This window comes from Macrosteles quadrilineatus, unplaced genomic scaffold (genome assembly GCF_028750875.1).
Source record: "Macrosteles quadrilineatus isolate MER2022 unplaced genomic scaffold, UCM_ALF_1.0 Scaffold_57__1_contigs__length_777910, whole genome shotgun sequence".
Lineage (NCBI taxonomy): Eukaryota > Metazoa > Arthropoda > Insecta > Hemiptera > Cicadellidae > Macrosteles > Macrosteles quadrilineatus.
In genome coordinates, this window is record NW_026542650.1 from 449,659 (window position 1) to 570,830 (window position 121,172).

Genomic DNA, 121,172 nt, shown 5'->3' on the forward strand with positions numbered 1-121,172 from the left:
GTATACGTCTACTACCAGCTTACAAAGTGAATCCCTAAATTAATGTATAGTCCCTAATTGGCAAACCTGGTAAGGGTGTACAGGGCAAGTGGGGGTGCAGTAGGGAAGTTGTAATTCATTTGTTTATCCTGGCCAACATTTTATATGTTCGACAAATTATTTACATAAAATAAATGCTTGTTAAAAGATTTTAAGCACTGTTAAAATATATTGCAAACAACATTAAGATACAACTTTTTGTTTATTTTTTGAGACGGGAATTTGTAAGTTACATGTTTGTACATGTAACTAAACATAACATAACATAACATTGTTCCAAGATTATGTTAAACAAATGCACCATACTTATCAATAACTGGTTTCTTGATTCCATTAAATAAAAAGATCTTCACTATGGCATTACAAGATTCAAATTTGAAAGAATTTTTCAAATACAATATAATGTAAGAGGTCAAAAATCAAACATTTGACTTGCGTCGCACACTTAAAACCTACGGGTAAAACATAAGATGGCGTAACCATATAGCCTAATACAGTGGTTATAAAGTAGGAAATAGCTTACCAGTTCCATGGTGACAGATTGTAGTTGAAGTCCAAACCACGACTGGACTCAAAACTGGTTCACCCCCAACCCTGCCTAAGTAGGGAAACTCTAATTTTGAACTTGGAATTCTCAGAATGGAGGTTAACAACCCCTAATTTCGGAACGGTTGGTTATTGTTAGTTTTGTTCAAAATTTATATTGCAATTTATCCTTGTAAACTCCAATACTAGCTCCGGTTAGACCAATCATTTCCAAATAAACGAAATTTACGAGTAGGCCTATTTCACAAAAGATTTGTTTCGCCTGGACATATTAGCATTTATTAAGTGGAAGAAAATTGCTTACTGGATAAAGAAACTGCTCAACCAAGTATGCAACAAAGCTATACAGTTTATTAAATCACCCTTCATTTTGTATATGAAACAAATCATTTATGTATATGGATGATTTTGTCCACAAATAATTTCTTTTCATTTAACTTATTGTACTACTGAATCAAAATTTAAACAATAGTTTTCATTCATAATCACACAGTAAAAGTCGTGAAATTTGCCCTAACTTAAAAGAGAATCATACAATTGACATTGATGCACTTTAACCAAACACGTACAAAAAAGGGTTTTAATGTTAGTTTCTTTTTTGCGTTGTTGAAAGTCAACGAGTCAATTCTCGCCGTGCATTCATATTTAGGTAAAGTCACGTATAATAACGATCACGTAGGTACGATGCATATAATGAAGTTATATTGATAGAAAGAGTTAAAACCATCCCTCTCGGGGAGTGAGCTGGTATAGTGGTAGAGTGCAGAGCTTCAGCCATAGAGGTCCCGTGTTCAAATCCCGCCAATGGCTTAGCTATGCAATAAAGCTGTGGCTCTTTAGTCTTTAGCTTTAGGCCTATCTTGTTTGAGTAATGTGTGAAACGGCCTAGGGATAGAACCTAGGTTCCTAGGATGTGTATGTAGGACATAGAACTTTAAATTAAACTGTATCGGCAATCTGACACATACTGTACTTTCTCCCATTAGCTTATCAACGACCTTTATCACAGGTAAGCGGTGGTAACTATGATTATGAAGAAAATCACAAAACTTGTAATAATATTTTAATCGTAATATATTCAGAAATGTGTTATGCTGTTTTGTTTACAATTATAAGGACCATAGCACACTAAATCTTAATCAAAAGCGGTATAGCCATATTTTTCAAAAATCGGTTTTTCTGCTATTTTATGGGGTTTTTATGGGAAAATTACATAATTTACATTAATTTTTGAACCGTAATTTTATAGAAATAGGGATTGTGCCGTTTTGTTCAAAGTTAAAGGTCTAAAATAGTTCGAGCCATTTTTGTGGAAATTATACTTTTTAGCGAATTTCCCATATAGGGAATAAGCTATTACCGTAGTACTCACGGTAAGACCTGGACCCGGGACCGATTTTTTTTTTCGTTTTGAGGTCCCTAGAGGTCAAAAACACCATCCGTCATATATATGTGTCCGTTAGCGCGATAACTCGAGCAAAAATGATCCGATTTTGATGAAATTTGGTACAAACGTGTAAACCTACGTTTATTCGAACGAGTTCGCGAACCAGCATGATCGGACCATGGGAACGGGGGTTTATGGGGGCTTTTATGGGGTAAAAATGGGTTTTTCCCATTTTTGACCCAAAAAACATAAAATTTTGCAATTTCTTTCGAAACTATTTTGTAGAGCTTAAAAAAAAAAATAATTTAGTATATTGAAGCGTTATAATGCGCCTAATGGTTACGGAGAAAATTCCAAAAAATTGTAAATTTAAAATTCCCATGTTATTCTTATGGAGAATAAGTAAACTGTTGTAGTTTGCTTGTTTATAAACATATTTTGCCCAAATTTGGAAAATGTTTTTATTTCTTACTAACTATTAACATTTTACATAAAAAAACACTTTTACCCTCCCTGTTGCAGCAAACCTAAGTATGTTTTAAACTGATTCTATTTAAATAGGGAATAAATGTGATATTTTTAAGGAGACATTTTAGTGTAAATCCATTTAGGGAAATGGAAATTCGCTTAGTCTGCAGGTTTGCTGCGGCGGGGGTATTTGTATTATTTTATAGGTTTTATGGGAAAACCGACATTACAAATATTTTTTTTTATAAAAATACTTCTGAAGATACATACCATGGATTGGTTAAACGAAAACCAATCCGTTCCATTCCATCGGTATGTAGTTGTAATGTGGTGCTACATACCGAATTTCGTCAGATCAGACCACATGTGTGGCCTGTACATATCCACATATACACAGACATCACTTCAAAAACCAATCTTTTGGGTTCAAGGGGGCCTAAATAGGATATATACATCCAAAACTCAAACTTAAGAATTTTTACGAAAGCAATATTTCTCCATAGTATTGGGATGGGAAAGTAAAAATCCACTAATTTCCACTAAAACGCGTTACAAGAGCACTGTGATAGTGACGTCATGCACAGTGTGATTTGCATGTAGTTCCCGCGGATTGGACCAACTCAACCAAATGTGGCGGGAAGATGAATCGACGCCCTGACATTGGCCAACGATGGCACGATGTCTACCACAGTCGTGATAGGTTCTAGAGCCGATGGACCATGACCGCTGGCCGTCGTGTGGCAATACACAGATGTTTTGGTGCTGTCAGTGGAATTTCGGTTGGAATTATCTTTAACAACATCTAACCACAGAGGTGTTCCCCGTTAAGGCTTCCACGAATCCTGTAAAGACTCTGCTTGCAAAAATTGTTCAAGTTTGATTTTGCCCAGTAAACAAATTTTATTATTCACCCCCGGTGTATAAAACCACCAGGATAAGCAAATTTTTAGTAGTCTGATTGGATTTAAACTAACACTAGATAACCTGTTGCTTGATATCGAGCAAAACTGCAACTTGTTATAAAAGAATAAAGAACGAAAACATTAACAGCTAGACCTCAATCAAAGAGTCAAATTAGTTACAACTTATTATAAAAATATGAAATGTTGTTACTTCAGTCCGAGTGAAGTGGAAGCGAAAGTAAACGTTCAAATTCAAGTTATTTGAGTTATAAAAACCCCACCTTAATTGAAGGAATTAAATCCACAACCAGTAGTCTATAGCATTAGCATTGCCTTGTGTACAGAGAGTAGTTTAACAAAAGACATTTCTCAGAATTAATTCATCACAAGTGACATTTTCCTACGCATGTTTTGTCAGAGCATAGTCCTAGTGAATTGGCATTGTAGTTTTCCCGAGATTACTTAACTACATCAGGTCGTCTTTACTTAACTAACGACATGTCTGGGAAACGGTCTACAAGGAAACAACCAACCTTGCGTTGCGACACAAATAGGCTAATCTCTGCCAAATGTGGACGAAATCTTGACGGCGCCTGTCTCGCAATCTGGCCAAACATTTCCATAACCCTTACATTTACATCTAGATGCATTTATACATAGCCCTCTATACAGTCACTGGGAGGTGCATTGGTCTTTTGGCTATAACCTTAAACTATTAATACAACCATAGTTTGTCTATGATACAACTAGACATTCCATCCCCATGTTAAATTTGTAGCCAGCTTTTTACCAAAATCGTCGTAGTTCATGTGAGCCACCGACAGATTGTGCTGACTTAAATTACTTATTTCTGTCCAATACACAATAATCTTTTTAACAATTCTAACTAATAGAATGACTTAATTATTGTGAGCTATAGCAGCTCACTAACTGAAACTAGAATAGCATGACCCTGTGTTATGTTTTAGACATTTTGAGTAAAAGCAGACTGCTTTCCTTTTGAAAGATATGAGATCTTATTTGATATGTGTGTTTTTTAGGTAACGTTTGAGTCAACTAAATTATATCTTTTTTTAAGGATATATTCAGTGGTGGATTGCTCATTAGGCGCGATAGGCAACTGCCTATGGGCCACAGGTCTCAAGGGGCCACAGACATAAGAATAAAAATGTTTGTAAAAATAGTTTGAAAAAGCTTAAAAACTAACAAATTTAAAGCCAACTTCTTAAAATTTCCTGGTGGAGAACCCCCAGACTCCCCGGTGGATCTTGCCACCCCAGTTGGAAGTCCCATGGGGGGTTCAAGTGTACATGTGCCTGATGACTAAGCGAATTTCTATTTATCTGGCCGGATTTATTCTTCCCAAAATATACCCTTAAAGTTAATCGGATTTTTTTCTTATTTAAATAACATTAATTTAAGTACTTACGTTTTCTGCTACAGGGAATATGATAAGGTTTTTTTGTTAAATATTAATAGCTACGATTAAAATTTCCAACCAAATATTCAACCGCAGTGAATTTAAATAAAACATAGAAGAGAAATTATCCCTTGTATTTTTGAATTTCGAACAATATTATTATACTAGATTTAAAACCTGACCCTAGGTGTCTCTGAAACCGGGAAAATTCAACATCTGTACAAGTTATGCAATTTGGTTAAATAACCTACATTTAACCCAAGAACAAATGATACTTTAATGTTAGTCCTCATTCTTGAGGTAACTCTGTATTTTATAAACACAAACAGTGCGAGTAGGATCATCATTTCCTGTTGAAAAACCGCCGCAAAACACCTCATTATGAGGAATCTGGCGTCCAAAATGGAGAGCCGTATTACACATGCCATTTGTTATGCCATTAGTCGAGTACATTCAACCATTAGCCCCATTAAGGATAGGTGACTACCCCCACTTCACCACCTGAACGTAAATAATTTCTCCTTACCTATTTTGGATGTCCCACTTTCAAGTTTGGGACTCGAAATATCCTCGAAGTTTGGGTTGATTGATTTAAAACTTTGGAGAAGATTTAATTCATAACACTTTTATTAACCATTAACTATATCCTATATATCTATGTTGATTATGGAACTAATTTTAAGGGGGCCCGCGATAAACACAACACACTACAGTCACGATAGACACAGCAGTCTGAGTCTAAGTTTACACCAGAGTTTGCAGAACGTGTTTTGAAGACAAGTTATTTACACAAATCCAAACAACGTTTTTGTTTTCCACAAGAAATTGTAAACCATCTGTTTCCAGGACTTGCTTACACTGGTGGTCGACACAAAAGTCATGTCGACGTGGCTCCACGCCTCCGCGATACAAATTACGAATTCATAAACGTATGTTTAGTTTATCAACGATGGAAACTAATATTGTAATGTGGGATGTCATTGTGTCTTTCTGGTGGATGATAAGCTCATTGGGGCTGTACCCAATACAAAGTACTAAAAATAGTACTCAAAGCCTGAAGAGCTTATAAATCAATATTAATTAATTGAAATCGCGATGCCACCTTGGTGAGTATTTTAACCCAAATATGAGTTGGATGGATGTAGAATGGAGCGGATTTTTGTAGCTTTGTTACTTACTAAGATCAGATGTTTTAGTAGCCATTTGAAGCCCAATAATCAGGGACAGCTGGGTATAGTTTCTGGTGTCGCAAGTCACTCTATATTTTCATGTTAAAGTTGCAGGCAGTTTATTTTCAATAACTATGGACGTGATTAAAATCAAGCCTCCGACAGAGAGTGCTACAAAATACTGTTATTTTTACACTGTTATTTGTTTTCATTTGACCTAACCAAATTCAAAACGCAACTGCTTTTATCTGTAGAACCCACTGAGCTAAAATTATAACTGGAGGTAGCACTGCCATGGCAGAAGTCTGTCAAAAGCGTGTCGCTGATTTTGTTAGGTTGGTATAGCAGTAAGTTTTCTTATCATAGCAATGACATGGCTTCTTATAACTAGGTTGGTATAGCAGTGAGTATTTTTGTCATACTTGAATACTTTTAATACTTTAATAATTTTCTTTGAAATGGCGACCATACAAAGTAGGTATTTTAAGCCAAGTATAATAATAGTTATAGCAATAATATGGCTTCTTATGACACCAGACTCACGCAAACATGGCGGCTGGCGACACGCATCTTTGACATTCAGTGCTACCTCCAGTTAGAATTATAGCTCAGTGGTAGAACCATTTATACTCTATCATTGTGCCAAAAACTATTAGAGTAAATCGAATTTTGACAGACCTCAATTGATGGGATAGTTTAAATATAATCCGTTTTACATAAGAAATTACGGACAGCTGTTCCGTATAGGATAGTTAGAATGTCTACTTTGGTAAATAGACATTCTATTTAATAAAGGTATTTAATTTTGTAGAATGAACACTATTTTTTATTTTTTGATTAGTGAAGCATGTTTTACTATTGTACTTATGACAAGATCGATTGCATGTAATTTTGCCAAAAGATCAATAAATGTCTTATGTCTTAATCAATGGTTTTATATTTTATATACAGTACAGTATGTTTTGACGAATAAACTTCATTGAATATCAAATTGATTGATTTTTAAAAACATCATAAAATAGCCTAACCAAGTCGTACGATATGAGTAATGAGTCACAAACTCCAAGCCGCCTAGCCGCGATCTTTTTAGACGCTCTTTTATGTTTGTTGGGTTTAATTATGTGTAGTTTATGATTTAGATGTCTGTCAGTGAGCGTGAGAAGGACCTTGACCTCTGCCCCTTCAATGACGTCAAAGGTCACATTTCTTGGCATATCATCGCTTCCTCAAAACTTGTAGTCTCTAATACCGATGGTACAAGTCAAATCTGAGGCAATCGTTAAGGCAAAAACAACACAATTTTAATCGGTGGATAGAAAAGCCACGTAAGTTTGAAAATTGCTTAAGCTTAACCCTTAAAAATCAGATTTTGTATCGAACGGTCAGCACCAATTGCAAGACATTACAAATCATAAACAGTAATAAATACCAACAATTATAAATTCACATTAAACTCTATCTAACATGCATAACTTTTAGTAATTAAATTGAGGTGAAACTGCATTCCCAAAATGCAACGAGGCATGACACTGGTCAGTGTGGACACTGTGGTACTTATTGCATAGCATATAGGTATCCCAAACAGGTATTGAGATATTGAAAGCAAAAAGATACGTCAAATAACACGTATAATAATACATTTTTACACTTTATACTGTTTACTCTCAAGACGGTAAATACATATAAAAGATGGTAAGTGGTGATCGATTTAGATTGGTCACTCCAATCATCATCAGACCCAATAGGCGAATCCTATGTTGATTCGCATAGAATAATGTTGAGATTCGCCTATTGAGTCTGATGATGATTGGAGTGTCCAATCGAAATCGATCACCACTTACCATCTTTTATATGTATTTTGTATTTACCGTCTTGTGAGTAAACAGTAAGTGTAAATATATTATTATAAGTGTTATTTGACGTAGAGATAAGAGATAAGAGGCCCGAAGGCCCCTCCTCAAGAAAATTGTTAAAAGTTAAATGCTAAAAAATTAGGGTTTAATTTTTTTTAGGTTTTAAGAAGGGGTTTTCGCTGTTGGTCGCTATGTAGGGGTAGTCGCTCAAATTTTAGAATTTTATCGAGATTGCTTATTTTTTATCATCTTTGTTTCACGGGAAGGGTACTGTCATAGTTGTCATAGATAAAATATACTCCCTTAGTATATTTATTTCTCATCCTAGCCAATTTTATTGTTAGTTCTATCCGGTGCACTTTAGAGGTCGTGTTTTGTTTACAATTTGTTTCTTGTTATTTCAGCCATTTAAAACCTCATTTAGCCAAATAAAACCATATAAAACAAAATAACCATGACGTACCCTAGTAACTTACGTACCCTATTTATATAATCAAACAGTAGATCACAAATCATTAAATAAAACATAAAAAAATCTTCAAAACTATCGCCCAGTGACACCGGACATTTACAATTTTACAATAATTGTAAAAGGAGGACTGTACACAGTACCATATACGCATATACTATTTACATTATTTATTTTTCAATTTACAAATTACAACAGAAGTCTACTTGTTGTGGGTTAGTATATGCGTATATGGTACTGTGTACAGTCCTCCGGCCACTCATTGGTGGTGCCACGGCCGCCTTTAACTCCAGGGGCCCATTTCATAATAAACTACAAGTTACAAGTTACAACTAACTTGTAATTTCCATTAGATTTGCATTGGGCAATTAGCTGATTTACTAATAATATTAGTTTGAACTTTATTATGAAATGGGCCCCAGGCCGCGGCCTTTGAAATGGCAACGTCGCAAGTGGTGTTGTAACAGCTGTTTTGTTTGGAAGCAGCTATGTATTTGTGTATTTAGGAAAGATTGGTTACTTGACTATGACTATATTAACTCCGCTTAAAATGTACATGTAAGATTTTTAATTCATATTGTTTTGGTTTTCAATTCTGTAAGTTTTATTTACAATGTTTTAATAAATTTATGTTCATATATTTAAATTTAAATCAATAAAGTGCGAATTTAATGAGCTGGTCATCTGTCTGCCATGTTATCTTAAGGGATGTCTGTCACTAACCAACACCACTTGCAACGTTGCCAATTCTACCAGGCCACGTCCTGTTTAAAGGCGGCCGTGATGGTGCATACCATGTGTAATAAGCAATCTAAGCAATAACAACTACAACCCCTGTAATAATGTTGACGTAGGCTTACAAATATGTACACTTTGAACAAACTTAATATATATTATAATCATTTAATTTTGAAGAAGATGATAATTTACAGCTGCATGCCTTACAATCAACGCTGAACGCCCTACAACCTGAAAACAGGTGTTGGAAAAAACTGTCTTACTTAACAGAACATTAACAGAGGATGCCTTGCCGTCAGACCGTCACCGCTCTTTTTTCGTCTGTCTAGAAACGGGACAGCGGAATTTGAAATCGGAACGACGCTTCCCCCACTACTGCGCTGTGCCGAACGCTTCCGAATCTTACCGAGCAGTGCCGAACTTAAACGTCAAATTCGATGCTATCTGTCGCGTGGTCGCGTGGTGTCAACTGTCAACACAATGAATGTGTGCCAATTTTGCGATAAGACTTTTGTGAATAGGTGGGTTTTAAATAGACACCTTCGTGAAGTTCACGAATTAATTGAGGAGGAGAAGGATGTACCAAGAAATACCATTTGCAGCATATGCAACAGCTCATTTAGAAGAGCAGAGATAGAGACACATTTTGCAGATCTGCACAAAATTCAACTTGTCAAGTCAGTTCTTAGTTTTTCTAGTGCGTCAGATTTCTACACTTGGAAAAGCAAGACGGAGGAAAAGGAAAATGTGTTGTTCACAAAACAAACAGGACAGAGGATTCTATCTGGTAAGAAGAGAATTTATTTTAAGTGCAATAGATCGGGAAACTTTGAACCTAAGCCTATTTCCGGCAAAAGAAAAAGGGAAACAAAGATACAGGGTTCCTGCAAAATAAATGGTTTCTGTCCTTCCTCAATAAAGGCAACGTTTTTTGAAAATGGAAATGTCGAAGTAGAGTACTGTGAGACTCATGTAGGCCACACTTTTGACCTAGCTCACAAACCATTGACCTTTGATGAACGTCAAGATATCGCCGGAAAAATATCAAATAAAATTCCTTTTGGCACAATACTTGAAGAAGTTCGGTCAACTTTGCAACCAAACTCGCTAAAAAGAATACATTTACTGACGAAACAAGATCTGTATAACATTGAAAAAGAATTCGGTCTTAATGAGACTATGCGTCATTCGAACGATGCCATTAGTGTCGAAGCATGGGTACAAGGCCAAAAGGGTGAAAATGACTGTGTTTTGTTATATAAACCACAAGGGGTTGATGAAACTGCCACATTCGCCAAGAATGATTTCGCTCTTGCAATAATGACTGAGGCACAAGGAGAACTTTTGAAAAAGTTTGGTTCAGACTGTATTTGTATAGACAGTACTCACGGTTTGGGCGCTTATGATTTTGAAGTGGTAACCGTTATGGTAATTGACAATATGAGACAAGGATTTCCGTGTGCATTTTTTATCACAAACAGAACAGATAAATCTGCTGTGAGTGAATTTCTTTCAGCAATCCGAGAGAAAGTTGGAATGATAAATCCTAATGCGTTCATGTCAGACATGGCTGAATCATTTTATAACGCGTGGAAAGAAGTAATGGGCCCAGTTGATAACAGACTTTATTGTACATGGCATGTCGACCGTGCATGGCAAAAGAATCTGTCAAAGATAAAAGATTGTGATAAAAGACAAGCAGTATACAAGAAGTTAAGAGTTCTGCTGGAAGAAACAGATCCGAATGCATTCTTGGCAATGCTGGGACCAGTTATTGACGAACTTCGCAGCGACCAAGCCACCGAAGAATATGGTGATTACTTCAAGGAACATTACGGGTCAAACTACCATTCATGGGCATACTGTTTTCGAGTAAATGTAGGAATTAACACTAACATGCATCTGGAAAGTATGCATAAAACAATAAAGCATTTTATATTGGAAGGAAAAACTGTCAATCGACTTGATAAAGCGATAAGTGCAATTATGCAACTCATTAGGCAGAAACTCTTTGACAGATTACTAATAATTGAAAAGGGAAAACTAACATCAAAAATAAAAATTCTCAGAAACCGTCACAAAAGTTCTTTGTCCATGAACCCAGACTTAATTGTTAAGTCCGAAACTTTAGAAAATTCGTGGAACGTGGCGTCATCAAATTCTGCAGAAATGTACACGATTTGTCAGATAAAAGAAGAATGTCCATGTAGCATTATTTGCAAGCAGTGTACAGCATGCATACACAAGTTCACATGCACATGCATTGATGCATGCATTAAATCTAACATGTGTAAACATGTGCACCTACTATGTCGGAAATTGATGTCGGAAGATCAAGGTGAAGCCTTTAATCAAGAAGCCCTTAACCAAGATCAAGTCAAAAGTTTGGAAGAAAGAAAATCAATATTGGCAGAAGTCTCAACTAAAACTGTTCTGCCCACAAGAGTGAGACCTACTGACAAACTTCTACTAAGGCAACGTGTTGAGTCAATTTTAAATAAAATTGACAACCCGGAGAGTTTAAAAGTAGCTGATCAATGCCTGAAAAACCTAGATGCAAAGTTGACATCGATAAAACAAAGGAATATTGCTTTAAAAGTAAGAACCAAGACCAAAAAGATAAAAATCGAGCCTCAAAGGCGTTTTTTTTCAACCAAAAACAAAAAGAAAAAAGGGTTGAAAGCAACTTCCCGGCCTACACGAGAAGAATCTCAGCACATTGCTTTAACAGCATTGTTGCTCAGTACAGGGGTTGAACCTTCAACTCCATGAGTTGCTTAACCAGGTACGGTAGGCTAAGATCAATATTAAGACTAGTTTATTTAATCCATAACTTTAAACAGTAATACATTATTGTATTAACTGTAGTCTTATTATTAATAATACATTTTTCCCCCAATTTTTATTTAATTTATATAAATGTCATCATATTTACTTATCATTTAATTTAAAACAGATTGTAAATAAAACCAATAAAACTTTGTAAAAGAAATATATTTAATAATTTTTAATCATTAGGTAATAATCAACCATCAATTATAAATTAAATGAAATAGTAACAGCTGACACATTCTTATTTTCTAAGTTAAAGTTCTTGTACTTCAAATTTTTTTACTTGCCTTGAATTTTCATAATTTGAGTATTTACTTAAACAGAATTGAATAAGCATGAGTATTTACTTGTACTTCTAAAAAGCCTTTCCAATAAAGTATATACCCTCAGAAACCTATAAATTTGGTGTGAATAACCACCAGCAAATACTTGCCTAAAGAGTAAATACTTGTTTTTCAACTAGTTATCAGTAACCCATGCTTGTTTAAGTTAACTTGTTGATAAATGCATGTAACACATTCAGTATGGTGTAATACACTTATTTAAATTATGTATGACACTAGTGATTTCCGCAAAATAATGCTTGGGTTGAAGATGGAACCTTTGTGGTATTCCTTCGTTATGTTCAAGCTATTTGTTAATGAAAATCCATCCACAAGTCTCAATAATGCAAAACCTTCACATTTTACATGTTTAAATGAAGGCCTTAGACCTTCAATAATATATGTATATATTTATCATATATAGCCTATAATATATATATATACTTGTACTGTATAACGTTTACTTTAAAATGGAGTACATACTTGCAAGTATACCCTCATATCCGATAGATCAGTATACCACCTCATTTAGGAAGTAGTACCTGGGGACCAAGCTTTGCTCGGGGAAAATCATTAGTTTACTCTGAAAACAGTTTAGTATTGCAGATACATTAATCCACTCCCAAACTCCACACTGCTTACCTTTACTACTTCCTTCGCCACTCCCTATGTTGTGGACCTGTTTGCCCTCATTTTAGATTTGCAGATCTATAAATGCCACAGACAGTTCCCACACTCTGCACTGCTAGCCTTACTACTTCCTTTACCATTTCCTACGTTATGGACCTGTTTTCCTCCCTTCTCATAGCATTTTAGGATTGTAGATACCCTAATCTAATCCCCATTAACAGTTCCCACACTCCAGACTGCTCACCTTTACTACTCCCTTCACCACTTCCTACGTCGCAGACCTGTTTCCCTCCCTTCCCATAGCATTTGAGGATTGCAGATACCTTAATCTAATCGTCATAAACAGTTCCCACACTCCACACTGCTAGCCTTTACTATTATTGATAAAAAAAGTCCTCCTACAATGTATCCAGTAATCTTCAGTATCATCTTTGCTCAATAGTAACAACTGATGTTTTTCCTTTTGTACTGTATTTTGTAATTGCTAGTATACTGTGGATAGACTACTAACAAGTCTTTTGTTTACTTTTTCCTTGTTATTCAATTCAACTAACATGGTTACTTAGCAACCCATAAGACTTTCAGTTTCATTTTTCTACGTAATTAGAATTTTGTTGGCAGTTCTAACTGCAATAAACTCGTTTTTAGACCAAAAATAAACTATTTACAACATTTGAAGACAATCGTCGGAGCCGTTTTCGAGATCTTGGTGCAAGCATACATATACATACAAGCAAACATTGCTCGTATTAGAGTATAGGATTTACTTGCAAGTAAAGAGTCGCTTTTATTCACAAGAGATTACCTGAACGATGAATACTTGCAAGTATTTACTCGCAAGTAAATACTTGCTGTACTTTTATTCACTCGGCCCAGTGGTATGCTAGTGCAGTGCCGGATTTACCACTAGGCCGATTAGGCCGCGGCCTAGGGCCGCAAGCAAAAGGGGGCCGCAGAGGATTAAAACATTTTTATAGATAAAAAATTATTTATTTTAAACCACTAGATTGCCGCGATCACAGGTGACCATAATGATGTCTCAGCGGACCGAGGGAGATGTTCACGATTTCACCGCGGTCGCAAGTGTCGATGATGATGATGTACCCGTGATTGCGGCCCGCGGGGGACGTTCGCGATTTAGCCGCGGCCGCGGGTGACGGTGATCTATTCTCATGATTGCGGACCGCGGGAGACGTTCGCGATTTAGCCGCGGCCGTGGGTGACAGTGATCTATCCTCATGATTGCGGACCGCGGGAGACGTTCGTGATTTAGCCGCGGCCGTGGGTGACAGTGATCTATCCTCATGATTGCGGACCGCGGGAGACGTTCATGATTTAGCCGCGGCCGTGGGTGACGGTGATCTATCCTCATGATTGCTGACCGCGGGAGACGTTCGCGATTTAGCCGCGGCCGTGGGTGACGGTGATCTATCCTCATGATTGCGGACCGCGGGAGACGTTCGCGATTTAGCCGCGGCCGTGGGTGACGGTGATCTATCCTCATGATTGCGGACCGCGGGAGACGTTCGCGATTTAGCCGCGGCCGTGGGTGACGGTGATCTATCCTCATGATTGCGGACCGCGGGAGACGTTCGCGATTTAGCCGCGGCCGTGGGTGACGGTGATCTATCCTCATGATTGCGGACCGCGGGAGACGTTCGCGATTTAGCCGCGGCCGTGTGTGACAGTGATCTATCCTCATGATTGCGGACCGCGGGAGACGTTCGCGATTTAACCGCGGCCGTGGGTGACGGTGATCTATCCTCATGATTGCGGACCGCGGGAGACGTTCGCGATTTAGCCGCGGCCGTGGGTGACAGTGATCTATCCTCATGATTGAGGACCGCGGGAGACGTTCGCGATTTAGCCGCAGCCGTGGGTGACGGTGATCTATCCTCATGATTGCGGACCGCGGGAGACGTTCGCGATTTAGCCGCGGCCGTGGGTGACAGTGATCTATCCTCATGATTGCGGACCGCGGGAGACGTTCGCGATTTAGCCGCGGCCGTGGGTGACGGTGATCTATCCTCATGATTGCGGACCGCGGGAGACGTTTGTGATTTAGCCGCGGCCGTGGGTGACAGTGATCTATCCTCATGATTGCGGACCGCGGGAGACGTTCGCGATTTAGCCGCGGCCGTGGGTGACAGTGATCTATCCTCATGATTGCGGACCGCGGGAGACGTTCGCGATTTGGCCGCGGCCGTGGGTGACGGTGATCTATCCTCATGATTGCGGACCGCGGGAGACGTTCGCGATTTAGCCGCGGCCGTGGGTGACGGTGATCTATCCTCATGATTGCTGACCGCGGGAGACGTTCGCGATTTAGCCGCGGCCGTGGGTGACGGTGATCTATCCTCATGATTGCGGACCGCGGGAGACGTTCGCGATTTAGCCGCGGCCGTGGGTGACGGTGATCTATCCTCATGATTGCGGCCCGCGGGAGACGTTTGTGATTTAGCCGCGGCCTTGGGTGACGGTGATCTATCCTCATGATTGCGGCCCGCGGAAGACGTTCACGATTTAGATGTGGCCGCGGGTGACGGTGATGTATCCTCATAATCAAATCCCGCGGGAGACGTTCAAGAATTAGCCGCTGTAACGAGTGTCGATGATGATGTCCCCGTGATTGTGGCTCACGGGAGATGTTAACGATTTCGCCGCGACTAAAGGTATCAATGAGGATGTCCCCGTGATGCCTTCCCGAGGGGGATGTTAACGATTTCGGTACGGCCGCGGGAGACAATGATGATGATGATCGCAGTCCACGGGAGATGTTTTTAACACGACTTTGCCGCGATCGCAAGTGTCGATTTTGATGTCCCCGTGATTGCTGCTTTGCGGAAGATGTTAACGATTTTGGCATGGTTGCGAGTGTCGATGATGACATCCATGTGATTGCGGCCCGCGGGAGATGTTCACTATTTTACTGCGGTCGCGGGCAACGGTTATGATGTCCTCAAGGTCACAGCTCATGGGATATGATCAAGATTTCGCCGTGGTCGCGAGTGTCAAGGATGATGTCCCTTTGTTGCAGCCCGCGGGGGAAGATTTTGCCCTTTGTTGTTTAAGATTTAGCCGCGGTCACGGATACCTATGATGGCTTTGACTTGGTTTAGGAGAGATGTTCACGATTTCATCCATGATCACGGGTGTCAATGATGATGCCCCTTGATGCATAGGAGATATTCACGATTACTTCCGCGATCGCAAGGAATTTCCACCACAGGGGGAGGGCCGCTCAAGTAATTTGGCCTAGGGCCGCAAGTACCCTAAATCCGGCACTGTGCTAGTGAAATCTTTTACTGAAATAAAAGTTTTTGAACTTGAACACACACACTGACATCCCAGATATTTTCACAGAGAACCTACAAACATAAACGTAGACCCATGTTGAGTAACTTGTGACACTGACAAACAAACAAAATAAACAAGTAGGCCTATAGAAAATTCACAATAAGATATTTCTCATTTAAAATAGCCTAATTTTTATGTTCATTTTGTTGTTACAGTTTCCAAGATGAAGAAAATGTTGTAAATAAATGTAAATATTATTTGTGTGTGTTAGTGTGTAATATAATATGTGTTAAATTGTCGCTTTTGAAGAAGAATTTATTTTGAAGACGAAGACCAGGAATTTTAACACGAGGTATGTTACTAGTTTTAAAATGTTCACAGCTGAAAATAGGCCTACCTGTAAGCTATAATTTAGAATGACATGGAATTAAACTTTTTCTTTCTATACTTTTATTATTTAAACAGTGTAAACAACAAGTAATAATAGTTAGGATTTTTATGTAATTCATCTTTATTTGGACTTATATAGCTATTTGTAATTTTTAATAATTATTCTAGAAATAATTTTCAATTAACATATTTAGACTTATATTTAACATTAAACGGCTACTGTACTTTGTTCCCGCGTAATTTAAAACAAGCTCGGTGATGACAGAAGCAGAAACCCGCGGTCAGATGTTTAGTTCGGATTTCAATTCCGCTGTCCCGTTTCTAGACAGACGAAAAAAAGGCGGTGACGGTCTGACGGCAAGGTCTCGTCAGAAACAGAACAACTTAACCTCAATGTGTCCTCAATAACAACCCTTCAACTGCAAAGTGCAAATTGGTTTTGTGAATGACTTATTTCAGAATTTTAACAAATTCTTGACATAATTTTTTTTATCCCTATCAAAGTTGTTCTTTGAATCAAACTGTTCTTAAAAATTAATAGCAACTGTATGGACAATTGTTTAGTACTCTTAGAATCACCATTCACAAATGACTGGAGAGCTAGGTCTTCAATATTGAGTAAGCCAGTGATGCAATCAGTTTCTTGTTTTGTTCTAAGCCTTATAGGCTTCCTAAGGTTTTTATAAGTATTTTGACTAGCTGTAGATCCTACTCTAATTTTTGTTTTTACTTGCCTACTAGCCTACCCTAACTTAGTTTTGTTTTAACTCAATAACAGGCCAAAGGTTTTAGGTAGGGCCTAGGTTAGGGCTAGGTATAGTTGTAGTTTTTTTGTACTGTACCAGGTTTTTTTTTGTTTGTTTTTTAGTACGAAGTTCCCTTAGGTCTACCTACTTACAAGGTAGGCTATTCCATGCTAACTTGCCTAGTTTCAACTCTTGGTTAACAAACAGTTAAATGTAAGTTAGCCTACTTAGGCCTACTTGCATATAGGCTAACTTATGTTCATTACAAATTAGCCTATACAGCTGTTCTCCTTAGGCATATTACTTACATTTTCTATGGGTACCGTACCTACAGTTTCTTAGCTGGGCTAGGCCTATGCTAATATTGATTGAAACTATCGAATTGAAAATAGCCTATTGATTAATAATCAATATTTTTAAATAGGCTATATCTATTATAAAATAAAAACCTAACCTAACCAACCAAACTGGCTGCACTTTACTTTACGTCCTACATCATTTGAATTAAAATATCGATTGATATATCGAATAATCAATATTTTCATTCGTTTGTTTGTGTAGGACCTAAAGTAAAGTGCAGCCACCAAACTTGCTGATGGTAAAAACATCGCATGAAGGTTCACTAATCGAATCGATATTAGCGTGGCCCAGTTAAGAAACTGTACCCTTTTCTAGACCTATTTCACCACACTTACCGGTAGCCTAAGTAGCATATTTGCTCTATTAATAAAAGGCCTTTAGTAACTTACCTAACAAGAACATGATTTTCATCGTTGATGTTTTCATTCTTTTCCCTTTGATCAATAGATCTACTCTAAAACCAGCTTGTGTAATTTTACCCATTGGCGCCGACAAACAAAAGTTCCTTACACTGTGTAATCAATTTTAGGAATCTGATGGAGTCAGAAGACTGGACAGTGGAGGTAGCCCAAAAGGGCTCCTCCAAGAGGATGGAGGCTATAGATAAGCAGCGGCAGTTAAAAGTGGAAATGACGAATCTTGTCATCTCAGAAGAAGCCAGAACTAAACTCCTAGAAACTATTAAATTTATCCAAGGGGAGGTGTGTAAACTCAATAGTAGGCCTAGATAGTTTTAATTTATCTGCAATGGCATGTGAAATGTCCTAAGTCCTGTTTTGCAGGCTTGGCATTGTCAAACTCTTGCACAACCTCTGTATTAAGCAATATTGCCGCAGTTTTAGGAGATAAATTTGCACAACACAAAATTATAAACAAAATGGTTGGACATTTAGATGACACTATCATGATAATTATTATTAAGTTAGATATGGGTCTAGCTTGGGACATTATTTCACTGGAGGGCATTTCACAGAAGTCTCAAAAAAGTCGAGCTTGTTACCTTTCGGACAGGTATATGTAAAAATTATTGATGCTGCTTGTTTTGTTGTGTTGGCTTAAAATGCTTTTAGTAACGGGTGTCATTGGTGTCAAATGCCTCACCCATCTCATCTCCATCATTCCATGTAATTAACCTGTGCAGACCTTATTGGTTAAATTGAAAGCTTAAATAGAACAACTTAATCACATGTTGTATATAAGTCACAGTGTGGATAACCCCTTATCATTGGATAATATGTTTGTTTAAAACATTATAAGGAAGGTGCCATATAATGCTGTTCTAATGTCATAATGTTATTGGTACCATTTCACTACTTATTTTGTGGTATTCATTTTGTGCCCTTTTCTTTTCAGGACTTCGAAGCTAAAAAGATTTCGGATTATAAAGATAGCAAGGTGAACCTTGCTAATCAGTATTGGGTAGACCGAGGTCACCTAGTAATTCAGGGAGCAACGGACTACTCGATGATAAAAAAGAAGGCACTTTTACCTCACGAAAGGCTCAATGTATTTGCTTTGAACCGACTGCAAAAGTATGTTGAAAACGTTTCCTGCCTATTTGATGAAGATATAATATATAGGTTAATGATGTTATTTGGTCCAGGATCACTTCTTGAAAATTAAAATGGTATAAGATTACCTGTTTCTGTCTGTGATCCTAATTTGTAGTATGAGCTACCGGTTTCGAGGTTATAACCTTATCATCAGGCTTCTTGTCACTCTTGCGAGGTCGTCGAGTTTTATAAACACACAAAACACTGACATTTAAATAAATAAGTTACAAGACATTGACGGATACGATACGAATATATTTAACATAAAAAAATTGGAACTAGTTCCCACACGACGCGGCACTGGCAAACGTTTTGTCATTATCAGAACAATGCCGATGGTATTTTTGCCTCTCATTATTGTAGATGCGAATCGCTGCGTCGTATATTATGTTCGATTTAAATGATGTTTGTTCATTTAAAACTTTTTGGGGTTCTGACTTGATGGCTTTATAGATTTCAAACTCTTCCATGCTGTTTAACAAACTTCCTTTTCTTGGGCAGAGATGTAGTATTTTTAAATTCTTCTCAAAACTTGTATAATTATGGTTTTCATTTATTAGATGGTTGGCGAATGTTGATTTCGAATTAGATTTTTTACTGGACGGGATGTGTTCTTTATATCTTATATGAAATGAACGAGATGTTTGGCCTATGTAATATTTTTCACAGTCATCGCACTGAAGCTTGTAAACACCAGTTTTGTCCTCCTTCCTGGTTGTTTGTTTATTATTATTTTCCTTCAACATTGAGCTCAGTTTGTTGTTTGCTCTAAATGAAACTGTGACATTGTTTTTCGCCATTTCCTTCTTTAATGTGTGATTGAGGACAAAGCCGAAATCAGCGGAAGCAAAACGTTTTCCGGGGGTGGGTGGATTGGTCTCAGTTTTTGTATTTTTATGTCGGGTTACTAATTTGTCAATAATTGTGCTTTTATAACCATTGGCTATTGCGATGTGTTTTATAATCAGAAGTTCTTTTTTATAATCAGCAGGATTTAATGGGATGGACAATAGCCTATGGACCAAGCTGTTGTATGCGGCCATTTTTTTATTATAAGGATGATGTGATGAGCAGTGTATTGTTTGGCCAGTAGCTGTGGGTTTCCTGTATATACTGAAATTAAGTTTTGAGTCGACCTTTGTGATTTTGAGATCTAAATAATTTATTGAATCATTATTCTCTGTTTCAAGTGTGAATTGTACATTTCTGTGAATCTTATTGAAAACGTTTTGCTTCCGCTGATTACGGCTTTGTCCTCAATCACACATTAAAGAAGGAAATGGCGAAAAACAATGTCACAGTTTCATTTAGAGCAAACAACAAACTGAGCTCAATGTTGAAGGAAAATAATAATAAACAAACAACCAGGAAGGAGGACAAAACTGGTGTTTACAAGCTTCAGTGCGATGACTGTGAAAAATATTACATAGGCCAAACATCTCGTTCATTTCATATAAGATATAAAGAACACATCCCGTCCAGTAAAAAATCTGATTCGAAATCAACATTCGCCAACCATCTAATAAATGAAAACCATAATTATACAAGTTTTGAGAAGAATTTAAAATACTGCATCTCTGCCCAAGAAAAGGAAGTTTGTTAAACAGCATGGAAGAGTTTGAAATCTATAAAGCCATCAAGTCAGAACCCCAAAAAGTTTTAAATGAACAAACATCATTTAAATCGAACATAATATACGACGCAGCGATTCGCATCTACAATAATGAGAGGCAAAAATACCATCGGCATTGTTCTGATAATGACAAAACGTTTGCCAGTGCCGCGTCGCGTGGGAACTAATTCCAATTTTTTTATGTTAATTATATTCGTATCGTATCCGTCAATGTCTTGTAACTTATTTATTTAAATGTCAGTGTTTTGTGTGTTTATAAAACTCGACGACCTCACAAGAGTGACAAGAAGCCTGATGATGAGGTTATAACCTCGAAACCGGTAGCTCATACTACAAATTAGGATCACAGACAGAAACAGGTAATCTTATACCATTTTAATAATATATAGGGCCTATCTTCAACAAATATATAATATAAAACATCAAATATATCTTCATCAAGTACCTATATTCGCCGTTTTATATGTATTATAGGCTAAGAATAAGATACCAGAAAATGAAACTTTGATAGTTGATATCCCACAGTATTTACAAAACCAAAAACCGATAAGATATTTTCAGTATTTTTATCAATCAAAAATCAATCAAAATGGTGAAATCTATCATAAAAACCAATTGAACCAGTAGAATTGTTCCGGTATATCAAAGTTCTAATCAAAAACTTGTTTATTCAATTTGTCACTCAATTTGTGTCAATTTGTTTAACACTGTCTAGGAATATTGTTTTTAACTCAACCAAAACATATGCAAATAACAAACTGGAGGAAACTAAAGTTTGATAATTGTTAAAGGCCTACCTAATCTACAGTAGGCCTATTACCTTTTGCACATTCAATCATAATGGTAGCCAAGTTAGTGTGTATACACTTATAATAGCCTACCTAAAACCTTTTGTATATAATTGACAATAAATGTTCTTAATCTTTTTAGTTACGGATTCCACAAGAACCATTGTGCGGAAGCCCTTCAAGTTACCAAAGGTGATTTCGGAAAGGCCTTTGAGTTCTTAATGTCACACTACATGGGAGTCAATCTACCTGTGGAAGACACCGATGTGCCTGAAGATGTATTGCAAGAACGGAATGAAGAATTGGAGTCGGTGAAAGAAATATTTGGACAAATGTTAGAAGAACGGATTTCCAACCAGCTGTGGATAGTGCATTTGGACCTGCCGTACATTTTAGAAAATTACAATAATAGGACAAAAAGTGAGCTCGAGGCGACGATCAAAATACATAAACCTAGTAAAGCCCCTTCTAACAAAAAAGAAATGTGTCGAAACTTTGTAAAAGGTCATTGTAGTTATGGGAGTAACTGTCGGTTTTCTCATGAACCACCCGTAAACAAAGTGGTCGTTAAATGTGCAGCTGAAGACGCCCGTAAAGAAACTGCGACAAAGTTTGACTTGGAAATCAGATTCCCAAAAGGTTGGTATGCTTGTATGGCTGTTAATATTTTCAATGTCCTTGCCTATTTTTGTTGCATGTACGCAAAACTAAATAGAGACAGAATAGTTTTTTGTTTTTTTAAGTCAACAAATCTACCTATTTTCAAAACAGAAACTTTTAACAAAATTATGGGTTGAGGATAGTTATTATACTGGGTGTACATAAAGTCCCGCACGGGCTTAATATTTTCTAAACGACAACAGATAAATCAATAAGATTTAGTACATCAACACGACACCTAAAAATCTACTTTTTCAAGGAACTATGAATTTTCTGTCATATCATGGGGACATCCTGCAAGGAGTCAGAAGTAAATCTTAAATAGGAGCATAGGTCAATATGCACATCAGTTTAAAGGTCTTTAGGATGCATCTAGCAGAATAATGCCACAAATTTTAACTCAAACGTACAACCGAGCCAAGAATGACAGTTGTTCAAAGATTCATTTAATTTGCATTGCTATTATACGCTTACTCCTCAGGGGGCACAGCCCTAGGAATCGGAAGAAAATTGAAAACGTAAGCATAGGTCGATATGCACTTCAATTTAAAGGTCTTCACTAGTAGTTTACAATGCCATAAATTCAAGCTCAAAAGAACGCCTGAGTAAAAAATGGCAGTCGTTCAAAGATTCAAAATGGCAGATTCAAGAAATCTTTGAACAGCTGCCATTTTGCGAAGTATCAACCTTTTGAAGTGCGATTTGCGGCATTGTATTCTACTAAAAAAAACCTTCCATTTGATCTGCATATCTATGCTTCCATTTAAGATTTTCTTCCGACTCCTTGCGTCCCGCAAGGTTCTGGTGTCCCATGATATGACAGAAAATTCATAGTTCCTTGAAAAAAATGATTTTTAGGTGTGTTGTTAATGTACCAAATCTTTTTGATTTATCTGTTGTCGTTTAGAAAATATTAAGCCCGTGCGGGACTTTACCCTGTATAAGTAGCCTAGGTTAAATTTCACTTATGAAATAACCATTGTCTTTATTTCTAGTTTAATCTTACTAGTGTTTTTTTATCCCCATTGCAATTTTGATCAGGATTTTCAAGCAATGAATGAATAAATGAATGAATTATCTCTTTATTCCAACAAATTATTTACAGAATATGTACAGAAATATTTAAAGGGAAAAAAACATAAGTGAATTTAAAAGAAAGTAGGCTAAATAAAAGAAACGTCTTATAACACTTAAAACATATATTTACGCTTATACTGTTACTCACAAGACGGTAAATATACAAAAAAGATGGTAAGTAGTGATCGATTTCGATTGGACACTCCAATCATCATCAGACCCAATAGGCGAACGACAAGAATCTTAATGGCGTCCCTACTTATACCCTATTGGCTACCGGAAGCACCGGCCAATACATTTTTATAAGTACAACTGGAATCAAAATGTATATGTTCATTAATCAACTTATTTCTATTTTTACATTTTTCCTTATAAATATACAATTCTTCCCAAGCATTCATTACATATCCTTTCTTACAATTCTTTAAAATATCTAGACTATCCTCCATTTTTCCTAGTGAGTGGCCATTTTGTAACAGGTGTTGTGCGACATTTGATCTTTCCGGTTTGTTGTTCCTCCACGCAGATATGTGGTTTTTGAAGCGGTTAACGAAGTTCACAGTCTGTCCAATGTAGAAGTTATCACAATCGTTACAATTGATTTTATAGATGCCCGAAGCTTCGAATTTGTTGAAATCTTCTATTTTCGGATGCAGTATTTTCTCATGGTGTTCTGAGTCCTGTAGGCTATTGAAACTCCGTATTTCTTGAATCTGTTAGCAGTCCTTTGTGTTGTAGTCCCCGTGTAGCTAAATGTGATATATCTGGTGTTTTCCTCTTTTATCTCTTCTAATGTTGTTCTGCTGTGTAGTGTATTCTGCCTATTGATTTTCCTCGTCGTCTTCCTTGCGATTTCCTCTATCGTCTTGGTTCGAAATCCATTAACTTGAGCGACCTTCTTAATGGTGTCCAGTTCTTTCTTCCTATTGGCTTGGCGAAGTGGGATCTTATAGGCTCGGTACAGCATAGATCTAAAGGCTGCGGTCTTGTGGATTGTCGGATGGATAGACTTGCTGTTGATTGTAGTGTCCGTTTGCGTAGGTTTCCTGTAGATGTCAAACTCTATCTTGCTGTCTTTTTTCTCTAATGTGAGGTCCAGGAAGTTGATCTTTTTGTTTTCTTCAAACTCGTTGGTAAAGGTGAGGTTCGGGTGGTGGCTGTTTAGTGTCTGCATCATCGTTTCGTGCTCTTGCTCCTGGGCTTGTCTGAAGATAACAAGAATGTTTTACATCATGATTCTTTCTTAAATTCTTTAACATTTCTTTTTCCTGATGCTGTAAAAATATTTCTGACAAAATTGCCGAAAGTGGACTTTCCATAGCTAAACCATCTGTTTTTTCGTAAAATCTATTGTTAAATCTAAAATAATTTTGTTTCAAAACAGTCACAAGCAATTTTACAATCTGATTGACATATTCATCGTCTAAACTATTCTGTAAAAGCCTACATTTAACAAGATCTACAGTTTCAGATACAGGTATGTTGGTGTACAGATTTGCGATATCAAATGAGACTAGCCTACTATTCGAATCTATATCTATGTTCTTTACACGTTCAACAAATTCATAACTATTCTTTACATTGTATACATATTCTAATTCTAAATCATTGCTGAGCTTACTTGCTAACAATTTTGGGTACTTACGTATTATACGGAGGCCACTTATTTTACAGCGCGCTGCGGTGGTTAGGTTAGGTTGGTCTATTATAAATATGTTTGTAGGACTTTCCTACTTTCGTTATGAATCGAACCAGACAAGTCATAAAAGCTTCATGATGACCAAACCTAACCGCCGCAGCGCTTTGTATAAGGGTGGCCTCCGTATAATACGTAAGTACCCAATTTTGAAACATTGTAGGTAGGAGCACATTTCAAGTTAACTAAGGGTCTGATGGGTACATTCTTCTTGTGTATTATTGGGATCCATCACGGGTGCTTTAGAATTTAGGATGTTCATCTTCTGTCGACATTCTTCGGGAATCACTCTGGTGCATCTCTTCACGACGTCGGTAAGCTCTTTTTGGTACCTCTGCGTTGGATCCTTTTTCAGCTCTTTCAAGTTATTTTCCTTTGATGAAATCTTCCGCCTTCTTTACATATTCTTCTTTTCCGAGCACTACGATGGCGTTGCTTTTGTCTGCTTTGCTTTCCCAACAATTGAGCTATTCTCTTCCAGTTTCTTCAACTGCCTAAATGTTGTGAACAGACTATAGTTTTAATTCATGGATGAACCATCTTCAGGCCTACAAGTCCATTTAGTATCAATAAATTTCATTTTTACCTTTTGCATTCTTAATCATCTTCCTGGGCTTTTTCTAAATCCATGTTATCTTGCTTTGATTCAATGTTCTTACCCTGATAATCTCCTTAACCAGCTCCAACACCATATTCCACTGACAAACCTCTTCTAACATCCTTACAATGTCTTCTCTTACCAGGATTCCAAGTTCCAGCAAGCATTGTCTTCTCTGTTGGGCCAGAAGCCTTCTTATAATGTCCTCTCTTACCAGGATTCCAAGTTCTAGAAAGCATTGTCTTCTCTGTTGGGCCAGAAGCCTTCTTAACATCTTCTCTTACCAGGATTCCAAGTTCTAAAAAGCATTGTCTTCTCTGTTGGGCCAGAAGCCTTCTTAACATCTTCTCTTACCAGGATTCCAAGTTCCAGGAAGCATTGTCTTCTCTTTTGGGCCAGAAGCCTTCTTACAACATCTTCTCTTTAGGTTCTGAAGCTCACAGCGTGTTCTTACGTGTCTTCTTAACCACCTGCTATTACCATTTGCACCTTTTTCATGTACAAAAGAGGTACTCCATAAAGTCCCTGTGCTATGAAAGAAACTGAGTCAGATAATAGCTTGAACCTCCATTATTCCTTTTCACCCAGACCCTTACATCCAGGGTAAGGGCTCTTGTCCAAGCTGCTTTTTGGATGTTTGACCATCTGTCTTGTCATCGTTAAAGCAATGTCTCCCTTGCCTTTGTGTTTTCTATTCCTTCTTGCCTATGCAGTCACTCTTTATGATGACAAATTTGGATTGGTTTTAAGTTAATCCAACATTTAGGCTACTTAATTGAGAAGTATTTAGTAAGTGATAGTATTTAACTTTCTTAACTGATAAGTTTCTCAACCATAGGGTGCTGCTATCCTCGAGACCCCCCTCTGGTAGCGTTCAGTCCTCAAAGTGATGACATGCCGTCCACCCCAAGACTGAAGCTCACTTACTACCTACAAACCTTCTGCAAGGAACAAGCTGAGAGCCAGTTCCCCTGTGTTTACTCGCTCATTGACAAGTTTGAGCTGCATAACAAAGATGAAGTAAGTTGATAACACTGGTGCTATTGGTTGGCTATTTAACAATGGTTTGATCCCAAACACTGTAAAGTGGAGATTCCAATGTTAAAGTTGGACCTGTTTTGACTATTTTTATTTTTATTTTCGTAATTTATACCCTTTAATTTTTTTTTTGCTCTTTAGCTAAAGCTAGTTCTAAGAAAGTTAATTTTGTCATTTTACAGACATTGAGTCTTTAAGTACTCTGATCTTGGATAATTGTCTAAATTAGGCATTCATTATGTTTATGTGCCGTGTTTATGTGCGTGTGTGTGTGTTCATTTGGTCTGTACTGGACTGAACATTCAATGAACAGAAACAAATTCTTTTGTTTACTGTTTTCTGTTTTGCACAACTCTTAAAATGATTGTGATATTTACCATCATGTGCGACATCTCAGCTATCATAAACAAAACTAAAACTTACAGAGGATAATTAATTTCAAAACAGCCAAACACTGTGAAGGCTACAAGATAATACTTGGAAACAGCTTCACCATGATGGGATGTCTCATTCAGGATCTAAAGTCAAATGTAGAATGTAAGATCAAAAGTTTGGAGATAGTAAAGTTCTAATTGGTTTGATTTGTCTTGACAGATTCTAGACGTAATCAATGCAAGAGGCCCGGCCCCCTGTATCTTGGATCCTGCTGTGCCGCTGTGTCCTGAGGTTGTGTCAAGTTGCTTAGAGGAGATTGAATCTGATGAAGAGCTGGAGGTATATCGGCCAGCGACTCTCAGCAAGGACAAAATCAAAGAGAAACTGGAACAGTAAGAATTAAATATACGATTTCAAGTGTTTCAATGTTCTGAAGTAACGGTACAGGAGATATTCTATTGACTATTTAGGGATGGACGAGATTGGATTTTTAGTTCGAGACGAGATTTTTTATTTCTCATAAAATTTCAAGACAAGATTTCTCTTCTCATGCACAACGGGAAATGCACGTTCGAAATTTTTACCTGATTTTGTAACATTGTTAGATGACTGTTTAAATACTAAAATAATGATAATAGGCAAGAATATTTACAATCTTTTATTAAATAACATCAGCATAACATTTTTTTATTAATCACGCCTAACTTATTAAAAATGCCTACGATTAGGAAACATGGTGATATCAGTTAGGATAGATTTCAACTTATCCTAAAATAAAATAAATCATAAAATAAAAGCAATATTAATTTTTATAAAATAGTTACTTGTTTTGACTTTTTTATAGTAATAAAACATTCCTCACACTGCTTACACTTAACAAAACTTCTCAAATGTTATTAAAGTAATATTATTAAAATAATGAAAGTAATATTTACATTAAAAGAATTAATTAAATAAGAACGCCTTCGAAAAGGAAACGCAACTACAACACGCTCCTGTATTGCGGGTATTGCATTGACTTTCTGCAGGCGTTTTTAATTTTTTTTTTTTTTTTTTTTTTTTTCTCGTCTCGATAAAAATCTCGGCCAAAAAGTAATCTCGTCTCGTGTAACGAGATTGAAAATTTCCCGAAATTTCGAGACTTGACCATCCCTTACTATAATAAATGGGGAAGGTTATGTTTTCTAACAAAATACCTATCTTTTAAATAGTTTTTCACCATTTTAATTTTTCCTAAAAGAGCCAATGTAACTTGCGTACATGTTAAGGTTATGGGATATTTTAAATATATACAATAAGTTTTTTTTTTCTTCTCACAACATTTTGCAACAACACCACTATTTGAAACAGCACTGACAGACTAGCATCTGTAGCAGACAGATGTAAATCACAGTGTAGGTGGGTAGTGTGTTTCTAGTTAGCATTGTGCAGCAGTCAACAAACCCTGTGCCATCCCTTTTTTGTTCATCACTTCATTTCTCTTCATTTGTCTAAGATATATTTCAGTGTATTTTCTTAGACCAATTTGTTTGGTCATCATTTCAGTTAAGAGAGTTCTACTGTAGTCAATATGTTTTTTACCTCAGTAAGTTAAATATTAACTAACCATTGTTCTTTTATTTTCATGATGATATAGCCTGTGGATTAATTTACCAATAAATGTTTACAATTGACTTAAAACTAAAAACAAAAACCAACTTATGGTAACCCACTGATTGCACTAGCTTCGGCACTAAAAGGGAGCCCTTAGGCTGTATGAGGACATACTGATAGTCAACACCTGCTGGAACCTCCATCATACTTCCACTAAACAAATTTGTAAAATCCTAATATTGTTCCTTTACTTTGCTTTGGTTGTAGTCTTTTCTCTCAATTTGTTGTTGTACCTCAAGTGACCATATTGAATCTTTCAGACTGTAATGTTCAATCTTTCACACTATAATTCTTTCAGAGATGACAGTGAACTGGCAAAGCGTTTCGAGCAAAAAGAGGCAAGTCCAAGGTACAAGACGATGCTTCAACAAAGAAGGAAACTACCTGCATTTAGTAAAATGGAGGCAATCCTTTTATCAGTGAGTAATTTAGACGAAAAGTTTTTTGATCATTACTTTAAAATACAAAGTAGATAAACGGCAAATATTGTTGGACAGCGTTAGCAATGTAAAAGCCCTTTGGATAGTTTTTTGTTTCATGAAACTAGTCATTATAAACTATAAGAGTAGATAGATTTATGTAGTTTTCAAACGATTACGATGTGTTCAACAGCTATCCAAGAGTCAGGTAGTGGTAGTTAGTGGAGCTACAGGATGTGGCAAGTCTACGCAGGTTCCGCAGTACATACTGGACGACTGGCTGCGTAAGAGAGCCCGAGGCGACACGAGCCACGTAGAAGTGATCTGCACACAGCCTCGGAGACTGTCTGCGATAGGAGTGGCTGAGAGAGTGGCCTATGAGAGGTTGGAGAGTGTCGGTGCGAGCATCGGATATTCGGTGAGAATTGCTTGTAGCCCGACATACAACATGGTTATTTACCTTTTTTTTATTTTGTGGGAGTTGAAAAGAGGGAATACCTCACAGTAAAGATAGTTGTCTACAGTAAAACCAGACTGATTCGGCATTCAATAATTCAGCGAGGGTTTAAGAATTTTTTACACTAAATTAAGACTAGGGCAGCGTTTGGCAGAGTTTGTGGGAAATAACAGAGGTGAGGCGTACTCAGAATAACTTTTTACTTTATTTTAGCAGTGTTTCCACTATCCTCGCAATAAAACAGTTTATTTACTTTGCTCACAAACCTGGTTTCTTTATTAGTCCCGGAATGCTTTAGTCTCAAACTTATTAATGTTTGATGACAAGCTATTTAAGAACAGTATTTTAATGTTTTTTTATTAATTTTCTCACACCATATTTTACCGGATTAAATGTCAAATGTTTTGCTAATTGCTGTAAGACTGTAAAGGACTGTAGGCCTAGATAACCAGTTAACTATTAATATCCTATTTACAGGGTGTCCACATTCTGGAAAGTCAGGGATAGTCATGGAAAGTCAGATGGAAAAAAATTATGGTCATTGAAAGTCATGGAAATAGGCAAAAAGTCATGGAAATCCCCAATGATGGATGGATTTCAGGGGACCTTTCAATGCTCTAGTCAGCCGTAACCGCGACTATTGTAGCATTTTTCCGAATTTTTCACAAATGTACAACAATTTCTAATTATACAGTTGTCTTAGTTTATGGGTTTTGAGTTTGTATTAGTTCATTGTTGTACCTATTGTTATCTGTTAATACATATTTCAATATTTTCTGTGAAATAACTTGTCGAGGCAGTATTATTCATGTGTGTACGGTATATTATAATTTTTGAGTTAAGTTCGTGAGTCATGGAAATCAATGGTTAATGGTCATGGAAAGTCAGGGAAATTGATGACAAAATTTCTGTGGACACCCTGTATCCTATTTATTTATTTTTTTATTAAAGTTTGTCAAACATATCTTTTTACTATGATGAGGTAGGCACTAGTCAACCCCCTACATCATCAAAGTTATTTTTTTGTGATAGTTATTAGTTATGGTACCTATGTTTTTTTTTTTAGTAGGAAGGGATTTTAACTGAAGCAAGAGACAAGAAATAACTGCCTCACAACCTATCCTGGAAATGGGTGAGGTTCATAATGTCCAAATTTCACAAACTCCAACGTCTAAAATATTAAATAAACAGTGCGTTTCATAACCTCCAAACTTCATAAACTCCAAAACTATAACTTTCAAATAAGCACAGTTTCACAATGTCCAAATTTCACAAACTCCAACGTTAATATATTAAATAAACAGTGCGTTTCGTAACCTCCAAATTTCATAAACTCCAAAACTATAATTTTCAAATAATCACCGATTCACAATGTCCAAATTTCACAAACTCCAACTTTTAAATATCAAATAAACATAGCGGTTCATAACCTCCAAGTTTCATAAGCTCCAACGGTACAGTCTCTGCCAGAAGTTGCTGAAGAAGTTGCCGTGGTACGGTATGTAGGCGCTACACGTTCTACTGTTGTAGCGGCGCGACACGAAGCATCATTGTTGCTCCGTAATTGCTTTCTTAAGAGTGTAAAGTATTGGTATTAATACCCCTTCCGCAGCAAACCTGCAGACTAATCGAATTTCCATATTTCCTTATTTGATTTACACTATCAATGAAGTTATTAGTTTATGTATTGTAACATGGATAATCGTTAATATAACCGTACTTCCTAACTAATATTATAAATGTGAGAGTTTGTGTGTTTTTTTGTCTGTTTGAAGTCCAATAACACATTAACTACAGGTCAGGTAGGTCTTAAATTTGGCATGATGATAGCACATATTCCCAATCAACATATAGACATATTCTTATCACAAAAATCCTTTCAGGCTGGATGTGGAGTTTCCCATGTTAACATTATGGGTATTCATGTTTTAAAAGTAATTAAATAATTTTCAGCTAATACAGATAAACAAGTTCGTTTAATTATATTTTACCAAGTTTATTTAGTGTGGCGTTGATTTAACTAGGAGCTTGTAGGGACATAAGTCCCTAAACAACAAAACAAACAAATTAACCAAATTAACTTTAATTTAATTAAATCAAACAAATTATTGTAATATATAAATTAACTCGTAATCAAATCATGTATGTGTAAAGATATATATTCCTGCACACCAACTTTTGTGTACCTTTTGTTTAAAAAACAGTTTCGTTAATTGTGATTATTGATGTTAATTTCAATAAATAATTTAGAATATTTCAGAGGGTTAACTTTGCTAAAGGCTGCAAACCTAATATATTTTTTTGTAAATAAATACTGATTTACTTAGGTTATCTTAGCCCAGTGGTTTCAAAATGATAATATAAATGATTCCCCGTTTGTAATTTCGGAAATTGTCTTCGTGAAATATGAAAAGGCATATAAAGATGTGGAGATAATTTAAGTTCTTGGTAAAACCCACTAAATTAGCGACCTGGCCCAGTTATTATTTCTACTTTTATACTCCTTTCGTTAAGGTAAACTAAATTAGTGTAAATGCATCCCTTTTACTAAACTTTACCCTAGATTTGGTTCTGGTCAAAATAATATAAACAAAAATAGAAACTACTCTTATTCTAAGTTTATGTGGTGGAATTCCTGCTAAAAGTGCGATTGACTTTACATTCTATCGAAATAGGCCTATTTAAAACGTTCAGCGGGTTCATAGTTGAGACCATATTAAAGTACCTATTTATTTGCTTCTTCATCCTCTTTAGCCATTTAGTTGTTGGATAGTATTACATGTTATATTCAATGGATATATTATGATTTTATTTTAAAACATTTAACGAGTTTATATTCATCTATATTTGAAAAAGCTAATCAACGGCTCACGTCTAACATTTTTGCCACTGCAGTGCATGGTTAGGGTTTGATTACCCATTTGTCGAAACCAATCACGAAATTACGTTTCTCCAGCATTGACATGCATATAAAGAAAAGGAAACTACCTCAAAAGATTACTGTTATAGGTTTCCCTGTACTTTATTCATACTATGCATGCTAGTCTATATGATTTTAACCCCTTTTCCTTTGAGAAACAGAATGTACCTAGTTAAAACCTTTTCAAAAAAAATTAATAAATCCCGCTCTTGGAATTTGTCATAGTAATTGCTTAATAGTGAAAAAATATATTGTCTCTACGAACTTTTTATTTTAATTCTCAGGTTAGTTCCAGAGTAGCCATTAAGATCATTCCGCTTTAAACAAAATATTGACTAAACACAAAAGTAAGCGTCAAATGTTTACAGAAAAGTTTAGAATATATCATCTCATTTTAATGTTTTTGAAATAAAAACAAAGCAGGAGTTTTCCATTTAATATTGAATCCATAATTAATTAGTGAAAGTGGTTATTGATTGTTAAACATTCCTTCAACACAATAATACGCTTGAAATATGAAGACATGTAAACAAAGTAAAATAATTTTGTAAACTTCGTAAACATATGTTTTAAAATGAAAATACCCCCGCCGCAGCAAACCTGCAGTTGCGTTACATACATTACATACACTCCAACCAGCTGTTATCTTATTCTAAATGTATTGTTATTGCCTATTCAAGGTTAAGGAAATAAAACATGACATTTGTAGTTTATTTTATTTATCGATATTACTTTTATATAATCAGGTATATTGACAGTATGACCTATCACCTAACTGTCCTGTTCACCTGTTTGGTCCTGTTAGGAATCAAAGAAGTCTCGAGTTAGCAAAATACTGTACAGGCAGAATTTTGTGGAGTGAATTAAAATATCAGTAACTAGTCAAGCGGTAACTATAAATCATCAAAATATCAGTAACTATAAATCCGTTATGGACGGGCGTGAGAAAAAAAAGAATGAAGGTCAACAAGGCACATTCTGGCGCCAAATATGAAGCACCCGAAAAGTCGCAAATGTACACAACATACTTAAAACCGTGCGCGCGCGTGAGCATTTTACTATTCTCTTGGATATAGGTCCTTTCCCTGATTATCGTATGATATTATATCAAAACTTAAATAATTTTTCAAGTCCTCTGCTCATAGATACTACGCACTATGTTCAAGTTGAGATACTCTTCGTCCTCGTACTGTTAGAATCACACAATCAACAACAATTTTATCATGAATTATTTCGCTTATTTTTTTTCATAAATAAAATCGATATTCAATCCTTTAACTCGTATTTCAGTAGATCAAGACCAGAGATTGAGAGACGGAACAGTTAAGAAACTCAGCAGAAAGCTTGAATTAAAGCTATTGAAAATATAAAAATGTAAATTTGATTTGCACATTATGTGCTAACACATATTTGAGTCACACAGCTGAGTGTTCTTCAATCATTAAAATGCACGAATGCACGTATAATCAGTAGTTGAGCGCTGGCGAACGGTGCCTGCTATCTGACTGTGGCAACCACTGTAGAGACTTCTGGCTCAGACTGTACCATTGGAGGTTATGAAATTTGGACATTATGAACCGCACTGTTTATTTGGTATCTTAACGTTGGAGTTTGTGAAATTTGGACATTGTGAAACAGTGATTATTTGAATGTTATAGATTTGGAGCTTATGAAATTTGGAGGTTATGAACCGCTCTGTTTATTTAATATTTAAACGTTGGGGTTTGTGAAACTTGGACATTGTGAAACAGTGATTATTTGAATGTTATAGATTTGGAGCTTATGAAATTTGGAGGTTATGAACCGCTCTGTTCATTTAATATTTTAAGCGTTGGAGTTTGTGAAATTTGGAGTTTATGAAACGCTCCCCTGGAAATTCACTCGAATAAACCATCACAATATTAGGCATATTTTAAAAAACTATTACAAAAGCTTTACAAAATGTTTCCACCTTCAATTACAGATAAGACTGGAAAGTAAAGTATCGAAGAAGACCAGGCTCACATTCTGCACTACAGGAATCCTTCTGAGGAGGCTTGAGGCTGACCCTCAGTTGACCTCCGTCTCTCACATTATTGTAGACGAGGTTCACGAGCGCAGTGAGGAAAGGTATGTGGCAGTCACTATTTTGCTATACTCCTCTCAAGATTAATGTCAAACTACTTATTAAAAGTATGTTGTGTACGAATGTTTTAAGTCAATGGCCTCCGTATACATTTATCTTTTTCTTCCTAAGGCAAATTTTGCATTCTTTTATAATTAAATCCCAAACAAATATAAATTACATATTGTGTACCGGTACAAAACTTTATTAACTAAAAGTTTATTAATCGGTTTTTACTTCAATTGCTTTATTTGGCCAAAAATCATGATGTTTCCTTTACAGTGATTTTCTGCTGCTAATCTTGAAGAAGCTTCTCCCACAAAGACCAGACATCCGGGTGATACTCATGTCTGCAACTTTGAATGCAGAATTGTTCTGCAAGTACTTCAACGATGTTCCTGTCGTTGATATTCCAGGTAATGTGTCTTAAAACGGATATTATAACAGCTTTCTTCCAATCTTGAAAAGGTTTTACTCTTAGTCCCCTGCTGCATCCCAATGTGGACTCCTACTTCATTCACAATACATCTCCAACCATTTCTATTCACATCTCACAATTATTATCTTGATTCTTCTTCTACATCATGTTATCAGTTTTTTCTTGGTCTCTTTGTCTTTCCTTCACTTCAATTAAATGGATATTCCTAACATTCTTCTAGTAACCAATCTTCCAATCTTTCTTATTTTTAACTTTCATCAATTGCCTCCTCAATAGTCTAATCATCTCAGTTTATCAAAAATCTTTTGATATCCTTTCTAACAATTATTTTAGGCCCTACTACTTAATTTTTTTTTCCAAACTGCTATAGCCATTCATCCACAAACACTTCCCTTATTTATAAAACATAAAAATTTTGCTTACAATTTTTTTAACACATGAGTGTTAAAAAAATTGTAAGCAAAATTTTTATGTTTCAACAAATGGCTCTGATCAATCGACTTGTTATTCTCCAATATTGTCGATTGATCAGAGCCATTTGTTTCAACTGTTCTAGTTAATAATTTGTACTACATGATTTGTTTATATCCGGATAAATTTCTTTATTTGATATTGCCTATGCATAATATGAAAAAAATAATAGTTTAATCTTAAAATGCGTTGTGAAAAATTGTTTTGAATCATTACTTTAACCAAGATTATTTCCAACCTTGAAAATGTCCTCGTAGTTTCTTTTAGTCATGAATTTTTACTGTTGGCCTACAAAATAATGAGCTAAACATTGATTACTGAAAAACTAAACACTTTTGAAGAATCCAGCTGAGTTTTTAATTCATCAAATATTACACAGTACGGTATTTTACATGTTTGCGTAGTTTTCTGTTTTAATCAACTTTGTGATTCAACAAACACACAGTTAGTTAAGAGGGGAATTAACTGTATGTTCAACGTATGTTTTAAGTTGGTGTTGTTTCATTCCAGGTCGTACATTCCCAGTAGAACAGCTGTTCCTGGAAGACATTGTGGAGGCAACCGGCTACGTGATAGAAGAGTCTTCCAAGTACTGTAGGAAGCTCAACAAGACGAGTATGAACCAGTTGGAGACACTAGAGACAGAGCTAGAGTTGGCTGACGTCATGTCTGGACGAGTTATCAGCAATGCCAAAACAGCTGATCATGACTTAACTGTCAAACAGCTGTGTCATAGGTACAAGGGTGAGTAGTGTCATATTTTTTTACTTCCCGCCTTCACATCCGGGGCGTTAGTCACAGTTTTTTTACATTTCCTCAGACTAGGCCAAGAAGTTCCCTTTTGTTATCACATAGCAGATACAACAGTAAAACACATTGGTGATTGGCAGGATTAGAACCCAGGATCTCAAGGATCAAAGTCCTGTGCTCTACCACAAGACCAGTTTACTCCCAGTAGTATGGTATTAGTTCTGAAACAAGATCAATTTATCCATTGAATTGTTATTTAACATTTCATATTTATTTTTCTCTCTTTTGATTAATTATTCATACTTACCAACGTTGATGGCCACTTGAGCCGTAAGAGGTTTTTAGCCAGCAATTTTCCTGTCTTGTATTGTTTCCTCTTTTACTCCAATATTACTCGTGATTTTTTCCCTTGTGAGCCCTCCTCATGATTGAAAAGAATAATGGTTGAAAATCATCCTCTGTAACATTTGTTGTTGATAAAATATGAATTTAAACAACCTTATTGTCTTGTCAACACAGTTATATCCCTACAAATAACACTACTTTCCTTCAAAGATATTTGTGTTTGATCATTTCATATGGTCAAAGTTCTGTCCTGGATTACAAGTTTTGTGGTGTATATTTGCTAATCGATTTTGATTTGCTTTTGATTTTTTTATTTAAATCCAGCAGTAACAGTCAATAGTTCTATCATTTAATTATCGACATTGTTATATATGAATAATTTAAATAATACCAACTAACTATATCAGTGTTTGATTAGTTTAAATAAAATATAGTAATTGTACTTTTCCTTAGATTACAGCAGACATACTTGGAAAAGTATTTACCTGATGGACCATGAGAGAATAAACTACGAGCTGATAGAGACAGTATTGTTGTACCTGGTTGATGGAGATCACCAGTTTCCTAAGGAGGGGTCGATTCTTGTAAGTAAACCTAATTTTAGAATATTTCAAAATGTTAACAACTCAATAAAGTTTAGCTAGGTGACCCGGGTGGGTTAGGCCTAGTCTCCAGTGGCTTAATGGCACAAAACACAACACTGATATAGGATTCCATCAGAAAATATCTATTAGCTTCATGATTGTGTTTATATTGCCCTCTAAAGACTCAAACTTTCTCCAAAAAATCGTAAACCAGCCACTCAGCTTCCCTTTAACAACTTAAAGAGAGAAAGACATATTTTCCAGTTTTTGCATTTAATAGTAGCTTTGACTATTAATAGTCAATGATAGTAGGTACTTTAATAGGCCTACTAAAATCTAGTCACACTACACCAACTTTTTTTTTTAAGAGGTTGGTGGCCTCTTTTAACCTTGCATTTGCCCGTCCACATAGACTACAGATCTGTGCGTGGAACGTATCCAGCAAAGCAAGGGGTGAGCCGGTACAGTACAAAGGTGAACTGTACTGATAAAAGTTAGTGGTAGTGACCAGGATCCAAACCCACGACACTACTGCCTTGGGCCCGAAGTCTGCGACGCTACCGACTGAGCAACCGACTCACCAACTTATTTATCAACTTACCAACTTATCCAACCAACTTTACCAACTTATCCAACCAACTTTACCAACTTATTTATTGGCAAAACTCAACAACTGAAATATATATGTTGGGCCTATGATAAATCATCGTTTCCTCACAGCAACCTGACCTCGGCTAAGATCCAAGATATTCGGTGGTGGTAAAAGTGACTGACGTACAGTTTTAAAGAACGCCTTCAATTTTTCAGGTTTTTCTCCCAGGTATGCAGGAAATCCGGGAAATGCACGACATGCTCTCCAACAACCAGACCTTTAATCCAAGAAATAATAGATTCAAGCTTGTACCACTTCACTCAAGCTTGTCAAGTGAAGAGCAAGCTCAGGTTTTTGAGTGAGTACTTTTGTTTCTTGAGCTATTTTCATACCTAGTTTAGTACATCGATTCTCGGCAGAAGTGTCACTAAGATAAATTTGTAACAAATTAATTAAGGATTAAAACTAAGGGTGAACAAGTTTGAAAATTTAAGGAAATGTACTTGAAAATATATGTTTTATCATTAGGACAGGATTAAGCTTTATTTTGGATGTTCTCGGGACTGGATTTGTTCAAATCATCGTGTTTCTCTGCATTGGGAGTAACAGTGAACAATGATGACGTCTCTCGATAGAGGGAGATGTTGCCGGTATGGTGGACGATGATGTCTCCATGATAGCAAGAGATATTCACAATGGTTTCATGAACTCCAGAGACAATGATGGTGTCTTTGTAACTGAGGGAGATGTTCTGTAAATGACCCACGATGGTACTGCGATCATGGGACATGTTGACGATCTGGCACCGTTATCCTAGGAAATGTTCATTACTAAAGAGTTACAAAAATAAATGTTATGCTAATGTAATAAATGAAAGAGTTTAGCTCTTATTCGCATTGCTTTATACTTATTCAACAACTTGACTTGAAAAACGTCTCTATATTTTGTTCTTTTGTTGCCAAATTAATGTAAGGCCTAATTTTTAAGTTTTTTTTATCAAAGAATGTTTTTTCAGGAAACCTAAGAATGGTGTAAGGAAGATTGTTTTATCGACAAATATTGCTGAAACATCAGTTACCATTGATGACTGTGTGTTTGTGATTGATAGTGGAAAAATGAAAGAGACAAGGTAAGATTTGGTTTTATTTGTCATTTTGCTTCTGGACATTCGAGGTTTTTTTCATGCACTCTACTGTCATTATTTAAATTCATTTTTTACAACTATTCATTCACTACATCTTTACACTTCTAAAAATGTTAGTATAAGATATCAGTAGTACAGTGTTGACTCATTTGACATAAAAGTTCAACCACCAGTATTTAACGTATTTCTGTTTCTGAGAAGCGAGTTGGGAATAAACTACTTTACAACTTATAGATACAAGTTAAAATGATATTTCAATTGATATGCTACTCCTAAAAACTGTTAGCTTCGCACCTTAGAATAGTTATTTGAAATTAGGCTATGTAAATAAAATGATGAAATTATCCAAATATGTATAGCCTACACTAAATAAAGAATAAAAATGCTAGGCCTACAAGTTGAAAATATATATTGTTTTCTTTATACCAAACCATAACATCTAATGCAGTGTCTCTGCAATTTAATAAAGTACTGTGTTGGGAGTCGGGACAGATCTATTTGAAACAATCTTAACGAATAAAACTACATTTCCTACCACTGCACGGAAATGATCTCACTGCCATACCTGTAAACAGTATGCAAATAGCTCATTGCCTCTCTAGCGCAAGAATGGATCATTCCCGCCCGCTTAATCAGCTGATTTCCCAGTTGTCATTACTAGGCCAATAACAGCTGTGAATCCGTTACATTAGCAGTTAATAACTGGTAAAAAATAACATAACCTTTAAAAAAATCAAACATAACCTAAATGACATTGTATGTACATCTAAAAAGATAATCTGCGTGTTATTATAAGTTAATTATGATAGTAGGACAAATCTGGTGTGTATTACGATCACAAACAGTCATTGCACTCTTAATATATAAATAGTTTTTTTTCTACAAGATTGATTATTGTGTGATCATAAATGTCAATACATTTTAACATTCCAGGTTTGATAGCAACAAGAACATGGCATCTCTAGAGACAGTTTGGGTGTCGAGAGCAAACGCTTTACAGAGGAAAGGACGAGCGGGCAGAGTCATGCCGGGTATTTGTGTCCACCTGTACACCTTACACAGGTGAGTAATGTAAAAGTGTGCAATCCTACAGGTTTTACCAGTTTTAAACCAAAACAGTTGATCTGTAATCAATATTTTCTGTATCAATATCAACTGTTGATTCATTAGTTTTGCTGCGGTCGTGTGACATAGTTGCAATGTCTTTGAGATCACAAGGAATGTCCCAAGGTTTTACCGCAACTGCAGGGGACTAGGATAACGTTTCCCTGATAGGAGAAGTAGATGTTAATGTTCACGTAACCACAGGAGATATTCAGTGGTTTTCCAATATTTTAGAAGTCAATGATGATGCTATTTCTGATTTCATCCCAAGGGATGTTATAAAATGATTTTGCAAAAATCACAGGAGACAAAGATTATCAAGACTGTCATACATTGGCCTATTGATTGTGACACAATCGGAGAAGACGGTGTTTAAATGGCCGTGGTAGATATTCAGCACTATGCTGTAAACCCAGCTGTTCCTGATCAAAACGTCGTTTAGCTGGCATTAAATAAATGATTCTGGCTAACAAAACAGCTGATCTTTGTCAGTAACAAAGCTAAACTGATCATCTTACACCATTCTTCACTCGCCATTTGCTCATATTTGGGCTAAAATAAGCACCTAGGAAACGTTCTGATCGATGATAATAATAATTGACGTTTTAGTTTAGCAGTCGGTTAGGCTACTCAAACAGAGAACCTTAAACATATTCTTGTTCCTATCCTATTATGTTTGTTTTGTCTGAATTTTATTATGTAATTTTTTGTCTTTTGTCAAACAGTAATTTGTGAAATGTGTTTTTGTGAACAACAAAACTTATCTCAGTAGGAATGTTAGTTAAATATAACTTAATAATAATTTATTCCTGTATCTATTCAAATTTGTTTTTGTAATGGTGGTCCAACAAGGAACAATCATTTTGGTTAGTGGATTCCATCAAATGTTTTAAATTATATCTGAAAGTACTGCACAGTGCATAGGGACAATCTTTTCTGATTATAAACAATTATGGTTTTAACTGAGCTTTAGGATTAAGTTAAGTTCTCTAGTTTGATAATTTTGATTTTTGACAGCTTAGTTTTGTCAAAGTGTTTTTATCAACTCCCCAATGTTGATCAAGATACCTTTATTTTACAACATTTAAGATGAGTTAAATTGTTTGTTTGTAATGCGTCTATATTTATTTGTACAGGTATGACTATCTCTTGGATGCCCAGCCCATACCAGAAATCAAGCGAGTGCCTCTTGAACAGACAATATTGAGAATAAAAATGCTACCATCAATGTCTGGTGCTGGTCTTCAACAAGTGTTAGGTACGCTTGGGTTCCTTCAGTTCCTTGTAATTGAATCAAAGCAACAGCTACTGTGGACTAATAGTTCAGTTAAAAAGTAAAATCAAAATATATAAAAAAAACATTTTATAGCAGTAAAAAGTTATTATTATAATCCTTCAAAACATTATACTAGGAGTGAATTTCTGTAATGACAGTGTAGCTCAGTAATCATTTTTACATAAATCTTTTCTCTGTCTGAAAATTCCCAGTAGGCCAATTTTTTTCTTTTTTTCTAAAGATAGAGATGGTGATGGAGTTTATAGAAATCTTGTCCAGGTATCAACATTTTCATTGTGACACTAATGAGTTGTTTCAAATCAAGTTTTGTTAGGAAAATTCATAAAAAAATTCTCCAAAATTTTTAATCAAAACAATACAATTCAATATTTGAGATCTGTTCATCGAATGGTATTCTCACAAAATAACCCTCCATTTCAGAAGACTGGTGAATTAGTTATTGGCTACTCTTGCTGTAGTAAAAGACTTGTAGTGTGCTTAGTGAAGTTGAAACACAAAATATGTTTAATATTTTAAAACAAGTTAAGTCAGTGTCGGTGTAGCTAAAAATTCGGATCAGTCACAAATCCAACATATTTCAACAATATTGTTATGTACTCCAACTTAGAGTTTTATAATGAACATTTTCAAAGCATCATAATTTTAATCATCTCCATTCCATCAAATAAGGCAATTTTGTTTGAATTTTTCGTGGCCCTGTGCAATACCTTGACCATTGTTAAAACTTTACAACTAAAATGCCAAACTTAAGGTTTTTTTTACTGCAGAGTCTTGTGCATCTAGAAGTCAAGTAGAAATTATGATTAATAGTCAGATATTCCTATCAGTCGATAACCTCGAGGTTGAATTATACAATATTGAGTATTGTACAATAAATTACAATATTGATATTCACTCCACCAAAATGCTATTCAATTTTGCAAAACATGATTCACAAAAATGCTGGGTGTGTTTGCAAATACGTTGTTGTAAAACATTTTTTTTTCAATACATGTGTTAGTATTTTGCTGTGTTCCTCTCTTCCATCAACAAAAACTTCCACAACTTAACCAATCACCCTACCAAAAAGTTGGAGTAAGCTGATTTGGTGGTAGTATGCAGGACTTCAGTCCCTGAGGTCCCGGGTTCAAATCCCACCAACCACGAATGGATTTTATCTAAGTGGTAACACTGTGAACCTATAGGCCTAAGTAATTTGTAATTTGGTTCTGAGCTAGACCCTTGTGTCCTAGAATGTGAAGGTTGAAATGTTTACAGGAGAAGTGCTGGAGCCGCCGACAGAAGAGAGCATCACTGGTGCTATCACAAGACTGGTGCATGTAGGAGCTCTGGACAGGGCTGAGAACCTAACTCCTCTCGGCCAACATCTGGCAGCACTGCCTGTAGACGTGAGGATCGGCAAACTGTTGCTTTACGGAGCCATGTTTAGCTGTCTGGACTCGGTGCTCACAATAGCAGCCAGGTAATATCCCATGTTATGATAATGGGGAATGTACGATACATGTACATTTTTATGGATATCTTCTGAAAATTTTACATTATCTGCTTGAAGTTTTCTCACAAACAAAAAGTTGTGTCTTTTTAAACTGAAACCATGAAATTTCTGGAATAAGCCATGAATTTTGCGGTTAAACCTTAGAAATAGGGATAGATCAACTTCAATATTATCATTTGATAATCCCAAGAAACCCTTGATAGACCTACTGACGATATATATTTCTTAATACTTTGTGACTATGGATTTGTATTAAAATCATCCAATAAAATGCCAGTAAAAGTCTAAGAAATAGGAATAAAGATTTACTTAATATTTGGCCCTTCTACAGTCACATTTTTTAATACCAGTGAATCTCAAATGCATTGAAATATTTTTTAAGATAAAAATGCTCTGCAAACCATTTAATAGACCTTTTTAGTTGGTTAAAAACTCTTTTGTTTTTATTAATTTAATCTAGGGGTGTGCGAATAGTGATTTTCAACCTTGAGCCGAGCCGAGCCGAGCTTTTTAAAAAATGTTCGAGCTCGAGCTTTTTCGAGCCGAGCTTTTCCTAGCGTAACCTTATCTTAATTATTAAACTTTTTTTCTTAAAAAAGTGCATAATAATAATAATGTTCAGTCAATTTTTAAATAAACACAATGTTATTTTAATATGTTTAAAAACATTGAGAATTGTCAAGACATCAAATAGTAGATAATCACGATTAGAACTGAACTGAACTAAATGAAGATGCAAGAAATAAAAGGATATCGATTGAAGGCCTGAAGAGATATGCAGTGCAAACTGAGAAAATCAGATTGTCTTTCATAACAGAACAGCAACGCGACCTTGAATGATGACAAAACAACTAGCAAGTCGATTACATATGTATATTGTAACTACTATGAATATTTAATTACTAGCTGTAACCCGCGGGCTTTGCCCCGTTTAACTTCTTAATTTTCAAGATTATCCCGTTCGCATGGCTCAATCACGTCCTGGTTGAAGTTTGTTCGCTACGCTCACTCACCTTTAGGTTGGAGCTCGTTCGCTACGCTCACTCACCTTTAGGTTGGAACTCGTTCGCTGCGCTCACTCACCTTTAGGTTGGAGCTCGTTCGCTGCGCTCACTTGCCTTCAGGTTAGCTCGTTCGCTACGCTAACTCGCCTCCAGGTTGAAGTTCGTTCGCTACGCTCACTCACCTTTTGGTTGCAAATTAGCTGTTGTCATAAATGTAAAAGAAATAATAGTGCTGCACCCTGTTGGTAATTTTTGTAACTTTAATGCTATCGAACATCACAGAACAGAACCAACTTGTTTAATTGAAACAGCTGTTAAGATTCAATAATTTCATTTCTCATAAGGTTAACATGGGAAACTCCAGAGCCACTGGGGCGGAGCCCGAAAGGATTTTTGAAATAAGAATATGCCTATATGTTAATCGGGAATGTGAGCTATCATCATGCCAAATTTCAGCCCAATCCGACCAGTATTTTTCGCGTTCACTTGTCACAAACATACATCCATACATCCATACATCCATCCATCCAAACTTTCTCATTTATAATATTAGTAGGATATTTTGTATAAATAAATACAAAATAAATTTAAAAACACGTGATTATTCTTGTTGTTTTCCATGCACAAAATATTTTTGTTTTATGAATCCTATTAATCAAAAAAGAACATGGTTGGTTTGGATCCAATAAGGTGGAGAGACAAGTTTTACTTATATATTAAAATATATATAATTGACATATAGAGGAAATAGACCAAAGCACTAGAATTAATAGAATAACACACAAAGTAAACAAGAAATGAAATGCAGAACACGATGATTTAACACTGTCACTCAATTTTGTCATCTAGAAGGGTCGGCGAACTAATCAATAAATAGCCAAAACCAGTTTCCTCCCCTTCACACAGTCTCACCGCCCCCCTCCCCCCCAATCCGGGTGGCCCAACACTTTGTCCTTGAAACACCCTTGCGTCTGAAACAATAAACCCTTACACCCTCGTTGCTGTTTTGACAACAGGTTTATGAATGCGATCACTATTTTTCATTTCCAGAATTAACTACCTATCAATTATTATTATTTGCAAGATACAAATAGGAAACTACATCACATTATGGTATTCAATGACCCATGTACAATCAAAAATTAATAACTCATTACTTATTTTGATAATAAAAAGCACTCATTACAGCACGCGCCACTTATTGGTAGAACGTCGATTATCCAAATTAATTGGGGATTGGGGTTGTTCGGATAACCAGTCATTGAGGGGAAAAATACGGGGAACGGGAAGGGATAGCGGCCGGTGGCGATTTGCCGATTTCGCATCTGTGGATACTGTACAATAATATAAATTTGATTAATTATAGAGATGTGCGAGTACTTGAGATTTTGAGTTCGAGTCGAGTACGGCCTTGAAACTCGAGCTTATTTTTTAACTCAGCAGTTTCAAGTCGAGTTTGGTTTAAATTGGTAAAAAATCAATATTCGTTAAAATGTAACTTGTGTTTACATGAAATACTGGATAATATTTCTCGAAGTGAGCGGGCATAACAACAGCGAATGAAGTAGGGGTTTGGGGGGAAGGGGGAGGGTCAGACCTTTGAGCTATATTTAGACTTTCACCACTTAGCAGCCGTGCGGTGGCGTAGCGCTACGGCCAGTCGTGATTGGCGCGCGATTTTATTGATTTTTGCTTCTTTCTTCCTTTCGGTTAACCGACGTTTCGGATGACCGGGCTTCGGATAATCGACGTTCTACTGTATATATATATATATATATATATATATATATATATAATCCTCAAAGTAACTGTTACTTTATACTAAATAAAATAGGTACAAAATTGTGTGGCCAGTCAAACTTTATAAACAAACATTTTATTCTATAATATACAGATGGTAAATAGGGGTTGGTTTAAAGGAAATAAAATACAAAACATATTAATTAATTATTTTGATAAACATTAGAAAGGTTACGGGATTGATTGAACTAAAATAACCGCAGGGAAACTTACAAGTAGAAAAGTCGTCAACCACAATCTGTTTAATCAGTACATTGTTAGAGAGAGAGAGAGAGAAAGAGAGATAGCAGATAGGGGCGTTTGATAAGGAATCTGAAAAAGTAAACAAACAAGGAACAACGACACGACGATACTCGTTTACAGCCTTATTGTCTCGCCCACTACATTTGCACACGAGACCACTTTTTGTTTCTTCCTTATCTTTCATCTGTCCCAAAATAGAATTCCTGAAATAGTTTGTTGGTATAATCTCCCCTCCCACACAAGGCGCAGTGCTCAGTGCGCACTGTAGGTTGCCACGGCAACCGTGTGTCGTCATAGCGACTTAGCCAATCACGCACTCGCACTGCGTTGTATATTACGATACGAATAGTTGTGTTAGAAAGACAACGCGATAGGTGGTAGTTTCCTCAAAATTACGATCGATAATCATTGCGTCTTGACTGAGCTGAGGTTCGTGCTTATCAAGACACAATTATGAAACGGAGGAGAGTAAATTTAAATGAAAGTTAGTTCCTTATTTATTAATTTAATTTTTATTTGCTAGTTCAATAAGTATTCGGCTCGAACATTTCGAACTTTTTGAAAATCACGAGCCGAGCCGAATAGCGTCCTATTCGGCTCGAAAAAGCTCGATGTTCGAATACTCGCACACCCCTAATTTAATCATTACACTATACTCAATTATTGTTCATTATTATGATTATGACAACTCATTGTAGGCCTACGTATCATAGTTTGATTATATTTTGGCCTGTAACACCTTTGATATAGTTATCAGTAGTAAGAAAGTATTATTGGCTTTTACAATGTGTGCATTGATCACAATGCCATCATGACCGTAAGCTATCATCATGACGCTATAGTAATTTCATCATTATAATACTAGTTTGTGTTGATTAGCAAATAGGATATTGTTGACTAATAAATTTACACAATGTTGATTTCAGCCTTTCTCAAAAATCACCTTTCCAATTTCACTTTGATAAGAAAGATGAGGTAAACAAGAAGAAGAAGGAATTCATGGTAGCAAACAGTGATCACTTTACGATACTGAGAGCATACAATGTAAGTAGACGTTACTACCACTCATACTGGATCGTTCATTCTTACCAAACATTGTCATTAAAAAGATTTTACTATGGAGGCTGTTAGTGAAAAGATTAAATATAAATCAAAATTGTTTTAGAGTTTTTCTATATTCTTTATTAATTAAACATTCTGTTCCACAAAAGTGATGCCTGTAACGAATAGATTACACTTGAAATTTAGACATACTTAAGAGCTACTGAACTACTTAGAACCTTGCTATATGAAAGATTTAACAATAATTATTGAAATTGTAAATACAGTTGTGTCCCCATCTCACATGGTCATTATGTAATAGAAGTGATAATAATATATATTCCACAGGGCTGGCGTAAAGCAGCAGCTAGCGGCAAAAACGCCGGTTACACGTACGCTAACGAGAACTTTCTCTCTGTCCGCACTATGCAGACTTTGATTGGCATAAAGTCACAGTTCCTGGAGTATCTGGCTTCTATAGGCTTTGTCCCGGATAACTGCCGGGGCCAAAATAGAAGGTGCAATGAAGACAAGATATTAGAGCTCACAGGGGAGGAGGTAAGTAGTTAACTTTCTGTAAGTAGTGGCTGGACTCACATCTGGGGGAGTATGTTATTCTTTCAATTAGGCATAACTACTGTATTAAAATCTGGTGTGATTATTTTTTTGTATTACTGTATTTTTTTTTAGCTTAACTTAACCAATCAATAGTTTTTTTAATACTTATGAAGTCAAACGAGGTGAATCCCGTGGGTAATAGCTAGTATTGTGTAAAGGGACTTTTCGGCCACCCTGTAGTCTTCAATGAATCTTGTCCGGCTTAGAATATACCTTCTTCACCACATATGTAATAGTTTTCTTGACAAGAACTGTTTATAGATTTTTTTAATATTCTTGAATTGGTCATCGTGCTCGACCAGTAATCAGTAAGCTGTTCGTTGGTTTGATGCTAAAAAGGTCAGTAGCTTTATGATGATTTGAAACTAGAGCTAGCTGGCCTAGATAAATGTCATAGCCTCTTCTAAGACAAGAGGGGGGGGGGGGGTGTAGGAATATCACACCGACCGGCTTATTACCATGGTAATAACATTGTGCAGAGACTCCATTATAAATTTGTGCATCAGCTGTTTCAGTAGGCTGGGGCTGCATCTTTGTCACTTTTGTTTTGTCCCAATGTAAATTCTCAATCTTAGTCAGTACAAAGCTACACAAGGCATCTCACTCTATTCATTGTTCACTTATAGTTTTAATGAAATCGTTCTAGTGTGACAAGTGTTTTGATTGGTTCCACCTATCAGTGATTACAAATTGAATTATGTGGCATTTACAAGGAAAAGTTCTTAACAAACTTATCACTCCTAGTGTGTGAGGCCTGTTTCTTTTTTTGTGTTCCTAGGAATTCACAGCATATAGATGAGCTTCTTGCAATCTTGAAGCTATTTTAAGTGTTAACATTCCAATGTCATCTATTGTAAAAATATTTACTCATAATTGTTCTCACTTGCAGCTTAACTCCAATGGCGAAAATTATAAGCTGTTAGCGGGCCTCCTCAGCGCGGCTCTGTACCCAAATATTGTTAAGGTGCTAAGCCCGGAGAAGTTTTACGCCCACAGCATCTCAGGGGCTGTACCCAAGGAGCAAAAGCCTGAGGACCTCAAATTCAAGACCAAATGCGACGGATATGTAAGTAAAAATTCTTTTAAAATTTTGTTTCCCATACACTTGAGCAGCAGTTCATTAGAATTTATTCTCCTCTAACCAAATCATAAATAAAAATAACAATCAGCTAATCTTAAAATGTTACTTACTAAATGCAAAATTGGCTTTTGAATGTGAGTGCTGGATTGAAAATGTGACGGTGTTGTTTGTTATCAAATGGAAAGTTTGAGTATTTACTAATGAAATTAATATTTAAGTAGTCAAGACAGTATACAATCTTTTAAGTTAAGTGATCAATTAGAAAAGATAATGTTTTTATTTGTTGTTCATTTTCAGGTTCATCTTCATCCATCTTCTGTGAATTACAATCAAGGCCGTTTCTCCAGTCCATATCTTGTCTTCCAAGAAAAGGTGAGTGCTGAGTTAATTTTTATTTATTTTGCTGTAAATTATGAATTATTTCAATAGTTCATATGATTTTTTTATGGAAGATTCTCTTAATTCATGTTTGTATTGGTTAGACCTCTGTGATCTCTATTTAACTAGGGACGGATCGGTTTCAATGTTGGTTTATCGGTTTTAAGTGTCTACATTCAAGGTATTTGATGCTAAGGATTCACAAAATTTATTTATGAATAGGCCCAAGTTTCAAAGTAATTTGTTACAGGTAAAAACCTCCAAGATCTTCATCAGAGACTGTACAATGGTCCCAGTACTTCCCTTGGTGATGTTCAGCAGCAATGAACTCAGTGTTGAGTTGAGCAACAGCATGTTCACAATCTCTCTTGAGGACAGATGGATCATGTTCACCATCAACAACCATGCAGTGAGTACAGCAACTGTTCAATCTATTGACTCTTGTCTGGGGATCGTTAAGTTTAAGATAAAACCACTCTATTTTGGTTTTATTTTAAAGATTTGTTAGCTTATTTGAGAAAAGTGAAATCCAGAAGCTTATAGTTACACAAGGAAAGGTCACATGCCATACCAATGATGACTGTCAGGTGTTGCATACCTTTATCAGCCACGTGGCTTTACCGTAAAATCCATATAAAATAAAAAATGTTCGGGAAAATGTTCTGAATTTCTCAAAACGAACATGTAAGACAGTTTGAGCCCAACTTTAGAAGCAATAGTTGCAATGAATTAGATAGGAGTTTTTATATGACCCCATTTACAATACATATTTGTTCAAAATGGGACTAGAGTGTTGTGTCAGCCCTTTTCGCGTGGTAGATCTTACTTATCCTTTCAAAGATGTTTGATTCCAACTGAAAGAAGACAATTCAGGAGGGGGGATAGAGAGCTGTAATGGTTGGCTCTACTGACAATTGTCATTCTAGATTTGTGTTAATTGTTATTGTTTACTTCTAGTTGATTTGTACTAATTAAATATTTTTACCAAAATTATTCTTTCATAATAAGTTCTGATTTTCATGAGTTTAATACATGGCGCAGTCGGTAGGACCCAAACCTACGCTCCCAAAGGGAATCTGATGTCCATTCAACACCATGTCTTTGATCATAATTTTGTTTGTAGTTTTGTCTATTAATTAATACATAAACAGTTGAAACAACCAAAGCCTTTGGTCACTCCAAACTATGCAAATAAAGACTGCACCATGTATTAATTAATAGACAAAACTACAAACGAAATTATGATCGAAGACATGGTGTTCGACCCTTATCTAATGTAAACCCAGGAACCAACGTTTGGATATCTGATCTGGAACATGAAGGACAAGTGGTAAAAAAGCTAAACTCACTACAATCTTTTAAGTGCTGACTGACAAAGGAACCATAGTTTTGAAGAAACCGGTTTCACCTGCGACCAATGCAAAATATTCTAAAGGAAAGCAACCACAACCATTCACCATCAACAAGTGGTCAGATGGATAATCGAATCCATAGACAACGGTACGTACATAACCAAGTTTTAAACGGTTAACCACAAACGTCAATCAGATGGTCAGTTGGATCATTGAATCGATGAAGAAATGAGAAACTGTTTAATGGTTCCTCCAGACACCTCTGGGAAATCTTCAGCTAAAATAACATCCATATCAAGACGGCTTATAAAACCTCCCCAGAAACTCAACCTTTAATGATGGGGACAAATGAGAGACACTGTTTTTGCTTTTTTGGCAGCTTTTCTCTGAATCCAGTTTCACAGTCTTGTTTCAATTTTTTTTCATATGATGCTAAATCATGTTTCAGATTGGCGAGTTGCTACAAACAATGCAAAAGGAACTGTTGAAGTTGATGGATCAAAAAATTAAGGATCCCTCTCTGAATCTGTTGACGGATCCACGGGGCAAAAAGATACTTTCCACAATTACCTATCTGGTTACACACGGTTGACAATAGTGCTCTTAGGTAGACAAATTTGTATGTACAAAAATTATTTTTTTATATATTTTGTACTGTGATGTAATACTGTAATTTTGTCAAAGCATAAGGCTAACAGTAGGCCTAAATGTGATAACGTTTTATATTGATTAGTATAAATGCCTTGTTATATTGTTGTTTTAGGATGTTACAAGAGCTGTTCGGAAAGTAAAGAATGTTGTCCTAGAGTCACCTGACTAAGGTACAACAGAAGTCCAACCAAACAACAAACAAAAACAGTGTGCTTTTAAACACGTAAGACAAGTTGAAATAAGTTGGCAATACTTAAAAACATTAAGACTACGATCAGCAACTCGTGCATAAACATTTCTCTGTATTACATTCCACATTTTACAATTAGTGAGATTTTTAATTTCAGCACACTTTTTAAACTGTAATATTGCGCAGTGACCCTTCTTTTGTGATGGCTGGACTGTCAGTGAAAAAAAGAACAGGTCTGTACTAGAAATTGTACAGCTAATGCATCCATCAGTATCAGAAAAAAACATTCCCTACTTTCTAAACAACTCTTGTACGTTTCGATTTGTAGGATAATTATTGACACATAGGAAAGAAGACTTATATTACTACTGTATTTATTGTTACAACAGCTTTAAAGTTTATCTAGGCAATTTATTTAAGTCATGTCTGTCCTTAATTTATTTTCATAATTTATCTGTGCTATTTATTTATTGAATACCAACTCTTGACACTGGTTCATGTCTCTTAACTTATAAATAAACAATATCTTCAATAGTTTTTGAGTTTGTCAAGTAATCCTGGATTTTAACATTTAGATGGACTAAATAATTCCCTCGAAAGAATTTCATTTTATCTGAATTTTTTTTTATTATTTAAATATAAAAAATATTTATATTTCAGAACAAATATAAATGAAATTGAACATTAGACATTTTATTTCCAAATTAAAAAGAAACTTTTGTTCATTTTGGAAAATGTATCCAGAGGTATAATACAGTAGTTGATGGTTAAGGTTTTATCATGATGAACATAAATTAATAAACACATATGAAGCTATCCACAAGGTCCAAAAGCCATTTTTCCTATCCAAGAGTAGGGATAGTTGGTTCAATATACTGTAGAACATTAGATACACTAAACCCCTGCATTCGTTATCATTGGTAAGAAACTTCACTAGTTTTATAACTAACTAGCCTGCTGTAGAATATTGCAAGCTCTAACATTTTATTAGTTTATCCTAACAATGTAAATTTGATTGTCAAAATTATCAGATTACCCGAATATCCTGGGGTATTAAAAATCTAAACTAAAATTTGTCATGTAAGTGTAATTGGACCAAAGCAACAGTTTGTATACTTGTTTTGGCATATATTATTAACTCATAACCAAAGTTGTTTGCAATTATTGAACTTTGTTGTCACAAATGCTCTGCTGTTAAATGGAAGTGGCATGCTTTAAGTTTGAATTTGTTTGATTGACAAATTGACGAGCCAGCTTGATAAATTATTTTATTTTTTATATTATTTCCGTAGTTTTTGATAAATTCCTTACTCCACATTGCCTTTTTTTATATTGTAATGGAATTAACCGTAATTTATCAACAAACATTAAACCATAGCCTATTAAAAAATCAATCTGCCTGTTCAATAAATTTAGAGATGTGCAGAGGTTGGGACCGAACAATATATTGCCAATGTTTGTTATTGGGACAAAAGTGAATTCCAAGAGATTACAGGAATCTTAGATAATATAACGACTATTTTATGATTAATTTACTCTGTTAACTAGTCATTGAAATTTATTTTGTAACATTTTGTTCTAATTAATCTGTTAAAATAGTAGGTATAGGTATGTCCTATCCAATCACAAATTTATGTCCCGCAGAACTCTAAAGATTTTGAAAAATGTTCAATGCTTGTAATGTCATTTGTATTGGCCAAAAATTATTTGATTAATTAAAAACCAATTATTATTTTTGACTTTTCTTGTTTTTTCCTTACTCCTTTATTTGTTGATTGTTTAGCTTATTTATGAGTTCTTAGAACTTGCAAGTATTCCAGTATCCAAAAGTAAAGCAAACTAAGGTTTACTTCAACCCAAATATGATTCCTTGTAGTGATATCTTAAAACCGAATCTCAAATCTTAAAACCATCAAAACTTGAAAAAAGTTTCGGTTTCGAGATGTTATGGTTTTAAAATTAAAGATTTGGGAAGTTCTTGTATTGTTTTGAAATTGAAATTTTTTGCATCATTACTGTATTTTTGCAACACTGTTTACACTCGCTGGCAGCAATGGAGCAAACAAATCTTCAGTAACGCCAATGTAACTAATAATATTGAACAGCAATAGGTATAATAAATTAAATAATTACTAATACTAGAACAATTTACTATATACAGTTTCATACCGGTATTTACTAAACCAAATAATATTATTGACCACTAAATGTTTTAATTCATCTATTACTTATATTTATTTTAGTGTTTGTATTTTATTAAAAATATTTTTAGGTTTAGTTTATTAGCCACATATTCAAATTATTATTATCTTAATTTGTTTTGAGATAAATAATTTGCCTTGACTGGGCAAATAAAAAAGTTTTGCGTTTCAGTTTTGAGATTCGGGATTTGATTTTTTAATTTTCGGTTTTGAGGTTCGAAATTTCTGGTTTTGGCCGTATATTTACGTTCACCGCTTACACATGATAAAGGTTGTTGACAAACTTATGGGAGAAAGTATGTGTCAGAATGCTGATACCGTTTATGTATCTTTGTTGCTGACTATGATAAGCTGGTTCTTCAACCATGATCAAAGACAGCTGGGTCCAGTCCCAAACCATCAAAAAGCTGCTGAATTTCCCATGACCTAACTAGCAGCCTCCAGATTGTAGACCAATACTATAAGCATTCAGTAGTAATCCCATTTACACTGACTCAATAGGCAGGTAATGGAATAATTAACACTTGTACTTCTGGACACGTTTATTCAGTGTCATTTTATAGTACAAAATTACAATAACGAATGTTGAAATGAGGAATGAAATATGATCAGTGGTCGCCCCACACCATGAGATGAGAATATGCACGGAACTTGAAGTAAATATATCCTTTGTTTTAAATACAATAAACTATAAGGTAGGTATTTATAAAACAATACCAATACATAGTATTGGTACAGTTAACCTAAACTTATGCATAAATAATTGTTAATATTAGGCAAAATTCAATTAAAATTTCCATTACAGTAGAGCGACTTGAATAAATTAAAAGCTGAAAAACCACGGATAAGTATAAACAAGCAAAATAAAACTAGTTAAACAAATTGCAGATTATCATATTACACAGCTGCACATGGATCCTCAAAAATATATTAAAATTTCATTTACATCAAATCACACAAACATGAAACCGAATACACAACCAAGATTCAAAATAATAATCCAATAGTTTTCACATTTTTTAATGTCATTTAAAGTACAAAATTACATTTAACAGTTGGCGTCGTCTAGCAGAAGTTTGTCAATGTGACAAGTATGTAATGTCTTTTTCACCACTAAATCGACACAAATAAATAACAATTTATTAAAACTCCTAAAGCTTCGTAACAACTTAGAAAAGCAGCGTGCTCATTCCGCCCATCTCGCTCTGCTCTTTGACGAATATCTCAAAGTACTGGTAGATGATGGTGACGGCCAATAGGATACCGGTTCCTGAGCCGATCGCTCCCATGAAGTCAGCGAGGACGGACAAGGCTCCGATGCAAAGACCACCGAAGGCAGCTGCAGTGGGGATGTATCTGTTGAGTTCGTGGATCATAGAGTTATCTCTGTGACCTCTCATCACCATCTGCTGCTCCTTCAGCTGTTTTGCCACCTGAAATTAGCACAAAAAATAAGCTAGTACATTCCCTCTCCTACTAATCTTCCTTTGTGGGTGCTAGTTCTGACATGGAGCTATTGGCAACATCGGTAGGGATCGGAAGATTTCAGTTGCAGTCGGTTGAATCCAGGGGTGTGTTATTTGTTTTAGCATTTTAAAACCACTACTCAATAATCACGATAAAAATTTAAATAATTGGCAATGATTTATTTCGTTTAAAATAAGCAGTATTTACGCTAGCCTTACCATAATGGCAGATTTTAGAATATGTTCAGTAATCTGACATTTCCAATAGTCTCACACAAAGTCCCCGACCTATGCTGAATTAACAAGCATCTACTGAGTTCTACAATTTTTCACTTACATCCTTGGCAGAGCTGCCGGAAACGTCGATCCAAGTCTTGGAGAAGAAGGCGCAGGAGCCCAGCATGAAGACGATGTAGAGGACAGCGTGGATGGGATCCTCCAAGATATGTCCCAGGTTCTCCGGGGGTGAGAGATAGTAGCAAAGTCCGCCTACAGGGTAAGCTCTGGCGGGACCACCACCTCCCACGTCAGCCCACACTCCCAGCAGGTTGACAAACAGATTGCCATGGAACTTGACTGCTAACATCTGACACAGAGATACTTGAGTTAGGCCTACCATACAGGTGTGTAGTGACTGCAACTTAATGGATCTACCACTGTATACACTACACTAAGTGCGTTTCATGGTGGAAATGTTGTTATTGTAATGTCAAGGCCAAAGTAATTTAGGGTATGGAATTACAAACACTTAAAAAGGGTAAGCTGTCCAAGCCCATAAAATTTAAGTTACAAATATGCTAGGAATTAAACTCATACCACTCACACTAAAGTCTGAGACACTAAATACAAGCCAGCAACGCTACCAGCACAAGAGCACTTAGTACTCTTCCATACATTATACACCATCCATTTTTCTTTGCGGCATATGTGGTAAATATTTAAAAACAATCAGTTGATTTGGAAATAGATATATGTTTGGGATAGAAATATTGAAAGCTACATTGTTGTATTCTCTCTTTTTACCAAAATTGCAGATGCAAACTAAATCCCTCGCGTAGAGCGATTATACAGGGTGAATTTTAAATGAGTTCCCCCCCTACTTTTTTTTACATTTCTTAAGATATCATCTCCGGACCACGTCAGATCATTGTTGAGTAGTAAGTACTTCATTTTGACTGGGTATACATTTTTGGCCGCCATCTTGGATCCGCCATATTGGATACAAAGTTTTTTTTTCAAATGTAAAGGTAGGGTTGTGACCCATTATTTCAAACTAGAATTTTACGCTGATTACAATGCAGCAATTAGTTTTTAAAAATCTTGATCCGTTCTAAAGTTATGAGGACTTTTTATAACTTTATTTTTAGCGCATTTTAACATTGAGCATTTACAAACTAAGACCATAATCTCAAAATAGTGCTAGATAAAGATAAGTATACACCACCATTCATTGCCGACATATTTTCACTTGGTTATGACGGATGTAGTTTTTTCAGCCGCCATCTTCGATCCGCCATTTTGAAATGTGATCAATTAATGTTTTTACTGATCAAGAAGCAACACTTACAACACAACAACCTTCATTTGTCATTAGGAAGCCATATCTTAAAAACAAGACTGAAAATATTAAGAAAAAAATAGGAGAGATATTTAATAAGAAAATTAAGCTTTCGGTTTACTCGGACAGTCAAGGAAGGGGTGTTCAGCAATTTATTGAAAATGCTGGGCAGGGTGAAATTGAAGCGAGTGGAACCGTTCTCCCCAATGCACCATTACTAAGTGTTGTAGAAGCAGCACAGGGTTCGTTGGATGACATTATTATCCTCATGGGTGGTACCAATGACTCTTTCTGTGGTAACTTTGAGTCAGTTTACAGAGACCTGGAGAAAAAGCTTATCGAGATTAGTAGCAAAAAAACTGTGATTTTGACTACAATTCCTCAGAGGTTCGATGCTGATATCATGGATCCAGTTCAAAACAAAATAAATCTCCTTAATGCTTATATTGGAGAGCTAACTGAGCGAATGCAAAATGTTCATCTTGTTGACCTAGACAGCAATAAATTTCAACGGTTTCATTTTGGACGGCAAGGACTCCATTTCAACATAAGAGGCAAGAAAAAATTAGCGTTTGCGATAAGAGATATGTTGTTGCGGATATACTCAGCTGATGTAAACTTAAGTAAATCAGGAGCTAAGAAGAAGGTAGCTAAAATGACAGAGCCTTATAATGATGCCATGCCTATAAAGTTAGTTGAAACTCACATCGGTAATATTTTTCAACAACATAAAAAAAACAAGAAAATTGGTTTTGCACACAGCATCTCTGCCGATTTCTCTGATCCAGGCCACATGACTGCTGGGGTAGCAGTAGTGTTCAGGTCTTATTTCGGAAAGCCTAAACCATCACAGCGCTTAACCAGTCACTTGGCTATACAAAATCACCATAATGGAGCAGCCGTGTATAGTCTAATAACAAAAGCAAGATATTTTGAAAAACCTTACAAAAGTGATTATGATACTGCCTTTAAAGACCTAACCGACAGTTTTAGGAGGAAGAAGCTAGAACACCTCATCTGCTCCCCAATTGGTTGTGTTCGGGACAAGATAGATTTAAATCACTTTATAAACAACATCTTTAAGTTCCAACAAATTACTAAGGCTAAAGTCACAATAGTCTCATACGGTCACAATCCTGGTCAGACTTTAAAGAATGGCTTATCCCACAAAGACTTTGTCTGTCAACTGAAAGACTTTATCAACAAAAAACAGGGACACCTTTCACCACCTCAACTGGACACAGCTAAAGCTGGAGACACCACTGCCAATGTAACACCTAATGAGGCTGCAACTACTCCAGTGTCCACGACGGAGACAAGAGCAGCTGATCAACTCACGGAGCAGACATCAACACAAACAGAGCAAGTTATTGTGGCACCTGGCGACCTATCATACAGTGAAGTGTTAAAGCAGAGTAATGGTGATGGAAGTGGGGTCAGTGCTGGGTTGGATACAGTTATGCATAACTGTGGGGCGGCGCAGTCATCTTTCTCAGCTTTAAACTCAATTCTACAAACCACCTCACCAATCAAATAAAATCGCAACATAATTTTATCAAAATTTTTCACCAGAACATTCAACACCTCCCTTCTAGATTAAATTCACTACAGGCAATTTTAGACGAAGTAAATCCCCATATAGTTGTTTTATCAGAACACGACACGAAAGAAGAGGAAATAAAAAGGGTTAATTTAAATTCTTATTCAGTAAAATCTAGTTTTTCTAGAAAAGTAAAGTCTAAAGGAGGGGTTATTATTTTGGCAGAGAAGAGTTTTGAGCTGAGGAGGGTCTCGGTGCCGGATGCAATTTGTAATGTTCTACTTGAAGAGTTGCAATTTGAATTTTGTGCCTGTAAATTCAGTATTAATAAGCAAAAATATCTCATTATTGGTATTTACAGGTCACCTAGATCAGATGTAAATATTTTTCTGGACAGGTTAGATATTTTAATTGATTATTTTAATAAAAAATATGATAAAATTATTGTAGCAGGTGACCTAAATATTGATGTTTTAGTATTGGACAGCAGACATAGATTATTACAACAGATGTTAGAAAGCAAAAATATGAGGTACCTTGTTAATTTCCCAACAAGAGTTACAGATAATTCGGAGACAGCAATAGACAACTTTTTGATAAAAAATATTAAATTATCTGACTTAAAGGTAGAAGGTCTGGTTACTTTCTTATCTGACCATGATGGACAGCTATTAAAAGTAAAATGCCAACATTCTATGAAAACCGTAAATTTGCCGATTAAAAAAGAGTTGCGTAAATTTTCACCTGAAAACACTAATCTTTTTACACAATTACTTTCCAATGAATCTTGGCTCGATGTATATAATTCCAGGGTAGAAACAAAGTATGATGTCTTTTTTAAAATTTTTTCTTACTATTTTGATCAGGCTTTTCCAAAAATATTGGTTACAAAGAGAAATAAAAAACGTACATGGATAACTAAAGAATTAAAGATGAAACAACAGCATATTATTCAACTGACTAAGGAATATCGTAGTAATAAAAGTAATAGTCTAAAAGATTTTTTACATCAGGAAAAGGCTACTTATAAAAGAGAACTAAATAAGGCTAAACACAGATATTTCCAACAAAAAATTGGAAATTCCCAAAACATTCAGAAAACCGTCTGGAATATAATCAACTCTGAAGTTGGGGAAAATGACAAGAAACCATTAGAAAATATCATTTTAAAACAAAATTCAGAAACAATTTTAGACCCTGGTAAAATTGCAAATATGTTTAATGGTTATTTTAGCAACATGGTTACAGATTTAGAATTTAAATTGTAACAATCAGAATGTGACGGCTGATGTGAAAGCTGATTTTATTGATGACTTGTTTGTAAAGCCAAAATTTGAACTGAAACCGATCACTGAAAGGGAGGTGGAAAAAATAATTCAATCTTTAAAAAATAAACACTCCAGTGGGCATGACGAAATTCCTGTAACAATAATAAAGGCTGCAAAAACCTACATCAGCAAAATTGTTTGTCATCTGATCAATTCTTCGTTTGTTTCAGGCATTTTTCCTAACATATTAAAGCAGGCAAAAATTATTCCTTTACACAAAAAAAATGACCCTGAAATTATATCCAATTATCGCCCAGTGTCTGTTCTTCCTTCAATTTCTAAAGTGTATGAAAAAGCCGTATACTTACAATTATCCGAGTTCTTGGAAAAATTTAATATTTTGGATGATAATCAGCATGGATTTCGGAATGGAAGATCAGTTGTAAGCGCAGCTGTTTCTTTTATTGAATCAGTCATTGAATCAGTAGACAAAGGACATTATACAATTGGCATATTTATGTACCTTTCTAAAGCGTTTGATAGTGTAAAACATAGTAAATTACTAGAAAAACTTAAAATAATTGGAATATCAAAAAGAGCTCTTAATTGGTTTTCTTCCTATTTGACAAATAGATCTCAATTCGTGGAAATTACCCATTTGACAAATCATAATAGAATTATCAAATCATCATCAACTTATCAACCAATTAAATTTGGGGTGCCACAAGGTTCAATTTTGGGGCCTTTGCTATTTTTGTGTTACCTTAAGGGCATGGAAGATACTTTAACCTACAAGCAAAATTCTAAATTATGTCTTTACGCTGATGATTCTAATTTGATTGTATCATCTAACTCTCCAGAAGAAGCTGAAATTCTTACATATGTAGAATTAGAGAATATTGGGAACTATTTCTACAATCATAACTTATTATTAAATTCACAAAAAACTAAATTTATAAATTTCAGAACAGCACAGAACAGAATTACAAAAGATCCAACAATAACTTACAACTCAAATAATATTCAAAAGGAACATCAAATCAATTTTCTGGGATTAACAATAGATGAAAATTTGAATTGGGATAAGCACACACAGAAAGTTTTAACCAAAACTAACTCTGGAATGTTCGCATTATCAAAAATGTCCTTTTATTGTAATTTGAAAACCCTAAAAAGTATATATTTTGCACACATTCACTCCCATATTTCATTCGGTTTAGCATTATATGGGTCAACAAAAATATTAAATATGGATAGTATTCTGAAACGACAAAAAGAAGCTATCAGAATTATGCTTAAGCTTAAACGAGATGATTCGGCAAAAGAACATTTTAAGAAATTACAAATTTTTACAGTTTATGGGCAATATATTTATGAAACAATTCTTATCGCAAAAAAAAATGAATCTGAGAAAGTAATAAATTCAGTGCATTCTTATAATTTTAGGAGGAGAAGGGAGTTTGTCCAGCCTCACAAATTAAAATTTTTTGAAAAAAAACCCTCATATGCTGGTAATGATTTTCTAAAATTTGTCCCTGAATTCATAAAAAAAGAAACAAACCTATCTAAATTCAAGAAAATTCTAAAGGAGCATTTAATAAATCTAGCATTATATTCTTTTGATGAATTTTCCACCTCCCATAAATAGAAATAGTATTTTTATTTTAAGTATTCTGACACTATTCACTGTACCACCAATGTACATGATTTACGAATAAAGATGTTTGAATATGAATATGAATAATTTAAATATGAAGGTGGTGTTGTGACCCATCATTTTGAGCTACCTTTTTATGCTGAACTCAATGCCGCAATCCGTTTTTCATTTGCATCTTTGGTTTTTGAAATATTGAAATTTTAAATAAGACTATTTTAATATTTCATCAAGACAGCTTGATAACCAAAAACGGATTGCAGCATTGAGTCCAGTACAAAAAAGTAGTTCAAAATGATGGGTCACAACACCACTTTCATATTTAAATTAATTGATCACATTTCAAAATGGCGGATCCAAGATGGCGGCTGAAAAAACTACATCCGTCATAACCAAGTGAAAATATGTCGGCAATGAATGGTGGTGTATACTTATCTTTATCTATTATCATTATTTTAGTATTTAAACAGTCATCTAACAATGTTACAAAATCAGGTAAAAATTCCGAACGTGCATTTCCCGTTGTGTATGAGAAGGGAAATCCCGTCTCGATCTCGTCTCGAAATTTTATGAGAAATAAAAAATCTCGTCTCGTCTCGAACTAAAAATCCAATCTCGTCCATCCCTACAAAATTGTTTCTAATGAATCATAATTCAGGAATGCAAATGGGCAAGATTAGAATATCCTTATCTGTACCCTGTACCAGAGATATGTAAATGGAGAGTATTTTAAAGTGATTTACCTAAGGTTGATTTTAGAAACTCAGTGAAATTACGATGTAGTTTTAAATTTAAGTAATGTATGTATGTTAACCCTAGTTCCTATACCACAGGAACCTTTTAACTCATTTTTTAATTTTTAATTTTTTACACATGGGAAAATAGATTAGAAAAAAATCAAGACTAGCAAAATTATTTATTATTTTACATTTAGCAAAACTCTCCCATTCATCAAAACGATTTAGGAATGGTCAGAAAATATTGAATGCAGATGATCGACTAGATCACAGAAGAACCTGTTTAGCCCTGTTAGGATAAAAGTTGATAGTGAGATTATAATTAACGAGGCTTAAAAACGAGGGCAATTTAATTTGCCGACTCTGGCACTCTGCTGCTAATAAACAAACTTTTACATTGCAAGTACACAATCTTGTCCCGTACATCCCCAATAGTGATAAGCTTACCTGAGAGATAACGTAGAGGTTAGAGACGAGAGCAGACTGCAGGATGATTGGTATGTTGGAAGTGTAGAACAGTTTGATAGGGTAGCTGCTGTACTGACCCCTGTAGCGAGCGGATTTGATGGGAAGATCTACACGGAATCCCTGCAAAACATCAGTGAATATTATTGAATCCAGCAAACGTAGTAATGCACACGGAAATCTTCTAAGTATTCCGAATTAGTCTTTAAGTTGTTCCTGATTGCCGACAATGGTGAACATCGTTAGGTTTGGATTGAGAAATATTAACATAACTTATGTTATTAGGGTGTTAAGCAAAATATTTATAAATATAATTAAGGGGAAATTCCAGGATTTCAAAGATGATAAAAACACAATGTGTAAAACTTACACATGACATTACTCATTAACAACATGCAACCATAGAGTAACTAAATATTTACCATTTAACACTCTATATAACACTTAAACCTACCTGGAAGTATATGACGATAGCAAAGACGAGGACAGTGGCCAAAAGATTCATCAGATTGGGAAGGTTCTGTCTGTAGAAAGCTTCACGCAGAGCTCTGACCTTATCTTGTCTAGTGGCCAGAAGATGAAACAGAGCAATGACAGCTCCTTCAAACTCAGTTCCTCTACCTGGAACAAAATTATTCCCCGGTAGTAACAAAATTATTGAGTAAAATATGAAACTGTCTGGTAAAGTAGGTACATCAAAAGCATCTAGGTTGGAATAGTCATCTTACTAGTTAACATTTTCGTTGCATACCTTAGCCTACTTCGGCAAAACAAAAAATTTGATATAAAACCTTTCTGTCTTTTTACTTACCGTACCGGTAGTGAATAAGACTACTAATATATTGCAAAGTACTCTTAGGCAACTACGAGTTCTTTAACTCCTCATAGTTTTAAAATTATAAACCTAAGTTACTTTTATGAAAATGGGCTGTAGCTTTACCATCATCCACAGTATCTAAACTAACAATAAAAGACCATTAAACCCATTACCTGTGTTGACAGTAGCAGGGCTGAAAGCCTTCCAGACGATGGTTTCACAAATGTTGGTAGCAATGAACAGTGAGATACCAGACCCAAGACCGTAGCCCTTCTGTAGCAACTCATCAAGCAGCAACACAATCAAACCCGCAACAAACAGCTGGATGATGATGAGCAGACAGACACCTGCGCCGATCTCCGAGGGATCTCCGTACATTCCTGTCATCACGTAGACGATAGCCTGTCCAACGGTGATCACCATGCCAAACACTAGACAAGACAGGTACATAAGTCTTTAACACTATTTTGTGATGGGAAGTAAAGATGGGAGATCAGTGTAACCCCACTAGCTCACAAAAAATGATTGTAGGTATGCTGAATAATCTATTAGGCCTATTTCAAAATGCCTGCTTTTAATAGGAAGTGAGATAGTAATTTCACTTCATCGTTAAAGCCGGGTTTTCCTAGGCACGTAATCGGCGAACGGAGAGAGGAACGCGGAGAGCGGACTCCACTTGTCTTAGGCAATTTAATGTTACTGTTTTCCTACAACCGGAGCAAAATGCCATGTTAATTTCAATTCCGCTCTCCTCGTTCCTCTCTCCGCTCGCCGATTCCGCACCTAGGAAAACCCAGCTTAAGATGGTGTTTTCTTTTCACTACATCGTCAGACAATGTCTTAGGCATCCTATTTACTTAAGTTCCAAAATAAACACAGTATCAACCCCATAACCAAAGATGGATCTGGAGACTTACATTTTTGAGCACCGTTAAACAACGCTCTGTCTTTGGGCGTGTCTCCGACCTCAATGATCTTGGCACCAGCCAACAGCTGCATGATGAGGCCAGAGGTGACGATAGGCGAGATTCCCAGCTCCATCAATGTTCCTCGGTTACTAGCCAGAATCACACGGATCCAGTAGAATGGATCTGCTGAGTCGGAACTCATGATTCCGAACAGTGGGATCTGGAATACAAATTACAATCAGGCCCTGACAAGTTTGGTTGCAGAACATTGAAGTAGAATTGCAATTCTGGTTAATTGTTTAACACTTTAGTCATTGGGTTTTGCTCAATTTCAGGATAGAGAATGGTGTTGCAGATTGTGTACAATTGAAGTGGAAAAATTAAATTATGAAGCAGTATGTAGTAAGTTAGACCTTGGCAGCACTCCCTGAAAGAACTGGTTTTTTGTCTAAAGACACATAAGTTAAATTCAAGAAAGGTTTAAATTACCTGTTGCGTCAATTGATCCTGGTGTGTTATAAATAACAGCATCAGGATTAATTGATGCAACAGGTAATTCAAACCTTTTTAATCTTGCCATACGTCTTAATCCAGAGGCTAACTTATCATGAAACATAAATTCAAATTTTAATCTTCTTCTTGAAACTAACAAGAGGAATAATAACCAAGAACCATAGGCAACATGATTGCTTAAAATTTGGTCATAGAGGCCTAACTGAGTTTGCAACATCTTTAGTAGGGTGTAAGATGACATTTTTGAGTTTAGGCAAAAGTATAAAAAATATATAATGGGTAAGTTATAAGCTTAAATCTAACAGCAAACGTTTTTTATTTTGTGTGATTAGGCTATACAGGGTGTCCCGGAACTCTCTACCAATATTTTAGGGCATTGTTCCTGGGTAAGAAACATATCTAAATATCATATTTAAATTGTCCGGAAGTCCTTAGTTACTCAGATAGCCGCCATTTTGTTTTTTTCACTTATTAATTTTTTCCTGAAAATTGGTTAAACATACGAAGTTGAAACTTTGCAACAACATTTATGACAACTAGACAAAGCTACAAAAAAATTATGACAATTTTTCAAATTCATAAAACAAAATGGCGGCTGTTTAAAATTTTACAAGAATAACTTTTTTAAGGCAATTTCATTACAAATCGATCGACACCTTAATCTTTAAGATCGGACGAGTATTAACTGAGATATGGCAGTTTTAGTGATACGTGACCGCCGGATATTAGTTGCAGCGCATGCTGAAAGTGGTCACTTATCACTAAAACTGCCATATCTCAGTTAATACTCGTCCGATCTTAAAGATTAAGGTGTCGATCGATTTTTAATAAAATTGCAATAAAAAAGTTATTCTTGTAAAATTTTTGTAAAATCAACGGTTTTCGAGAAATTTAAGAAACAAAATTTTAATCAGCCGCTATTTTGTTTTATGAATTTGAAAAATCGTCATAATTTTTTTGTAGCTTTGTCTAGTTGTCATAAATGTTTGTGCTAAGTTTCAACTTCGTATGTTTAACCAATCTTCAGAAAAAAATTAATAAGTGAAAAAAACAAAATGGCGGCTATCTGAGTAAATAAGGACTTCCGGACAATTTAAATATGATATTTAGATATGTTTCTTACCCAGGAACAATGCCCTAAAATATTGGTAGAGAGTTCCGGGACACCCTGTATATGGAGTTATATGGTACTGACAAATTGAAACTTCAGGTAAGCTGATGTGAGAATATATCCCATTCTTATCTAACCTACTAGAAGAATGTCGAGCCTATAATTTGAGTGAGACCATAAAAAACATTTTTCAACTTACTTGACAGCATACTAAGAATATGAAGAGGGTGATTGCCGTCCATAACACCTTTTCTCTAAACTGGATCTGAAAAAAATAAATATGGTTTTTGGATTATCCCAAGAGGTCTTTAAAGACTAGGATCAGGAAATGTGGATACTTACAAGAACAGTCTAAGTAATGTTGTAATGAGTTAAATCAGTCTAAGATAAAAAAAACTGGTTGGCAATGATTGTCCAGCTGATGTGTGCATAAAACGTTTCCAGTTACTACATCGAGTTTAAGTAGGTCTAAGATTGATTTATCTTCCATGAGACTAACAACTTAAGTTTGTAATTTGCAATGTTAGCAAATTGTGTGTTAAAAACATTTACACCTTCCAATAATTTAAAGCTTAATAACTTATACAGCCTTAATACAATATTATTTTACTCATTACCGTATTGTAGGGAGTGCACATTTATAATGAGCACATTTTTAGCTGCAAGTTGTGGTAGTTCTTGGTTAAGGTAGTTAGCTTTAGGGTGCTAGTAATGACAGTAGTAGTAGTACATTGGTTAATTTCACAATGTTTACAACTCTTTTATTTTAAAAATTACAGCATCACCTGGGCCAAGGTATGGGCTTATGACACAAGACATTTGTGACTGCCATAAGTTAGGCCTATGATGAAATTATTATTTTATTTTGTCAGTCAATTATCATTGAATTTAATAGTTAAGGTGACTTAACTTAATTTAACCCTCCGAGTGTTAAGCGTCGCACATCACACCTGCTGTGGTGTGATGCGTCTTTTTTGCGACTCACAAACATTGTTTGAACACCGAAGGCTCTGGGACTGACTGAATCAGATTGAACTGGATCGAGATAGGTAGGCTTAGTTTTTTTTTTCGGCAGATTCTAAGCTTTCTCCTGATGTCTGTTTCTAGACGCTTTTAACCCTCCGAGTGTCCATAGTTTAGGCCTTAATGTCCGCCTATTTTTGGCGCATTTGCAAGGTTTTATTAAAACGGATCTGAAAAGCTTAAAACAATGTTAATTCTACTGTTCTATATACCACTTTGTTAGGAAAATCATGGGCTTCAATATCGTACATAAAACCTAAGGAATGTTTGTTTCAAAAAAATTTTTTTAGGTAAAAATAAAAATTATTTTGGAAAAATTGAAAAAAAATAAGTTCGCGCTCAATGAAATTGTATAAATTATAGGCCTATAAATATTTGAAAATAGCCACTTTGTTCTAAATTTTATGAGGATTACAAATATATAATAATATAAGGAAGTAGATTTGCAAATAAATAAGTTATGGGCAAAAAACAGATTTCAGTACATAGTGATGCGTACATAGTGAACTAAGAATGCATAGCCTAACCATAGCTAGGAATCTGGCTGATAATTTACATCAATATCACTACCTACTTCTACAGGATCATCAACCAGCCCTTCAAAATCACTTAAATCTTCTTATAATGCACCACGTATATCACTACTTTTGATTTTTAACACTAAAACAATGATAAACATAATAAAACACATCAGTCATCGGTCCGAGGTTAACTAACCTGTTTACAAATACGCACATCAGCTGTCTGCTACAATTACGATCAGCTCGGAGAACATAAAGCGCTTAGAGACAGACCTCTGGAGAAAGCTTAGAATCTAACGAAAAGAACGATACCTAACTAGATCCAGTTCAATCCGATTTTGTCAGTCATAGAGCCTTCGCCGTAAACAGTGTTCGTGAGTCGCTGCAGCGACGCATGACACTCGGAGGGTTAATTTTAGTTCCGATCATATTGTAGCAGACAGATGACGTGCGGTTAAGCTCACATCGATGACTGATGTGTTTTGTTGTGTTTATCAATGTTTTAGTGTTAAAAATAAAAAGTAGTGATTATACGTAGTGCATTATAAGAAGATTAAGTGATTTTGAAGGGCTGGTTGATGATCCTGAAGAAGTAGGTTATGCATTCTTAGCCCGCTAAATGTACATAATCTGTTTCTCACCCAATTGCAAATTAAAACTTCCTTCTATTATTATATTTTTAGAATCCTCATAAAATCTAGAACAAAGTGGCTAGTTTCAAATATTTGTAAAACTAGGTATAGATTATAAAAAAATTATTGAGCGCAAACCTAAATTTTTTTTTAATTTTATAATTTTTGAGAAATTTTTTAAGCCAAAAATAGTGTTGACAATATTTTTTGGAATGTTTTACCCTTACATTGAAGACCATGATTTTCCAAACAAAATTATATAAATAAACTTAACAAAAACCGTAAACTTTAGAGAGTTTTTAAGTTTCTAGAAGATAGGTTATGCATTTTAATAAAACATTTTAATACATTTTAATAAAACCCTGCGATTGCGCAATAAATGGGCCAACATTAAAACCATTACTATGGACACTTGGAGGGTTAAAGCTGGACAATTCAAAGTAAACCAAGAGGAAAGTATGTACCTATAGTAGGACTTTTATTCTCTTACCTTCCTTTCAGGTTTTGCGATTTCTGGTAGTATGCTGCAGAATGGTTTTATAACCTCCAAGAATTTAACTGGAACACAAAAATACAGTCTGTGTCATCATCAAGCTTCATTAATCTTGAACGAATCTATTTTCTCACCGGTAGCCTACATAATTTTTCTCGGTAGCCTAATTATTTACTGTACTTACACTGGGATATTAGGGCCTATGTAATTTTGATATATCTACTTACAGTATTTTTCACCCTGAATCCAAAAATGCAATCAGTTTTTGTCGGAGAGATTCCTAATTGGCCGTACAGTTAAATAATTAATATTTAGCTACAGTTTTGTTGATTTTTTAACATATTTGTGGTATGGACGAGTCCAAGTTCTAGTGGCGACTAACACTCATAGGGGTGAAGGGTTTGAGGAGTGGTTTAACATCTGTCAGTTGTTTAGATTCGATACTAAACAGACAAAACCACACACGACGCCATGAGAGTAAAATCAGAGTTACAATATGCAATGACTAGATTTTTAAGAGAAAATGGACTTTGGTGCTGTTTAGAAAAAACAATAAATCAATTAACTTACGATACATAAACTATTGATCACATCAACATAAATTATAAAAATAAAATAGAATTCGTTCACGTAAAATATCAGTAGGCCTACATAATAGAAGCTAGAGCTAGGCCACTGCCTTCATGATCATCCTCATTCCAATCCTCAACATTGGTTAATGAACGTCCCATAGTATGTAATCCCATTGTGCCACAGTGCATAATTTTATGTAGGCCTATCAGCAGCTAATAAATTGAGGTTACATAATGTAATCTAACCTAACCCAATCTTAATATCAATGTTTAAATCACATTTCAAGTCAGAAAAGGCATGTGAGGAAGGTAGGTCGGGTTTTATGCAGATTTATGACTGTAGCCTATTAAGTGTTATGAAGTGAGGTTAGATTATTTAGGAAGGTAAAGGGTAAGGTAGGTTTTAATGAACCGACTCATTAATTTAAATGCTTGCACATTTTTGATATCGTTATTTCATTGTGTTTCACTCACAAGGTAGGCCTATATTTAATTTTGCAAAAACAGTCTGGAAGTACCCGGTAGCATAAATTAATAGTTGGTTCATTATAACCTAACCTTGACCTTTCTAATCTAACCTCACTTCAAAACACTTAATACAGTCACGAATCCGCATAAAACCTGACCTACCTTCCTTAAATATGCCTAAATAAGAACTGATTATTTGGTTTCAGAACTAATTGATTTGATTTCATTCCGCATTAGATCAAGTATAAACAGCTGTTTGCTCTTCTCACTCTAGTCCTCACTCCTCACTCAGTACGGACCCCGTCCAGACCACATTACAATTAGCCTACCTTCAGTACCACTCAATTAGGCTACCCTTAGGTTTGTAATCTTAACCTTCGTTTTACGGCCACTACGGCTACTTAGGAATCTCTCCGACAAAAACTGATTGCACTTTTGGATTCAGCGTGAAAAATATGCTAAGTAAGTTGACATACATAAAAATTACATAATATCCCTGTGTAAGAAGGCCTAAGGTAAATACAGTATTTGCCTTTTTCCCTTTAGGGCCTGATTGTTTGTTAGGCTTACATAATGTGAAATATTTACATGTAGGTAGGCCTATATGCCTAAAAGACAATTTTGCAGTCTTGATAAATGAATAGGCCTAAGTTACCTTATCGTTTGAAAGAGCTTAACAAGAACGTTTGGTTTCAGATAAACATAAGGGATTGGTAAGTTAAGCCTAGATGCTAAACTCTATCTACAGTAAGTTAAGTTAATTACCTATATTGAATAGGCAAGTGGTAACTTAGCCTAAATACAAAGTTAGTGTTCAACTAAGTTAATGGTACCGTATAAATAAATAAATGGGAGGCCTAGGTAAGTACGGTAAAGCCGCGTTTACACCGGAGTTAGAAACACGAGTTACAAACAGAAATTGCAAACATCTCTAAAAGCGCACATTTTTAGACAAAACATTTTGCTGTTGCAAACAGTTTTTCAGTGTTTGCAACAGAAATTTTTGTTTCCACTTTAAGTCGGTAATGATCGAAGGGAGTTGCAACCTCTCTGTTTGCAACACTAGTTTCGGTCAAAATGAGCCGTTGAAACACGAAACAGAAACATTTCTCCGCCATCCCCTACGCTACCACCTCCACTCTCACTCACTGCGACCCTGTGTCTCGACGCAGTGTTAAATTAATCGGAAAAATGCTGTTTGACTGGATCAATGAATTAACACTAACCTCAAATGACAAGGTCGTCTAATTTTAAAATAACGTCTCATGTGAATTAAAAGGGTTATAATTAGGTCCTTGTAATCTTTAAATACCCCCGCCGCAGCAAACCTGCCGACTAAGCGAATTTCCATTTGTCTGAATTGATTTTCAGTTAAATATATTTTAATCAACATTGGGTTTAACGAGTACCTAGGTTTGCTGCTACAAGGAAACTAATAAATTGTGTTTTTGAGTAAAATATTGATAGTGGTATATTGATAAGGAGTACGGTACAAAATAAATAAATTTGCCAAGTTTGATCAAAATATATTCATAAACAAGCAAACTACAAAATTTGACAATATTCTCCATAAGAATAACATGGGAATTTTAAATTTACAATTTTTTTTAATTTTCTCCGTTACTTATAATCGAACAAAAATACTTTTATATATACTAAATTATTTGTTTTCTTAAGCTCTTTAAAAAGGTCTAAAGAGAAATTGGAAAATTTTGTGTTTTGAGGGGAGTAGCCAGCGGCCGCTTTTCCGGTGATATTTTACTTAATAGTGGTCCGATCGTAATAAGAATTACATATTCTTGTTCAGGAGGAAATTCCGCACAATTTGAGTACTCACAACATGGGTTTTAGGCAAAAAACTATTTTTCCCGTTTTTCCCATTTTCCGGGAAAACGGGACGTTTCCGCAAAAAATGAATACCTATCATTTTTTGGAATCAGCACTAAAAAACGAACAGATTGAAAAAAAATTAATAATTTTTAGAGCGTTGACTGGAGGTCGACATAATTACCGAATAGTGTTTTTGGCCTCTGGGGACATCAAAATGAAAAAGTAAATCGGTCCCGGGTCTAGGTCTTACCGTGCCACCTACGGTAATAGCTACTTCCCTATAGGGAAATTCGCTAAAATGAATAATAATTTTAATTTGATGATTTATACAATTACTGATGTTCACCCAGCATCGTCTCGGCCTAGACAACACGACACAGCGTTGTAATAACTAGACACTTGAAATCCTCGGAAGGACTGATCCGAGGAACCAGGACGAGGCTAGTCATAATCAAGGTAGAAATTATTTCAAACAATTTCATGAAACATGAAAACAAATCATGAAATAAAAATTGCAAACATTTAATTGAAACTACCGTTTGCAACTGCTGTTTGCAATTAAAGTTAAATTAAGTTTATTTTTACTTAAAGTTTGCAACTTTTTGTTTGAAACTCCTGTGTTAACACGGCTTAAGGCTTAATACTTAAAATAAAGGAGAAAGTCAGTGGATTTTAGTGGTTTAAGACACTGCTGGTAACTTATTAGTCTATGCTGGACTTCGAAAAGCGTCTAGCGTAAGTTGAGAAATCGTCTGATCTAACGGTAGGCTAGTGGCCATAAGTAAATTTACAAACAAGCATCACACCTCTTGCAAATTTAAAATAGCCTTGTGGCCTAGGTTGACTATTTTCTGGTTTTCGAGACTACAGAGAAGAGCAGCCAGAGAAGGCCTAAGCCTAGGTTATATTGAGCAAGAATGCCACAGACAGTAGGCTACAGTAATAAATAAAGTCCTTTGAGATAGGCTAGTAAGTTAAGCTACAGTGCCTAGGTAAGTTATGCCTATGAAGATGAATTTCTAATGGCCTATTGTCCTACCACAACCCAGGTTAGTGTAAGACAGCTAGGCTAGGCTATAATTTTGAAAAGTTAAGTAGGCTACAGTATGCAGATCAGGGCAATTACGACTAAAAAAAATAGACCCATGATTACTGAGTTTTACAACTAAGTTAACTTAATATAACTAATCCGTATGAACTCCCATACTGAACTGAGTTGGTTCAAAATACCTATTTTTAGCCATCGTCAAATAAACTGCAATACTTACTTCCCATTTTGAGCGCGGGGGTGTTTCGCAGAAATAGCCAGTCCTTACAGATGTAACGTTATTAGCCTAAATTTAATAAAACTGTCAAAAGTCCTACATGCACAATTAGACACGACGACCACTCCGAGTCCGACGTAAAAGAGAAATTCTAATCACAACACTGCCCAATCCCCCAATCCCACTATACCGTTTCCTTACACGTAGCAACAACAGCAATTCCACAGACAAACTATGGTGACGTAGCTGCCATCACAGACCGGTGCAGTAAGCGACATCCGTTAAGTTGGCTTTCAGCTTGAGCAAAGCCACTAAAAGAATGGTACAAGGACACCTTACTATACTAAGTTAGGAAAATTTTTATACAATATTAAATTTACCTTAAATATCCAGAAATATATGCATCTCTAAATTTAAATCGTTAAATTTACTATTCTACCTTAATACCTCCTACAACGTCGATGACCCAGAATTTCTTGATGGACTGTGTCAAACTAATATACACTATTTACAATGTTTTTTACTTTCTCCCCCTATACCATAGTATATGGAGAAAGTATTGTTTTCGTCAAAATTTTCGAGTTTGAGTTTTGAGTGGATATATTCGTTTTGGGTCCCCCTGGACCCAAAAAAGTGGTTTTCGAAGTGATGTGTGTGTGTGTGTGTGTGTGTGTGTGTCTGTTTGTCTGGATGTGTACAGAGCTAGAGACCACACCTGTGGTCCGATTTCGATGAAATTTGGTATGTAGGTTCTAATCCATGGTATCTCCAGGTTTTTTTTCATTTTTTTGAAATTATTATTTTTAATGGGGATTTCCCCATAAAAACCCATAAAAAAACCGGAAAAATCGGATTTTCTCGAAAATGGCCCGAACGATTTTGATAAAAATTTAGTATGTTCTAGCCCTTTATATTCTGAATAAAATGGTACAAATCCCATATCTGTAAAAATTACGGTTCAAAAGTTGTGGTCAAATATGTTATTTTCCCATAAAAACCCCATAAAATAACAATAAATAGGATTTTTGAAAAAAATCCGGTTTTGATTTAACATAGTATGTTATAGTCTTTACAGTTTTAATAGTTTTTTTTTTTATTTTTTAGACATTTTTTTTTTAATGGGGATTTTCCCATAAAACCCCATAAAATAACGGAAAAATATGATTTTCCCAAAAATGGCCTGGACGATTTTGATAAAAAAATTAGTATGTTATAGTCCTTTATATTCTGAACAAAATGGTACAAATCCCATTTCTGTAAAAATTATGGTTCAAAAGTTATTGTAAATTATGTAATTTCCCCATAAAACCCCCATAAAATAACAGAAAAATCGGATTTTCCCAAAAATAGCCCGAATGATTTTGATAAAAATTTAGCATGTTATAGTCCTTTAAATTGTGAACAAAATTGTACGAATCCCATTTGCGTATATTTACTCTTCTTACCACTTACATATGATAAAGGTTTTTGACAAACTTATGGGAGAAAGTATGTGTCAGAATGCTGATACCGTTTATTTGTTGAATAGATATGTTGCCCTCGCCCATCATCAATTGCAGCCTCTTATTATCTAATTAAATACACAGCCCAATGTGTAACTCACTGACTCACTGATCAGGTATACTAATGTTTACCCACTTATAGAATTGCTAGAGATCCTAAATTCCATGTGTAACTAGGGATACAAATTCTAGACCACTTCTAGATGAGCTAGAGACTTGAAATTTTCGGTGGTCGTCGGTCTAGTGTCCAAACCCCCGGGGAAATATCCAAAAAGTTGCATTTTCAAATTTTAACCCCCCGCTTAGGTTTAATGTCAAAATTTGAAGGTTTTTTACCACTTTTACGAGCCCTATGTTATTCTTAAGGAGAATAACATTGAATGAGAGAGAATGAGAATGAGAGAATGAGAATGAGAATTATTTATTTCCTGAAAGCATGTACAAGGAAACGTCAATACATCAAAATCTTAGCCTAAGCCTGCAACACACCATGCAGAGAATTGAAAAACAAAAACAAAACTTATTTATCATCACCCATTAGCACTCATTGGCTAAAAAACTTACTTACTTGGCCAGGTGAAATTTCAAAATACTCTTTGAATGAGTAAATCGGATTTGCCAACAGAAGATATTCTATCCCCATTTTGAATTTTGCTTCCGGCAGGTTCCGAGCTGTACAAGGGAGTTTGTTAAAAAACTTATATCTCTGTATACAATAGCTTGATTGGACCTTTGGTAAAGTTGCCGACTTTGGTATTCTCATCTGAACCGTTTAGAAAGGTGCTAGAGACTTGAAACTTCGTAGTATTGCCGTATGGTATCTTACATTAATAGCTCCTCTCAAGCTGTTAATTAATAGCTCATACAGCTAATGGCAACTAAGGAACCTACAGTTTTAGGGGAATCCTAACCACATTTTTCCTTTTAATAAATTAATTGGTCTCAATATCAGGATAGTATTGCGGATATAGTCAAAGTACTCACTAGTGCGGATGTTAATCCACACCAGGGAACACCGCATTCACAGTGCTTGTCTGTTAATATCCACAATTTGTCACCTCAGTAGCTTGATTACAGGACAACGCCACCCGTCTCATTGGTATCAGACTCAGTGGTATTAGTCAAATCCCAAGAAAACTATCATTTCAGTTACACAATGAAGGGTATTTTGGTCGGAGTATTAACTTGTCAAGGTGCTAAGGCTTGGTTTATATTGTTCAAGTAAGCTCGGCCGAGTTGGCCCAGCCCAGGCTAAGCTTACTTGTCATGTTTAGAAAATTGGGCCAAAAGTTGACTACATAAGTTTTGATTATTACTTGTACAGTTGTGTAAATTATACGTAAAATATACGTGTTACATTTTGAAGATGCTTGAAAAGGGTGTATCATTTGTCAGTAGATAGAAGGTTGAAGAATGGGCGGAAGAAGAAAAAAATTGGGAATTTGCTAGATTTTTAAAACTTTTTATTCGTTGTATGCAGACCTCATGTTTTTAATTTTCTGCTTCGTTTCTTGTAAGCCAAACCCTTCCTTTCCCATTATCTTCTACAAGGTTGTCAATTCCCTGTTTGTCACATTTGTTTGTTTTTGCAAGTAGGGCTTGTGAGATTCCACAAACATTCTTCATTAACGATACAATTCAACAAACTTTATGTATGTGTTAGTTATTCCATCAGACAGAACCACTTCATGTTAAAATTTTATTTATATAAACTTTAAAATATCCTTTAATAAATATACTTTAAAATATATTTAAAAAGACGTACAAGACTGCTGAAATGCGACTTGAGACAGCAGACCGTGGTGGAGGAAGGGAAAGTGCGGAAAGTGCTCAAAATTGGCCGAGTGGCTGTCTCCCGGCTAAAACTACTTGACTCGTCCGCCAGCTGGGTCTGGCACTTGACTCGCCTGTCATGATACTAGTTTAATTGTCTACACTAGTTAAGTTGACGGTAGAGTACTAACTCGCCTTTCTGACCACCCTTCTAATCCAACTCGACAAATGTAAACAAGGCTTAAAAATGGTTTGGAGGGAGACATGGTGTTTATTAAGAGAGGTTTCATGTTACCAATTTACACTCAGGTCAACTCACCCGATGACAACGGAGCCCTGATGGGCAACTGGACTGCCGAGTTTGACGGAGGAACTCCTCCCACCAAGTGGGTGGGCAGTGTCCGGATCCTGCAGAAGTTTTACAGCTTCAAGAAACCTGTAAAGTATGGCCAATGGCTGGGTTTTTGCTGAAGTCCTCTCCACAGGTAACTTAAATTTTGTAAAATATCATACTTTTAAATATCTATGTATTATATGTATCCATGAAGCAACTCTATTTGCAGCCATTGACTTGGACAGCTACTGTAAAAAGCCAGCCCATTTGGATCAGGTGTAGCTAACCCTTCACCATGTTAAATTTGTAGCCAGCTTTTTCATCAAAATTCTCGTAGTTGATAATATATGAGCCACCTACAGATTGCGCTGATCTATATACTAAATTCTGTGGAGTACACAAACCTTTTTACCAAGTCAAACTTAGGGAGTGATTTATGGTGAGCTACAGCAACTGTTATGACCCATCAACTTGGTCACCAAAACAAAAAATAACGTATAAAATAGCATTTTAGACACTATAGCGCATTCTGTGACTGGCTCACATAACTACATTCTTTTTTAGTAAAAAATTGGCGACAGCCGGTCCATATAGATAGGATGTCTATAGCCAATTTTTTCTCCAAAAGAACATAGTTTAGTGAGCCACATAGAGAGTGTGGCCCAGCTCAAGAAACTAAGACATAATTTATAAGGAATAAAAATGGTGTTCGAATATCCCCATTTTTTCATTGCAAGTTGTATAATATAATTCAGAGATTAAAATTTTAACTTTCAATTTATTATATAAATGGTCACAGTGGTCATTTCATTTAAATGATCTTGAATCTTTAAGTCCAAAAAAATCTACAGTTTTAGACAGAAAGGGCAATGAAGGTGTCAGGAACTGAATTCTTTAGATCTTTTAGATCTTTAGAAGCGTAAAATTCTAATATTTTAGTCTTGGACAGATTTAAGTTATGGCCATTATTGTTTAACCACAAACTCATGTTTTGAACAAGGAAATACTTCCAATCGAGTTTTGTCTTTACCTTTTGTTATTGCAAAGTATATTTACCTAGGTGATTTAAAAAGTAATTTCATATTAAATTGAACAATTTAACAGTAACCATAGAAATAATTATCATTTCATTTCATCTTGCCCCACTGATAAAGATGATAAAGATTTTTTTGTCTGCTTTTAAGCGTTACTTCCGTGACCCAGGGAATATGATAGGTACCGCGTCCGACTTAGTCGATCTTTATTTTTACCTTACCTCAGAATCTTTCACTTTGATTCCCCCCCCGATCTACTCGCCTAAAGAGGCACGCGAGCTGCCGTGGCCCCTCCCTTGGGAACATGGAGTAAACATAATTGACTGTTAGGTCAATTATGTTTACTCCATGCTACCAGGGGGAGGTCCATCGCAGAGACTAAATTCAAAATTCAATAAATTCAAAATTCAATAAATTCAATCATTGCGGACTATGGAATTATTTTGCATACCTATCCTATTCCCTGGGCATGGAATCCCCTTGCGACTAAGAGTTAGGTAAGTACCTATATAATTTAGTTCATAATTAAAAATAAAAAAAACTTAAGATGAATGAAAGTTTGTGAAAAGATAAGTTATAATTCATAGTCTTAAACCATTCTATTGGGGAATGGATGTGTAAGAGTTGGGAATAGTCATCGATAGAAGGTAAATAAATTCAATTCAATTCAAATTTTGGTCCATTTAGGTAGTCTGACAAAATAATGAACTCTATTTAATTTTTTTTAATGCTACTGCCGTTAGTTGTGATTTTTTCTTGCAATTTTCCAGCATTTTCTTTAAATAACCAACGGACACTCAATCTAATTTCAACCCGGTATTTTTACAATTATTTCTATACAAAGAATGTTGGTTGGTTCATAACAATTCCATGAAATAGAGGGTAACTTACATATTTGATTTCATATTTCTTAGTACATGACAAATGTGATGTTTTACAGATGCCAAGAGGTTAATCGGTCGCAAGTTTGATGACCACACAGTCCAGTCCGACATGAAGTCATCAATGACAACACCAAGCCCAAGATCAAAGTTTCTTACAAGGGAGAGGACAAGACTTTCTACCCTGAAGAGGTTTGTAATTCACTTTTTCAATTTAAAACAAACTGTTACCGGATAAATTAAATTCCATAATTAAACCGTAGGGATTCAACTTAATAATTGTTCCAAATATTTTTTACTAAAAATATATAACATAGATAAATAGAGAGGTAAATAGTAATCATATGTCTACTCCAATATTTGTGAAGAATTAAAGCCATGGAACCCAACTGAAATGAGTTTGCAGATTTGTTAAAGAATTAATACTAAAATAGGGAGAAGTGTCCTTGGAAGGTATTCACTGTCATTTCATGCAATGAATAGGCATATGAAATGAATAGGCAAATTGAAAGATGGGGTTAAAATATTCAAAGGCTGGAAATGATGAATGGTATTTGGCTTTTTGAGATATAAAGTTAAATAGGCTGTTTTAATTCAGGAACTAGTTATTTATGCAGATATCAGACATATTATGTGAATTTGAACAAAAATTATATGGGTGACTTTAATGTAGGCCTAATAGCAAATTGAATTCGATTGAATCATTGATCAAATTAGGGGGATCCTAGATAGAATTCTGGTCCTTAAGTCTTGTTGTGGGGGTCTTGCCAACAATTCAATTGCCTTTTATTAGAAATTTGCTTATCAAAGAATCAAAATTTGTCGATGAAAAGTTAATCTTCATTATACACTTAGGAATCTAGTAATGTAAATTTATTGGAGATTCTAACCTAACGTATAGTTAACTTGCACAGCTATAGCTTATAGACTCATATTTGGTACAAACTGCCATGCTATAGTGTTACTCATCCCTGCTGATCCTGTTTCCAGGTGTCATCTATGGTGCTCACCAAGATGAAGGAGACAACTGAAGCCTACCTGGGCAAGACAGTGACCAACGCTGTCATCACAGTTCCTGCCTACTTCAACGACTCAACGTCAGGCCACCAAGGACTCGGGGGCGATTACTGGGCTCAACGTGCTCAGGATCATCAACGAGCCCACTGCGGCAGCCATCGCCTACGGGCTCGACAAGAGGGTATCTGTAAGGACCCTTGAACATTCATTTTCTTTCTAGTTAGTTGACTATTAATACAACTAGACATTCCATCCCAATGTTAAAGTTGTCGCCTGTTTTTTTAACCAAAATTGTCGTAGTTGATGTGAGCTACTGGCAGATTTTGCTGATCTAAAATACTGATTTCTGTCGAACACACAATCTTTTTTACCAATTAAAACTAGTGGAATGACTTGTGAGCTATAGCAACTGTTACGACTCATCAATTAAGCCAGCAACAAAAAATAAAGCTGCAAATAGTGTTTTAATCACTAGCGCATATTGTAACTAACTCACACAACCACACATTCTTTTTTAACGAAAAATTGGTTACAGTTGGTCCATATAGATAGGACGTCTCCTTCAGTATCTAATAGTCGTTTGATAGTAGTTTAGCGTTATGATAGTAGTTTGCATGCATATCCTTGTTTGTATTTTATGGTAGGATTTTTTGAGAGGATAGCAGGCTTACCTTAATGGGAAAGAGTCCAAACTGGCACAGGAAACACAAAACTTTACAACTATATATATAGGCCTACACAAAACATTAGAATATTTCACTGTCACTGACATCATTTTTCAACTTTAAGGAAGATAAGAGTTTTCTACATGTCCAAAATGTAGAAAAGTCTCTCATCCTTTGTTGAAAATGCTATCAGTGACAGGGAAATATTCTCTAATGTTTTGTGTATATCGATAGTTGTAAAGTGATTTGTTTCCTGTGCCAGTTTGGACTCTTTTCCATTCAGGTAAACCTGCTATCTTCTCAAAAAATCCTAAAAACCTAGGCCCTTGTGCTCTATGCTAAAACCTTGACCTTGTATTTTATGGTATATTATTGTTGTCATTTAAATCAGCAAAAATTATCATGACTGTGACTGAGTTAAGTCTAATAGTGATTCTCAGATTATCAATTTGACTACCTTGATTTGGGGTTTAGATGAATAAAGCTCCTTATACTCATTGGCAAAAAACGTGTAAAAGGTTGAGTTAGGTAGCTTTATTGTTTCACTTAATATAGAGGTGTCCAACCCATACTATATTTTATCTTTATCGGCGAAAGCTATTATTAACAGCAGTTTTTTTTATTTTGAGAGTAAAAGCATAGGAAGCTTAGGAGCACTTTAAAGAAGGAATTGATACACCAATAACTTCCCCAATTAAAGAATTACGTACACCCTTAAAAGCACACAGCACTGTTAGTTTGATATTTCCCCGAGAAATGGTGGGGCTTCTTTAATTGCTTAGTAGAACAGGGAGCTGATTTTAAAATTCCTTTTACAATACAATTTTGTTTAGACACTTAAATGTAAATTTAATCAAACCATGTCACTTCAACTCAGTATAATTCATAATGTTACTCCAGGGCCTTCTTAAACACCATGTGAGCTTGCTTGTTGATTTTCAAAGTTTTATTTTTTTGGGGTTCAGGAGAACGTAACGTCTTGATCTTTGATTTGGGTGGTGGAACCTTCGATGTCTCCAGCTTAACTATAGAAGATGGTATCTTTGAAGTAAAGTCCACAGCTGGAGACACCCACTTGGGGGGTGAGGACTTCGACAACTGAATCAACCATATACTTTGTACAAGAGTTCAAGAGGAAGTACAAGAAGGACCTCACACAAAACAAGAGAGCTCTACGAAGGTTGAGAACAGCATGTGAGAGAGCGAAGCGAACCCTCTCTTCCTCAACTCAGGCCAGCATCAAAATTGACTCACTTTATGAGGGAATTGACTTTTACACTTCCATCAAGGGATGCCAAGATGGACAAGGCCCATATCCATGACATTGTTCTGGTGGGTGGTTCCACTATAGGATCCCCAAGGTCCAGAAACTCCTGCAGGACTTCTTCAACGGAAAGGAGCTGAACAAATCCATCAACCCTGAAGAGGCTGTGGTGTACGGAGCTGCTGTCCAAGCCGCTATCTTGCACGGAGACAAGTCTGAGGAAGTACAAGACCTGTTTCTGCTAGACATCACTCCTCTCTCACTTAGTATTGAGACAGCTGGAGGTGTCAAGACTGTTCTTATCAAGAGGAATACCACCATTCCTACAAAGCAGACCCAGACCTTCACCACTTACTCAGACAACCAACCTGGTGTCTTGATCCAGGTGTACGATGGTGACCAAAGATAACAACCTCTTGGGGAAATTCGAACTGAGTGGAATTCCACCTGCACCAAGAGGTGTGCCTCAGATCGAGTTCACCTTTGACATTGATGCCAACGGTATCTTGGGCGTCACAGCTGTGGAGAAATCCACCGGCAAGGAGAACAAAATTACTATCACCAACGACAAGAGACGTCTCAGCAAGGATGAGATTGAGAGGATGGTGAACGACGCTGAGAAGTACAAGACAGAGGATGAGAAGCAGAAGTCTGTGATTGCTGCAAAGAACGCTCTTGAATCCTACTGCTTCAACATGAGAGCACCATGGAAGATGAGAAACTTAAGGTAATTGTTGATATTAATTGTGTAGATAACATTGTTTAAAGGTTGGACAGTTTTTGTGGTTTTTTTACAATCTTTTATCACAATCACAGAAGGTTTTGAAACAAGCTGGTTCCTTATACAATTTTTATATTTATCTTAATGATTTAGCATGATTAAACATGATGAAAACCATGGTTTTTTAAGATGTGAAACAATTTATCATTTCAAATACATGCCTGTATGAATGGTTTTCACTAATTACTCTTTGTCCTACAAAATAGAAGTTTTTCTTTTCAAAAGGAACAGCAGCAAATTACATCAGAACTTTTCTAAATTAAAATCATCCGGTGGATCACTAATAAATACGAGATCACCTCAAAGAGAACAAATGAATAAATGTAACCAAAATAATTAAGTTCTTTGTGGTATGCGGTAGTACATTGTACTAGCTGCACAGAGAAGTTAAATACAGAGGATACAAGCTTATGGGACTACAGTGCACTTTTAGCTCTGGGATGTTGGTGTGGAAATGTACTTGTGCCGAGCAAGGACACCCGTCTAGCACCGACTGTTGCTAGAAACCACTTAAGTGTACTATTACGCGTATCATCTGTTTCTTAATCCTTGGTGTTAGCTGCTAATTTAATATGCTAATTGTATTTTAATCAATCAGTGATGTATTGTTAGGTGGGTAATGAGTCACCTACTTAGTGCCACTGTCATATAAGAATCCAATCATCCAGATTGTTGATTATCCGGATAGCGTATAATCACATTTGGGTGGTTGGATTTCTACTGTATGTGCCATTAACTTAAATGAATCGTTGAATAATAATAATTCATACCAAAAACTCTTTACGATCAACTGATAAAATAGCTATTTACCTTACAAGGGTAGTAAGAGCGTTTTTACATCACGCAGGTGAATTTTGTGCAACTCGCTTCCGCTCGTTGCATAATTTACCGGAGTGATGTAAACACGCTCTTGCGTAACGTGTAACATACAAGATTTTATCTGACCCGACAATATACAGGAGGTTACGAACAATATTTTTCATTATCCATTTCACTCATCTTCTAACAGTAACGTTCATTTACAAACAAAAGCTAGGTTAGGAAAGTTCTTCAAAACATAACAATAAAATTCAAGCGCACAGCTAAATTCTAGCGTTGAACGTCGTTGGCTCCATAGAGATATATTTTTTAAGTTAAGCACTCAATGTTATTTAAATGGGTTTCATTACATCACCGAGTGAGTTTTTTTCAACTTTACATCACTCGAGAAGTAACGAAGTTAAATACATCACGCTTGGGATAGGGAAGTTTAACATGGCGGGTTAGGTAAAGTAATTTATTTAATGGTCTGAATTTTAAAAGTATCGTGTTCACAGGACAAGATCACAGAGGCTGACAAGACCACCATTCTGGACAAGTGCAACAAAGTGATACGCTGGCTGGACGCCAACCAGCTGGCTGAGAAGGAAGAGTATGAGCACAAGCAGAAGGAGTTGGAGGCTCTGTGCAACCCCATCATCACCAAGTTGTACCAGGGCGCTGATGGAGTGCCTCCTGGTGCTGGTGGCATGCCCGGTGGCTTCCCTGGTGCACCCAGAGCAGGAGCAGCCCCTGTCACTGGTGCCGGCTCAGGCCCAACCATCGAGGAGGTCGATTAAAGTGCATTTACCTAACGCAATTCCACAAATGGATCTTTATCCTGCTGTAAAATTTGTTATGTTCCTGAATCGAGTATTTTCACCATATCTTTGCTTTAAGTACTGTATTGTTGCATTTCAAAGCCGGAATAAATGTGTTAGCGCATGCAACTTTTACTAGAATTGTCATCATTTTTTTATTGTTAGTATTAAAGTTTCATTTTTAGCGAATTTCCCTATAGGGAAGTAGCTATTACCGTAGGTGGCACGGTAAGACCTAGACCCGGGACCGATTTACTTTTTCATTTTGATGTCCCCAGAGGCCAAAAACACCATTCGTTCAAATTTTTATATATGTATATATATATATATATATAGACTTATCTAATATATAAAATTCTCGTGTCACAGTGTTTGTCTGCAAACTCCTCCGGAACGACTTCACCGATCGTTATGAAATTTGGTGTGTAAATTCTGTAGGTATGCGAATCGGACGTAAACTATTTCCCGTTTCGAAATTCTTAAAAGGGCTCCGCCCCAGTGGCTCTGGAGTTTCCCATGTTAACCTTATGAGAAATGGAATTAATGAATCTTAACAGCTGTTTCAATTAAACAAGTTGGTTCTGTTCTATGATGTTCAATAGCATTAAAGTTACAAGGATTACCAACCGGGTGCAGCACTATTATTTCTTTTACATTTATGACAACAGCTAATTTGCAACCAAAAGGTGAGTGAGCGTAGCGAACGAACTTCAACCTGGAGGCGAGTGAGCGTAGCGAACGAGCTAACCTGAAGGCAAGTGAGCGCAGCGAACGAGCTCCAACCTAAAGGTGAGTGAGCGTAGCGAACGAGCTCCAACCCAAAGGTGAGCGAGCGTAGCGAACGAACTTCAACCAGGACGTGATTGAGCGATGCGAACGAGATCATCTTGAAAATTAAACGTAACGGTACTTTCTTTCCATCGGTCTGTCTTAGGGGAAACCTATAACTTAGGCGATACGAAGTTCGCCGGGTCAGCTAGTATATATATATATATATATACGTCCGTGAACGCGATAACTTGAGTAATTTTTGTCCGATTTTGATGAAATTTGGTTTAAAGGTGTAAAGCGGGATAAACTTGAGTGAGTTTGAGAACCAGCACGATCGGACCATGGGAACGGGGCTTTACGGGGGGTTTTATGGGGTAAAAATTGGTTTTTCTCACTTTTGACCCTCAAAACACAAAATTTCCCGATTTCTCTTTAGACCTTTTTAAAGAGCTTAAAAATACAAATAATTTAGTATATAAAAGTATTTTTGTTCGATTATTAGTAACGGAGAAAATTAAAAAAATTGTCAATTTAAAATTCCCATGTTATTCTTATATGGAGAATATTGTCAAATGTTGTAGTTTGCTTGTTTATGGATATATTTTGATCAAACTTGGCAAATTTATTTATTTTGTACTAAGCTATCAATACTTTACTCAAAAACTAACTTTATTAGTTTCCTTGTAGCAGCAAACCTAGGTACTCGTTAAACCTAATGTTATTAAAATATATTTAACTGAAAACCAATTCAGACAAATGGAAATTCGCTTAGTCGGCAGGTTTGCTGCGGCGGGGGTATTTTAAACACCATAGTTTTTGTAATTGTTTTTAATTCCTCAGATTAACTTTGTGTGCCTTGTAAAATGTGGCCCATTTTAATGGCAACTAAGGGACCTAGAGTTAACAGTTTATAGTAGAATCCGAACCACATTTTCTCCTTGTAATATAACAAATTGAAATTATACTGTACTGTTAATACTGTTCGATGAAATGGTGACCATACATAGTTAGGTACGTATGAATGGAGATGAGTGTAGGATGAGTGGCGCGATCTTGTAGTCTGTTAGTGACTAAGGCCGACATTCCATAGACACAGCTGTTAATTAATAGCACATACAGCTAATGGCAACTAAGGAACCTACAATGTTTTATCTATGCTACAGCTTAAAGTGAAATCCGAACCACATTTTTCCTTGGTATATACGAATTGGTCTAATTATCAGGATAGTACTGCGGATAGTCGTACTACTCACTCGTGCGGACGTTAATCAACACCAACACCAGGAACCAGGGAGTATCACATCCACAGTGCATGCCTATAAATATCCACAATTTGTGACCTCCTCGTAACTGGATTATAGGACGACGCCACCCGTCCCGGTCTAATTATCAGGATAGTACTGCGGATAGTCGTGGTTCTCACTAGTGTGGACGTTAATCCACACCAGGGAGCATCGCATCCACAGTGCATGCCTATAAATATCCACAATTCATGACCTCCTCGTAACTGGATTACAGGATGACGCCACCGTCCCAGTCACAGCATCCCAACTCGGAATACCTACAGGAGGGTGGTAAAGGGGTAGTTGCACCTAAAGTAATTTGGAATCTATATATATAATTCCGTAAGTCAAATTTTTGTAAAGAAATTGTGAGTGACTGGATGGCCGTAGAAGGATGGGAGGGGTCTTATTTTAAAGGTCTTGACGTGAATTTTGAGGGAAAACTATTAATTTTTCTTATTTTTTTACCATAAATTCGCAACTTTTCCCATTAAAACAACATGGGGTTTAATTTGTTTACATCTTTTGAAATTAAAACAGCTGTGCCACAGATTTGAAAACAGTGATCAATACACGCATTTGGTTTACTTTTGGCCAGTCAACTATGAAATGTATACTATAATAAAACTGAAATATTGAAGATTAGTCGGAAAAACGTCTGCATTCTTTGTTTATATTTAAATCATATACTCAAGTTTCATTTTTTCATGCTTTTACGTTATTGTCGTGTTAAAGGAATAAACGACATAGAATAAATATTCTGTATAAATAATCAAAGAGTCGAAATTAAATCTGACTTCTGTTTTGTTTTTATTTTTAAATCATATGTTCAAGTTTATTTTAAATGATGTTGTTTTCTTTATATTTCTACACATTTTAAGGTTAAGGTTGTGTAAATATATACAACTAAAATAACCTATAAATGTTATTGGTTCTAAAATGGTGTATTTGCATTCCTTCGTAAGTACATTTTTTTAGTGCAGTGAATATACAACGTAGAGTAATCATATTCGATCATACTTTTATAAAATCACCAGGGATTCAAGATGTTTTGGTATGTAGGCTGCTGGATATATATTCTTTTCATTATAAGTACTGTAAATTAATATGAACGCCAGGGGAATACCACAAAGGCGCATTCATAGGAATGACAGTGCGCGTAGGAGAGCAAGAGTAGATAATGACGAACTTAATCAAGATATGTTACAACCCCTTTTTAGGAGACCCATGGTAGACGAGAGAAATGTAAAGATCCATGATGCAGGATTATTGGACCAAGAGTGCATTCAATGTAGTGCTCTTCATTTTAGAGAAGAACTAACGAATAATCATTTTATGACATGTTGCCATAACGGACTTATTAACCTTCCTCAGTCAAAAACTAATGTAGAACTTAAAAGTTTGTTTGAAGAGAGCCCACAACTGTATAAATTCATTCGACAATGCAACAGTGCGATGGCTTTTGCTTATTTTTCAGCCAGTAAGAAAGATATTCCAGGAAAAGGACCATACTGTTTCAAAATTCAAGGACAGATTTATCGTTCAATCTCAGATTTGCTGCCTCAACATGATGAAGACCCCGTGTATGGCCAATTGTACATTATTGACACATCAACAGCAACAGAAATTCGTCAAAGGCGTCGAGAAAATAGTGACTTAAAACCTGAAATATTGTCAAAACTAGCTGAAATTCTATTAGAAAATCCATTTACACAAATTTACAAAAGAGCTTCGGAAGAAATGGTTGTACAAGGTGACAGTGAATTAGAACTTAGGTTTGTAGACAGGATAAATATGGATCGTCGTAGGTATAATAAGACTACTGCAGATGAAATTGCAGGCGTCTTCAATTCATCTGAAGGCGAACCTCCAATGAATTTTTAAAATTCCAAACAGGGAAGCTTTTATTTATCCTCATTAACCACAAGACCAAAGCTACCTTAGTAAACCAGTATTTATTCACAAACAATGATATGTTTGCTGCCTTTTCATGTTAAGGGGATTCCCTACTGAAAATGGTCAAATTTTTATTTTTTTTTAAATTTTTTATTTTTACGTATTTTTGTTCTATTATATGTCTTCTTTCAGAAAAACCATAAATAACAAGGTATAAATGGTTTTATTTGCAATAAAAATACATATTATCTATATCAGGCTCTGCATACCCTGTCAAATATTAGCCTAGCCAGGAGGAATAGCTCGCTCTTTCATTTCCTATACATCAGTTGGTTTATACATTTTTGTACATATGAAATACACTCTTTGTACTGGCTTTACTAAACCAACAGCTGTTTGACCATCTGTAATGAAAACACAACTTTTATTTATGCATAAGGTTAGTTTCAGTTTGTGACTTCTGCTGTTGTTTTGTTAGTGTTGTTGTGAACTGTTGTGAACTGTTTATAGTAACTGTATGTTGTAATTATTTAGTGAAAAGGAATGTTTTTGTAATATAACATGGGTAGAGTTAAGAAAACTAAGCAGAATATTGCTGCAAGGAACAAAATAAACCGTGATAAACGAACCAGCAAGGAACAGTGTGAAGATTCTAATGCTGCAAATGAAAGTGTGTTGGAGTCTAGGCCTAGTTGTCATCAAATGATCGATCAGCCTTCGACTTCTACTGAAAATGATTGTGCAGGTGAGCCTATTGCTAAAAATGAGCCTCTAACAGGGTTTAGGCTCTATAACAGCTACAACGAACAAGTCCAAACAAATGAGACAGCACCTGAATACATGTTGGTAGATGTAAAACTTTTTACTACATATTTATGTCAGTTTCCTTGTACTGAGTGTTTCAGTAAAACCTTAGAAGTAAAAAAGGCATACACTAAAGGATATGCAAACAGTTTCATTGTGAAATGCATATCATGTGAAGCTGAAACTAGTTTTGATACTTCGCGCCTAGCAGGGCAATCAGTGGCAAACTCTTCGAGGCCACCGTACGACGTAAATCGTAGGCTTGTGCAGGCTTTCACCTCTTTAGGCAAGGGTCACAGAGGTATGGAGATTTTCTCTATGCATCTCAACATGAAGCAAATAGGTTGTAAGGCTTATGATAGGCACATGGAACAGATTCACACTACCTACACCCAAACAGCCCATGAAAGTCTAGAGAAAGCCAGAACGGAAGTCCGTAAAGCTTATATAACTCTGGAAAACAAACCATTTGACTATCCTGGCCCTTTTGATATCACGGTTAGTTACGATGGTAGTTGGCAGAAGAGAGGGTTCACATCCAAAAATGGTGTAGGCTGTATTGTGGATGTAGTGACGGGTCTCGTCATAGATTTCGAGGTCCTGTCGAAGCATTGCCGACAGTGCCACAAAATGAAGGCGACATTAGGTGATAACACTGAGGCCTACCAAAACTGGTTTGCATCTCATGCAATAAACTGCAACAAAAACTATGATGGTTCATCACCCCACATGGAAGTGGTTGCAGCTGAGAATATGTGGAGGCGGTCACTGAACCATGGTTTCCGTTACACAACAGTTGTTTCTGACGGTGATTCAAAAACGTTTTCCCACCTGAGTGAATTGAATATTTATGATGGAATAACCATTGAAAAGGTGGAATGTCTAAACCATGTTGCCAAAAGGTTGGGTACAGGGCTTAGGAACATTGTCACCCAAAACACAGGCACAGGGGAGCCCCTCGGAGGCAAAAAGTATGGGAGCCTCAAAGCATCTACAATCGATAAGCTAACCGTCTACTACAGAAATGCTATTGAGAAAAATCTAGGAGATGTTAGCAAGATGAAAAGTGCCATTTTTTCTACTCTTTACCACTGCAAATCTACCGATGAACATCCTCAACATCATAAATGCCCTACGGGTAAAGATTCTTGGTGTTTTTATAACCGAGCTAACGCTAATGGAGAAAAACCCGAGCCACACCGGCAAAAGATCAAGACTCCTATTACTGAGCATGTATGTAAAAAGGTTATGCCTTTGTACCAAAGGCTTGCTTCAGATGCTCTCTTAGAAAGGTGTGTGTCAGGTAAGACACAAAATGCTAATGAATCACTTCACGGCGTTATTTGGTCGAAATGTCCCAAAGTAAACTACGCAACAAGAAAAAAACTTGAAGTGTGTGCAAGTGAAGCTATTTGCCAATACAATACTGGTGTCAACAAAACAGTGAGTAGCTTCCAAATCTCAAGCGGAGTAAGTCCCGGCTGTTCAACATTAAAAATAGCCAAACGTTTTGACAGGAAGCGACTCCAGCTTTCAAAAGTTCGAAAAAACTTAAAGTTTACGGAATATAGAAAAAAACTAAGGCAGGCTCAGATGATTGAGGAAGAGAGAAGAAAGCAAAAAGAAGGACTTACATATGGTGCTGGAATGTTTTAGGACATTGACTTCAGTTTTGTACAGTAGGCTAATGGTTTATTTCAGTTTTTCAATATATAATCTTGTATTTTTTTGTGCGTTTTGATTTATGTTGTCAATAATATTGTGGACCATTGTTCAAGAAATGCCTAGCAACATCTTAGTAATTCTTTCTTGGTGAGTCCTGCTTTATATAATATATAAATAATAAATGGTGGAGGCTTATTACTGTAGCTACATTTAGATAAAACTAGTATAGGCCTACATAGCTAAACTAGCCTTACATTCAACGCGCGATTCCCGAAAGTTTGAATTTTCCGTGTTTTTCAACACTAAAATTGATATATCTCATAAAGTACTTGTAATACAGTGATGAAATTTTTACCTTATACTCTTTATTAGTATATCTAAAAAGTTAGGTAAAATTATGCCTGTAATACAATTACAAACTAAATAAAAAAATATTTAAAAAAATTTTCACGTTTGTATTATTATTTTTTTTAGTTTTTTGCTCATAATTTTTTTTCCTAAATAAGTATGTATATAATTTTACCTAACTTTTTAGAAGACTGAAAACCTTACAAGATGACACTTTGATCATGAATTTATAGCCAGTAGAACCTGAGATATATCAACTTTTATATAACCGTTATTTTAAGTATATATATATATATATAAAATACATGAAATTGAAAAAAAAAAATTTGAACAACAATTTTACCTTTTTAGAACAAGTACAAATTAGAAAAAACATATTTATAACCAAAAATAAGAATATTAAAATATTTAGCATTTTCAGTAGGGAATCCCCTTAAACCATTAATGTTTGTTAATTAATGATGCAATATGACGAAAAATATATTTCACCACAAGGGCAAAAAGTGTCTTTTTAACCCTCGCTCATTTTCTGACCTCGGCTTCGCCTCGATTGTAAAACTTGATCTCGGGTCAAAAAGAGTCACTTTAGGCCCCAGTGATGAAATATACTATTAGGGGTCGCATTGCTGAATACAAAAAAATCCAACAAATTCTTTTAATATAGAAACAGTTTAGGAGTAATGGAATGGGAGCACATTATCAGGTCAGAAGATTGATGCAGTTCGTCATTATAAATAAATATTCCTTGTGTTGGAGTTCGTTAAAAGTTAAATAGTATATAATAACAGAACACATACTACGGAAACACAATACAAAACATTTAGCACTGGCCTGATTGACCAGAAGGTAACATACATAACTCGTGTTGCCGGCTGAAGGTGACTCATGGTCATATTTTTTGAATTTTCATTGTTTTGATCTAGGAAGCAAAGACACAAAATATTGAGCCTTCTAAAGTAACTAGTGGCTTGTAGGGACATAAGTCCCTAAAAAGCTCAAATGTAAAACAACTTTTTGCAATATCGGTATTTAAACAAACTCTGAATAACATTATCTATGTGTCAGAATAGGCATCCCTACACCATATCTTTTGTGTAAAAACCAGTTTGTTGTTCTTCTTTGTTTGCTTTTGTTGATGTCATTTTCAATAAATAATTTGAATCACTCCAGTGGTTTAACATGAAAAGGCAGCAAAAATATCATTGTTTGTGAATAAATACTGGTTTACTATAAGGTAGCTTTGTGGTTAATGAGGATAAATAAAAGCTTCCCTGTTTGGAATTTTAAAAATTCATTGGAGGTTCGCCTTCAGATGAATTGAAGACGCCTGCAATTTCATCTGCAGTAGGCTTATTATACCTACGACGATCCATATTTATCCTGTCTACAAACCTAAGTTCTAATTCACTGTCACCTTGTACAACCATTTCTTCCAAAGCTCTTTTGTAAATTTGTGCAAATGGATTTTCTAATAGAATTTCAGCTAGTTTTGACAATATTTCAGGTTTTAAGTCACTATTTTCTCGACGCCTTTGACGAATTTCTGTTGCTGTTGATGTGTCAATAATGTACAATTGGCCATACACGGCCTGATTGGTCTTCATCATGTTGAGGCAGCAAATCTGAGATTGAACGATAAATCTGTCCTTGAATTTTGAAACAGTATGGTCCTTTTCCTGGAATATCTTTCTTACTGGCTGAAAAATAAGCAAAAGCCATCGCACTGTTGCATTGTCGAATGAATTTATACAGTTGTGGGCTCTCTTCAAACAAACTTTTAAGTTCTACATTAGTTTTTGACTGAGGAAGGTTAATAAGTCCGTTATGGCAACATGTCATAAAATGATTATTCGTTAGTTCTTCTCTAAAATGAAGAGCACTACATTGAATGCACTCTTGGTCCAGTAATCCTGCATCATGGATCTTTACATTTCTCTCGTCTATCATGGGTCTCCTAAAAAGGGGTTGTAACATATCTTGATTAAGTTCGTCATTATCTACTCTTGCTCTCCTACGCGCACTGTCATTCCTATGAACAGTTACCCGCCTTTGTGGTATTCCCCTGGCGTTCATATTAATTACAGTACTTATAATGAAAAGAATATATATCCAGCAGCCTACATACCAAAACATCTTGAATCCCTGGTGATTTTATAAAAGTATGATCGAATATGATTACTCTACGTTGTATATTCACTGCACTAAAAAAATTTACTTACGAAGGAATGCAAATACACCATTATAGAACCAATAACATTTATAGGTTATTTTAGTTGTATATATTTACACAACCTTAACCTTAAAATGTGTAGAAATATAAAGAAAACAACATCATTTAAAATAAACTTGAACATATGATTTAAAAAAAAAAACAAAACAGAAGTTAGATTTAATTTCGACTCTTTGATTATTTATACAGAATATTTATTCTATGTCGTTTATTCCTTTAACACGACAATAACGTAAAAACATGAAAAAATGAAACTTGAGTATATGATTTAAATATAAACAAAGAATGCAGACGTTTTTCCGACTAATCTTCAATATTTAAGTTTTATTATAGTATACATTTCATAGTAAACCAAATGCGTGTATTGATCACTGTTTTCAAATCTGTGGCACAGCTGTTTTAATTTCAAAAGATGTAAACAAATTAAACCACATGTTGTTTTAATGGGAAAAGTGTTATTCTCTTGCGAATTTATGGTAAAAAAATAAGAAAAATGAATAGTTTTCCCTCAAAATTCACATCAAGACCTTTAAAATAAGACCCCTCCCATCCTTCTACGGCCATCCAGTCACTCACAATTTCTTTACAAAAATTTGACTTACGGAATTATATATATAGATATTCTTAAGTTTTGAGCCTGAAGTCCAGCTACCTACCGAATTTGCACACAAAATACTATGAATGTTTGAACATAACTTAAGTATAACTATGTTGTAACAATATTCCACCACATTTTATCGTTTTAATAGAAGTATAAACTTAAATGTACTATGAAAAAAATATGAAAATATAAAACATATTCTTAAGTTAATTTGAGCCTGAAGTCCAGCTAACGACGCCACGCTCCCACGAGTATTAAATTTAATACCGTACTCAATATCTTTTTGCTTTTTAGATTTAACCTTTTTCGCATGATTATTTGTGATTTTTTTTAACTTAACAGTAGACCCAGTCCTCCCAGATACCAGAGTGAAAATTTAAAAACGTACGTTTTCATGTCCCTGGTCTTTTACCTCGTAGATACTGGATTTGTAGTTTATTATTATGTGTTTTAATATTTTTTGGGACGGGGGCAACATGTTACAAACATTTATTTGGTTTTAAATAGGTTCTAGATATTTTTTTGTGTTTTTAAAGTCTCGAAATTCATGACGTGTCCCTAGGGTACATTTTCCAACTTTCATGCGGATTTTAGACTAATTATTCATGCCGAAATATATAAAGCCATATTTTTATGTCATCAATAGTTATTAAACTTACAAAAAAGGAGCATATTATAATTTTATTGTCATTGCAAACTGACTACCATGACAAAATAAGTCTGTCCCTCGATTTGGCATCACGACCATTTGGGAAACATTTTCAACTTTGGAGCAGGACAGTGGCAAGCCCGGCGTCGATTGCATCAGTTCGTTTTAGAGACTAGTTCGGGTTGTACGTCAAGTTTGTAGTGCCGGTCGTTTCGAATCGAAAGGATGGGGAATTACAAGATCAATAAAGGCAAGTTTGTGTTTTTTGTAATTTTGTTGTGTCCATGACCATAGGCCTACGCAGTCATTCGATGAAGTAGACACGGTGTTAATTTTTGTTTATGAGATATTTCAATTGCTAGATTAACCTAGAAGTCCACTTTTTATCCTCATGAGATGCAGATCTACCGCCAGAACAGAGCCAAATAACACGTAATGTCACGACCAAAGTTTCACGACCATCGCGGGTTTTTTCACGACCAATCCAGTCTTATGGATTATACTGTGTTTGGTCGTGACAATAACTTAAATATCATTGTAAATTGAACAGTTTAGTTCAATTGAAACACATATTTTTACTATAACTATCAGTGTAATTGAAGGATTGTTTAGAAAAATTTAGATTATTCCAGACAATTCACGACCGTACCGCTTGTCCCTGGCCATCACGTTTATGATTTTTTATCATAACAATTTCAAAAATTAAAATATCATAATATTTCAATGTTTTATACACAAAAGAAGCACACATCTATAAAAATTAACAATTTTTGGGGTGTCAGGTAAGTTTTTTTTTTTTGAAGTTACAGATTTTATTGGGTTTTTTTAAATTTTTTTATTTTTTTATTTTTTTCTAGAAAGACCAAATATACCAAAGGTTTAGTGAGCTGTTTATTGTACAGTAGAGTCCTGGAAACTCGGCGTAATGTGGACTGGAAGAGTGCTGAGTTTGTGAAATGCCGGGTTATCAGAAACTATAGAGTTAAAAATAAGAACAATACAATTTTTAAGCTTTTTAACTGCCTTTTTAAATTAGATTTATATTATAAGTCAGTATTAAGTCATCGGATATAGTACAACAAATCCTTAGTACAAGCTACAAATGATTATACTAGAGGTGACTTGTGTCCATGTTTAACTCGGACTCAAAAAATCACTAATTTTCTGAGCCAGTTGAGGGCCGAGTTATCCAGACTGCCGGGTTATCGAGTGCCGAGTTTGTGGGACTCTACTGTATAATGGCTATAAAAGTAAATTAATTTATAGCAAAACATAGTTATAAAAATAATATTAACTATTTTTAATATTCAGTTTTATGTCCGTGATGGTCGTGACAAAATTTCGTGTTTTCCATCAAAGATGCTCTATTAATAAAAAAGCACCAAAGATATTGCGTTACCATGGACATTTTATGAAACTTCAAATGTCAATAAAATTAAAAAAATAAAAAAAGTATAAAAAAACGGAACAAAAAGTGCTTTTCCTGAAAACATACGTTTTTAAAAATTCACTCACCAATAGCCTTGATAATTGAAGCTGGTAAATAAGTATAAGTCTATAATCGATCGTCAAGAGACCCATTCTTCCTATTATTTACAGTATTAGTTTTAAATGATAAACTAATTTCCATTACACTATAATCAGTTTAACCATATATCACACTTGTTTCCTTGAACTTGTAGTTCTTTTGTTTTCAACTCACGCATCCATCATCCGCTTTACAATAAACAGTGGAACAGAATAGATTCCTACCAATAGAAACATCACGATAGCAGTAACAGCAACACATAGTGCGCATTTCCCTTTGTGAACACCAAACACATAGTGTGTCACAGCACGGAATGGGGCGAGCCAGAATTTGATTTTAACACTCGGCCTCAGAGGAGCAGGCAAAGCGTTTGGAGCAGCTCGACCCAATCCTGCGGGGTTGAAAAGTGCTTCTTCTTTTGTTAGTAAATGAAACTCCGCTTCAAGAAAACCAGCGTTCTTCGGCTCAATATCAGATGACATTTGAAAGAACGGCCACCAACCTTTCAATCGTTTCACTTTAAACAAGTCAACAGTTTGTGACGGGGATAAAAATCGTTTTGGTTTGCAACTCCTTACTGAAGTAGCTCCACGAGGCATTTTGCACAGCTCTAAGACCATTGCACCGATGAAATCGTCAGGAGAAATTCGATCACTGTCCCACACTTGAAGATAGAGTAATGCAGGGACTTTGCTTTCTGCTTTCCCGACGCAAAAAATATCTTTTTTACTAATCACCATTCTTTTTTCTTGTTTCAGGTATGAAAATGGAAAAATAAATCTCCAGTTGAAATTACCGCTTCCGTTTATTGATGTGTAGTGTATATCTGTAATCTGGGACTGACTTGTGTCCCATAACCAACCCTTGACGAATATGTCTGTATGCTTTTTACCGACGAAAAACGAATCGTCCACCAAAGGAACTCTTGCAGTGTTATATATTACTACTCTCAACTCATACTCTTGAGATTTCCGTGGCTTTATGTCAACAGGAAGGGGAATCTCCCCTGAGGAGCGATCAAATAAATCAACCCAAAGTTCCAATTTTCCTCTTTCTAGTCCTGTTTTGTCTTTCACAAACAAAGCACGTGTTTCCACATGTTGAGGAACCAGAGGACGCCCAACAACTGGAATTTCACTCCATTTGTTGAGAGCTAATAAAGCTAAATTTTCATCAATATCTTCTTTATACTTTGTAGACTTATCCAATATGAATTCCTTTGATCCGATCAAGACACTTTTTTCACAGTACAAAGGAGGTGGAAGGTTGTAAGTATGGCACAAATTTTTTAAAATATCAGTGGGCTTATCAACATCTCTCCACGAGTTGAGTCCACTTTTGGAATAAACTTTGGGCAACCCACAAGTAGCTCTGTGTTTGCTATAGAATCTATTTTCGATGTCTATTGTCGTTTCTCCAATAAGATCAGAAGCAGTTAACATATCCCAATCCATTACACGAATAGTAAGAATTGAGTCAGTAGGCAGTGTTGCAGGTATTTCCAAACATCTTCCAAAAACAGGATCTAACTGTTTTGCAATGTAATTTGATTTATCAGAGATACAGTTTGAATTTGTTTTTATCTCAATAAATGGATCTGCCAACCCATTTGGATCGCTAGGATGTAGATTGTAAGCTCTTATAAAGTACACCCGGATTAAAAGTTTAACTTTATCCCTGAGGTCGTTCACTGTAAGAACTCCGTTGTCAGGGCCATGACCATCAAATGCTACCAGACATTGATCAGAAGGCCATTTATATAAGCAAATCATAGTTTTGACCCTGATTATTGCTTCTTTCTGCTTCTTTATCATAAATGTTTTGAGGACGTCATTAAACCCACTGAATTCTTCTTGGTTTTCTAGTTCATTGTCATAAACTTTTATATCTCCAGAGAAATATGCTAACCACCAGTCGTATTCTTCTTCCTCAGTCTTATGTTTAACATGCACATTAGATAATCTAATTCTGCTCACTACTTTTGAAAAGTTAGAGTAGACACTATCAAAACATTTTTTCAAAGTAAACTTGATACCAGAACCAATATTTTCACCAGAAATTGATCTTCTCCTAGGCTCTATTTCCAATAGTGGGGTTGAATCTAATTCAGACTCTCGACAAGAAAAATGTCTAGATTCCGCTTGATCAATGAATGATTTTCGTTGGACATTTAATGCTTCCCACTTTATTTTTGTCGGTAAATCGTACTTGTATTGATTTATATTTCTTTCAATTGTACATCCCCTAAAGTTGTCAGAGGTGAACTCCAGTGTCAATGGGGGAGAGAAATAATCCACACGAGGTAATGACAACGGAATGATCAGTGAGTCATGTTGAAAATTAAGAGATGTTTTGGTTTGAGTTATAATACTAGACTTCACTTGACCATCAGAACATTGTATTTTTACCTGAGCCTGAGAAATATTCTGATTGAACCCTGAAACATCCACTGGTCTAATCCCCCAAAATACTACCTCTAATCTATAAGATATTGTATCAGGATCCATATCGTGATGATAGTTATTTAATGCACTTGATAAATCATCAGTTTCTGCATTTATTTGAACAATCTCAAAAACTGACAAAATTTGAGCTTTATTCCCTATTTTCAACCAATGCAGTTCAGCTTGATTCTGGTTTCTACACAATGGTTTAACCAATTCCACTCCAATCATACTTGGGGGCTGCTCTGACTGATTCCAAAGTTCCACAGTTATCGTTGGAGGATTTTCTTGACTAAAGATTTGGGATGTATACAATCTAATGTCTGATAAAACCAGAGTTTCTTTCCAAATTGGTGTAACTGATTCTTTCACAGTTTTTGTTTGTTGGCTTTGGTTTAAGCACAACACTCTTACAAAAGTGTCAATGTGACTGTCATATTGGGATATGTCTAAAATGTAACCATTATCAATTCTACAGTATATAATATACCTTTCGATCTCGTTGTACCTTATCGTGAAAGGAAGATGTACAATTTGAGAAAGGTCTTCGTGGCCAGGAGGAAGTTCTTTAACGCAGTATGACACCTCATCCCAAAATCCAAGCCATAACCAAATATCTAAACGTCCAGCAAGTTTATTACTTGGGGACTTCACCAAAACACTAATTATTCTACCACAGTCACGCCCTCGTTTTCTATTTTTTCTAGAAAACAAAATGTGACGAGGATCAACTTTGTTAAAACCTATTACAGTGCGGTTCGCCTCCAATGAAAGAATAACACATGGAAATGATTCTTGAATGTCATTGCAAAGCTCGTCAACAAAGTTTAACACATCTATTAATTTTTGTAAAATCATCTCTGGGCTTTTTTCTTTGATGCAGTTCAAAGCTAGATGGGGAAGTTTAGAACTGAGAATCTTCGCCAAACATTTAACCCTACCATTGTCAAAATCATTAAATCCTCCAACTAGCAATCGGCTTGCTTCATGGCAATCTCTCTCAAATTCTTTTACTGCAGTTTTAACCACATTTACTGCTTCTAGATGATGACCCCTAAAGATAAAATCTTCTGCATGATCAATTGCCTTTCTCAAGCTCTGTGTGACGTTGGATAAAATGTTTGAATTCACCAGACGATGTGTGCAATCCGGCCACTCAGAACGAATGAACACACATGGTTTTTGACCATCAAGAGCTAAATATGAAAAGTTAGAATCACCTGCAACTGCTACAAATTTATCCGTCGAAGGATGGTTCTTAGTTTCATCTGAGCTCAAACGTTCACATGATCCGAAGTTTAAAGCCAGCTGTATGTTACTTCCTTTCCAACTACTTTCACAAAGCATTGCATCAAAAAGCAGTCCAAAACATAGAAAGTTGTCAACACAACCAAATATCTGCCGAGAAGGAGGCTCAGTTGGCAAAGTGTTAACGCCATGTAATGTCTCCAAGTGTCTGAACGTTCCAGCGCCATCAATTTCAATAGCCATAAAAAGACTTCCATTCAATAAAAACTCATTTTTGTAGAAATGAACATAGTTAGGGCCAAATACGTTTTGATAACCTGCGCTATACTTTAGAATTTCTAAGATATAAAAATGTTTTGGTATTACGTTATCCTTTCCAATAACAAGTTCAACAGTAAATTTATGAAATAATGGAGGAAACATGGCGATAAATATGATTTGCTCATTCCATTCTACAATGTTGTTAAGTTTTCGTTTAGTTGTATTCCCTGTTTTCCCAGCAAATGAGACTCTAACGGACACATCTGACTCAACACCCCGTGTTTGTGATAAGCCAACACACTTGTAGATCTTTATTCGATACCTAACTCTTTTACCAATCATGGCATTTTCTCCTACCTCTAAATAATTACCAGCTGCTTCTTCTAATGTGAATGTTCTGTATCCCGGTGCTGCTTCAATCTTTATATCACACTTCAAAAAGCCTCTCACTTGGTCACTGTTATCACTCGGTATAGTCAAAGGCAACCAGTTCATCAGTCGTTGATTCGCCTGGTACCAAATCATTCCAATATCAAACATCATGCACCCAATCAACTTTTTTAACCTAAGTTTTTTTCTTGGTTGGAAAATTGAGATGGTAACAATTGTACCAAGGAGTTTTTGAAAGGTTGTGTTCATTTCAAATACAAAATACTCATTGAAGTAAGGTTTGTTGGTGTTTTTGATCACTTTTGTCTGTTTGTGTTTAATTCCAACTTGAACTTTTACCAAAGATGAAATGTTATCATCAGGTAAATCTTTTGCTTCTATGATCTTAATACAAATGTTGAAATTATCTGGAGAATGACTAGTTTCACACTGCATTAAATAAATTAACACTAACTCATATAGGGCACACAAAATCCTTTCATTTAGGCTACATTATCAAATGGGATTGAAAACATGCACATTACTTGGTGACACTCAGTTACTCATAAACTTAAGTAATTCCAGAGTTTTTCTCATTTAAAATTCAAGAGTAATGTCAATATTTTGTAAATTGTATACACATAGCTTATACCTGAACCACATCATAAATCTTGAAGATCTAAATATTTACTGTTTTACTTTTGGTTAGCAAAACTGTTTACTGAACAGCTGAAAAATTAGTAGACCTTTTAAAATTGAAATTGAGTGAAAAAAAGTTAAACTCTCAGTGCTTTCATTTTTGAATTTTTTATTCTATTAAAATAAGTCATTGTCTTGTTAATGAAACATACCATTGAATTTGTAAACAGCAAATAGACTTAAACCAAAACTGTCACTATCTTTCTCAATAGGACTTAATACTATTTTTTAAATGTGTACGCAAAGTTTTAATCCTACTAATCCTACTAATATTATAAATGAGAAAGTTTGGATGTATGGATGTATGGATGTATGTTTGTGACAAGTAATCGCGAAAAATACTGATCGGATTGGGCTGAAATTTGGTATGATGGTAGCTCACATTCCCGATTAACATATAGACGCATTCTTATCTCAAAATTCCTATCGGGCTCCGCCCCAGTGGCTCTGGAGTTTCCCATGTTAACCTTATGAGTAATCATATTTAAAAGGAATAAAAGAATTTTGTCAGCTGTTTCAACTACACAAGTTGGTTCTATGATATTGAATAGCATTAAAAAGTTACAAAGTTTACCAACAGGGTACAGTACTATTATTTTTTTACATTTATGACAACATCTATCCTATAAAGGTCATAAAGGTTAAATTATGTTTTTAAAAGGCTTATGTCTAACTATTTTATCAACAGATGTAAAGATCAAAATGTTTCTATTTCGTGATCTCTTCCCGTTGCAAAGCACGGGTACAACAGCTAGTAATATTATAAATGAGAAAGTTTGGATGTATGGATGGATGTATGGATGTATGTTTGTGACAAGTGAACGCGAAAAATACTGGTCGGATTGGGCTGAAATTTGGCATGATGATAGCTCACATTCCCGATTAACATATAGGCATATTCTTATTTCAAAAATCCTTTCGGGCTCCGCCCCAGTGGCTCTGTAGTTTCCCATGTTAACCTTATGAGAAATGGAATTATTGAATCTTAACAGCTGTTTCAATTAAACAAGTTGTTTCTGTTCTATGATGTTCAATAGCATTAAAGTTACAAGGATTACCAACAGGGTGCAGCACTATTATTTCTTTTACATTTATGACAACAGCTAATTTGCAACCAAAAGGTGAGTGAGCGTAGCGAACGAACTTCAACCTGGAGGCGAGTTAGCGTAGCGAACGAGCTAACCTGAAGGCAAGTGAGCGCAGCGAACGAGCTCCAACCTAAAGGTGAGTGAGCGTAGCGAACGAGCTCCAACCTAAAGGTGAGTGAGCGTAGCGAACAAACTTCAACCAGGACGTGATTGAGCCATACGAACGAGATAATCTTGAAAATTAAGTTAAACGGGGCTAAGCCCGCGGGGTACAGCTAGTATTTTTATACATTGTAAAAATCAAGCTTTTAGGAATTCCCTAATTTTAGGCACAGTTGCTATTACTGACGAGCTATAATATGTTGCTCATATCATGCCAACATAACTGTTCCTTATCAATAATCTATCATGTGAGTTTTGCAACAAGGTTACATAGCTCAAATACAGTTTGGCCAAAGTCAGAATCAAGGCCACACTAAAAAAACAGGCCGTAATGCTCATCAAGCATGACGTCACGATAGAAGACGGTAATGACGTAATTTTGCCGTTTGTGATCAGCTGCTTGTTTTAATCTTTCATTGGAAAATAAATACTTATACGTCATAGCCGTCTTCTATCGTGACGTCATGCTTGACGAGCATTACAGCCTGTTTTTTTAGTGTGGCCTTGGTCAGAATGCTAATGAGGAAGAATGACCAAACTCATCCAGAGCTACATTTACCAACTGTATTGCTCCTAGACAAAACCGACCATTTATGTAATTTACAGAACAACCACACTGACTAAAGCATCATACTAATGTTTTAATGTCATGTATTTTATACGAACTGTTTATTGTCCTACACAAAATCTTTCTATTACTTAATTACTTAAAAGGTTTCTCGTAACCAGGGTTTAAGTTTTTCAACCATACTCGGTAGTGTATAGACCAATATGCCCAGTAACACTATTAAAGTCAGTACAATGAAAAAGTTAAGAGTAAGTCCGAAATATGCCTGGATATTTTGTCTGTTGATCATTTCCTCAATCACCTGGAGCGGATTCCTCCTGTTGCTGGATCTCGCAGGGGGTGGCAGAGGGTCTGGAGGGGATCTCCCAAGTCCTACTGGACATCTGCGAGCTTCTTCAGCTGTTATCAAGAAAAACTCAGCTTCTAAAAAGCCTCTGCCTTTAAGAACAGTGCTGTTCACTAGGAAAGGCCACCAACCATCAAGATTATACACTTTGAACAAGTCTACATAGTTGGATGTATCTAGAAAACGTTCTAATTTGCAAGCCCTAACTGAAGGTGCTCCCCTTGGCATTGAACAGATTTCAAACATCATTTCACCGATGAGAGAATCTTCCATCAACCCTTCACTGTCATAAACTTGAAGATGGAGAGTCGGTGATACTTTTTCCTCTGATTTCCCAATGTCAAAGAGGTTTTTTGAGTAGAATACCATTTTCTGTTCTTTACGATAGTACATAAACGGAAAAACAAACCTCCAGTTAAAATTTCCTTCACCTGTGTAGGATTTGTAATGAACATCAGTCTTCTGCAAGGTCTTTGGGTCCCCTAACCACCCGGTTACCAATATGTCAGTACATTTTTTGTCTTCGAATGTGTATTGATCGATCAGTGGTATTTTAGCAGTGTTAAGAATATTTACCCGGAGTTCATAAGCTTGTGGTTGTCTCGGAGTGATGTCTAATGGTAGGGGAATGTTGCCTATGGATATGTCGAACATGTCCACCCACATCTTAAGTCTTCCACAGACTAGTCCTGGCCGATCTTCCCTAAACAAAAACCTAGTTTCTACGTGTTCACCGACCAAATGTCGTCCTACAATGGGCATTTCTTCCCAGTGATTTAAAACAGATAAGGCTAATTTTTGTTGGTTTTCTGTCCTGTCCAAAGAGGTTTTGTGTATAGAGAATTCTTTAGAGCCAATGATCACACTTTTCTCGTGGTACTGAGGAAGTGGCAAGTTGTGAGTGTTGCATAATCTCTCAAGAATATCTCTCGGTGTTTCTATATCCCTCCAAGTATTAGGTCCTGAAGTCTCATAACATTCAGGGAGTCCACAAGTGGCTCTATGTTTACTGTAAAAGCGGTTTTCAATGTCTATGATTGTTTCGCCAATAATGTCATTTCTAGAGATAGCATCCCAATCCATAACACGGACAGCTAACAGAGAGTCTATAGGAAGAGTTGCTATTATTTCAAGGTAACTGCCAAAAACTGGATTCAATTCAGCTAACTGTTTATTGAATTTATCATTTACCGACTTTGTTGGAGTCGCTATCTCAATGTATGGATCAGACTTCCCGCTTAAGTCACTCGGATGAAGATCAGTGGCATTCACACAATAGACACGAACTAGTATGTTGACCCTGCTGTTTAGCTCAGATAGTTTTAAAATCCCCATTTCTGGATCTTGCCCTTGAATCGTAACAACGGGTTCTTCTACAGGCCATTTATATAAACTGATAATGGCTTTCAACCTACATAATTCAGTGGGATTGTTCAAATTATTTTTCCTTTTTTTGACAGAAAAAGTGCTTAAAACATCAGTGAAACCTGAAAACTCTTCTTGTTCCTCTAACGAGTTGGGATAAATTTTCATTTGATTGTTCCAATACCTATCCCACCAGTCCAGGCCTAGGTCCTCCTCAGAACTTCCATCATAAGAACTGTCATCTTCACTTGAATGATGAACTAGTTTTTGAAACAAGTTAAAATCACTAACCATATTCTTGAACTTATTTGGAATGTCACGAAGTGCTCCTATTGATGAAGAACTGTTACCGGATACCTCCGCCAACGGTACAAGATCTGGGAATGTAACTTGAAGTGAAGTGTTTGCTACTGCGGTTTTATCAACAGATCGAGCATTCAACAACTCCCACTGTGATTTCTTAGGCAATTGGTGTTCAAAGATGTAAATATTCTTTTCTGTTAAGGTTGTTAGGTACTTTAAATTAGACATTATTTTAACTGTCAGTGGTGGAGATAACAATCTGTCTTGGGGTAAATTCAAACATACCATTTGTATGTCGTGAGTAAAGTTGAAAGTTGTGTTGACTCGAGTAATCATATCTGATGTTATTCTAGCCGAGTCTAATTGTACAGAAACTTGTGGTTGTATAATGTTCTTCAAAGCCCTTGCATGCGATGGACGTACTCCCCAGAATACAATTTCTAATCTGTGGGATACGGTCAGTGGTTCGAGGTTTCTGGGGAAAATAGTTCCATGTTTGCGCTTACTAATCATTTCCGAACCGTCTTCTTTGTCAGTCAGGAATATTTCACAAGACACAAGAACTTCACAGTTTTTTCCCACTGTCCACCATTTAAGAGGCAATTCTGCGATTTCAATAACCGGTTGAAGCTTGACATTAGAATCTATAAGGCCTTGTCCAATTAATGAAGGTGGATCTGTAGCTTCATTCCACAACTGTAATGTTAGGGGCGGAGGATATTCCACGAGGTATTTCGGAGCTCTATGGAGTTTTATATTTGTTACTATAAGAGTTTCTTTCCAAGTAGGCGCCATAGTTCGTTTTGCAGTTATCGTTTGTCGATTCTGATTGAGAAAACAAACTTTTACAAGTGGATCACACTCACCCTCATTTACCATTTCTTCATCAATGTAGCCACTATGAATGTGGCATACAACAATGTATGAATGACTGTAAGGGTAGATTAAAGTAGATGGGAGCATTAAATGTTTTGGGTTTACATTCGGTACAGAATAACGTTTGTATCCAGAGGGAAATAATTCTTGGCACTTGTCTTTTTGCTCCTCTTTTCCAAGCCACAACCAAAGATCTAATTTGGCTACTACTTCATTGTTGTTCCCTTTCAAAAACAAGTAATTAATTTTTCCTGAGTGTGTGCCGTTTCTTTCTTCCACCTCTGAAAAAATTATGTGTTTAGGATGTACCACGCAAGATCCAATCTCTCTTTGATTTTGGCAGAGGGTGATTTTTAGTAAAGGTAGGGAATCCTGACTGTCTTCACTGCAGTTATTGTGAACATTCAGGAAGAAATTACATCTTTCTTTTACATTATCGAGGCTAATGTTGTGTGCCAGTACATTAGCTAAAGAAAGAATTTGGTCCCTCAAAAATTTTGTGTGCTTTTTATCTAATTCCGTCATTCCTTTCATCAAGGAATGTAAAGCTTTCTTGTATCTTTTTTTAAACGTTTGACAAGCTGTAAGTAAAGATTTCCGAGCCTCCTCCTCACAACCTTTGGACGCCATCACGTTTGAGAAGTTCAACCGTTCTCTGATGTCATTGGCAAGGCCAGCCAAGACATTGGTATTGTACAGGCGGTGGGTACAATCTGGCCATTCACTTGTGAGCGAGATACAAGGTTTTTCTTCATCAAAAGGGACACACATAAATGAATCATATTGTATAGCAGAATAACGCTTGGTCTCTACTTTTGTAGAACCCATTTCTAAAGACAAGTATATTCCATCCGTACCACAATTTTCTTCACTTATTGTCAATTCAAAAACTATACCAAAACATAGAAAGTTTGTTTCGATTCCGTACTTAATTTGACTGACAGGTTCTATATAATTCAGTGATATCCCATCAGAGTGCTCAAACTCCTTAAGTTGTCCCAGTACTTCACTCTCCAGACTGATCAATAGGCTTCCACGGTAGATTGTTTGTTCAGTGTAAAGATGTATATAGGTGGGTCCAAACATGTTGAGAAATCCACTGTGGAATATTTTGAAAAACTCGATAATATTGAATACTTTCACAGCGAGTGATTTATTTCCCAGTTTTACTTTTAGTATCAACTTTTGCCGCATTGGGGGAAACAGGTCAATAAAAGCTATTTGCTCATTCCAAGCTACTATATCCTTCAGGGTTCTTGCACTGGTATGTTGAGATTTGCCTGCATAAGTCACTTTAATTGAAACCTTGTGATCGTTGTTCATGCCTTGAACTTGTAACCCGACTCCGTGGTACAGTAAAACTTTGTATCTTCCCCTTTTACTCCCTATGATTTCACTTGTCTCAAAACTTGAAAGCTGGTAAAGCTGGCGATATTCGTCAGGGGCAACTATTTTCAAATCACACTCCACAAAAGCTTTCCCCTGGACTGAATGATCCCATGGTAATGAGAGAAGGAACCATTTCTTCAATCGGCGACCGGGCTGATTCCAGATAGTGGCGACATCCATTCTGATACATCCGATAATCTTTCTCACTTTCAGATGGGTTCTTTTGTGGAATGCGGAGATTACAATAAGGGTATCCATGAAGTCTGAGAATTTTAAGAATTTTGTAAAGACAAAGAAATCATCAAAGAAGGGCTTTGTTGAATGTGGAATTACTTTTGAGTGACGACTTTCATGCCCAACAAACACGCTGACTTGGGTGGAGACATCTTTTATTTGGGTCGAAAGGCCTCGGCATTCCAGAATTTTCACGCATACATCAAAGTAATCTTTTCTGGAGTTATTCATAAATGGTTATATTTACATATCAAACTAACTGAAGCTGGTTAGTAAACATAACATTATTATGGTTTCAGCAGTATATACAGTTCTTTGAGTTTTAAAAACATATGATTAATTTTGCTGTAGAAAATTAAAGGTAAATAACATTATGGATGTGTTAACAACTAGGTTAATGTGTTAATCATTGTGGTTAAGTGACTTAGTCACTCAATTATTGATCCATTACTTGGGAAGTCTATTCTGGTATAATCATGTAACATGCAAAAACTAATAATGATTTGCAATACAGTTTCAAGTATTCATGAAAAATACTATTCACAAAAATCCATTATATTTACCGATGAAATGTTTTTGTTGTGCCTTTTTTGAGAATGGTTGTATTATTTTTACAGGGGTAAAATACAGAATATTCATGAGATATAAAACATTGTAGCATAAATCTGTTTATTAAACAATTCTACACAAAATATAATAATGTACTCTTACCATAAGATGTCATGCTAGAAATCTTTTGCATTGTTGTCGCTAACTTTAAGTCTATTGTTATAGCTTGTGCATAGTTTATAATTTGTTATCGCTATTATTACCATAGTCTATTTTTTTGTGTAATTGTTGTTATTGTTGCTTGCTATTGTATATCATTTGTTACCATTATTACTAAAGTAGACCATATTTGTTGATATTTATTATAGTTCTTAGGTCAACCAGTTCTTTATTGTTAGCTTGTATTTATTATCGTTGCAATCTCTGCCATCTTGTTAATTTTTGTTCATTTACTTTAGTACCAAACTGTATTAAATTATGAAACATTTGGGATGAATAAATAAATAAAAATGATTTATACCTGTAGCTGGATTAAATAATAAAACTTAGTGATATTACGATTAACAAGGTTAACAGTCTACATGGTATTTATTATCATTATCGATTAAGATAATGGCCGCCTATTTGTGTATTTTAACCTGCTATTTTGTGACTAATTTTCAATTTTATATTTTTAAGCTAGATTTATTGTTTATAATTCTGGACAGGTGTCTTCTAAGAAAGTTTAATAGGGTTAATTTATGCAGGGCCGTTTTCATGGTCACCATTTTAGATTCAAGTATAAATGGGCCCTGGCCCAGGGGCACAAGAGGTTTTAGGTTTGTTGGGGGTGCAAGGAAGAGAAAAATTCCTCCACGATGTAGGTGGAGAGGGGGGCAATTATTTCTCAGGCCCATCGCCCATCACATGCAAACGGGCCAGGATCTATAGGACATTGTTTTTTTTTTATATATATATTGAGTTAGCGATTGAACAATCATCACTTTGTTATACAGGGTGATTCAAAAAGGACTTTACAACTTTGAAAATTCATATAAATCTTATTAAACAAGGTGCAGAGCTGGTTTTGGTGTTGTTTTAAAGGAAAATACTTCAAGTTTTTTTACCTTAAACTAAAGATGTTCTATGTGACTTCCGTTGGATTTGGGGAAAATAATTATTTATGTATAAAAAAATAGTGAAACCCGTAAAAAATTTTAGAATAATTTACAAAATTTTGAAAGTAGGGCGTTTTTTGACGGTGAAGGAGTGTGATTTTCGAAAAACGCATAGTTAGTGTCTTGTAGGAAATTTAATTCCGAACCTACGTATTTTCCTCAAATATTTTCTAGCTCTTACTGTTTTCGAGCTATAGCCGTTTGAAAAAAACCTGTTTTGTCGTTTTCAGAGGCCCGCCATTTTGGAATTTTTGGGGGGGTTAAAATTTGAAAATGTGACTTTTTGGAATTGTATGGGTGGTTTGGGACCAAGAACTACAAGTGTGCGAAATTTCAACTCCCTAGCACATCTAGAAGTGGGTGTATCGCACTCCTTCCAAGTCAAAAAAAGCCCTACTTTCAAAATTTTGTAAATTTCTCTCAAATTTTTTACGGTTTTCACTATTTTTTCATACCTTAATAATTATTTTCCCCAAATCCAACGGAAATCACATAGAACTTCTTTAGTTTAGGGTAAAAAAAAACTTGAAGTGTTTTCCTTTAAAACAACACCAAAACCAGCTCTGTACCTTGTTTAATGAGATTTATATGAATTTTCAAAGTTGTAAAGTCCTTTTTGAATCACCCTGTATTTTTATAAATCCATCTGTATTCATAATTTCACATGCAACTGAATTTATTTGAATAGTGAAAACATAAACCCCCAATATTTTCAAGAACATTTTTATTCTGTATAGCTGTATTTTATTTGATTGTATTAAGATGTTTAAAATTATCGTTGTGGGGGGAGAATGGAACAGAATAAAGAGGGAGTGGTTAGTGGGGGGGGGGGGGGGGTGATGGGATTGGTGATTACACAAGAACACCTGTGCCTGTGCACAAACCATCCCTTAAAATTTTGTCAATACCGTAGTAGGTTCTGACTTGAAGTGTACTACCATAGATAAAATGAAATAACAGTCGGACTTTTTCAGCTAAAAGCGGTTATCTTTGACAAAGGTCTTTAGTACGATTAAGTGTTAACTGGTCAAATTTTTAGATCAAATCAAAACAAAGTGGCATATTCATAAAAAACTGAAATTGATAACAGTTAAATTGAAATATACATTACTGAACAGATTGTAAAATAAAATAAAGTTAAAAAAAACTTTCTACTTAAGCCTACTCTACTAGTATAAAAGAACTAGCTAAATATAAAACCATATTTTCTTTGAAGTGGGTTTGTGTTTTCTTCCATGTATTTAGACACGTGTCCTCCAGTTACCCTAAACAACGTTCAAATCCCACAGTGCAATGAGGTTAAATACTTGGGCTTGACCCTTGATAGAAGACTCACTTGGAAAAGCCACATCTGGAACAAGAGAATTTCGTTAAATTTAAAATTTAAAAATCTTTCTTGGCTATTAAATCAAAATTCTAAATTAACAACAGAAAATAAATTACTGTTATATAAAACTATTTTAAACCCAGTATGGACGTACGGTATCCAACTGTGGGGGACATCCAGTGAATCGAATCTTAACATCATCCAAAGATTCCAATCCAAGGTTCTAAGGCACATTCTCCGGCCAGGCACCATGGTTCGTTAACAACGAAGTGCTCGATAGAGACAGTCGAACCCCAACGGTCAAAGAAGAAATTTCAAGGTTAAGTGCCAAATTAAAGAAATTAGAGTACCATCCCAACTACCTTGCTTTGAATTTGTTGGACAACAGACTCTGTAGGTATAGATTGAAAAGATGCCATGTTTTGGACATGAGTAGTCGTTTTTAGAGATTTATGGACTTTAAACTTTGTACCAATATGCAAAGTTTATGTATTATTGTTGGATAAAGACTAACTACTATAAGTGGTAGCAAAACGGGAGTGCCGATGGAGACCAGGTCAAGTCCCTTTAAACGCACGCACCCCCACAGGTCTCCATCGGCACTCCCGTTTTGCTACCACTATACTGTGTTTAAATTTTATCATATTTGCTTATTGTTCTATTTTTGTTGAACAGATTGTAAATTAAATAAAATGTTTAAAAAATATTTAGAATGTAAACACTAAGTCCATGATTTTATTATTTTTTTGTGTGTTCTTCCTTTACTCATTCCCTGTAATAAAGGAAGACATAATTACACAATAATTGAAAACATGTCCACTATCCATGAGGGAAACCTCAATTGACAAATGAAAAGCAATATGTTCCGCATTATTGCACGGCACTATCGTGATAATCATTATAGACGATATTAGTCATACTACTAACTAGTAGTAGCCCTATAGTTGGGAAATTGGTCGTTTAATGTCATCAGTCCTAAGTCCAGCGTCCCCCGAGAGTTGGGCAATGTTCCATGTTCCGGTCCGATCCTGCCGTTCCCTGTTGTGTGAGGATGTGTTTGTGTAATTATGCTCGGCTCAATAATTAATGAGCAACCATTTAAAGCCGGGACTTGAATGCATAATTCATACACGGTACTACAGTTAGTGTTTATAGTAAATGTTTGACTTGTCAATTATACAGGGTGTCCAAAAAGTCCCGGGCTGTTAAATGTTTTTGAAATATTTAAAATAGAGCTACAAAACCATAAAGTTACTGGACAATCTATTTTATCACATACCGGTATTCAGTGATCCGCTACTTCCTCAGCAGGCGGCCCGCTAGGAGTAAGAAGACAATCTTAAATGTAAGTATAAGCATAGGTCGATATGTAGCCTATATCAAATGTAAAGGCATTTATTCGAAGACACTTTTTAGACACCCTGTATATTATGTATGGCAATGGAAGAAATCACTCTTATTATGGAAAATGTGTGGAATAAAACCATTTCGTCCTTGGCCATACACGACACAGCGATAAAATTAAGCGAGCATTTCCTGAATACCTGCGTGATCCCGGTGATTTGTGGTAGAGAAGACTTCTGGTTTACGTCTCTTGTAGCATTATACGGGATATTACCCTACTTTATCTACATTTTGTTTTATAACCCCGTTAATGTTTAAAATCTTGAGACACCATTTTTCAAAAGCAAATTGTAGGTTTTCGAGTAGGCCTATTCGTGAGGCCAAATCAAATTAAACACTATCACATTCAAGTAGGCTTGGGCTTGGCCATGGTGGATTTTATCTTTGAATTATCTATATATATAAAATCCAATGTATGTATGTATGTTTGTTTGTTTGTCCTTGACTCCGAAACTGCTCGACGGATTGTAATGAAACTTTCAGGCATTATTAAGCATTATTCAAGGATGGTTTATGTGAAGTTTGGTGCAGATCCGTCAAAAGGGCTCCGCCCCAGTGGCTCTGGAGTTTCCCATGTTAACCTTATGAGTACTCATATTTAAATGGAATTAAAGAATCTTAACAGCTGGTTCAACTAAACAATTTGATTCTGTGATGATAAATATCATTAAAAAGTTAATAGGTTTACCAACAGGGTGCAGCACTATTATTTTTAGCGAATATCCCATATAGGGAATAAGCTATTACCGTAGTACTCATGGTAAGACCTGGACGCGGGACCGATTTTTTATTGTTTTGAGGTCCCGAGAGGCCAAAAACACCATCCGTTCAAATTCATATATATATATATATATTTATATACTAGTGGCTTGTAGGGGCAATAGCCCCTATATATAGCCTATATATATTTTAGTAATTATTTTGTGCAACTTATTAGTCTCATGGGTTGCCCTACTTTGAATTATAGTTTAACATTTTTGTATATTATAATATGTATAATAGTTATTACACACCTGCATGATGCATTTTGATGTCTGTTCTGTTTAAAATAAAGATTCCAAAGGACTGTTCATGCAGTGTGTTTATAATGCAAATTTCTAATCATAATACAACTAAGGAACATTTTCAATAATAATCATCATGACTATTAATTAAATAGGATAAATTTCTTTGGATATAGATAAATTCACTTAGATAAAACGCATAGAGATAATGTCATCCTCCAAGTTGTAAAATTATAACAAAATCTCTCTGAAAACAACATTTGTTGTATGGTATCCATTTCGGTCGATTCATTGGTCTTTATTTTGTTCTAGTATTATTTTAACCCCATTTGGCCGCTTTACCCGGCTAAAAGCAACATAAAGTACACCATGGGTAAACACTGGTTTTTTTCAAATAAATAGCAATTTTGGTGAAGGTTTGGCCTTGCGCTTTATTTATAGTAATATTGAAAGCTAATTGCAACGGGAATTGAATCCTTGTAAACTTAAACGGCTTATTAGGATCTGTAGATATTAGTTTTATTTTTGGCATGAAAAATATGTTCCCTTTGCCTACTCCAGTAATTACTTCTAATTTCACACTTTTTTCAGACATACCTAACACAAGCAATCGTACTCCATGAACTAATCCAGACCCTTAAAATTAGGAAGAAAGTCTATTTCAGCTTTGCACATATTACCATATGCTTTAAGTAAAGTTGAAAGTAAACAAAGCAGGCATGACCTAGATTCCCATGCTATTTAAATGTAAATTATTTTATTTTGTAACAACCTTTTGGTGCATAATTAAGAAAAATGAATAATTTTCCCCAATATTTCATGCCAAGACCTTTAAAATGAGACCTCTTCCAGCTTTCTACGGCCTCCCGTTCGCTCACAATTTCATTGTAAAATTTTGGGCTTACGGAATTAGATATATAGATATATATATTTACATATTTATATATTTATCCTATACTCTAAGACGAGCAATGTTTGCTTGTATGTATGCTTGCTTGCTTGCTTGCTTGCAGAAAGATCTCGAAAACGGCTCCGACGATTTTCTTCAAATCTTGTAAATAGTTTATTTTTGGCCTAAAAACAAGTTTCATGCAGTTAGAACTAGTACAGGAAAAATATTAAATAAAAATGAAAAAATTAGTTCAGGGATGAAACTTTGGTTTTAACTTCGTTTTACCAATAGAAGTCAAGATCCGATGAGTCCCTAACAGTCCCGATGGGGGAACATGGTTTTTAGGGGGTGGGGAGGGGGAATTTTGATATAATTCATTATTCACGATGTGAAGTCATTTAGGAAGTCGTTTTTAAGGTTTGTATACACGGTGAATCGATAGGAACCATATTTAGGTCGATAGAACCACCTCCATAAGAGATTTAGCATATTGGTACATGTTTAGTTGTTATTTTTTTCTAGGAGGAGTAGGGGGAATTTTAAATAATTTATGATTTTTTGATATGACTTGTTGGGTGTCGTTTTCAATGGATTTCTACATGCCAAATAGAATGGAACCACTATTTTGTCAATATAACTACATTATTAACAGATTTGGAGTGCTATCAGAAATAAAATAAATGTTTGTGCACAAAATTAATTATTTAATATTTAAACATAAAAATTAAAACTATTATCTAAACATCAAGTATTAATTGAATGAGTTTATTTTTACAATAAATTTAATTTTTCCTATTATTATAAAATACCCCCTCGCAGCAAACCTGCAGACCAAGCAAATTTTCATTTACCTGACAGGATTACTATTTATTTTCTATTTAAATAACATTAATTTTAATGAGTCATTAGGTTTGCTGCTACAGGGGAGGTAATAGGGGTTGTTTTTATTGAAATGTTGATAGCTTAGTATAAAATAAACAAAATTGCCAAGTTTGGTTTAAAAATATATCCACAAACAAGCGAACTACAACAGTTTATTTATTTTCCATTAGAATAACATGGGAATTTAAAATTTAAATTTTTTTTAATTATCTCCTTAACCTTAAAGGATAAGAAGTCGGTGAAAAATTACTTTAATTTTTACGGAAAGTAAATAAAAGAAACGTAAATAAAAAGAACCTTATTTACTAGGCATATACTAAACTATTTAATATTTTAAGCTCCAGAAAGTGGTTTGGAAAGGAATTGTGAAATTCTTTGTTGATGAGGCCAAAATGGGTAAACCCAATTTTCTCCCCATAAAAATTCCCATAAACCCCTGTTCCCATAGTCCAATTATGCTGGTTCGCAAACTCGTTCGAATAAATTTAGGTTTACACGTTTGTACTAAATTACATCAAAATCGGATAATTTGTGCTCAAGTTATCACGCTAAACGGACACATATGTATATGAATTTGAAAGGATGGTGTTTTTGACTTCTGGGGACCTCAAAACAAAAATGTAAATTGGTCCCGGGTCTAAGTCTTACCATGAGACCTACGGTAATAGATTATTCCCTATATGGGAAATTCGCTAAAAACCTCGTTGTAACTTAGAATGTATTCCTTTGACTTGCTGAAGGATATAAAAACAGTATACATATGTACAAAACATATAAAACATATATACAAACTTTGTAGGGGCTACGCAAAGGTTAATAGATATTTACTTGAACTTTAAATCATAAAACATGGTTTAAATCCTGACTTAATGTCAGTGTATTACAATGTATTATGGGTTTATGGAGACTTTTGTGGGGAGAAAATTGGGTTTTCCCATTTTTGACCCCATCAACAAAGAATTTCACAATTTCTTTCCAAACCACTTTCTAGAGCTTAAAAGATTTAATAATTTAGTATATGCCTTGTTGTACGCCTAACGGTTAAGGAGATAATAAAAAAAATTAAAATTTAAAATGTCCATGTTATTCTAATGGAAAATAAATAAACTGTTGTAGATAAATAAACTTGTTTGTGGATATATTTAAACCAAACTTGGCAATTTTGTTTATTTCATACTAAGCTATCAACATTTTAATAAAAACAACCCCCATTACATGCCTGTTGCAGCAAACCTAATTATTAATTAAAATTAATGTTATTTAAATAGGAAATCAATCTGACAGTTTCAAGGACAAATTTTAGTAGAAATCCTGCCAGATAAATGGAAATTCGCTTGGTCTGCAGGTTTGCTGCGGCGGGGGTATTTTTTATAATGGGGAAAATTGAATTTATTGTAAAAATAAACTCATTCAATTAATACTTGATGTTTAGATAATAGTTTTAATTTTTATGTTTAAATAATAAATAATTAATTTTGTGCACAAACATTTATTTTATTTCAGTCAGATAGCACTCCAAATCTGTTAATAATGTAGTTATATTGACAAAATAGTGGTTCCATTCTATTTGGCATGTAGAAATCCATTGAAAACGACACCCAACAAGTCATAAGTCAAAAATCATAAATTATTTAAAATTCCCCCTACTCCTCCTAGAAAAATAACAACTAAACATGTACCAATATGCTAAATCTCTTATGGAGGTGGTTCTATCGACCTAAATATGGTTCCTATCGATTCACAGTGTATACAAACCTTAAAAACGACTTCCTAAATGACTTCAAATCATGAATAATGAATTATATCAAAATTCCCCCTCCCCACCCCCTAAAAACCATGTTCCCCCATCGGGACTGTTAGGGACTCATTGGATCTTGACTTCTATTGGTAAAACGAAGTTAAAACCAAAGTTTCATCCCTGAACTATTTTTTTTGTTTTTTTGGTGAATTTTAATCTATTTTGTCTGTACTAAACTGCCAACAAAAATCTAATTACGTAGAAAAACGAAACTGAAAGTCACATGTTTTTAACATTAGTCTTATGGGTTGCTAAGTAACCATGTTGGTTGAATTAAATAACAAGGAAAAAGTAAACAAAAGACTTGAAGTTGTAGCACGTGTTCATAATAAACCAACTACCCACAGTATACTAGCAAATTACAAATACAGTACAAAAGGAAAAACATCACTTGTTAATATTGAGCAAAGATTATACTTAAGATTACTCGAGACATTGTAGTCAAGGGTAGCAGTGCGAAGTCTAGGATCTGTTTATGACGAATACATTAAGGTATCTAATCCTAAAATGCTATGGGAAGGGAAGGAAACAGGTCCGTGACGTAGGAAGTAGTGAAAGAAGTAGTAAAGGCAATCATAAAATGCTATGGGAATAGAGGGAAACAGGTCCGTGACGTAGGAAGTGATGAAGGAAGTAGTAAATGCGAGCAGTCCGGAGTGTGGGGACTGTTTATGACGATAAGATTAAGGTATCTGCAATCCTAAAATGCTATGGGAAGGGAGGGAAACAGGTACGTGACGTAGGAAGTGGTGAAAGAAGTAGTCAAGGCGAGCTGTCCGGAGTGTAGGAACTGTTTATGACGATTAGATAAGGGTATGGGCTATCCTAAAATGCTATGGGAAGGGAGGGAAACAGGTCCGCGACGTAGGAAGTGGTGACGGAAGTAGTCAAGGCGAGTTGTCCGGAGTGTGGGAACTGTTTATGACGATTAGATTAAGGTATCTGCAATCTTTAAATGCAATGGGAAGGGAGGGAAACAGGTCCACGACGTAGGAAGTGGTGAAGGAAGTAGTCAAGCTGAGCTGTCCGGAGTGTGGGAACTGTTTATGACGATTAGATTAATGTATCTGCAATCTTTAAATGCAATGGGAAGGGAGGGAAACATGTTTGCGACGTAGGAAGTGGTGAAGGAAGTAGTAAAGGCGATTAGTATGGAGCGTGGGAACTGTTTATGACGATTAGATTAACGTATCTGCAATTCTGAAATGCTATGGGAAGGGAGAAAAACAGGTCCGCTACGTTGGAAGTGGTGAAGGAAGTAGTAAAGGCGATTACCTGGGGACCGAGCTTTGCTCGGGGAAAATTATTAGTTTACTCTGAAAAGTATTGCAGATACATTAATCCACTCCCAATCTCCACACTGCTCACCTTCACTACTTACTTCACCACTCCCTACGTCGTGGACCTGTTTTCCCTCCTTCCCTATACCATTTTAGAATTGCAGATACATAAATGCCACAGACAGTTCCCACACTCTGAACTGCTAGCATTACTACTTCCTACACCATTTCCTACGTCATGGACCTGTTTTCCTCCCTTCTCGTAGCATTTTAGGATTGTAGATACCTTAATGTAATTCCCATAAACAGTTCCCAGAATCCAGACTGCTCACCTTTACTACTTCCTTCACCACTTCCTACGTCGCGGACCTGTTTCTCTCCCTTCCAATGGCATTTTACGATTGCAGATACACTAATCTAATCGTCATTAACAGTTCCAACACTCCGGGCTGCTTGCCTTTACTACTTCCTTCACCTCTTCCTACGTCGCAGACCTGTTTCCCTCCATTCCCATAGCATTTTAGGATTGTAGATACCTTAATCTAATCGTCATAAACATTTCCCACACTCCGGACTGCTCACCTTTACTAATTCCTTCACCACTTCCTATGTCGCAGACCTCTTTCCATCCCTTCCCATAGGATTTTAGGATTGTAGATTCCTTAATCTAATCGTCATAAACAGTTTCCTCACTCCAGACTGCTCGCCTTTACTACTTCCTTCACCACTTCCTACGTCGCGGACCTGATTCCCTCCCTTCCCATAGCATTTTAGGATTGTAGATAACTTGATCTAATCTTTATTAACAGTTCCCACACTCCGGACTGCTCACCTTTACTACTTCCTTCACCACTTCCTACGTCGTGAACCTGTTGCCTTCCCTTCCCACAGCATTTTAGGATTGCAGATTCCTTAATCTAATCGTCATAAACAGTTTTCACACTCCAGACTGCTCGCCTTTACTACTTCCTTCACCACTTCCTACGTCATGGACCTGTTTCCCTCCATTCCCATAGCATTTTAGGATTGTAGATTCCTTAATCTAATCGTCATAAACATTTTCCACACTCCAGACTGCTCGCCTTTACTACTTCCTTCACCACTTCCTACGTCGCGGGCCTAATTACCTCCCTTCCCATAGCATTTTAGGATTGTAGATAACTTGATCCAATCGTTATTAACAATTCCCACACTCCGGACTGCTCACCCTTACTACTTCCTTCACCACTCCCTATGTCGGAGACCTGTTTGCCCTCCTTCCTTATACTATTTTAGAATTGCAGACACATAAATGCCGCAGACGGTTCCCACACTCTGCACTGCTAGCCTTACAACTTCCTTCCTCATTTCCTACGTCATGGACCTGTTTTCCTCCCTTCCCATTACATTTTAGGATTGCAGATTACCTTAAAAACAGTTCCCACACTCCAGACTGCTCGCCTTTACTACTTCCTTCACCACTTCCTATGTCGTGGACCTATTTCCTCCCTTTCCATAGCATTTAAGGATTGCAGATACCGTAATCTAATCGTCATAAACAAATCCCACACTCGACACTGCTACCATTGACTATAGAATCGAGTAATCTTCAGTATAACTTTTCCTCAATAGTAACAACTGATGTTTTTCCTTTTGTACTGTATTTTGTTTTGCTAGTATACTGTGGATAGACAAATTACAAGTCTTTTGTTTACTTTTTCCTTGTTATTTAATTCAGCCAACATGGTTACCTAGCAACCCATAAGACTAATGTTAAAAAAATGTGATTTTCAGTTTCATTTTTCTACGTAATTAGATTTTTGTTGGCAGTTCTATTTGCAGTAAACTCGTTTTTAGGCCAGAAATAAACTATATACAACATTTGAAGAAAATCGTCGGAGCCGTTTTCGAGATCCTGGTGCAAGCATACATACAAGCAAACTTTGCTCGTATTAGAGTATAGGATTCCCCTTAATAACTTTATTAATACTCCTTCTTTCTTTGCTCGTCATTCAAGAGTGTTCTGACAAAGACATTTCTTTCATATTTTGTGTTAATTCTTTAAAATTTATTTTTAAAACTATTAATTACCTATATCCGCAAATTGTAACATGAGTTTCAGATTTTGTAAAAAGAAACATCTTAAGGCCATGCAAGGAGTCGGTATTGAAATTATAACTTAATTAAAGATCGTTGGGAAAGTGCATCAAACCAGAACAGACACATGTATTTTTATAGTAACGGATATGAAATTTACACTCTAATACACAATACGCACATTTACGCATTGTTTCAATAAAAACTAAAATATTCACTCGAATGATACAATTATTAAGTAACTTTTCCGATATTCAATTTAAATGATTATTTTATAGACCCCTGTATCGCACTTAGTCCCTTGTAGCAACTGAAATTACAGCAACCAACGATTACTGTTCAAGTATTTAAACAATGTCACTTGTACTTCTTGACAGCGTTCTTATCTAAAATAGCTAGATTGAACTCTCATTAACACCGTAACAACGCATTAAATAGTATTCATAGAGTTGTGTATATGTACAGGAAGCAGCCTACCTGTCTTGGAACAAAATACCCCCGCCGTAGCAAACCTGCCGACTTAGCGAATTTCCATTTGTCTGAATTGATTTTCAGTTTAATATATTTTAATAACATTAGGTTCAACGAGTACCTAGGTTTTCTGCTACAAGGAAAGTAATAAAGTGTGTTTTTGAGTAAAATATTGATAGCTTAGTACAAAATAAATAAATTTGCCAAGTTTGATGAAAATATATCCATAAACAAGCAAACTACAACATTTGAAAATATTCTCCATAAGAATAACATGGGAATTTTAAATTTACAATTTTTTAAATTTTCTCCGTTACTAATAATCGAACAAAAATACTTTTATATACTAAATTATTTGTTTTTTTAAGCTCTTTAAAAAGGTCTAAAGAGAAATCGGAAAACTTTGTGTTTTGAGGGTCAAAAGTGACCCCATAAAACCCCCCGTAAAGCCCCGTTCCCATGGTCCGATCGTGCTGGATAAGTCTATATATATATACATATATAAAAATTTGAACGAATATTGTTTTTGGCCTTTAGGGACACCAAAATGAAAAAGTATATGGCTCCCGGGTCTAGGTCTTACCATGCCACCTACGGTAATAGCTACTTCCCTATAGGGAAATTCGCTAAAAGAGGTTATACATTTTAAATATTTGTTTCTATTTGTTGTATGGATTTGCGTGCATACAATATTGTATTTTGATAATTTGACGATATAATAAAATATTTTCAATCGGTTTAACATGATAACAAATTGTTACTTTTCCCCTTATTATGTTCACTAATGTTTTTCATGGCAAATATTAATTAAGATCCCCAAAACAAAAGTAGTACTACAAAGCATTTTATGCGTACAATTGTTCATACGTTCCAAAAGAGCGGAATCGCCAAATCACGTTCAAGAGGGCCCGAAATCGTTAGTTCCGATAATCTTCCCAGTTCGCAGAAGCGCTGGACAGTCGTCCGGAACATTGGATCGGACTGTTCCATTCCCAGGAGAGATTGATCCCATCGGAGACCGAAATGACCATTGTGAATCCTTGGATGTGAGATGAGTCAGGCACGGTAACATCAAGTTTCCAGCAGTAGTTTAAACCCATTTCACCATTAGTAAGCCAAAGTGTGCGATTTGTACATGCATACAGCAAACATAAATTATCCTATTGTAAGATAAGATCCAACGTTTAACATTGTTCTTTTAGATCAGCTTAAGAAGTAAAAACATTTAAGGGTTCTCTCTGTCCTGCCTGGAACGGCTTTTTTCTTACGATTTATTTATTGAATATTGTTATTTAACCAAATACACAATTATTTAAACAAAATTGAAACGCCATTTTGTAAAATATTGATTAGGCTAGCTATATATATGTTATATTCCCCGGTTTTATAGCTAAAGAACAAGCTCTAAAATGTATTCTAATATAAACACTTCCTATTTGACACCGGCGTAGTCATACTAGGTGTCAAATATACATCAAACACATTCAGACAATATGATAATGTCTAATCGCACTTTAAACAGTCAATAATACACTAAGAACTATTAGCAGACACAGAAAATTAATATTCATCAATGTATCTTTGGTAGGGGTACCAAATTAAAACCCTCCCTCATGTTTAATGTTTATTTAAAAGTACACAAACAATAACAATACTAGGTGAAACCCGTCGAAATCGACGGTTACTTTCAAGGCTTCTAAATCATCTAACTGCGATAAATTGGGCGAAATATACATATTTTGAGCATTTAGCATTGTTTAAAGAGTAATAAGTGTAAAAACAATCATGATTTTAATTGCGTTAGTTGACACATTTAGTTGATCATTCAATCAATAAAATAATTCCCATACGTAGGCCTACTTCATCGGAGTTATTATTAGTATGTTATATGGTATCTCTTCCTTTGGAAGAACCTTTAAATAGTATTAAAATGAACTCGGCAAAGAGAAACAAAATTTAACTCCCATAAGAAATACATGGGGAGCAAATTTCGTTTACGTAGAAATCGCGTGGAATTATAGATACATTGATGCCGATGCTTGATGGCAAATCTGTACGTGCATACCTTCAATTCGAGACCTCAATCATGAAAATCGGTCGGGTAGAAGAGCCAAACGAACTCGGCAAAGAAACCCCAAATTTAAATCCCATAAGAAATACATGGGGAACAAATT

General features: G+C 35.6%; 2 protein-coding genes and 1 pseudogene across 2 annotated transcripts; 2 read left to right on the plus strand and 1 right to left on the minus strand.

Annotated features, from left to right (window-relative positions):
- Positions 1-16,866: 16,866 nt before the first annotated feature.
- LOC128981920 (putative ATP-dependent RNA helicase DHX57) lies at positions 16,867-52,858 on the plus strand. The gene is made up of 23 exons (XM_054400914.1): positions 16,867-17,081; positions 18,099-18,270; positions 18,923-19,101; positions 21,686-22,182; positions 26,413-26,594; positions 27,207-27,379; positions 28,939-29,059; positions 29,253-29,477; positions 34,400-34,545; positions 34,823-34,956; positions 35,961-36,194; positions 36,999-37,129; positions 37,937-38,079; positions 38,737-38,850; positions 39,799-39,927; positions 41,106-41,227; positions 42,524-42,728; positions 46,735-46,852; positions 47,198-47,407; positions 48,357-48,533; positions 48,846-48,920; positions 49,177-49,335; positions 50,727-52,858. Exons 2-23 carry the CDS (start codon positions 18,106-18,108, stop codon positions 50,868-50,870), a joined length of 3,783 nt encoding a protein of 1,260 aa, XP_054256889.1. The 5' UTR covers positions 16,867-17,081; positions 18,099-18,105; the 3' UTR covers positions 50,871-52,858.
- A 986-nt stretch (positions 52,859-53,844) lies between these two features.
- LOC128981906 (protein transport protein Sec61 subunit alpha) lies at positions 53,845-72,365 on the minus strand. The gene is made up of 9 exons (XM_054400897.1): positions 72,165-72,365; positions 68,024-68,091; positions 65,557-65,622; positions 63,743-63,953; positions 62,999-63,256; positions 62,463-62,629; positions 61,991-62,131; positions 55,124-55,372; positions 53,845-54,753 (listed from the first exon to the last, which is right to left on the minus strand). The coding sequence occupies exons 1-9, from the start codon at positions 72,169-72,171 to the stop codon at positions 54,490-54,492; spliced, it is 1,431 nt and encodes a 476-aa protein (XP_054256872.1). The 5' UTR covers positions 72,172-72,365; the 3' UTR covers positions 53,845-54,489.
- A 5,417-nt stretch (positions 72,366-77,782) lies between these two features.
- On the plus strand, positions 77,783-83,150 carry LOC128981908 (heat shock 70 kDa protein cognate 4-like; annotated as a pseudogene).
- The last annotated feature ends 38,022 nt before the right edge of the window (positions 83,151-121,172 follow it).

Bases quoted from the DNA above. Each gene is read 5' to 3' on its own strand.
- LOC128981906 (XM_054400897.1), bottom strand. The intron at 62,630-62,998 runs GTAATGGGTTTA...ATTTTGTTCCAG, and splicing joins CCCTGCTACTGTCAACACAG to GTAGAGGAACTGAGTTTGAA. The intron at 62,132-62,462 runs GTAGGTTTAAGT...GATGTTTTGCAG, and splicing joins CTATCGTCATATACTTCCAG to GGATTCCGTGTAGATCTTCC.
- LOC128981920 (XM_054400914.1), top strand. From the start codon at position 18,106: ATGGAGTCAGAAGACTGGACAGTGGAGGTAGCCCAAAAGGGCTCCTCC. The intron at 22,183-26,412 runs GTTGGTATGCTT...TCTCAACCATAG, and splicing joins GGAAATCAGATTCCCAAAAG to GGTGCTGCTATCCTCGAGAC. The intron at 38,851-39,798 runs GTAAGATTTGGT...TTAACATTCCAG, and splicing joins GGAAAAATGAAAGAGACAAG to GTTTGATAGCAACAAGAACA.